This window comes from Jaculus jaculus, chromosome X (genome assembly GCF_020740685.1).
Source record: "Jaculus jaculus isolate mJacJac1 chromosome X, mJacJac1.mat.Y.cur, whole genome shotgun sequence".
NCBI lineage: Eukaryota > Metazoa > Chordata > Mammalia > Rodentia > Dipodidae > Jaculus > Jaculus jaculus.
Genome location: NC_059125.1, coordinates 75251144 through 75395322, shown reverse-complemented (window position 1 = coordinate 75395322; position 144179 = coordinate 75251144). Strand labels below are relative to the sequence as shown.

Sequence of the window (144179 nt, the reverse complement as noted above, 5' to 3'; positions counted from 1 at the left end):
ACTCACCCTAGATGATTCTTAAGTGTGTCCCTTCTCTTCTCTAACTCTACCGCTTTATTTTACATCATTCTTTTCCTACTCCTTAAGGTCTTCATATGCAGCCAGACTTGTCTTAAACTCCTGAGCTCGGGGCACCCTCCTGGCCTCAGTTTCCTGAGTAGTTGGGACTACACTTAGTTGCCACTGTGCCTAGGTATTATTAATTGCATAGATTCACTTTTCCATTAAAAGTTTCTGCGTGAGAAGTAAATACTTGGTAGCAGAGGCCAGTAAGTTAAAAAGGGAAGAGAAAGGAAGGGAGGAGGATACTTAATAGGTTGATATTGTATATGTGTAATACAATGATTGTAATGGGGAGGTAATATGATGGAGAAGGGAATTTCGAAGGGGATAGTGTGGGGGTGGGGAGGGAGGGAATTACCATGGGATTTTTTTTATAATCATGGAAAATGTTAATAAAAATTTAAAAATTAAAAAATAAAAACAAAAAATGTACCCAGCTAAAACACACAAGTTGCCATGGCACTGTTTTTTTTTTTTTTTTTAATTCTCAGTCACCTTTAAGATAAAGCCAGACTCCTCAGCAAGATATACTGAGACTTCCAACATCTAACTCCTGCCTATCTCTTCAGCTTCATCTATTGCTATTCCTCCCCCTCACATTCTAAGCATCTTATTGACTTACAGATTATTTGAATTCTGTTTTTTTTTTTTTTTAAGAAATACCACCAGGCATGGTGGTACACATCTTTTTTATTTTTAATTTTTTATTTATTTATTTGAGAGCAACAGACACAGAGAGAAAGACAGATAGAGGGAGAGAGAGAGAATGGGCGCGCCAGGGCTTCCAGCCTCTGCAAACGAACTCCAGACACGTGCACCCCCTTGTGCATCTGGCTAATGTGGGACCTGGGGAACCGAGCCTCGAACCGGGGTTCTTAGGCTTCACAGGCAAGCGCTTAACCACTAAGCCATCTCTCCAGCCCTGAATTCTGTTTTTTATTATCTCCACACGTTTTCAGAACTTCTACTACCTGTAATATACTCCACTCTACAACATGAACAACTCCTTGTTTTCTAGTTTAAAAAGCTCAGGCTATTATCTCCCTCAGTATTCTTTACTTCACCCATATGGATGACATATTTGTTATGTTTTTTTGCCTGTTCCTTTCACTCCCATTGTATATCTATAATATAGCAACTACATTGACCCATATCTATATATAGACCTTTTTCTGTGCTACAACATTGAAACCATTGGGAATAAAGATTTATCTAATTATCTGTCTCTTCCAATAACAGATATAATACATACATATAACACAATAGGTAATATATGCATAAGTGTGTAAATTATTTATGATATCATTATTGAAATATTAATATAATAAAGTACAAATACATTTGAACTTTTAATTCTGAAAATATTCTGCTTCCTGGTGCAAAATTAATATATTTTCTTCAAGAACTTCTTAAAATATGTATCACTTTCAGGTTTTTTTAGAAATGAAATTATGAATTCTTTTCCATGTAAGATAATTTATATATAACAATTGATTAATTTAATTAATTAATTTAACATTTCTTGTGTCATATACCATACATTATGAATGATGTAACATACTTTTTTAGTAATGTGGAACATATACATAATTTTACTTTTTTTGTTTTTTATTTTTTTGCTTTTGCAATAAGGCAAGTAGCATGCTCCAACATATACATAAAAGGAAACAAAAGTAGGGGGAGGTGATGGAAGAAGCCAAGAGTCAGAGAAGTTAAATAATAACTAATGTTATATAATAAAGAACATAAACATCTTAGACTAGAATTCAAATCTTCTAAGTAAATTGTGCAGCAAATAACAATACATTGCATAGGAAACCAAAGTAATCCAGTTAGTAAGAGAAATGTAGTTTTGTATTTTGTTTTTATTCTCGTTTTTTTTTTACTTTATTTTTATTTATTTATTTATTTGAGAGAGAGAGAGAGAGAGAGAGAAAGAGGCAGAGAGATGGAGTGAGAGAGAGGGAGAATGGGCGCACCAGGGCTTCCAGCCTCTGCAAACGAACTCCAGACACGTGCGCCCCCTTGTGCATCTGGCTAACGTGGGACCTGGGGAACCGATCCTCGAACCAGGGTCCTTAGGCTTCACAGGCAAGCGCTTAACCGCTAAGCCATCTCTCCAGCCCGTATTCTCTTGTTTTTTGAAATAGCTCTATAGAATTGTATGGTGGCAGATTTTGAGGAAGTTGAGTGAATAAATTATTCACCAAGTCAGTTGTCTAATGTTTCAAAATAACTTTGAACTTCGATGCATGAATCATTTTAATTAGGTTGAATGATACGTTTCTCGTAATGTTATATACTAGCTTAACCAAATCAGCAAATTGAATTTGTGATGAAAGAAATAAAGGTCACTATTGGATATTTCAAACTGTGGGAACTCGTTCATAACTTAGCAAGTTATTAAGTTGCTAATCCTGTACCAGGAGCTCTAAGGGCTACAGAAATTCAACAGGATGTGGCTGTTGCGCCTCAAGAATTTGATTCTTTCTTGGGGAGTAATCAAATTATCTCTTTTTCAGATAGATGCAGATCCTAAGGAGAGAGCCACCCCATCATACCTCAAAAGGGCCCCGGCTGAAACTAAGGAAAATTGGCGAAACAAGAAAAGGTGCTGTTTTCCTGATGAACCAGATACCATAACAAGGGGGAAGGAGACCAACACAGAAAAATCAACTCCTACCAAGTCAGAGAGCCAGAGCCTCAGAGGCCCCCAACACCTCATCACTGAAGCAGACCAAAAATGAACCCAACATGGCTCAGGGAAATTTTGCGGAAGAGGGGGCGGAAAGAATGTCAGAGCCACATGTTGGGTCATGATATGCAGAGACATTTATCTTACCCATAAATGTGGGCTAATTCCACAATGCACGACCCATATACCTCAACAAGAAGCGGCCAATGGGGAGGGGGTAGGTCATGGATGAGCCTAATAATGGTACCAAACTGCCTGTATTTGCTGAATAGAAAGCTAATAAAAATAAGAAAATAAAAACAATTATATAAAAACTGTACTCTAACAGATGCTGCTTATAGTACACAGAAAGAAGATTAGTAAGAACATAATAGCTATAGAAAATCTTATATCAAGAGCAGAAGCATGTGGTACTGCTGAAAATCATGGACCCTGAGTCTATGTGACCTCCATGTAAAGACACCACTTATTCTATAACTCTAGGAAGATTACTTTTGCCCCTATTGTGTCTTAAGAGCCGTGCCATTAAAATGAGGCTATCAAGGCCCATCAAGATAGCTCAGTGGGCAAGCAATGAAAAACTAAGAACCTAAGATTGGATCCCCAGTACCAATGTAAAATGCCAAGTATGGTGCCACATGCCTATGATCTAAGTATTGGGAAAGTAGAACTAGGAGGATGACTCAGAATTGCGAGTTCAGTAGTCTAGCGAAAACTGTGAGTTCTGGCTTCAGTGAAAGACCATCTCTCAAAAAAAAAAAAAAGGGTGATGGAGACAGACAATGAAGATACTGAAAATACAACAAAGCAGAAAACCACAAGCTGCTGAAAGCCCTGAACTAAAGTAGTTTTAAAGCACACCTAATCAAGGCTCAGGGTATTTTGCATAAGGGGAGGTGGAAAGAATGTAAGAGCCACAGGGTGGAAGAAAATATCCAGAGGCACTGCCCCCCACCCTTACAATGACTGTTGCTCTCACCACCCATAATCCATAGCTCCATTGTTAATGCAAGCAATCCCACTGAGGAGGGCCCTCAAGTAGGGTAGGTAGAGAGAGGAGGGGAATGATGGTACCGACACATGATGTGTCCACACAAAGTTTCTACTTAATAAAAACAATAAATAAATGCATGCTTAACATATAACATGGGTAATAATTGATATTTATCTCTAGCCAGCGTACGCATACACACACATACCCCATACACATATGAACTTACATATCCATATAAGATAAATAAAATAAAATTAATGAGGATATCAGTATTATCTATATCACAAATTACTATAGGATAAAATGAGTAAAAATGTTTATAATGCTTATTACAACTCCAGGATCCTAAGTGTTTTTATGCGAATGAAAAACAAATAAAATTCTTAATAATCTGGATTCATGGGAAGGGCAGGCTATAGTAGGAAAGAGTGAAGCTAAGGTTACAAATTGGGAAGCTAATGTGATAAATGAAGGCTATGATGATGCAGAATGGAAGGATACAACAGAAAATTCAATGGACAAATGGGCTCCTTTGGGGTGTAACTTCTTGGACTGGAAAATATGAACAGGAGAGAGCTTGATATACATTATGGTCATGGATTCATTGATCTTTATATTAACTTGAGGGTATGTCAATTCTAGAACTTTAAAAAATGTATTTAATATTTTAAAAAAAATTGTTATTGACAACTTTCATATTTATAGTTAATAAACCATTATTACTTCTTCCCCACCCCTACTTTGCCCTTCACAAATCCACCCTCTATCATATCCCATCTCCTCTCAGTTATACTCCCTTTTATTTATTTTTTCTTAACATATCTTAATCTTTTTTATTTTAATTTTTTCAATTTATTTATTAAGTTGAAACCTTATAAAGGTACATTGAGTGTTGGTACTATCATTCCCCTTTTCCCCCTCCCCGCCCACTCCACTGCAGGCTCTCTTCAGTGGGATTGCTGGTATTTACCATGGAGTTTTAGGTTGAGTTGTGAGAGCAGCAGTCAGTCATTGTGGGGAGAGGAAAATGCCTCTGTCTCTTCCTGAGAGTCTTACTTTCCCTCTGACCCTCTTCTGCAAAATTCCTTGAGCCTTGGTGGGTGTACTTTGTATCTACTTTAGTGTTGAGCTCTCAGCAGCTTCTGGATTTCTCACACAAGCACAGAAAGGCAAATGCCACATGGTTGCCCTCATCGGTAGGGCCTAACCTGAACTTTTTTGTTTGTTTGTTTTGAGGTAGGGTCTTACTCTGGTCCAAGCTGACCTGGAATTCACTATGTAGCCTCAGGGTGGCCTTGAACTCACAGTGATCCTCCTACCTCTGCCTCCCAAGTGCTGGGATTAAAGGTGTGTACCACTATGCCCAGCTCTAACCTGGAACTTTTGATATCATTTATGGCTCTCTAGAAGTGAACTGAAATAGGCCTACAGTATTTTTTCCTCCCTTGAAGAGAGCTTAAGCAGGAGTAAAACAGGATTATAATGGGTGAAAAATATTTAATTTTCTGAGCTCTGTCACTGGACAAGCGATTTATTACTCCTGGAGTCTAGTTTATTCCATGAACAGTTAGTCCAAAATTTGTAAACAATTACATGTTCAAATGTAAGAAACTGCTTAGTAATGAATCACAAACTTGGTAAGATATTCAAAAGAACAATTGAAGAATGAAATGAGAAGTCTATATCACACCCTTCAAAGTTCAGGGAAGATCATGAAGGTGGGGACAAAAATGTGAGCAATGGGATGGGGGTAGTAGGGTGGGAGGAGCATTGCTTTGAGAACTATCCTCCTGGGATGAAGTGATCTGTGCATTTGGGATTTCACAACTGATATCAGTAACTCCACAATAGCTTTATAATATTGAGCCCATTAGCATTTTCACCTACATGATGGAGTTGGTCAAGAGAAAGAGGCATCAAAAATAGAAGGAGTACTTGGAAATAGGAGCAAGTTCAGTGAAACGGTGTGGGTGGGGGAAAGAGAGGGTGATGGGTGAGAATAAAACCAAATTTCAGTATGTTCATGTATAAAAATTATCAATGAAAAAGTCAACAACCTCAAAAGAAATATAAATTGACTAAATGTGAAAAGACAGTTTTATTCATTGTTTCTTGACAATGCTGCATTCTAAAAAAGTTTTCTTTTTTATGTAGATATTTTTGTTGACAATTATATATTTACAAACAATAAATCATGATAATCCCCTTTCTCCCTCACTTTCCCTTTCACAACTCCACTCTTGAGCATATTACCTCCCTCTCTCTGTTAGTCTCTCTCTTTTTGATATCATCATCTTTTCCTCCTATTATGAGGGTCTTGTGAAGGTAGTGATAGGTACTGCAAGGTCATGGATATTGAGGTCAACTTTCGTCTGGACAGTTGCATTGTCAGGAGTTGTATACTTCCTTTGGCTCTTACATTTTTCCCACTACCTCTTCCACAATGGACTCTGAGCCTTGGAAGGTGTGATAGAAATGTTTCAGTGCTGGACACCCCTCCATCACTTCTTCTCAGCACTATGTTGCCTTTTGGGTCATCCCAGTGGCTTTGTCTAAACAAAAGTGAGATATATGATATATATATCAAAATATGTATGTATGTATGTGTGTGTGTGTGTATGTATATATATATATATATATATATATATATATATATATATATATATATATATACACACACATATATGATACGAACATTAAGTGTAGTACTGACAAGGCAGTTTGGTGAGCATATAATATGCATTTAGTAAGACAAGAGCAGGCTTTACACCCCTAAGGTTGGTGACCTCCCCTGCCATAGGCTTTTGATTAGGCTTCAGTACCAGGCATGTGTTCCCTCCCATAGAGCGGGTTTCCAGTCCAATTAGAAAAAAGTTGGTTTCCCCCAGAACAGACATGCCACTGTTGCACTCATTTAGACATTTGGCCTATCTGGCCAAACTTGAGGCTTCTAGTACCCACTGTTTACACCACTGATGACTTCTGTCTTCCATAGGGCTGCATGCAGTGCAGCTTTTTCTCAGCTTTCAGTTGGCTGTTCTAAAGGGAGAAGGTTTTCAGCTCAGCATCAGCCTGATTTCTCAGTGACTTTGCTGCCCAGGCATGTGGATTCTTCAGCAATAGGGTCTTACCATCTGTTTCTCATGGTAAACCAAGGGCCTTGGCAATAGTCTGTAATGTTTAGAGACAACAGAGACCTTCCTGGCCAAGTCACTGGAAGATATCCCATCCCTGACACTGAAAATTTTCTAGTAACAATCTATAGCTTCTGGATGTGCCACTATCCAAAAAAGAAGGCTTTCATATGTCTTATTCAGAATATCTTGAATTTTGACTAAACCTTCCTCTACCCTTCTTTTACTCAAATTTTTCTTTGGCCTCATTTAGGCCATTCCACTCCCTGTAATCTGCTCTTCTACTTACATATATACAATACCATTCCCTAAAGTCATTCCCTCTCCTCCCTCCCTTATAGCCTTTATCTAGCTTACTGGCCTCTGCCACTGGTTTTTGGTTCTAGCTCACACACAAGTATAAGTAGCTAGGATCTACATATGAGAGAGAACATGTGATGTTTCCTAACAAAAAGATACAAAAAGTGGCTGAATCTTCACTCAATGTTTGTTTGTTCATATACTGTTCATCTTTAACTTTGTAGTGAACTTCATGACACTGTAGCTATTAAGTGAATTCTATGAGCTCATTTCAAATCGACTTTGAGATATGTTTTCATGTGTTTAGAGTTCAGGAGGGCATCTAATATTTACATATGGCAATGGATAATGTCTCTTTCACTTTACACACACACACACTCACACACACACACACACACACATGCACATGCACACACACATAGTTTTACCATTTATACCTTCAGATGAAAAAAATGATAATTGATTAAAATTAAAGTGGTGTATAGTATCATTTCTGCTTTTATCCTCCTCCATATTCTGCCTGGTAATCTTTAATTCAGTTTAACTGTCACTGCCTTAAGGAATTCCATCCAATATGTGTACATTAAAGCAGAGAAAATCAAATAAGATATTTATCTTATAATTTTTCTTAGTACTCCATGTTTATTCATGTTACTTGTCAAAGCCTTTCACTAGCTAGATATGTATGTGAATTAGTCTACATCCCTCTCTCTAATGATAGCTCTATGATAATAGTTACCCTGATAGCATGAGTTGGATGATTCCCAGATAGTCTTGGCTGACCCAACAATCAACTATTCTCTGATTGGACGTGAGGCCTGCTCAGTGGGAGAGAACTCATACTTGGTACTGGAAACCAAATCAGAATCTCCTGGTCTGGAAACTCAGATTTCAGAAATAATCTAGTCTTCTTCTTGCTCATATTTCTCCAAATAACCATACAATGCACTGGGAACAATATCAGAAGACAGGGAGTAACTGCCTGAAGAAACCTTGCCTTGTTCCTGCCTATTCAAGGATACCTGGAGCTATAGAAAACTTCCCAGTACAGGCTAGGATTAGTTTTCCTATATCCATAAAGTAGCTGTCCTTAAAACTGCTCAGTGAAATTTATTACTCCTGTGATATAAAACCAATGTTAGGCTGCCTTCAAAATAATTCAGCTGTAACACAAGTTGGGTATGTGCAGTCCAGACACCATTCACTATGGGTTGCTCATGGACCTTGGGAGAGTGCCTCAAAGTATATCTTCAGCTTTTGTAGTTGCTTGTTCCCTGTCAATATTAAATCCCTTTCATATAATTTGCTGCACTTGAGTGTGCTCTGCCCCAATTAATTTAGGCAATTGGTCATACCATAGCCCAAACTGTAGTGACAGATTTTTTAATATATTATCTTAATAATTATGACCTTTGTTATCCTGCACATAGTGAGAATCCTCACTTTTGACCATATATTAATGAAACTGTTATATGGTACATAGATGTTTAATATACATTTGTTTAATCAACAAAGTAGTGAAGAAAATGGGCATTGCTTGAACATTGGGACCAATGCTATGTACTTGAAACATAAACTTACATATCATTGTTTATAGGTCTATGAAAGAGGTATCATTAGCACCATTGTATAGATGAGGGGAATAAAATTTAGACATATTAGACAACTTTTCTAACATCACAATACTATTAAATGCAGATGCCTGAATTCAAAGTAAGGAATGTTGGACTTCAAAGCCAGTGTTTTTCACTCCATCTCATTGCTTCACTATCTGCTCAATCTGTCTTTGTTACAATTGAAATTATGTACCCTAGGAACATATGTAAAGGTTACAGAATATCTGTCAATGTCCTGTATCCACAGCTTGTGGTATCTTCAGCAATAGGCTCTTGACATTTAGCTTTAGCAGATAACCAAATGTTTTGGCAATGTTCTGCACTGTTTGAGGACCTCACAGTGTCTCTCTGACCAACAGTTTACTGTGGAGGATAACCTAGTTCTTATATTCAGACTTCAGGGTCCCTGAATTTAGGATTAAGCTTTCTACACCCTCTACAGAGCACTTCTGTCTGGATAATCTTCCCTCCATCTCTTATTAAGGATTATATCTTCCAATTTGATACACAGTAAGATAGTTTCTCTGGTATTGATTCATGTTGTCAATAGTTTTATGTGATCCCCCAAACCCTCCCTTTCCCTTTTTCACCCAGACGCTTCTACCCCCTGTATTCTCATTACTCAACTTGCCTGTCAAGTATCCCTTCCTCTCATCCTGCCCTGTTTACATTTTTTTTCATTTTACTTCCATTCCAATACTGCTGATGCTTACTACCACTTACAATCAACTCAAGTTGTTCCAAGTTAGAAACTACGTAAGAGAGATAACACGCATTGCTTGTTTGAATGAGCCAGTATGACTTTATCCAATGCTATCCATTTTCCTGAAATTTTCATTATTTCATTTTTTTCCTTACCACTGAGTATAATTCCATTGGGTATATATACCACATCTGCTTTATCCATTTATCAGTTGATAGGCATCTGGTCTGATTCCAGCTTCTGGCTATTGTAAATAAGGTATCAACAAACATGGCTGAGCAAGTATTTCTACAGAAAGATAGTGTTTAGTGTATAATGCCCAGGAGTGGTATATCTGGATCAGGTGGTAGAATGGCTGTGAACTTTTTGTGGAGTCTAAATAATAATTATTTTCATGGTGGTTATACAAGTTTTCACTCCCAAAAGCAGTGGGAGAGGGTTTATCTTTCCCAACACCCTTGCCAGCATTTGTTGTCATTGGATTTTTTGATGATTGCCATTGTGACTAGAGTGAAATAGAATCTCAAAGTTGTTTTAATTTCCATTTCCCTGATGACTAAAGATGCTGAACATCTCTTTAGGTGTTTATTGGCCACTTATATTTCTTCCTTTGAGAAGTCTCCACTCAATTCCCTGCCCCATTTCTTTGAGTGGGTTGCTTGAAATTATTTAATTTATTTTTATTAGTTATGGACATACTTAGTATGGAAACAATACATATTGGAACCATCCTTTCCCTCAGCGTGTCCCTTTTCTGGAGGGGCCCTCCTCATTGGGGACATGGGTTATCCCTGTGGAGATTGTGGGTTGTGCATATTTTTTAAAGTTCTTTATAGATTCTAGACATTAAACCTATTGCACATACAGTTGGAGAAGATTTTCTTCCATTCTGTAGGTTGTCTATTGACTCTGTTGATGGTTTGTTTAGCTGTATGACAGCTTTTTAGTTTTATAAGATAACAATGGTTGGGTGTTTGTCTAATTCCCTGGACCACTTGGGTCTTATTCAGAAAGTCTTTCACTATATTTATATCTTAGAGTGTTTTCCCTATTTTTTTTCTTCTAGCTGTTTTAGAGATCACACTTGAACTTGGAAGTCAGATCCCTGCTGGCAAACCCTCATAGTGTTGGAAAGTGCTATATACCTGCTGGTGGATAATGGTCACCAATAGTGTGAATTAGCAGGAGATCCTGCAAGCTATGAAGTCAACTTGCTAGACAAGATGCACACACCTGTGCAGTAGTGGCACATAACCTATTCAGGTATTAAACTGTTCTCTGATTGGATATGGGTCATGCTTAGTGGGAGGTAACTCATACCTGATACTGAGAACCAAGTCAGAATCCTGTGGGTAGGAAAGTCATACACTCTAGAGAGAAGCCCCCACTGTTCTGTGGCTAAGAAGAGTGGTTATACTCATCAAAAAGTCTCTTAAATAACTATGCTTATCCCACTTATTCCATGATATTCTCACTGTTGGTTAGAGAATCTGCTGTTTTTGTTTGTTCTTTCAGATAGTAGCAAATACCAGGGAGAACTGAGATCTATCAATACGACAAGAAAATGTAGCCAACTACCTAGCATGAAATGAGTCATCTCTACCACATCTGCCAGGACCCAGGAGACAATATATAGGAAGTGGTGATTTAAACATGAGTGCTTCTCTCACTGCTGGCCTGAAAACCTGCTTCAAGGAGATGGCAATGGACAGTAAGAACACTTAAAACTCATCATCCCACAAGAATCAGGGAACATTGCAGAAAAGCTTTGGAAAGATTTTAAGTGCCACAGGGTTGTAAGGAGTATCCTGAGGCACTGGCCCATCCACAGACACTGACTGGCACAATCATGACTCCATGGGGAGCACCAATTACCCTGCTGATGTTGGATGTGGGCAAGGGAGAGTGGATAGAGTGGATAACCCAATGTGAATATGACCAATAAGCAATATGTCCATATAATAAAGTACATAATTAATAAAATAAAAGTTAAAAGGTTACAAATGCAAACAAGAAGGTAAATGTTCAAAAATGCATAATTCTATACTAATCCCTAATATCTAAACATCACAAGGATGTTGAATGAAAAACTATTATCAAATACATTTTGCATGTTTGCATATTTATAAGTAATCAAGTAACTATCATAGCCCTTGACAATCAACTTATTTTGAGTGATTTAAAAAATTTCTAATATAATGTATACTCCCAATTTAAAAACATAGAAATGCATAAATACCAAATAACTTATCCTCTGCCCAAACATACTGTTCAATGATAAAACAAAGATAAAAGTTTTCTGTAATATGTACATGTCTGTTTTGAGTTTCTGAAAAAATTCCAGGATCTATTAAAAGACAATTATGAAATCATTGTTGACAGTTATTGTAACAGTTGAATCAGTAGAAAATGCCCAGCACTTAGTCTGTGTGTCTTTACAGCATGTCTATCTGTAATTATGTACATGTAACATCAAAGTGGAATATAGCCATTGTATGGTTCTTCTCAGTTTAAGAATGCCTTCCTTCCCCTTTCTCTTTTCTTTTCATTTTTTTAATTATTAATTTATTATATTTATTTAGGGAAGTACAAAGCCAAAGGAAGGAAAATGAATACACTCATATGGTTTGAGCGCCCATGTGGTGGGCTTGGAAAAACGGTAGAGAAGATAGGAAAGAAAGTACAGAGATCTCTGGCCATGTGGAGGGCATGAATGGCAAGTGTTTTATGGCAAGTGGTGTCAGTGGTGGTTCTCCCCACCATCTTAGTCCAGCTGGAATCAGGGGTAACTCAACAGAACTCTGCAGTTTATGAGTGGTCAGGCAGTCCAGAGAGAGATTGCCCTACCCTGGTAAAATGTATTTATAACTTATGGTGGTGAGTATCATCTTTTGGCTTAGGTGAACCAGAGGGATAGCTGATTGGTCTGGGCTAGAGGCTGGCTCAGGAAGAGATGAGTGATAATGCCCACCAAATTGCCCTCTAAATATTTCTGCTTAGCTGAGCGTGATGGCACAGGCCTTTCATCCCAGCACTCAGGAGGCAGAGGTAGGAGGATTGCTATAAATTGGAGACCCACCTGAGACTACATAGTGAATTCCAAGTCATCCTGAGCCAGAGTGAGATCATACCTTGAAAACCAAAAAACGAGAAAAAAGTATTGCTGGAGAGATTGCTTAGCAGTTAAGGCACTTGCCAGCAAAGTCCAAGGTCCCAGGTTTGAGCCAGGAGTCTAGTTTAGCTCAGCCTGAACTAGAGTGAAACCCTGCCTGGAAAAAGAAAAATAAAAGGACCCAGGTTCAATTTCCCAGTACCCATGTAAAGCTAGATGCACAAGGTGGCACATGTGCCTGGAGTTCAATTACGGTGGCTAGAGGCTCTGGCGCACCCATTCTCTCTCTCTCTCTCTCTCTCTCTTTTTTTATTATTACTAACATTTTCCATGATTATAAAATATATCCCATGGTAATTCCCTCCCTCCCCACCCCACACTTTCCCGTTTGAAATTCCATTCTCCATCATATTACCTCCCCATTACAATCATTGTAATTACATATATACAATATCAACCTATTAAGTATCCTCCTCCCTTCCTTTCTCCACCCTTTATGTCTCCTTTTCAACTTACTGGCCTCTGCTACTAAGTATTTTCATTCTCACGCAGAAGCCCAGTCATCTGTAGCTAGGATCCACATATGAGAGAGAACATGTGGCACTTGGCTTTCTGGGCCTGAGTTACCTGACTTAGTATAATACTTTCCAGGTCCATCCATTTTTCTGCAAATTTCATAACTTCATTTTTCTTTACCGCTGAGTAGAACTCCATTGTATAAATGTACCACATCTTCATTATCCACTCATCTGTTGAGGGACATCTAGGCTGGTTCCATTTCCCAGCTATTATAAATTGAGCAGCAATAAACATGGTTGAGCATGTACTTCTAAGGAAATGAGATGAGTCCTTTGGATATATGCCTAGGAGTGCTATAGCTGGGTCATATGGTAGATCAATCTCTAGCTGTTTTAGGAACCTCCACACTGTTTTCCACAATGGCTGGACCAGATTGCATTCCCACCAGCAGTGCAGAAGGGCTCCTTTTTTTCCACATCCCCGCCAACATTTATGATCATTTGTTTTCATGATGGTAGCCAATCTGACAGGAGTGAGATGGAATCTCAATGTAGTTGTAATCTGCATTTCCCTGATGACTAGTGACGTAGAACATTTTTTTAGATGCTTATATGCCATTCGTATTTCTTCCTTTGAGAACTCTCTATTGAGCTCCATAGACCATTTTTTGATTGGCTTGTTTGATTCCTTATTATTTAACTTTTTGAGTTCTTTGTATATCTTAGATATTAATCCTCTATCAGATATATAGCTGGCGAAGATTTTTTCCCATTCTGTAGGTTGCCTCTTAGCTTTTTTCACTGTGTCCTTTGCGGTGCAAAATCTTTGTAATTTCATTAGGTCCCAGTGGTCAATCTGTGGTTTTATTGCCTGAGTAATTGGGGTTGTATTCAGAAAGTCTTTGCCAAGACCAATATATTGAAGGGTTTCCCCTACTTTTTCCTCTAGCAGTTTCAAAGGTTCCGGTGTGATGTTAAGGTCTTTAATCCATTTGGACTTAATTCTTGTGCATGGCGAGAGAGAAGAATCTATTTTCATCCTTCTGCAGATATTTTTCCAGTTTTCCCAACACCATTTGCTGAAGAGGCTGTCTCTTCTCCAATGAGTATTTTTGGCATTTTTATCGAATATCAGGTGGCTATAGCTACTTGGGCTTACATCTGGGTCCTTTATTCTGTTCCACTGATCTACATGTCTGTTTTTGTGCCAGTACCATGCTGTTTTTGTTACTATGGCTCTGTAGTATAGGTTAAAATCAGGTATGGTGATACCACCAGCCTCTTTTTTGTTGCTCAGTATTATTTTAGATATTCGAGGTTTTTTGTGATTCCAAATGAATTTTTGGATTGTTTTTTCTATTTCCATGAAGAAAGCCTTTGGAATTTTGATAGGGATTGCATTAAATGTGTAGATTGCTTTAGGTAAGATTGCCATTTTCACGATATTGATTCTTCCAATCCAGGAACAAGGGATGTTTCTCCACTTTCTAGTGTCTACAGCAATTTCTCGCTTGAGTGTTTTAAAGTTCTCATTGTATAGATTCTTTACTTCCTTGGTTAGGTTTATTCCAAGGTATTTTATTTTATTTTTTTTTTGATGCAATTGTGAATGGGAGTGATTCTCTGAATTCATCCTCTGTGTGTTTGTTGTTAGCATATATGAAGGCTACTGATTTCTGTGTATTTATTTTGTATCCTGCTACATTGCTGTAGGTTTTGATCAGCTCTAACAGCTTGCTAGTAAAGTCTTTAGGGTCCTTTATGTATAGAATCATGTCATCTGCAAATAATGATAACTTGATTTCTTCCTTTCCAATCTGTATCCCTTTTATGTGTGTCTCTTGCCTTATTGCTATGGCTAAGACTTCCAAAACTATATTAAATAGAAGTGGGGACAGTGGACACCCTTGTCTTGTTCCTGATTTTAGTGGAAAAGCTTCCAGTTTTTCCCCATTTAGTAATATGTTGGCTGTAGGCTTGTCATAAATAGCCTTTATTATATTGAGATATGTTCCTTCTATTCCCAGTCTCTGTAGGACTTTTATCATGAAGGGATGTTGGATTTTGTCAAATGCTTTCTCTGCATCTAATGAGATGATCATGTGATTTTTGTCCTTCAACCCATTTATGTAATGTATTACATTTATAGATTTGCATATGTTGAACCATCCCTGCATCTCTGGGATAAAGCCTACTTGGTCAGGGTGAATGATCTTTTTGATGTACTCTTGTATTCTGTTTGCCAATATTTTGTTGAGAACTTTTGCATTTATGTTCATGAGGGAGATTGGTCTGTAATTTTCTTTTTTTGTTCTATCTTTGCCTGGTTTTGGTATCAGGGTGATGCTGGCCTCATAGAAGGAGTTTGGTAGAATTCCTTCTTTTTCTATTTCCTGGAAAAGCTTAAGAAGCAATGGTGTTAGCTCTTCCTTAAAAGTCTGGTAAAATTCAGCATTGAATCCATCCGGGCCTGGGCTTTTTTTAGTTGGGAGATTATTGATAACTGTTCGGATCTCCATGTTTCTAATAGGTCTATTTAAGTGACTAATATCATTTTGATTTAATTTAGGTAGGTCATATAGATCAAGGAAATCATCCATTTCTTTCAGATTTTCATACTTTGTGGAGTATATGCTTTTATAGTATGTCCCTATGATTTTTTGAATTTCTCTGGAATCTGTTGTGATGTTACCTTGTTCATCTCTGATTTTATTAATTTGTGTCTCTTCTCTCTTTCTTTTGGTCAGATTTGCTAAGGGTTTATCAATCTTGTTTATCCTTTCAAAGAAACAACTCTTTGTTTCATTAATTCTTTGGATTGTTCTTTTTGTTTCTATTTCATTAATTTCTGCCCTAATCTTTATTATTTCTTCCCGTCTACTGATTTTTGGTTTGCCTTGTTCTTCTTTTTCCAAGGCTTTAAGGCGAAGCATTAGGTCATTTATTGCGACCTTTCTAATTTCTTAATATAGGCACTTAAGGCTATAAATTTAGCTCTTAGAACTGCCTTCATTGTGTCCCAGAGATTTTGGTTTGTTGTGTTCTCATTATCATTTGACTCTATAAATTTTTTGATTTCCTTTTTGATTTCTTCATTGACCCACTCATCATTTAGTAGTGTATTGTTTAGTTTCCATGATTTTGTGCATGCTCTATAGCCTTTCTTGCTACTGATTTGTAGTTTAATTCCATTGTGGTCAGATAGAATGCAAGGAATTATTTCAATTTTCCTGAATTTGTTAAGATTTGCTTTGTGTCCTAATATATGGTCTATTTTAGAGAATGTTCCTTGTGCTGCTGAAAAGAATGTATATTCTGCAGCCTTTGGATGAAATGTCCTGTATATATCTGTTAGGTCCATTCCTTCTATGACCTCATTTAGTCCAGATGCCTCTCTGTTTATTCTTTCCCTGGATGACCTGTCAATTGATGAGAGTGGGGTGTTAAAGTCACCCACCACCACTGTGTTTGGTGTTATCTGTGACCTTAGTTCTAATAGTGTTTGTTTGACGAATTTGGGAGCCCCCATGTTAGGTGCATATATGTTTATGATTGTAATGTCCTCCTGTTGGAGTGTGCCCTTAATCAATATAAAGTGACCTTCCTTATCTTTCTTGACTAACGTCGGACTAAAGTCTACCCTGTCTGATATTAGGATAGCAACCCCTGCTTGTTTTCTAGGCCCATTTGCTTGAAACACCGTCTTCCAACCTTTCACCCTAAGATAATGTCTATCCTTTGTAGAAAGGTGAGTTTCTTGGAGACAACAAATTGTAGGATCCTGCTTTTTAACCCAGTCTGAAAATCTATGTCTTTTCGTTGGGGCATTGAGACCGTTGATATTAAGAGATATTATTGAAAGGTGTGTATTTATGTTTGCCATTTTTGAGTGTGTGTGTGTGTTACTGGTTCTACCTGTGCTCTCTTCTGTTAACTGGTATTTGAGTATAGGTTGTTTTTTCTAGGTTCCTTATATGTGTGCTTTTCCTTTTGTTCAGCATGGAGGATTCTATCAAGTATTTTCTGTAGAGCTGGTTTTGTCTTCAAATACTCCTTTAACCTGCTTTTGTCATGGAATGTCTTTATTTCTCCATCTATTAGAATGGATAACTTTGCAGGATAAAGTAACCTTGGTTGACAGTTGTTATCTTTCAGAACTTGGAATATATCACTCCAAGCCCTTCTGGCTTTAAAAGTTTGTGTTGAATAATCTGCTGTAATCCTGATGGGCTTGCTTTTGTAGGTAACTTGATTTTTCTCTCTAACTGCTTTCAATATTTTTTCTTTGGTGTGTGTGTTTGGAAGTTTGATTATAATATGGTGAGGAGAGGTTCTTTCTGGGTTTTGTCTGGCTGGGGTTCTAAAGGCTTCCTGTATCTGTATTGGCATCTCTTTCCCAATTTGGGGGAAATTTTCCTCTATGATTTTGTTGAAGATGCCTACTATGCCTCTGGAGTGGAGTTCTTCTCCTTCTACTATGCCTTGAATTCTTATATTGGATCTTTTCATAGTGTCCCGAATATCTTGAAATTCCCACTCATACTTTTCTATAAGTTTGTCTTTCTCTTTGTTGGACTGCATTAGGTCTGCCACCTGGTCTTCTAGCTTAGATATTCTGTCCTCTCCCTCATCCATCCTACTGGTGAGATTTTCTACAGAGTTTTTTATTTCATTAACTGTGTTCTTCATTGCTAGTAATTCTGACTGGTTTTTCTTTATTATTTCTATTTCCCTATTTATGTCTTGTATTGCCTTCTTTATTTCATTAAATTGGTGTCCTGCCTCTTCTTTGATTCCTTTGATTTCCTCTTTTATTTCCTCTTTGATTTCTTCTTTGATTGTTTTCATGTGTTCTTTGACCTCTTTGAACATATTTATAATTATTCTTTTGAACTCTTTCTCAGGCATTTCCTCTAACTCTTTCTCACTGGAGGACATTTCTGATGCATTAATACCTTTAGGTGGATTTATATCGTCTTGCTTTTTAGTGTTTCTTGTGTTATAATGTATATATTTTTGCATCTTGGATTAAGTTAATGCTTGGATTTTCTAGCTAGCTGTGTATTCTTAGCTGTATCAATTGATTTGATGGAATATATTTTCAGGGTAGGACCTTAAGGTATTAGGTGTGGCTCTTAAGACTCTCAGAGTATCTACAAAGGTGCTCCTAGGGGTTGAGTTTCCCTGCTATGGGAGTATTCAAGCAGGCTGAGTGGAATAAAATACAGGTAGATTCTAAAATCTAACTAAACACTGTACACATTCAATCAAAAACAGCCCCGAGTATGTATGCAAGAGTAGTTATTATAATGACCAGATCGTCTATCAACAAAGAGGTTTAGATTTCTGGTCTGTTGAGGGATCCAGGTCAGCTTGTGACCAAGTGAGACCCTTCCCTGGTGCAATCCCAGTTACCTTGGGTGATTTTGGTCTCAGTCAAGTTGCTGGCTGGGTCGTCGGGCTGCTGTTCTGATTTCTGGAGCTGGGCACTTGCTTTTCCTACGGGTCAAACCGAGCCGCTGCTGCTGCCTCTGCTGCTGTCGTAGCTGCCACCGCTGTGTCCACCGCCGCTGCTCCCCCCGAAGCCGCTGCTGCGGGATCTGCCGCTGCTGCCGCTCCTGGGTCCGCTGCTGCTGTGGCCGCTGGTACCGGTGCTGGAGCCGCTCGTGTTGCTGCCGAACTCTGCTCCTGCTTGGGTCCCGCTGTCAGCCCAAGTTGGCGTGGCTGGGTCTTGGGCCGCTGCTGTGTTCTGTGTTCGCTGGAGCTGGGTTCAGGCGTTGGGGGAGGGGAGGGAGCCGCAGCTGCTCTGGTTGTCTCGCTGCTCCACGTGTTCTTCTACCTCGCGGTCTTCTCCTCCGCTGCTCACTGCCGCTCTCCCCTCACGTTTCCCGAGTTGCGGAGAGCGCTGTGTGAGGGGAAAATCCCACACCTGGCTTTTCCTGCGGCTCGAGCCGAGAGTCTGGCGTCTTTCTCCTGCGCCGCGGCTGTGGCGGTTGGCCGAGCTGCCGGAGCCGCTTTTCCCACCTGTGCAGGCTCTGGATGCTCTATAACTCTTCTACTTCTCCCCTGCTGCCTCAATTTCCTATATACCTCACTTTTTAGTAAAAGTGTGTATTTTGCTGAGTTTTTTTGGTCTTTTCCCCCCCTAGGCTGCTTTGGCGTGGTACCTACGCCGCCATCTTAACCGGAAGTCTCTCTCATTTTTTTTAATATTTTCTCTTCTCTCCTCCCCTTGACTCTCTCCCTTACCATTCCCTCTTCTCCTTCCTTCCTTCCATCTACCTACAAGATTTTGAAATCTATTCTCTAGCTATTTTCAAGTATATAACATATCATTATTAATTGTAGTTACAATGCTGTAGACTACACTGACAGAACTTATTCCTCCTATCTAACAGAAACTTTATATTTAATCAACATCTCCCTTAGTATTAAAAGTATACAGTGAAGCTGCAGGGTCCCTCAGAACTCCTATGGAATTATTAGATTGAGATAGCAAACAATATAATCCCATGGGAATCATTAAGGTTTAAGGGAAGGTGTGGAAAAGGAGATTAGGAAGATGAGCAAGGGCCTTTGAAGTTTTTATGTCATAGCCTTGGTCAATTAATATTGTTGAACACATACCTATATACATAAATCCTTTTTCTAGATATGGTAACAATCTATTTTATTTTTACTTTTATATATTTCCCATGATTCTTCACCACATATCTAGTAGGTGTAGCTACATAATGTTATATTCATTTTACAGATGAGAAAATTCATGCTTATTAGAGGTTAAACTTCTTAAGGCCCCGAACCCATTAATAAGTGCAAAACTGATACCCAAACTAGATTTTTGTTATGTATTTTTTGTTTTGTTTATGCTCAGGTCAATGTTTTTCCACAATCTCTTTTCATATTTGAAAGCATCTTACATTATCTTCCAAGAATGTATGTATACTCCAGTGAAATGAAAGTTCAAAGTACCACAAATAAGTTCATTATGGGGGTAAACAACTGCTCTCTAATTGGATTTGAGGCTTGCCCCATGGGAAAGAATTCATGACTGAAAACCTAGTCAAAGTTCAATGACTGAAAAGGTCACAAACTCTAAGAGGAAAGTTATTACTGTTGTTTGGCTATGTGGATACATTATGCCCAACAAATTATCCTCTAAATATTTATGTTAATGCCTATATATTAGTGCTATTCTCACTTTTGGCTAAAAAGTTTCTTTTTGTCAGACTGCTAGAGAGACTAAAAACTCCTGAAATTTATGTTAGGAAGTGACAGTTCAATTAAAGTCATTAAAAATGCATAATTTTTTTAGTGACTTCTAAAAAACTTAAACGAACTAATGGCTAAATATGTAGCTCATTGGCTGAGCACTTATTTAGCATGATTAGATCCACCACTCAATCCTGAACACTATAAAAAGTTAAAATATTTGGAAAATATGAGGAAAAGATAAAAATAAATAAATCAGCAATGGTTTATACTGACAGGGAAAACTTAAGAAGAACCCACCTAGCTTAACATCTTTCTATGATGGAAAAGTAATTGTGACAGGCACATAGAAGAAAAGAAGCACATCTTGGAGTATATGCTGAAAATTAACTAGCATCTAGTAACTCCTTATTAGCTAAGGACTATATTCATGGTATTGGCCTTTTTCATATCTCAAGACATTGCAAAAATTAGTTTATTGTTGTTTTCCTAGTTCCAAGGTTAAATGAAGTATAATATTCTTATCAAACACTATTGATATAAAATTAGTTGTTTTGAAATTATGCCTCTTTAAACTTTGCTTCTTGCTATGTTCGATGTGTAATAATAATTAGATAACTTATTTTCAGTCACATCAATCATGTTGGTTCTAATTTCCTTCTCTCCTAGAATTATGTTCCGTTGAAGAGATTTTAACTCCCATTATCTTCAAACATTTTACATTTTGATTGGAGGGAAAGGAAGAATGGCTGACATTCTCTGGTTGGAGTTGGTATTTCCTTAAAAACTAGAGATGTTTTAGACATATAATATATAAATGGTGAAAGACTAGTGAAATCAGTGAGTATCAGTAAGAGGAAGAACATCTAAATTCTTGGGCCAAAGCTATCTCCTTGCCTTTCTTCCACCATACTTAAATAATAGATGCATTCCCAGAGCAGGAACACAGCACCAGGGGTACTCAGAAAAACTTGAAAAGCCATGTTAGGTTCATTTTTGGTCTTCTTCAGTGATGAGCTGTTGGGGTCCTCTGGGTCTCTAGATCTCTGATTTGGTAGGAGTTGATTTTTTTTCCTGTGTTGATCTCCTCCACCCTTGTTCTAGTACCCGGTTCACCAAGAAAACAGCACCGTTGCTTGTTTTGCTAAACCACATGTTGGGTCATGATATGCAGACATTTATCCTACCCATAACAGTAGGCTAACTCCAGATTGCATGACCCATATACCTCAACAAGGAGGGGCCAAGGGGAGGGGGTAGGTAATGGATGAGCCTAATAATGGTATAAAATTGACTGTATTTGCTGAGTACAAAACTAATTAATAAAAATATAATTAAAAAAAGAAAAACTTGGGCTGGAGAGATGGCTTAGCGGTTAAGCGCTTGCCTGTGAAGCCTAAGGACCCTGGTTCGAGGCTCGGTTCCCCAGGTCCCACGTTAGCCAGATGCACAAGGGGGCGCACGCGTCTGGAGTTCGTTTGCAGAGGCTGGAAGCCCTGGCGCGCCCATTCTCTCTCTCCCCCTCTATCTGTCTTTCTCTCTGTCTCTGTCACTCTCAAATAAATAAATAAATAAATAATAAAAAAAATTTAAAAAAAACTTGAAAAGAAAGATTATAATAATTTAGGTGAGTAGCCAGCTGACAAGAAAGGCTATATGAGGGCTGGAGAGATGGCGTAGCGGTTAAGCGCTTGCCTGTGAAGCCTAAGGACCCCGGTTCGAGGCTCGGTTCCCCAGGTCCCACGTTAGCCAGATGCACAAGGGGGCGCACGCATCTGGAGTTCGTTTGCAGAGGCTGGAAGCCCTGGCGCGCCCATTCTCTCTCTCTCTCCCTCTATCTGTCTTTCTCTCTGTGTCTGTCGCTCTCAAATAAATAAATAAAATTAAAAAAAAAAAGAAAGGCTATATGAAGGGAAAATACATAGTTCAAATAATATTAATGGTCTTTTAAAGAATAGAATTAGGTTATTATTTAATTACTATTTGTGGATTATTCCTCTTTTGATTTTGTTTATTTATTTAGTAGAGAGGGAGAAAGAGGGAGATAGATAGAGAGAATGGGTATGCCAGGGTCTCTAGCCACTGCAAACAAACTCCAGACACATTCCCCACCTTGTGCATCAGGCTTACATGGGTACTGGGGAATCAAACCTAGGTACTTAGGCTTTTCAGGCAAGCTCCTTAACAGCTAAGCCATCTTTCTAGCCCTGTGTTTGGATTACTCTAGCCTTTTGAGTACTTTATTTGCTTAATTCAATCCTCCCCTACCCCCAATTTTACCAATTATTACAATAAAATGAAAATTAAAATATTAATTGCTTCTAATGGCATATAAAGCCTTATGTAATAATAGCTTTTGTCTCACATTTTTTTCTGAATTTCCTTAGGACATCTGAAGAGTTAGAGGCAGCATTGGACTGATTTTAACATGAAAAGAATGTTCTGTCTTGACATTCCCCAGATATATGCTGAAATTTATATACTGAAGGAAATCATTTACTGAATTATCATATATCAAACTCAAGTTATTTAAGAATCTCAACCATCACTTCAATCTAGATTTCATCATCTACTGTTTTTTTTCTAAATGTCTCTAAATTTTACAGAAATATTTAATGATTCTTATTTTAGTATATTATGTGACTATGTTCACTGGAACATTGATCGCACATAATGGAAATAAGCAAGATACTCATCAAAGTTAGGAATGTAACTTAGATAAGCCACTATGGAGGTTCCTAGCAAATTCAGAATAGAACTTCTGGATGATCCAGCCATATTACACCTAGGTATATACTTGGAGGAATGAAGGCCAATATACAACAGATACCTGCATAACCTTACTTATTAAGGCACTATTTACAATAGGCAAATTATGTTAGCAACCTAGGTGCCAACAACAGATGAGTGAACAAACATACACACACACACACACACACACACACACACACACACTAGCGTTTTACTCAGCCACAACGAAAAATGAAATTGTGTTGTTTGCAGAAAAATGGTAGAACCCAAACAAGACATGTACCATATGTTTTCTCTCATATGTAGAAACTAGGGATAAAAGAAAGACATGAAACTAAAAGGATAAGTTTTATAGAAGTGAAAGGGGAAGGCCAAAACTGGGAACAGGACAATGGAGAGAGAGAAAATGATAGAGGGGAGAAACATGACTTAAGTATGTTATATAAATATGTAGAAATATAAGAACCTCATTCCTTTTTTCCTTTCTTTTTTCTTTTTTCGTTTTTTTTTTTTTTTTTTTTTTTTTTTTTTTTGGTTTTTCGAGGTAGGGTCTCACTGTAGCCCAGGCTGACCTGGAATTCACTATGGAGTCTCAGGGTGGCCTTGAACTCAAGGCAATCCTCCTACCTCTGCCTCCCGAGTGCTGGGATTAAAGGCGTGCACCACCACGCCCAGCTTCCTCATTCCTTTTATAATTCCAAAAGCTAATAAAATTAAGAGAAGCTAATCAAATATTATATTGATTAAATAAATGAAAATGTACACTTAAGCAGAGAAACGATTCCTCATTCTGATTCAGAGCAGAGGGCTCTGGAGTCAAATTGGTCCTGATTTAAATCCTGGCTCAACCCTTTCCTACTTATGTGTTATTGGGCAAGGTGTTACCTTTTTGTAGCTTATTTTTTTAACCTATGACATTGGGGTATTCATATCTACCACTCTGTGAGGATTTAGTATGATATTGAATTAAAAGCATCTTCCACAGGTGTTAGGATAGTGCTTGATAAATATTCAACAGGGACTTGAACAGTTTGATACTTGCTTTGTTTTAAATGATATTTATTCAATGATACTAGATTATTAAAAGAGTTTTGTAATGCTATGGATTTTGGGAAAACTATATGTTTGGGTTTAAAATTTTAAATTAATTTATCTTATATGAAAAACAAAGATGTTTATTCTGTACAACATGTTCTAAAATATTTACACATTGTAGAATAGATAAACTGTTTAGTTAACTCAATTGACAAGTTTTACAACACATATTTATTTTTGTGGTGAGAATGTTTAAATCTACACTCAATGATTTTCAAGAATACAATATATTAAGTGAAAATGTTACTGTGATATCAGCTTAATGTAAACAATTTGTTTATATGTAAGTTAACGAGCAAAAAGCTATCCACTGAACTATAAATAGTAGTTATACACAAACAGTATTCTAAGCAACTTTTCTCTTTTATTTAATGCTTTAGGTAACCTAAATGTACCCCACTCTTCTGCACTCACTTATACGTGTAATGATAAAATGTCTTGTATGTCCACCTAAGGTAATAGTACAGTTTGATCTATTTACTTTGCTCATTCTCACTTTCTTATTAACTGTTTTATGAATTAATAAAAGGTGCAGTTAGTTATACCTGTACTGTATTTATTTTCTTATGCTTCTATCTTCTTTCAGCACCTCTGCCCCACATGAAGCCCACATCCTGTGCTGTCATGCCCACAAACTACCACAATACAAAGTTAGTATGTAGTGAATGATTTTAACTGAAGTATTCATAAACGTATAGGCAAATTTCCAGAATGCCCAAGAAGCCACTTAAAACTCAACATTAACAGCTTCAAGAAAAGTTTCCACTAGCTGTTTTGTGTTCTACTACCTACCCTCAAGGCAAGGATTCTTCTCTTCTTTTTTCTTAGTTCCTGGCATCCTCAGTGTCTTTCTCCATGGTACACTCTGGGACATTCTTGAATTGCACTTTTAGCTAGACAAGGTGATGGCATACAGAGAGACATGGATTTTCATTTAATTGGAAATTTGCTGATGATATCTGAAAAGAAAAAAAATAATTATTTGATATGTTTCTGTTCAAATAGAGATAAGACTTGTCTGCTTTTAATGGATACCTTGTAAATTTTTACATTGAGCATACATTTTTTAACAGAATCTACAATAGCAAATATTACCTTAAAAAGAATTGCTTATTGATTCTTCTCTCCAAAGTGCTTTGAGCTTCTATTTCAGAAAACATCCCGATTTTCAGCTTACTTCCTCCTGTTTTCTTGCATAAAGTTCCCCTTAGCTCCCAAACCCACATTCTTCTCCCTTTCTCCTTTCTAAAAAAAATTTTGTTCATTTTTATTTATTTATTTGAGACATACAGAGAGAGAACGAGGCAGAGAGAGAGAGAGAGAGAGAGAGAGAGAGAGAGAGAGAGAGAGAATGGGCGTGCCAGGGCCTCCAGCCACTGCAAACAAACTCAAGACGCATGGGCCCCCTTGTGCATCTGGCCAACATGGATCCTGAGGAATCAAGCCTTGAACAGGGGTCCTTAGGCTTTACCCGCAAGCGCTTAACCACTAAACCATCTCTCCAGCCCATCCTTTCCTGCTTTTATCTCACACAAGGTGAAAAAAAGCCTGTGAATCTAAGAGGGAAAATTATTTTTAAATTATAGACCTGAATTCTAGGAATATTCCCACAAAACTTAAATTTTGCTAACTATCCATAAAAATCAAATGAACCTTTCTCAACTGTAAGCAGTCAATTATATAAAACCAAGCTACTATCAGAGTTCAGAAGCCTATAGTGGACTTTCCTTAACATTTTCAGAAATGAGGGTTATATGTACTGTAGTCATTACAGTTTAAATGCATAAGTATGTTCACATTTTTTATCTATGTAAGTAGAGTTGAATATAATATGAATTCAAATGATTTTAGTAGAACAGAATATTATATGTATTTTGATGTTTTAGAAAAGAAATTTGACAGGCCTTGGACTACAAAATTTACTGTGTAGACCAGTTATTTGTGAAGTTCGCATATTAAGGCTAAATTTAGACATTTACCATTTAGAGGTTTTCTGATAGACTATGTAAAGGAATAAAAGCTTAACTTTCAATAAAATGAACCCTTCTATGAAATAAAAGCTTACAGTTTCTTTAGACATTTGTTCCTAAAATAGATAATACTGTCACCTTGTGGCAAAGATTGGCTATTGTTGCTTTTGCTTACCCTGAAAACTAGTTTTCCCATGATGTAACACACAGTCATATTCTGTATTTCTATAATGGGACATATGTCGCTGCTACTTTTCATTTTCTTAAGTTCAAACAATATTATTCAAAGAAATAGTCAAAAATTAAAAACAGCAACTAAGTGGTTTTCAACTGATGTAAAGGTTCATTATCTAAAATGCAATACTAACTCATTAACCTGTTGTAGATCACCAAACTATACTTCCTATTTTGTTCATAAAGGTATCAATAAGATATATACCCTCTAAGAAAGAAAAACCTAAATATCATCCAGCCAACAATAAGTTATATAAATTATTTGACTTTGTATAGCAAACAGCAAATTCACATTTTCTTTCCTGAAATTTTAGGAAAGAAAAGCAAAATTATCTGAGTTTTTCTTATTTTCATTGCACATTTAGCTGTAAAACCTATGTGTGTAGAGTTATTTAATCTCTCTGAATCTTAATTATGTTGTCATCAAGATGGAGATAATAATATTACCTAGCTTCTGGATTCTTGTGAAGATTAAGTGAATTATTACGAATTATGTCAATGGTCCTTCAAACTGTATCTGGAGCTATAGGAACCATTATTAAATTTTAGCTTTCATTTCTGTTATATACACTATAGATGAAGTACAGCAATATACTAATATTTAATTTGTATTAGAGTTGACATAAGTCTGTAATGTTTTTGGTTAGTCTACCAGGCTAAAGATAGACTTCATGAGTACTATTCATAGCCAGCATATGGCTAACAATGATTGGACTCTAGTTTTATTTGAACTCTCTGATCTATAGAATGGGCCTTGAGCTTCTGCCCTATTCTAGTATTTACTAAATCTTGGGAAAGTAGTTAATATTTCCAAGTTCTAGTTTATTGATAATATGGGGAACAAGATTTGAAGATTAAGATAATGTGAATGAAATACCTGCATTACAGTGTTAAATTTAAAATATCTAAAAATCTCTGGTATATACAAAATAACTGCCAGCTAAAACATTATTAACATTTGTTACATTATACATACTGTTTAGGAAATAAGATAATATATTAAATGGCAGAATAAGGCATACCAGGAAGATTTACAGGTAAAGTGACATATCTAGCCTCACAGATATGAGTGTGAAGAATGAATCATGGATAAGAGGCAAGGAGCTATAATTTAAAAAAATAATGGAAAAGGAGTGAATATACCTTGGGATGAATTTAGCCTATCAACTGTCACAAGCTTGGTCAGGCTACCAAATCTCTTGACTCACAATAAATGATAACATGATTGCTATAAGATCAAATGAGACATGGTAAAGTGGTTAACACTGAGCTTTAGTCATAAGAGAATTCAATGTTAACTGGAGCTATTAATATTTGTAAAGAAAGATTTGTTTTCTGCATTTGGGATTTGATTATATCTCTGGGACTGACCTTTTAATGTAAAAAATAAATAAATAAACAGAAATAGCAAGTGAATTATTTGTGTAAGGTTAGTCAGCTGGGGCAAATATCTTTGAACTGATTAGCTGAAACAGCAGGTACTCATAGGGGGGAGTGCTGAGACTCCTTCCAGCCTCTTGTTTCACAGTGTTAAACTCAGAGGAGGATATTAAGTCATAGTCAAGTGCCTCCACCCCAGCTTGCCCCTCCCTTGCCACATGGGGAGCAGTACCTAGGCACTGACATTGTGATTTCATCATTATGATGTAGCACTATGGGAACTGATGAGTAGGTAACACTCCCTCAGGTTCATTTTGTTCTTCCTCTTCCAGCCTGTTGGCAAGGCAAGGGCAGATGACAAGCTGAAACTCAACCAAGCTTGTAGCCGTGGTCGCTGGTGAATTCAACTCCTGTAAGTCAGAGTCATAAATAATCTTCCTCAAGTAGGCTTCTGTTTCTTCAATCTACCTTGATAGAGGGGTATCAAAGTCTAAATTAAATTGAAAAAAAAAACTGGGAACAGCCAACACTCATATCATCCCAGTGTTGTAGAAATTCTCTGTAAAGATCACTCCAATGCCAGTATGACTGAACTTAGAGGAGTTTATTTCCTGGGGGCCAAATAGATTGAGGTAGCCCTCCAAAGAAGCTCTGGGCCCCAGCTGAGATTTTATTTTCATTTTATAGTTTTCATAGCCATGGGGAGGAGTAAGTGAACAAATGATGTGATAATTTGAATATGAATAATTTATGTCAGTCAAGTCACCCTAACAATGAACTTTACTTTGTTTCAGCCTAAACTGTCTTTCCTTCTTATCATCCCTTTGGACCCTTTCTGGATGGTTCCTTCTTTGGGACTTTTTCATCTGCTGACATAGATAAGTTTTAGCTCCTCAGCAATTAACTCTTACAGTAACTCAGTGAATCATTTCAACTTTTAGTTTATTTTCTATAATATTCCCTCCTCTTTATCATCATAACACCTTAAGATTTTATATATAATGGCTGATATACCTGGTATATTTTAATTATTTCCATTCTAGAGTGGATGAACCTGGACATGCATTTAGAACATAGGATTTTAACAAGTCCCAGCATAATTACTATGTGAGGCCTCATTTAAGGGGCTAGCCAGTATCCCTATGAAGTCCACTTATGGGCTGGAACAAGGTCTGGGGTACATCAGCAGTAAGACCTCTAGAGTCTTGGGTAAGCATAATCTTGTGGGCCAAGTTTGTGTCAGTAGTCACTGGGAACACTGACACTGTTAACATTAAATTTTGTATGTAATTTTCAGCAGCAGGAACTGGTTCATGATTATTGTCATTGAAAATGTGTATGGCAACACAAAGGATATTATAATAAAATAAAGTCTAAGAAAGAGAGCAAGAAGGGCTTTCTCTGTACAAGATTAGTCAGAAGAAGTGACTGTGACTAATCCTATTGTGAGGAAGAGAGCACATTCCTGCAGTGAGAGGGAGGGGCATCTTGTCACATTCCTCAAACCAAAACAGATATTCCTGTAGATTCCTGTAGAAGGAAAAGGATGTAATATGAGGTAACAGTAAAGAACTGTATCTGTTCAGGGGTTAACTGTAATCAAACTCCATATGCTTGTGCCACCTAGTGAGTATTTATGACCTTGTGCTTGCCTCACCTTTGTGCATCTGGCTAACGTGGGATCTAGAGAGTAGAACATGGGTCCTTAGGCTTCACAGGCAAGCACCTTAACCACTAAGCCATCTCTCCAGCCCACCAGCAAAACTTTTATTGCCCTTATTGTAAGTTCTTCTAATATAGCCATTTAAGTGACTTTTTTTCTATTGTCCTCAAAAGACTCTTTGAAATAGTCCTTTACAAAGGTGTAGAACAGACTTGACTTACATTATTTACTCAGAATATACATATAGATTTTATCATTTGTTGATTTTTTTAATTAGTTATGCATATATAGTATGTCTGCAACCATGATGGAACCATCGTTAGCCTTCTCCCTGTGGTCCCCACCTGCAGATTGTGGGTGTTGCATTGTGGGTTGGCCTTCAGTTATGGGGGAGAGGCAATGTCTCTGTGTATAAAGACCCAACTTATGGTTCTAACAATATTTCAGCCCCCTCTGCTATGAATTTCCCTGAGCCATGCTGGGTTCATTTTAGGTCTATTTCAGTGATGGGAAGTCTTGGGAGTCTCTGTGTCTCTAGATATATGATTTGGTAGGAGTTGAGTGTTCTCTGTGTCTGTCACCATCACCCTTGTGTCTCTGGCTTATTATTCCACTAACTCTATGGCTTTAGCTGGTGCCCAGGTGGGCTGAATCTTTCCTCAGGTTCTGTGTCCATCTGAAAAAGAAGCAAATTCTCTGACAGAGAGTGAGGTCAGTGAAAGATACATGAATACCCATTGTTATTTTAGAGAGAATTTAATAATTTAATAGGTATAGGTCCTCTTATAGCCCACTATTAGTAGGAGCTTGATATTGGAGAGCAGGCTCATTTTTGGATATGGTTCTGACTTGTTTCCCCATTCCACGTATGGGTTCTATTCCACTAAGCAGATCTGTTAACCAAATCAAGAGCAGTTGGTAACCCACCATGGCTGTGTGCCACTATTGCACTTGTGTGAGCATTGTATCAACTTGATTGCTATTGAGTAGCTTGGACCACAAGTTTCTTACACAGATGAGGGTCATTTTCCCCCAGTCACTCATGTAAGACCATCTGGCACTAGACAAGCTAACTGTCTGGGGATTGACTCTTTGGTGGGTCATGAAGTACTCGGACAGAATTCTGTCTTCTTTTGGGAAACCTTGTAGGGCTCTCTGATTAACAGCTCTTTGTGGATGTTACCCACATGCTGGTATTGGGTTTTACAGGTCAGTGCAAAGAGAGAAGAAGGAAGAAACACATAGGTAATATAAAAGAGAATGAGAGAAAAGAGAGAGAGATAAGCAGGAGAAGACTGAGGATAGTTTTTATCATACACTCTCCAGGCCCCTGTGAGTCAGGTATTCTCTCTTGGCACCCGATGAAGGTTCCACTCTTTAGTATGTCTTTAAGAATGTAGGATTCAATGGTACAATTTTTGTTTGGGTAGTTTTTTGCCCCCCCCACCCACCATTACCCTCCCCTCCTGCCCCACCAACCCTATTGTCCAGTCCTCTAGATGTTTATTAGGTATGTCAGCATCATGGGAAGATTTAACTTAGAAGCCACAGATGAGTGAAACCATGTAACGATTATCTTTCTGTGATTGGGTGAGTTCACTGAGAATGATCTGTTCCAAGTTTGACCATTTTTTTCTTCAAATTTCATTGTGTCAGTTTTCTTTAATGCTGTACAGAATTCCATTGTTTAAAGATACCACATCATAGTTATCCATCCATCTAATGATGGACATCTGGTTTGATTCCAGCTTTTAGCTATTATGGATTGAGCAGCTATAAACATGGTTGAGCAAATATCTCTGAGCAGAGGTATGGAGCTTTTAGGATAAATGAACAATAAGGGAATAATTGGGTCTCTTGGTAACTCTATAGTCAACCTTTTTAGGAGTCTCCATATTTCTTTCCATAGTGGTTGTACCAGCTTGCATTCCCACCCACAATGAATGAGGGTTCCTATTTCTCCACAACCTTGCCAGGATTTGTTGTCATTAGATTTTTTTTTAATGTTTGCTATCCTTACTGGGGTAAGGTGGAATCTTATATTTATTTTAATTTGCATTTCCCTGATGATTAGGGATATAGAACATTTTCTTAAGTGTGTGCTTACCTTTTGTATTTCTTCCTCTGAGAACTCTCTGTGCAATTCTCTGCCCCATTTTGTGAGTGGGTTGTTTGACTTTTTATTGTTTTGGTTTTTGAGTTCTTTGTAGATTCTAGAAATTAGGCCTCTGTCCAATGTGTATCTGGCAAAGATTTTCTCCCATTCTGTGGGAAATCTATTGGCTCTGCTTAATGTTTGTCTGTAAAAAAACTTTTCCGCTTCCTGAGATCCCAATGGTTGAGTGATTCTTTTATTTCCTGAGCTACTGGGGTTTTGTTCAGGAAGTCTTTTCCCACTCCTGTATCATGGAAAGTTTCTCCTATTTTTTCTTCCAGTAGTAGCAAAGTTTCTGGTCTTCTATTGAGGTCTTTGATCCATTTGTACTTGACTTTTGTGCATGGTGAGATGTGTGAATCAAGTTTCATGTTTTTGTATATGGTTATCCAGTTTGTCCAGCACCATTTGTTGAAGATCTTGTCTTTTTTCCAATCTACATTGTTAGGGTCTTTGTCAAATATCAAGTAGATGTAGTTACTTGACCCAAACTCCAGGTCCTCAATTATGTTCTATTGGTATATGTTCCTGTTTTTTCTTTTTTAAAATAGTTTTAGTTATTTGACAGAGAAAGAGGGAGAGAGAGTGAGAGAATGGGTGCACCAGGGCCTCCAGCTACTGTAAATGTACTCTAGAGGTGTACACCCCATTGCGTATCTTGCTAACGTGGGTCCTGGGGAACTGAACCTGGGTCCTTTGGCTTTGCAGGCAAAAGATGCCTTAACCACTAATCCATCCCTCCAGCCCATATGCTCACATTTTTATGCCACTATCATGCTGTTTTTATTACTATGGCTTTGTAGTATAACTTAAGATCAGGTATGGTTATGCCCCCAGAGGTGTTTCTTTTGATGAGGATATGCTTGGATATCCAAGGCCTTCTGCCATTACATATGAATTTTGAGATCATTTTTTTCCATCTCTGTGAAGAAAGATGTTGGGATTATTATTGGTGTTGCATTAAATCTATATATTGCTTTTGGTAAGATTGCCATTTTTACAATGTTAATTCTGCCTATCCAGGAGCATGAGTGATCTTTCCATTTTCCAAGTCCTCCTCAATTTCTTTCTTGAGTGTTTTTATGTTTTCTTTGTAAAGGTCTTTCACCTCCTTGTTTATTATTCTGAGGTTTTTTTTTTGATGCTATGAAAACTGGGACAATGACACTTCTTTCTTTCTCTGTATCTTTGTTTTTTTGCACATAGAATGGCTACTGATTTTTGTACATTTATTTTGTATTCAGCTAATTTATTGAAGGAGTTAATCATTTTTAAGAGTTTTGAGATGGAGGTTTTCAGGCTACTTATGTATAGAATCATGTTGTCTGCTAATACAGATAACTTAATTTCTTCCTTTCCAATTTGTATCCATTTTGTTTCTTTCTTCTGTCTCATTGCTTGAGCTAGGACTTCCAGTACTATGTTGAAGAACAGAGGTGAGAGTGGAAATTCCTGTCTTGTTCCTGATCTCAATGGGAAATCCTTCAGTCTCTCCCCATTAAGTATTATTTGGGCTTTAGTATCATTATATATAGCCTTTATTATGCTGAGATATAGACCATCCATGCCTATTCTTTCCAATGTTTTGATCATGAAGTGATGTTGCATTTTGTCAAAGGCCTTTTCTGCATCCATCAAGATGATCATGTGGGTTTTGTGAATAATCATACTTATGTGGTGAATTACATTGACCAACTTCCATATGTTGAACCATCCATTTGTTCCTGGGATGAAGCCTACTTGATCCAGGTGGATAATGCATTTGATGTGCTGGTGAATTAAGTTTGCGAGGATTTTGCCCAGGATCTTTGTGTCTAAGATCCTCAGGAGGCCTGTAGTTTTATTTTCTTGTGGCATCTCTGCCTGGTTTTCATTTTAGGGTGATACAAACTTCATAGAAGGAGTTGGGGAGCTTTTCCTGTTCTCTGATTGTGTGGCACAGTTTGAGAAATACTGGTTTCAGTTCTTCCATGAAGGTTTGATAGAATTCAGCGGAGAAGTCATCTGGTCCTGGACTCTTCTTTTTAGGGTGGTTTTTGATTACTCTTTCAATCTGGTGTTTATGATAGTTTTGTTTAGAAGATTAATCTTATCTGATTTTAGCTTTGGTAGGTGGTATACATCTAGGATTTCATCCATTTTATCCAATTTTGTGGAGTAGAGGTTTTTGAAGTAAGTCCTGATGATTCTCCCAATTTTACTTATGTCTTTTCTGATATCTCCTTTTTCATTTCTAATTTTGTTAATTTGAAGTGTTTCTTTATTTTGTTTGATCAAATTGACCAGAGGTTTATCAATCTTGTTTATTTTATTAAAGAACCAGTTATTTTTTTCATTACTTTTCTTGTTTTCTTAGTTTCAAATTCATTTATTTCTGCTCTGATCTTAATTATTTCTTTCTGTCTGGATCTTTTGGGCTGGATACTCCTTGTTTTTCCAATGCCTCTAGGGGGATGGTTAAGTAATTGATTTGGGATCTTTCTGTCTGAACTCCAGATTCATGCACCACATTGTGCACCTGGTTTTATGTGAGTCCTGGAGAATTGAACTGGGATCCTGTAGCTTTTCAGGCAAATGCTTTAACCACTAATCTATCTCGCCAGCCCCTCATTTCTATAATTTTTTGCAATTTCATCCACTACCCACTTATTGTTTAAGAGTGTGTTGTTCAATTTGCAGGAGTTGGTTGGGTTCTTGGCACATCTATTGTTTTTGATTTCTAACAATACATCATTGTGATCTGTTATCAAGCAGGAAATTATGTTGATCATCCAAAATATATGGAGGTGGGCTTTGTGACCCAGTATATGACCTATTTTAGAAAAGGTTCCATGGGCTGCTGAGAAGAATGTATAATCTCTATCTCTGGATTTGGGGTAGAATGTTCTGTAGATGTCTGTTAGGTCTAATTGATCTATGGTGTTGTTGAGCTCTCTTACTCCTCTGTTAATTTTCTCTTTGGATGATCTATCTGTTGCTTATATTGGAGTATTGAACGTTCCAACTATGATGGTGTTGGCAGTTATTTCTGTTTTGTTGTTGAGTAGGTTTTGTTTTATTAATTGTGGTACACCTGTATTTAGCACATAAAATTAATGATTGCGATATCTTCCTGTTGGATCATTCCCTTGAACAATTAAGAAGTGCTCTTCTTTGACTCTTTTGAACACAGTTTTTTAATTTTTTTGTTTTTTTTATCTTTATTTATTTATTTGAGAGTGACAGATAGAGAGAAAGAGGGAGAAGGAGAGAGAGAGAGAGAGAGAGAGAGAGGGAGAGGGAGAAGGAGGGAGGGAAAGAATGGGCATGCCAGGGCCTCCAGCCACTGCAAATGAACTCCAGATGCATGTGCCCCGGGGAATCGAGCCTTGAACCTAGGTCCTTAGGCTTCACAGGCAAGCGCTTAACCACTAAGCCATCTCTCCAGCCCTTTTGAACACTTTTAGTTTGAAGTCTGTTTTATCTCATTCTAGCTCAGGCTGACCTAGAATTCACTATGTAGTCTCAGAATGGCCTTGAACTCACAGTGACCTTCCTACCTCAGCCTCCAAAGCACTGGAATTAAAGGCATGTGCCATCATGCCTGGCACCATTTTATAACTTTACAAGTAGAAGTATTTTGCATTTTTCCCTGTCTATAATCTTAGTTATTTTCAGTGTTTCCTCTGGGAAGGGGGCATTCAACATTAAAAGCTGGCCTTCCTAATTTACAGAGGCCTTTAATTTTCTTGGTGTCAACTTAGTATTATAATCTCCCGAATCTTCCCTTTTGAAGTATGGTTTGTTTTTGACCATAGACTCTAGGATAGTGGGCTTAGTGGAGAACTTAACACACAGTAAATTTTGTACTTTGTTAGTGATGAAGAACAGACACAAAGACAAAGCCTTCGTGCTCAGGAAAGAAATCATTCTGCAGCCTTGAGGATGTAAGCCACATACATACTAATACACACATTCATATCAAGTGTACTTTTCAAACAGACTAAAGATGGCCATCTTGCCTTCATATATTTATTCATACATTTATTCAGAGTTTAAACAATTTTCCTTATCTAATCCCATTCATAATCCTAATCAAGCTAGTTACAGTGACCAGAGCAACATCAGTCCTTTTCTAGCTAGTTACTGAGACTGGAATACCATCGGTCCTCACTGGAACATCATCATTCCTCCTGTTGAAAAGAGGGTCATCACCTTGGAACAGCATCAAGGCTTGGGGAGACCTGACTAGTCACAATCCCAATTTCTCCAGGGAATTCTTACCTGGTCTGCACATCTGACTCAGCCTAGTCTTCTACTTAGGAATTCTGGTCGAAGATTTCACCGTCTCCTTGGGCCATCTGGAAGGGGACCTCATAATCATGTCAGGGGCATGAGATTCCAAGTCCCAGGGACTTCTGGCAGGCTGGCAGGTCCAGGAGCAGCAGTCCTTCCTGATCAAATGGGATCATGGTGAAGGAAAATCTCACTGGGGCTTTCAGAGGTGTTACAGAAATTCTGTGGAAAGATCACTCCAAAGCCAGTATGAGGGAAAGTAGAGAAGTTTATTTCCTGGGGGCCAAAAAGTTTGAGGTAGCCCTCCCAAGAAGCTCTGGGCCCAAGATTTTATTTCCATCTTATAGTTTTCATACCCAAGGGGAGGGGTAAATAAACAAACAAGTTATGGCAATTTGCATATCAATCAATTCTATAGTCAAGCTACTCTAACTATGAACTCCATTTTACTTTGTCTTAGCCTAAACTGTCTTTCCTTCTTATCGACCCTTTGTGCCCTTTCTGGATGGTTCCTTCTTTGGGATTTTTCTATCTGTTGACAAAGATAAGTTAGCTCCTCAGAATTAACTTGAATTAACTTTTACAGTAACTCAGTGAAACAGTTCAACTTTAGCTTCTTTTCTACCACAACAGCACCAGACTCAAGAGACCAAGGGACCCTATAATATTAAGACTGTTATAAGCCAACCATTTGTCTGCCAAATCATCATCTGCCAACTAGTATAATACCAATCAGCCCTTGACCATCCAATCCTCAGCCAAACAAGCACAGATCAAGTGGGAATAGGCCATTCAGGAATGAATTAATCAAGTTCATCAAGAACTAAAGAGGAACAAGCCAGCAAGACATAAGTATACTTTGTAGTAACCAACTAGACATGGATCAACCAAGCACACAAGATGATATGAACAAATTTGACACAAAACAACCAGACATGAACCAATCAGAACAAAGCCAACCAGACCCAAGCCAACCAGGTATGAAGCAACCAGGACAAAGCCAAGCAAACATGGACCAACCAGGCATGAACCAAACAGGTTTAACGCAATCAGGTGTAAGCCAACAAGGTATTAGCCAGCCAGGCACAGAACAAATAGGTCCAAGCCAACCCATCATTATCCAAATGGTTATGAACCAACCAGACATCAACCAGTCAGGCATGAACCAACCAAACATGAGTGAACCAGACCCAAGCCAACAAAATATGAAGCAAGCAAATCTGAACCAGACTGATGTAAAGCAAACAGGCCCAAACCAGCCTTATATGAATCAACAAGGACCAAAACAACCAGATATGGACCAACCAGGACCAAGACAACCAGATATGAACCAACCAGGACCAAGACAACAAGATATGAACCAACCAGGCATGAGCCAAACAGGCATAATACAACCAGGCCCAAAAAATCCAGTAATTAACCAAACAGGTAGGATACAATCAGGCCAATTTTCTCTCAGCACAAGACAAGCAGACCCATGGCAGTGGGGTCCAGGTTATGCCAATGAAAGGCAACCAGATAAATGGAAACCATACCCAAATTACCCAGGCATATACCAAACAGATGGAAGGCAACGGGGGCCAAGTCATCCAGGTATGACACAATCTGATATGTGGGAACAGGTCCCAAGTGACCCAGGCATGAGACAATCAGATCCATGGCAATGGGGTCCAAGTCACCCAGGTATGAGACAATCAGACCCATCGCAATGGGGTCCCAGCTACCCAGGCATGAGACAATCAGGTCCATGGCAATGGGGCCCAAATTATTCAAGCACGAGACAGATGGACTCATGGCAATCAGGCCCTAGCCAACCAGGCATGAAACAGATGGACACATGGCAATCAGGTGCCAGCTATCCAGGGATAATAGAGATGGATGTATCAGGCCATACCCAACCAGGGATGAAACAAATAGATACATGGCAAACAAGGCCCAGCCAACCAGGGATGATACAGTCTGACACTGGGCCCAGGGAAATAGGCATGAAAGAGCCTGAGAAAAGGCGACCAGGATCCAGTGAACAAGGTGAGAAACAGTCAGAAACAGGAAAACCAAGGTCCAATGACCCAGGTACAAAACAGTCTGACAAAAGGCAATCAGCATCCAGTGAACAAGGTGTGAAACCATCAGACAAAGAAAAACCAGCACCCCATGACCCAGGTACAAAACAGTCTGACAAAAGGCAATCAGAGTCTAGTGAACAAGGTGTGAAACCATCAGACAAAGAGAAACCAGCACCCAGTGACCCGGGTACAAAACAGTCTGACAAAAGGCAATCAGTGTCCAGTGAACAAGGCAGGAAACCATCAGTCAAAGAGAAACAAGCACTCAATGATCCAGGTACAAAACAGTCTGACAAAAGGCAATCAGCATCTGGTGAACAAGGCATTAAACCATCAGACGAAGAGAAACCAGCACCTAGTGACCCAGGTACAAAACAGTCTGACAAAAGGCAATCAGCATCCAGTGAACAAAGTGAGAAACCATCAGACAAAGAGAAACAAGCACCCAGTGACCCAGGTACAAAACAGTCTGACAAAAGGCAATCAATACCTGATGAACAAAAGCTGAAACAGTTAGATACAAGGCAACCAGACACAAGGCAACCAAGCATGAAACAGACAGACATGCCCCAGTCAGGCCCCAGCTACCCAGGCATAAGGCACTCAGACATGCGGCATTCCTATTCCAGTCACCCAAGTATGAGACCACCAGATATGAGGCATCCTGCCCCCCGCCACTCAGAAATGAGACCACCAGAGATGTGGCTTTCAGGCCCCAGCTACCCAGGTATGAGACCTCCGGATATGTGGCATTCTGGCCTCAGTCACTCAGGCATGAGACCTCCAGATGCAAGGTATTCTGGCCTCAGCCACTCAGGCATGTATCCTCCAAATATGTTATATTCTGATTTCGGCCAGTCCAACAGGAGTCCTCCACATATGTGGTATTCTGGCTCCAACCACTCAGACATGAGTCCTCCACATATGTGGCATTCCCATTCCACCTACCCAGGCATGAGACCAGACGATATGTGGCAACCCCTCCATAGCCAACAAGGCTTAAGAAATCCAGACTCTTGGGAAATTATTTTAAGCAAACCAGGGATGGGTATGATCCAACTGGATGTCAACCAATCAGATACAAGCCAACTTAATATCAACCAGTTAAATACAAGCCAATCAAGACCCACCCAATCAGACAAAAGCCAACAAGGCACAATTCAGCCAGATATATTGGAATCAGGCTTGAGACAACAGGTAAACAACAAACAGCTGGACATTAGCCAATGGAACCTGAGACAACCAGACATAGACCAATCAGGTGCAAATCAAGTACACTCAAGAGAATCAAGCATGAGCGATCTAGGCATGAGTCTACTAGGGATATTTCAATCACCAGATGAAGCAAGAAAGGCTCTCTTCCACGTAAGACCTGCAAAGCCTCCAGACTGCCCAGCTATTCTCCGCATGATTAAAGTAAGCCTGTTACTTTAGTGTAGAATTGTAGAGCTAAATGAATTCGAAAGGGATGCATTGGTTGATTTAGTTTTAGGAACTCACTAAATGGCTAATCTTCATTTTCCCCCATCTAACTCAGTACTGAAGTAAATTCTATATCAAAAATGTAATATTTCTTTCATATGTAGAATCTAAATTTAAAATATGAAATATGAAATAAAGTCACGAAAAAGTAGGGTATTTGGGAAGAGGAGTAGCAAGAATGAAATATGGGAGATAAGAGAGGTTAGTGAGTTGGTGTATATGAGCAAATATATAATATATATTTACAGAATGTCATAATGAAACCCATTTTTTTATAATATTTATAGTCTGTAATACTTTTTAAAGGTGAAATACAAGAAAAAAATCCACTAATTAGAAATAATAAGGGTTGAAGCTATGAATTCATTGGTAGAGTTCTTGCCTGAGTTCCATCTCCCACAATGCATCAAACTGGGCACGGTACACATACCTGTAATATCAGTACTTGGGAGGTAGAAAGAGGCAGGAGGATCAGAAGTTCAGCACCATCCTTGACTAGATACTTGGATAGCAAACTTGAAACCAATCTGACATACATGAGAAAAAATATATATATACTTTATAGATGTTTACTGAAACACTATTAAAAACGTAAAATAAGAAAAATAATAAAGTAAAATAAAAATAAAACAACTGGAATCAGTGAACAAATTTTAGTATTCTTATAGAATATTATGTTACTATTAAGATCATCGCCAAGGCAAAAAAGACAGCTGTGATGATTCAATAACTTGAATGCATATTAAATTGCTTGTCATATAATAGGGGTTTCAAAGAATCATGATAGAACCCACTCATATAAGATTTAGAGATTGAGTATGGTATCAATCTTCCTAAAAATTTAGTGGTTAAAGATGATCTTAGAGAAAAGGAAAGCTTATACAAAGGACTTTAAGCTACTGTTTACAAAATCTCAGATATTAAAAAGTAACATTTGAGAATATGTAGCCTTGTGTCTTCTAAAGCCACATCTATATGTAGAATGTGATGATTGGTTTCCTAGAAAAAAAATGTTCCATGCCACTTTATATAACCCTTTGATTCCAGAAGATTCCACAGACAGCCTGTGAGTCAAAGAGCAGAGTAAACATTATTAAAAATGTCACTTTAATGGATTCCCTAAAATCATTATAAAGCAGTAATAGTGATAATCTAATAGCTATGAGCACTGTCCTAAACTTTCAAAGGCCATAATTTATGTTAGGCACAATGTAAACAATTCCAAATAAAAGAACCATAGGAAAGCAGTACTTTAGATTTTTTTAAAATTTTATTTATTTATTTGAGAGAGAGAGAAAGAGAATGGGCATGCCAGGGCCGCCAGCCACTGCAAATGAACTCCAGATGTGTGTGCCCCCTTGTGCATCTGGCTTATGTGGGTCCTGGAAAGTCAAACCGGGACCCTTTGGCTTTGTAGTCAGACACCTTAACTGATAAGCCATCTCTCCAGCCCCACTTTAGATTCTTTATGGAGTAGATATGTAGTTGAAACAAGGTCCAGGAATTTCACAGGAGTAAATTAATGCATATTCACTGTATAAAACAATAGAAAACCTAAATTATTTTTTTTCGGAATCACAAATATGTATGTAGTAATCATTAGTTCTGTTCTTTAGGATACGTTCATTTTATTCTAACTGCTTTTCATTACTAAGTTTGCCAGTCACTCTCTTACTAAAGAGTATTTTTTTAAATTTTTTGTGTTCATTTTTTATTTATTTATTTGAGAGTGACAGAGAGAGAGAGAAAGAGACAGACAGAGAGAGAGAGAGAGAGAGAGAGAGATTGAGAACGGGCATGCCAAGGCCTCCAGCCATTGCAAACGAACTCCAGATGTGTGCGCCCTCTTGTGCATCTGATTAACGTGGGTCCTGGGGAACCAAGCCTCGAACCGGGGTCCTTAGGCTTCACAGGCAAGCGTTTACCCGCTAAGCCATCTCTCCAGCCCCTAAAGAGTATTTTTAGAGCTTACCATTATAATCCTTTATCAGAATATATATTGCAATATATTTTGTTTGCATGTTGCTAGTTTATCTTAATTACATCACAGAATTTTTTGGAGATCTGATAATTTTAGTTATGAGACCATAAGTTTTTGATTAACAAATGTTCCATCTAAAGCTTTTCTGTTTACTGTCATGGTCCTCCAGGTGTGCTTTTAAGTAACTGGTGATGGATGAGTGTTTGGTCAATACTATTTTATTTTTGATCACTGTATAAATAACTGCTTCTTTGATCAGGTACTATGTCCTTTAAAGGATGTAGGATTTATTGAATTACCCTCTACACCCTCAGGGAGTTTATAGTGTCTTAGGGAAGTTGTAGACATAAAAATGATTGTCCTTTCTACCCTATCTTTCCCTACACAGCAATAAAATGCTGACAACTCCATTGGATTCTGATTGAACTGAGACTAAAATCAAAATCCTTACTAATGTTCAACATAATGTAGCACTATTTCTAGAGCTTTTCTTCTGCCATAAATTTCATGGAGTTATGGTTAAAATCCCCAAATTTACAAAAGAAAGATGTAAATTTAGTAAATAAGACAAATGAGATCAGATGATCCCTGTAAGGTCTGTGAGTAAAATATTGCATTGATTGCTGTAGAGGTGTATCAATGTTATTAATGGAGAGGCCAGAAATTTTCCAAAGTATATATCAGAATGTAACATGTGAAAAAGGGACATTTAAAGTCACTGAATAAAAGATGGCTATTCAATAGTGACATAAAGAAAACTAGGGGAAAAGATGCAGGTCAAGTGTATCTTAATATTTATACACAAAGAATATCCAAACATTTGAGTAATGTAAAAGGATAAAACCACAGACTTTCTATTAATATACTCTAATAAATATAATCAACAGCAATAAAGGATCAAGAGGAAAACAGAAATGGATATTTTTATGTTTCTAAGCATGAGATATAAATCATAACCAATCTGAATGTGTAAAACACAATGTAGTAACAAGCCAGAATTCAAAGGGTTATAGTTAAACTGGCCAAAATAACTTATAGGCAAACTCGTGACAGAGACTTTTCTGTGAAGTCTGTAATATTTATAATATACAACCTCTGTGACATCAAACTTGAATCCTCAGAAACAAATTTTGCTTTATTTCCCAGTTCTCATTTAATGCAAGTGGCTCGGACAATTAACCTTCATAGGAATAAGATATCAAATCTGTCCATCTCTATCTTTTGTTGAATTAATGTTTTAGGTTTTAAAAGAATCTTTAAAAACATTATTTATTTATTTTTCAAGCTGAGAGATACAGATAGAGAGACAGAGTACGGGCATTCTGGGGCTTCTATCCATTGCAAACAAACACCACAAGCATGCACTACTTTGGACATCTGGCTTATGTGGATACTAGGAAACTGAATCTAGGTTGTTAGGCTAGCAAGCAATCACATTAACCACTGAGGCATTTCTCCAGGCCTGAGTTTTAGATTTTAAATTTCTAGATGATTTGGATCAAGTGTTACTCATTTTTAACACATACCAGGACATATGTATATAAATGTTCATTAAAAACTTCTTATTGAATATAATCTTAAGAATACATTACCAAATCATAAACTGAAAATATGATCTATTTTGACAGGAAATGGCTGCCCATGAAAAGATGGAAGATTCAGTGAAAATAACAGAAATGGGTAAGTCACTTTGTAGTATTTTCACAGAAAAAAAAGCAACATGAATTTGTGCAAACAGGACTAGTACTTAGCTGTGTGGAAACTTCTGGCATTGTTACATTAAAGTGGAATGATTAGTAGTATATACATGTACAGGACAAAGATTTATAACCTTTTCTGTGTTTTACTATTTGATATTTTTCCTATTTTTGTATGAGATTTATATTTAACAATCTTATAACTTTACAATATGGATTTCAACTGGTTTTCAAAATAGAAAAAATATTATTGGTCAAAAAGTGCTAATATGCAGTATGTTGGTAAAGACTTCTTAGGGTTAAAGGAACAAAAACATACTGGGTATGATGGCACACATCTTTAATCTCAGCACTCTGGTGACAGAGGTAGACAGTTCCCTGTGAGTTCGAGGCCAACTTGAGACTACATAGTGAATTACAAGTAAGCCTGGGCTAGAGAAAGACCACACCTCAAAAATAAAAAAAAAATTAAAAAAAGGATTTCATAAATTTACAAAAAAATATATTTGTTACATTTGACAATTAGTCATACCAATGGATGGCCTAGTGTTGTAGTCAGGTTCCCAGTGCTGGTAGAAAGAGAAGCTTGTGGAAAAAAGAGGTTTATTTTGGTTTACAGGCTTGAGGAAAAGCTCCATGATGGCAGGAGGAAACAATGGCCTGAACACAGGGTGGACATCACCTCCTGGGCAAAACCAGTTGGACAATAGCAACAGGAGAGTGTGCCAAACACTGGCAAGGGGAAACTGGCTATAATACCCATAAATCTGCCCCCAACAATGCACTGCCTCCAGAAAGTGTTAATTCCCAAATCTCCATCAGCTGGGGACCTAGCATTCAGAACACCTAAGCTGATGGGGGATGACTGAATCAAATCACCACATCGAGTAATTAAGAATTAGAATGATTTACACAGTAATAAGACTTAAGTGGATTAATGAGTATATCATGTCAGATGGCAAAAAGGATTATTTACTAAGCATCACATACATGGTATCAGTTAAGAACTTTCCATGAAATGTTTTCACTATAATATTGGGTGGAAGACTTGGAAGGATGTTGGTATGACTTGTGCGGTCTTTTGTCTATGTTTTTTCTGTTTGTTTTGTTTTGGTGTTTTGAGGTAGGGTCTCACTCTGGTCCAGGGTGACCTGGGATTCACTATGTAGACTCAGGATGGCCTTTAATTTACAGAGATCCTCCTACCACTGCTTCCCAAGTGCTGGGATTGCTTTTTAAGAATGATGTAGAACTTCTGATTCTAGCCTCTGTTGTCTAAGTACTGGGATTATTGGCATGAACCACCATTACAAGTCTATGTGGTGATGGGGAATGAACCCAAGTCTCATGCATGCTAAGCAAGCATTCTACTCACTAAGCTACATTTTTAGTCCAGACTTTAGTATCCTTTACTTTAAATAATTTCATACTAAATTCTGTTGTTTTTAGCCTTAAATGTCTTTGTGCACTTATATACTGATGGTTTAAATAGTTAATATTTGCTCCACATTTACATATTACTATAAAATTTAAAATCTGTGGTGTAGCATACATCCTTTTCACCATTCATACGAAATTCACATGAGTGCCATGAAGTATATTCAGTGTTGTACAACCATTACTACTTCTCATCTCTGGAATTTTGTCATCATCCCCAATTAAAACTCTGTGACCATATCCCCAGTCCCTCTTTAAACACTATTCTCTATTAATTCATGTAACTGTCTGTGTCTGTGTCTATCTTTGTCTCTTCTAGGTACTACCTATTACTGAAGATACACAATATTTGATTGACTTGTGTTACTAGGAATAATGTTTTCATATTGTAACTTGAATCATAATTTCATTCTTTTAAATAATTATTTTAATTATTATTAACTTCATAGTATGATATTCCAGTTGGGTTATACTTTTATATTCTCTCTTTTCTACCACCATTTCACTGAGGGCCCCCCTTGAGTAACATACCTTTGTATGTCAATATATTTTGTTTATATATTAATAAATGTTGGGATTGCATACACATTTTGATTACTGTACATAATTTGCATCCAACATGGGTGTACAAAAGTTAGTTTTTGCTTTCATACTCCTTGAAAATATATTTAGGAGTAGATTTTCTAGATCATATGCTACTACTTTTTATTAGGGAAACTCCATAATCTTTTCTGTAGCAGCTGCATTGTTTTACATCACTACTACCAATGCACAGGTTTCAAGTTCCTCTACATTACTGACAAAATTTACTTGATCCTTGTAGTTTTCACTTTCAGTTATTGAGAATTTCCATGCTGATCAGTGTGTATTTGCTCATTGTAGTTTTGATTGTCAAGTATTTTTTCCATTCTATGTTTTTTTATTCCTTTGACATGTATCTTATTAGAAGATTTTTTAACCTGTTTTCTATTTTTTTCTTTTACTGTACTTTTGTCAGATATACCTTAAAATGTTATACAATGATGATTTCAATCTATTTCAAGTCAGATTTTGAATATTACATGAAGTATTGGTCCAACATTGTTATTTTGTATAGACATTCAATTTTCACAGAAAAATTTATTGAAAAGACAATCTTTTTCTCAATGAATGGACTTGGCACCCTTTTCAAAAGTAAAATGACCAAATAAATTTCTGAATGTTTATTTGGAGAATCTGTGTTCTCTTCTGTTGGTCACTATATCAGGTCTCGTTCCAGTGCCATACCTTTTAAATTAATGTAACTTTGTATTAAATTTCCAAATCAGAAAATCCAGGCCTTTTAACTCTATTCTTTTTTTTTTCTTAGGGCAATTTTGGCTATTTACTATCCACTTAGAATTCTGCATAAATTTGATGATAAACATTACACTTTCTATGAAAAAGTATGTTGGTATTTTGGTATCACTGAATATCAATTTTTTGCTAGCATCAACATCCTAACAATTAAATCTTCCTATCTATAAACATGAGCTGCCTTTAAATTTATTAAGGTCTAATAAATTTTGATTTTAGCAATATTGTGTAGTTTGCCATACATAATTTTGTCTATTTCCATATTCTCAAAGAATATGTTTCAAGAACATTAGTGGATAGCGTATGCTGTAGATAATATCAAACCCTAAATGTATTTACCTGTCAATGCCTATGACTGAGTTTAATTTAAAAATTAGGCACAGTATGGGCTGGAGAGATGGCTTAGCGGTTAAGCACTTGCCTGTGAAGCCTAAGGACCCTGGTTTGAGGCTCGATTCCCCAGGACCCACATTAGCCAGATGCACAAGAGGTGCATGCATCTGGAGTTCGTTTGCAGTGGCTGGAGGCCCTGGCGCGTCCATTCTCTCTCTCTTTCTCTCTGCCTCTTTCTCTCTGTCGCTCTCAAATAAATAAGAATAAACAAAAAAAATTTTTAAAAATAGGCACAGTAAACCATTATCAATTGTAACTGATAGAATAATCATAACTGTATCAGTTGCTTTCTTATTTTTGGAACAAAATACCCATACAAAAGAAACTTAGTGAAATAAAGTATATTTTGACTTACAGTTCTCCTGCAGGTCGAGTCTATCATTGTGAAGAAAGCACTGTAGGAGCAAGAAGTCAGTATCATATTGTCACACAAGCAGGACGGGGGGGGGGGGGGAGGAGAGAGAGGTAGAGAATAGCAAACAGGAGTGAACTATAACACCTCAGGGCTTTCCATTAGTGACACACTTCCTGCAAGAAGGCTTTATCTCTTAAAGGTTTCACAACCTTCCTGAACAGTGCTACCAACTAGGGATCAAATGTTCACATACATGAGCCAATGGGGGGACATTGTAATCTAACCACAACATTGCACACTTGGCTCCCGTATAATTTTGGCAAGCTCATGATGTAAAATTTATTTAGTCCAACTTCAAAAGTACCCATAGTTTTTACCAGTCGCAACACTGTTAAAAATGTCAAGCCTAGCCGAGTGTGGTGGTGCACACCTTTAATCCCAGCACTTGGGTGGCAGAGGTAGGATGATCACCGTGAGTTCGAGGCCACCCTGAGAATGCAGAGTGAATTCCAGGTCAGCCAGAGCTAGAGTGATACCCTATCTTGAAAAACAAAACAAAACAAAACAAAAAGCCAAGCCTAAACTCATCTGAGACTGAAGGCACCCTCTTCACTTTTTAAAAGCCCAGTAAAATCAAAACACAAGTACATAATACAATGGTACAGAATAAACATCCCCATTCCAAAAAGGAGGAATGAGGGAATAATAAGGAAATATTGGACCAAAGTGAGACCATCAGTGCAAACATGAAATACTAGAACTTTTGATTAAATAATCTGGGCCCCAAAAGGCTTGGATAACGCTGCCCCTCCAAATGCCTCATTTATGGGCTGGCTTTATTATCCTGAGCCCATAGCTTTCCCTGATGGATCCCATGTTCCTGGCATCTCCAACATTCTGAGATCTCCACAGAAACTTATAGTTCACTTTAACATTTCCACAGAGTGGTTTTCATGATCTCCGTGCAGGGAATCTGATCCTGCTTGACCTTATTTCACCTCAGCAGTTCTTTAGAACCATCATGAAATATTCCATGGCCCTTTAATCCTCCATTTTTCATTCTACAAAAATTAGTACCATATGGATAATGCTGTTAAATTCTGTCAGATTGGGAGGAAGCCTAGTATCCATGGAATGTAGCTGTAGCAGCCTCTGTATGCTTACCTTGGGGGAAAGGGACTCCCTTCAGGCCTTTTCCTTTCAAAGGAATCTACATTCTTCCTACCTGGAACATCCAGTGTGTTTGGACTTACACTCAGAGAACCTTTCCTATAGACCCACTGCAGAGCAGTCTAGTTCCCTTTAATGGTGGTAATATTTAGTTACACCCGAAGAGGCTATAGTCTCTGAACCTTGGATGTTAAATTTGTTTACATTTATTTTTTTGTAAAATTTTATATTTTTCATCTTCTCTGTATTTTGATAACTTTTATTGTAGATCTGTGTAAGTGCATGTGAAAGAAGCAATTCCAGATTCATGTTGCTCTGCCTTGAAATTTTCTCCACCAAACACATTAGTCCTTTAATTTTAAATTCAGCTCTGCTTAAGTCCTCAGGACACAGGAAGAATGCAGCCCATTTCTTTGCCAGGATAGCATATGAACTACCTCTAGCCCAGTTCCATATATAGCCCTTTCTCCACGCTGGATTCTCATGTGATGAGCCTCAACAGTCTACATATCTCTTGGCCTTCTGATCTTCATATCTCCAAACTATTCTGCTTATAGCATTGTAAGGTTTCTCTAGTCCAAAGTTCCAAAGACTTCCATAGTCCTATTACAAACCTGTTCCAAAAGCCTAAGAACCATAAAGTCAGATTTACTGCAGCATTGGCTTGCCTTCTCAGTATCAATTTGTTGTATCAGTTACCTTTGTGTTGCTTGGAAAAAATAGACAACCAGAAGAAGAAGGAAAACAAATGTTTTAATTCAACTTACAGTTCCAGAGACTAGAGTTCATCACACTGGGGAAGATGTGGCAGACTAGAATGAGGATCTTTTGTCACATTGTAACATTAGCAGGGAGGAAGTACAGAAATAACAGCATATGAGGCCTCGGTGCAACAGTTCAAGGCCCACCCTTAGTGACAACTTTTCTCTAGCAATAGGCCATCCTGTAAAGGTTCTACAACGTTATAATATCAACTACCTCAGGTGATTAAATGCTCATACACACAACCCTATGGAGGACATTTTGCATTCAAACCACCAAAAAAAAACTAAGTAATTGGATAATGGCATATACATCATTCAGATATCACACAGTAATGTAGTGATAGACCCATTTGATTTCTGAATATAACATTTTCATCTTCTTATTCTTTTTCAGTCTACCTATTGACTTTATTGAGTTTTTCAAATAATCAACTTTTGGTTTCACTGACTTTTCTATATTTTTTTCTATTTCATTCATCTCTGCAAATTTTTATTACCTTTTGTAACTTCTGGGCTTATTATTTTTTCTAATTTCTTAAGGCATAAATTATTAAGATCCTTTTTACAATATAAGCTTTTACAGCTATTAATTTCTGTGTAAACACTGTGTTTGCTACATTCAATGGGGTTTAGTTTATTGCGTATTTCTTTTCAGTCATTTTTAGTTTCGATTGTTGTTTTTTTTAAATTTTTTTTATTAATTAGTTTTGTACTCAGTGAATACAGTCAAGTTGGTACCATTGTTAGGCTCATCCATGTCCTACCCCTACCCCTTGGCCCCTCCTTGTTGAGGTATATGGGTCATGCATTGTGGATTGTTGTAGGGTGTTTTTGTGTCAATGATCAGAGTGAGTTGAAAGTTCATTTGGTTGTCAGATTTTTGAGTCTGTTTCTTTGTAGCATCATTAAAATTTTGGGAGCAACATCAACTGATAAAGGTTGGAATTTACCAGTCAACCTCTAAGCCTTACCTCAGTGATGATTAGAGTGACAGTCTAATTAGAACATGAAATTCTAATATTTTACTTTTATTTATTTGAGAAAGAGAGAGAGAGAGAATGGGTGTGCCAGGGCCTCTAGCCACTACAAAATCCAGATGCATGTACTGCTTTGTGCATCTAGCTTATGTAGATTCTGGTGAATTGAACCTAGGTTCTTTGGCTTTGCAGGCAAGCACCAGCCCAGAAATACCAATATTTCAATGGTAAGATCATTAATGCCTATCTAGTTTCAGTAAACTCTTCCAGAAATCAAGCTTTCATTCCACAGCTGTCTGCCAGAAGACTGGAAGGGAACAAGCAGGTAACTGGCACCACACCTATGGCTGTAGTTACGAGCTAGACTCCCCTGGTCATTGCAAGAGTTCAAATAAACTCTATAGCTCAAAAATATTCACTTCAGACAGTTTCTGTCAGTATAGTTGTTGTCCAGGAAGAGGGGTGAATCCTTAACACTTTCTACTTTGCCACCTTTCCTCTGCTGTAATCACTCTAATATATATTTATTTACTTATTTATTTGAGAGAGAGAAAGAGAGAGAGAGAGAGAGAGAGAGAATGGGCACGCCAGTGCTTCCAGCCACTGCAAATGAATTCCAAACGCCTGCGCCCCCTTGTGCATCTGGCTAATGTGGGTCCTGCGGAATCGAACCTGGGTCCTTTGGCTTTGCAGGCAAATGCCTTAACCACTAAGCCATCCCTCCATTCCCATTCTAATATATTTTATATTAATTTATATTACAGACTTACTCAGGGATGGCTTTGGGGATAGGCCCCTTTTTTATTGTCTGATTGCTGAAACGACAAATGAAGAAAAAGATAAAGAACCAGGTAAATTTTCCTTGTTCTCATTATCTAGAGTATATTTGCTATATCCTGAAAACAAATCCAGTTATATTACAATACTATTAATGATGTATAAACCAAGTGAAATTTTAAAGAAAATATTGGTATATTCTCCTGATTAAGAATTCAAAACTAGAAAACATATGTCAAAGTAAATGAAGAGTACCCACCTTTTAAAAGTTGCACATGATTGTAATAAATGAAGTAACTCTTTTGCATATATATTTACAAATAGACATTTTGTCCAATTAGCACTTATTATATTACAAGGTAAAACAACTGAATCCACTTTTACATTTTATTTGAGAAGATATAAACTTCTATTTGTGGAAAAAGAAATATTTATGATTTAAAGCATTAACCTCTGTCCCCTCTCTTCTGTCTTCCTAGAAAAAATAAGTGTTGGATTTGCCATGTTCTTTTTCGCATTTGATCCAAGGATTGGCAAGTTGCTTTACCTTGAAGAATTATATGTTATCGGTGGATATCAAGGTAAAAAACTTCAATTATAATAATGCTTAAAAATAAAAAAAATACTTAAAGAGGACTTTTGTATGCATATAGTTTTTTAAAAATTATTTATGAAATACATTCATATTCCATGCTTCTGATCACTAAGCTAGTATAAGGAAAACTAAACCACAGAAGATTATTTCATTAACATTCATTAGCATTGAAGTAAGTGATCTTATTTCAACTCCTAGTTTTATCTTTAAAATCATTTTACACTTTAGGCTCTTTGAGCAGACATAGACAAGAAATGCACTGTGTTATAAGAAAATACTGACACTCACTTCTTCACTGACATTTCCAATAAACCCAAACTCTTTTCTACTATCATTGATACAATGTTTTATTTAGAATACTATATAGGAAACATATTAATTAGATAGATTTCAATGTATGGTATTTAGAATATATGATTTCCAGAGGCAGGATATTATATGCTATTTAAAACTAAAGCAGATGAATAAAAAGTAGAATCTTTCAACTTAATAGTCTTCATTTTGCAGGTCTAGGTATTGGATCTGAAATTCTGAAGAAGCTAAGTCAGGTAGGCTTTACAATTAGTACTGCTATTGTTACAAATTTATTTTCTTTATTCAGTGTTATTGTTTTACCTGTGTATATGTGTATGGTGTGTGTATGTGCCTGTGTGTATGTATGCATGCCTATGCATATGGGCATGGAGGCCTGAGGTTGACACTGAGTATCTTCCTTCATTTCTTTCTACTTTACTTACTGAGACAGTCATTCTCACCTGACCCCAGAGCTCACCAAATTGGCTAAGATACTTAGCCAGCTTACCCTGAGGATCTTTCCCTCCTGACCACTAGCATTACAGGTGGGCCACCAAACCTACCTGGCATATGTGGGTGTAGGAGATTCAAACTCTGGTCCTCAACCTTGTGCAGCAAGCACTTATCTACTGAGCCAGCTCTCCAGCATCCTCAATATTATCAAACAGGACTTAAATTAGGTAATTAATCTTACTAATCACCAATATATACTTCTAATTTTTATCTAAATTAAATTGAACTTTCAAATTGAGTGCTCATAAATTCTATGAGTTTTAATTAATTGAAATGTATTTCTACATAGTCTACAACTACCTCTTTTGCTATCAAAAGGAAGTAGAAATGAGGTAGAGTAAAAAATAATTTTAATCAAAAATAGGCCCACAGTGTGAATCACAATAATATAAAACGTATTTTTTATTTTGGAAATGCACATGAGAATATATGCTAGTTTTAAGGTAAATGTTTTCTGTAGATGTTCAACAGAGTTTTGGCCTTTTCAAGGGAGGGGCATAAAGCCTAAAACAGTGACACTTTTTTTTCACATCTATAGAGAGATTCAAATGATAAGTCTATATATAATCTGGAATTATCATTAATGTATAGTATCATATAGATACCTTCAATGAAATGTTACTGAAGATTATGCCCTCCAATGAAATTAATATCTGCCTCTTTTAAAACAGATAGCTCTCATCACTCGATGTAACTGCATGCAGTTTTTTGTCATCATTTGGAACCAGGATTCTGTTGAATACTACTCTCGCCTCGGGGCTATAGACCGTTCTTGTGAAGAAGGCTGGCATATGTTCAGGTTTAACATAGATGAACTGTTGGAAATTGCAATGGAAGAGTGAAAAGTGCCTAATAGCAACTCATCCTAACATAGGCACCAACATTTGACTGTAATCTGTGTCTACCAGCAGTAGTAAACTTTGAATGTTGTAAAAACAGCAAGTGATCACATTCTTGTAGATACTTTACTTTGAGATTTTCAGATCCAATCACTTCTTCACCATCCAAACTAATATATTAGTGGCTAGTAACAGTTCTGCCAATCCAAGAGTAGACTATGCAAATATCACTTACACTGGGCTTTGGATATTTTTTGTTGTTGTTGTCTTGAGGTAGGGTTTCACTCTAGCCCAGGCTGACCTGGAATTCTCTATGCAATCTCAGGCTGGCCTTGAACTCATGGTGATCCTCCTACTTCTGCCTCCCAAGTGTTGCAATTAAAGGCGTCCACCATGCCCAGTGGCTTTGGGTATTTTACTGACTATATTTCATTAAATTTAGGGTACTAGCTGTATGTGGTGGTGCACACCTTTAATCCCAGCACCTGAGAGGCAGAGGTAGGAAGATTGTTGTGAGTTTGAGGCCACCTTGAGATTACATAGTGAATTTCAGATCAGCCGGGTCTAGAGAAAGACCTACCTTGCAAAACAGAACAACAACAACAACAACAGAAATTAGGGTACTGACGTTTTCACATTTTAACCTATCTCCTTAACTAGCAGTGTCTCAAGAGTTTTCTATATAATGAAATATGTGTATGTTTAAACTGAAATATATAAGAGGTTAAAAAATTCTATTATGGAGATAAATTCCAAAGTTCTAACTTGTTAAAAAAAAAAACCTAGAAAGGAATCTGGCTCCTATCTTAAGTAGATTTAGTAACACTGCCTCTTTGTTATGGTCCCACAATTACATTCCATTTGTGAACATCTATAGAATCTATCATTCCAGTGCTGTATACCAATCCACATTTATATATTTTTTAATATTTTTGTTTATTTATTTGCAATCAAGCAGAGATAAAAGAAAGACAGACAGAATGGGCCCACCAGGTCCTCCAGCTACTGCATACAAGCTCCAGATGCATGCACCACTTTGTGCATCTGGCTTTACATGGGTACTGGGGAATCAAACTTGGGTTTTTAGGTTTTGTAGGCAAGCTCCTTAACTGTTGAGCCATCTCTCCAGCCCCAAATTTATATTTCTAATTTGCATTTATATATACCTAATATATCAGAGATATTCCAATGTCAGAATGCCTAAATGCCTAAGAGAATTCTTTCTACCTCTCTGCTGTTTAATTCTCAAATATATTTTACCTTTGTCCTGTCAATGTCAGTTAAGTATTGTATTTACCAATTTTAGACATGTTTAAATGTGAAAAAGCCAGTATCATAAATTTGATGAAATATATTCAGTAAAACTGAATAAATCCATTAACATATACTACTATGATATTTGAATATATTTCTCTCCTTCCTGGTGTTGTACAAATTCCTAATGGAATTACATTTGAGAATTTTGGAACCAGCTTAGAAAAACATGTGAGTTCTTGCTATGCACCATACAAAGGAAAATGGCAGACATATCTACACACCAAGGAGCATTGCATGTGAGAAAATACTCATTAAAATAAGTTGTGCATTTTACAATCTATAAATATTAAGAACAACATTATATACAAAACACCTAAATTCTACTTTGAAGTTGACAGAAATTAACATTGGAGTTGGACTTGAAAGCTAGGTAGGCAGTTCGAGTGTAGAGCCAAATAACACAGAACAATATTCCAAGAGGAAACAGCACAGCCAGTGAACAGAAGTAAAAAGAGAAAAGCATGTTCATTAAGTGAATGCAGTGTCATAAATACACTGTGGGGAGGGAATATAAGAAAGAAAATGAGACTGGATGTCAGATTTGGTCAGATATTAAGGAATTTTGAATTATAAGGCAATGGTGTGCTACTAAAGATTTTGCTAAGAAAACTATTTTTTAATACTTATCACAAAGAAAAATGTCACAGCATGACAGGCAAGCTAGAAAAATTGGACAGCACATACTACATTTTAGATCAAACTCAACAGCCATTCCTAATGTTTGACCCTTTACCTTCTTCACAATAAGGAAAAAAAAATGAAAGTAAGAGTGTGACTTTATAACAAGTTCTAGTTTAGATATATTCAGAAGCTTGAGGAGATTCTAAGAATGCATTGACTTTTCTGATGAAGAGGATGAAACACCTTCTGCAGAATATACATTTTCCTGCCTTTTCCTAACCTGAATGTGTATATAACTTCCTATGATACAGCAGTCATCTTCTGACCATGCAGTGTGCTGTACAGTTCAGTGCAGAAATGGGAAGTCTAAGCCCTTGATGGCACTAATGAACTATTTTACTAACTCTGTACCACTTACTTCTAGGAAATGGAATCTATGGAAATTTATATTTATCTGCTTAATCTATGAATAAGTGGCTAAATTCTAAGCAAACTACATTTGGAAGTGAATGAGATTGCTGGCACAGGAAGTTTCTCTGATCCTAGGAATGTAATGGTGGGGACAAGAGCAATGAAAGGATAAGAGAAAATAAATTCAATTTGGGAACTAAGAAATGAGAGGGAGGTAGACACAGTTTAGTGCCATACACATTGACACTGGGGTACCTATGATATATTACATAGATATAAATACTAATTAGAAATATAAATTGCTGTCTAGCAATGGAGAAATATAGATATTATAATATAAAAATGATTATATGCAAATAGTGGCAGGGGCTAATAAAGCTGTCTGAATAAGAATGAGTGAATATACAAAATGAGAAAAATCACCAAGGACAGAATTCAAAGAGCCTTAGTACATAAGGAATTCAGGGCAAGAGAGAATGAAGAGTAATATAAGGAAAATGAATATGAAGCAGGACTGAGTTTCAAGGAGGTAGTGGTGAAGAATCAATAATTAGCTGGGCGTGGTGGCGCACGCCTTTAATCCCAGCACTTGGGAGGCAGAGGTAGGAGGATCACTGTGAGTTCGAGGCCACCTTGAGACTACATAGTGAATTCCAGGTCAGCCTGGGCTAGAGTAAGACCCTACCTCAAAAAACCAAAAAAAAAAAAAAAAAAAAGAATCAATAATTACTTAAGATCTCAAGTAGGCATAAAGGCCGGGATGTTGCAATTTAGAGAAAAACTGAAATGTAGGAAGAATGGGACAATAATTACTTTTTTAAAATATTTATGGAAATTGTAGGAAGAAGCTCAGGTGAAAGAAAAGAGTAAGGGAATGGGTAAGGTTAAATTTTGTCTCACATTGTGCTTTTGGATAGAAAACCTGACTCAATTTAACAGTTGTAGAAAATAACTGAATGAAAACAGAAATCAAAGTCTAGATATTAAACATGATTGGATATGTTCTTATAAACAATGGGGAGCAATGAGATTGATAAACCGAATAGAAACATTAGTCTTAGGAAAAGGGGATGCACAGTTACAGAAATTACTCTAGAAAATAGTTAAGTAGCTAGGAATAGTCACACCTAGTAAGCGTACTTCTGCTCCATAAAAGAAACACAGTCAAATTGATGGGCATCAGAACTAAACTTGAGAATAAGATTTGTAATAACTACTGAAAAAAAAGAAGAAAAAGACAGAACAAAACACCCAGGAACCAGAAGAGAAAAAAAAAAATGTTTATCAGCATTAGTAGGACCATGGAGTATATGGCCTTCTTACACAAATATGTTTTCAGACATTTAAGAATAGTAAAAATTTAAAGAAACAAACCCAAGCTCATGTGCCACAAAATATCAAGTTTTATTCCAGCATTGCAAATGCAAACTGAAAAAAAGTAGAGAGAACATATCCTTCCATCCACCATTCTAGTTAACTGACATTAATTTTGAAATTGGAGCAGTTACAAATGTGCATATGTACAAATATGCATATGGATGTACACACATATATGTATACATATTTTCATATTGTACTCATGTTGATGTTCATATCTTCATTCTGCTTTCTAATAATTCTCTTATAAGTCATCAAATGCATCCTAGTACTTCTACCCATGTTTCCTCATTGGTCACTTTTTCAACTGTTTTCATTATTTGTACTTTAAACACCTATGTAATTGGTCAAATTATACATTTGGAGATGACATGCTATATGTGTAAGTAACCCAAATACATGATTTTTCACCACCAGATGCATTTTCATTCATCTTGAGTTCTCTATGAAGTCTCTGTCTATAGTCTATTTTAGCTCCTAGTGCTGTACAGATCTACATCTTCTGGATGAGACTGCCCATGGTCCATGAGCTTGGGGTCAGGCATGAACTGTGTAGAACCTGAAAAAGTATTAAAGTGGAAAAGGACATTTTATAAATTCGCTTTTGATACTGTAATATATCAGTGAAGAACATATCAAATCTTTGCTAACATGAATTTAACACAGAAGAGACAGACAATAAATGTAAGTAAAATATATAGTACATCAAATGGTGATAAGTACTATGCAGAAAAAAAGGCATGAGGAGACCCTGTGAAATATTTGGGTCATTTACAATTTTAAATAGGGTGGATATGAAAGGTCTTCTAGAAAGGTGATATTTAAGCAAAGAAGAAGATGATGAGGGTATGAGCCATGTTGATACCTGTGGAAATTAGCTTCTAGCATGAACTAACAAGTATAAGGCACCCAAGGAACCAGTATGGTTGAAGTACAGAAGAAAAATATAAGGAGCAAGGATAGATGTGATTAGGCTAGATCAAATAGAATCATGTGAAAGATTTGGGCTTTTATGTAAGAAGAGAAGCTACTGGGTAGTTTTGACTAGAAAAGTAACCTGTTACGTATTTAGTAAGATCATTCTTGGCTATGGAGAGAAGAAACAATAGGGAAACAAGCAGGGATTCTAGATAGGAAGTAATTGTATTACCCCAGCAAAATGGCTGAGGCTTCAATTTGGGTGATAGCAGTAGAGGTGGTGAAGAAGAATTAGACTCTGACTAATTCTGAAGGTATGATGAAGACATCCTAAATGGTTTAAGTGTGTTGTATGCAAGAGACTATTTAATGTGATCAACTGGCAGAATGGGGCTGACCTTTATTAACAGAAAAATGTGGAAGAAGCAGGTTGTGGAAAAGCAAATGAAATGTTAAATTTTGGATAAAGTAAATTTGAATTCCTCTCTCAAAATTTGAATAGAAATGTTGGGTGGCCAGCTAAGTGTGAGTCTATTCAGTTCACAGGAGGACTTAACTATTTGATAGATTTTGTATTTTTAGATGCCCTGGCATGCTTTCTCTCTCTCTCTCTCTCTCTCTCCTTCCCTCTTTATCCTACTTGCAAATAAATAATAAATAAAATATAAAAAATAAAGTTTCAACCCACACACATATGCCATGATATTATATGACATTATCTACAGAGAAGTAACAAGCAAGCCTCTTTTGATGCTGCAATCTTTTGACATTATGTGTAATTAAGAGAATATAACAACAGAAGGCTGAGAAGAATCATAAGAAACTGATAGCCTATACAGAAACTAAAGAGATTATTTCAAGAAGGAGGTTGTTTATGTGTATCAATGGTTACTTATGGGTTTCATGGCTATGAGACTGAGAAGTGATTCTTACAGATTTTGCAATGTGGCTTAGTGTTAATCTTGGCAAGCTTACTGTGTTACAAGTCAAAATGCCAAGGTGTTTTTCTCCATAACCTCATAATATCATGAAGAAAACACTTGTTACACAGTCACATACGCATAATGACACTGTTTAATGACAAACTTCATGTGCAGTATTAGGCCCACAAGATTATATAACAAAGGTGAAAAGTTTCTAGTGATATTGTAGTGTGATACTTTTCACATTTGAGGTGATGCTAATATAAACAAAATGACACTAGAAGTCAAAAGTATAGGCATATAAAATTATGTAAAGAATATTTTGTATAATGGAAACTATTCCTAACATACATATTTAATACATTATTTTATCATTATTTTAAAATGCACTCCTTCAATTTGTAAAAAAGGTATGCCATGTTATATCAATGACATACCTTATAGTAATTACCTGTCTTTACTATGTCTCATGATTACATCAGGAAGCAATATTGAGTACTGACTTTACCATCCAGGGTTACATAATATTGCTCTAATATTTGTACAATGATGAAATCTTCTCATGTCATATTCAGAATGTATCTCTGTCAGTAAGAATGCCTAGCTTTATTATTGTTGTATTCTTTGTACTTAACAGATAAGGAAATTTTAATTTAGAGTGGTTAACTTGACCAATGACACTCATACTAAATGGATGAGTCAGAACTGAGTTCAGGTATGTCTGGATCCAACAGGACAATTCTGGCTCTTCCAAAATTGGGGGTGAATACAGTAAAAATACCATATAATTATTTTTAGCATTGAACATGATAATGGGTGCAAAGAGATGCACACTTTGTACATGGTAGATGGGCCAGAGATTTCTTTTTTTTTTGGAGGCAGGGTCTCACTCTAGCCCAGGCTGGTCTCAAAATCACAGCAATCCTCTTACCTCTGCTTTCCAAGTACTGATATTAAAGGCATGAGCAACCGTGCCCAACTAAGAGAAAACTTTACACACACACACACACGAGAGAGAGAGAGAGAGAGAGAGAGAGAGAGAGAGAGAGAGAGAGAGAGAACAGGCAAGACAGGGACTCTAGCCACTGCATAAATCTTCAGATACATGTGCCACCTTGTGTATCTGGCTTACATGGTACTGGGGAATAAAACCTGAGCTCTTATGCTTTACAAGCAAGCATCTTAACTGCTAAGCCATCTTTCTAGCCTGAGGCAACTTTTTACAAAGCAAGAGAAATTTATTGAGGAAAACCTTAAGAATTCTCAGTGTTAGGGAAAACATACCTGGATTTTAACCAGTATCCACAGAAGAAAAAATAAAGGAAAAAAAAAGAAAAAGAAAAGGAAAAGTTATGCTTTTTTGACTTAGAACTCAGAAAATTGGCAAGGCTCAGTATTGAGGAACTGACAGTAAATTCCAAGATAACTTTTTGAAAAAATGCTTTATAACACAATATTTAAAAAATTCTGAAAATTGTTTTGAGTTTTAATATTATTTAAAAATATAGGCTGGAAAGGAAGCTTGGCAGTTAAGTACTTGCCTGTGAAGCTTAAGGACCCCAGTTTGAGCCTCGATTCCCCAAGACCCACTTTAGCCAGATGCACAAGGGGCACATGTGTCTGGAGTTCGTTTACAGTGTCTGGAAGCCCTGGAGTGCCCACTCTCTCTCTCCCCATCCTGTCTTTCTCTGTGGTTCTCAAATAAGTAAATAAAAATAAAAAAAAATTAAAAATCTAACTTGTTTGTAAAAATTATTCTATAAAGCTAAAAGTTAAGCTGCTTCACTGAGTTAGTGTAAGAGTTAGTTGCTGAGGAACTAAAAGTTATCATAGTCCCAAAAAAGATGGCCCCCAAAAACCAAAACAAAGTTCATTGTTAGAGTAGCCTGAATACAAAAATGACTGATATACAAATTGTTATATCTTGTTTGTTCACTGACTCAACCCTTGGCTATAAAAACTATAAAATGGAGATAAAATCTCAGCTTGGGCCCAGGCATTATTTGGAGGGCTACCTCAAGCTCTTTGGCCCCCAGGTGATAAACTCCTCTACTTTCACTCATTCTGGCATTGGAGTGATTTTTCCAGAAAATTTCTATAACAGTATCCAAAAAAGAAAAATGAAGTACAAAAAAAAAAGGGAAAAAGGAAAAGATAGGCTTTTTTTGAGTTAGAACTCAGTGAATGGGAAGTCTAGTGAGTACCTTAGAGGAATTGCCAAGACAACTTTTTTAAAAGTTTTATAATAAAATGTTTAAATTTTTTTTCTGAAAATTGTTTTGAGTTTTAAATGTTATTTTAAAAAAGTCTAATTTGTTTGTAAAATATTTCCTCATAAAAAAAACTTAATGTTGAATTCCGGTTAAGATGGCAGCATACAAACTATGCCAAAGCAGCCTAGGGGAGAAAAAGCCAAAAAAAAAAAAGAAAAAAACTAGCAAAATACTCTCCTTCTACTAAAAAGGTAGGTGTATAAGAAATTACTAACAAAAGCAGAGAAGTAGAAGAGATCCAGAACATCTAGAGCACACATAGGCAGGCAGAAGTGGCTCCAGCATAGGCTGCAGCAGGTCCACGGGGCCACAGCTGCAAGGCTCAGCTTGAGTAGCTCCACTCAAACTAAAGAAACATGAAGAGAGAACCACAGCAGACAAGAGAGAGCAGTTCATGAGGTAGAGTATCACATGGACCAGTGGAAGAACTAGAGCCACCATCCACAGCCTCCCCTCCCCCTCCTCCAGCCCAAGCGCCAGCAAGCACCAGACACCAGGGGAAGGGACATCACAGCACCCAGCACCAGAGACCAGACCAGTGGTCCAGTAACCCAGCTAGCCTACTTGAACCTATAGCGCACCAAAGAGAGACCCAAGCAGGAGCACAGCATAACTGAGACCAAAATCATCCAAAACGGTAACTGGAATTACACCAGGTCAGTACCCCACCAAATAAGCCTGGTATATTGGCTTGAATCAGAAGTGCTAATTGCACCTTCCATACCAGGAAAAATTATATGTTAAATCTGAAGGACAGTCGGACTTGCCATAATTAAATAAGCTATATTTTGGGCTTGTTATTTGTTGCTTCCTGATTTATAGTGGTGTTTCCTCTTCTGTTGTTCATTAGGGAAGGGTTTCACTTGGTCACAAGCTGACTTGGAACACTCAACAGACTATAAATCTTAATTAAAGGTGTCGGGCAACATATACCCTAAGGAACTGTGACTTTGATAAAGGATCTGGTTGTAATACCAATTCTTGCATAAATACTCTGAACTGTTTTTCATTAAATGTGTACATTGTTTAGTTAACTTTTAGAATATGCCTGAATATTGTTCCACTCAGCCTACTTGAATACTCTCATAGCAGCAAACCAAACATCAGGGGTCACTTTTGTAGATACTCTGAGAGTTTTAAAAACCATACCTAGCACCTTAAGCTTCTACCCTGAAGAAATATAACATCAGATTTATTTATACCTCTAATAGTACTGCAGCTAACTAGAAAATCCAAACACTAAACTAATACAAGATACAAAATATGTATATTATAACACAAGAAACACCAAAAATCAAGACAATATAAATCCACCAAAAAGTATTAATGCATTAGAAATGATCTCCAGTGAGAATGAGTTAGAGGAAATGCCTGAGAAAGATTTCAAAAGAATGATTATATATAAGCTCAGAGAAGTCAAGGAGGAAATCAAAGGAATCAAAGAGGAAATCAAAGGAATCAAAGAAGACACAGGAAACCAATTTAGTGAAATAAAGAGGTCAATACAAGACATAAATAAGGAAATAGAAATAATAAAGAAACAACAGTCTGAATTACAAGCAGTGAAGAACGCAGTCAATGAAATAAAAACCTCTATAGAAAATCTCACCAGTAGAATGAAGGAGAGGACATAATATCTAAACTAGAAGACCAGGTGGCAGATTTAATACAATCCAACAAAGAGAAAGACAAACTAATAGGAAAGCATGGATGGGAATTTCAAGATATTTGGCACACTATGAAAAGATCAAACAGAAGAATTCAGGGTAGAGGGGCTGGAGAGATGGTTTAGTGGTTAAGCGCTTGCCTGTGAAGCCTAAGGACCCCGCTTTGAGGCTCAATTCCCCAGGACCCACGTTAGCAAGATGCACAAGGGGGCACATGCATCTGGAGTTCATTTGCAGTGGCTGGAGACCCTGGCGTGCCCATTTTCTCTCCCTCTATCTGCCTCTTTCTCTCTGTGTCTGTCACTCTCAAATAAATAAATAAAAATAACAAAAAAATTTAGAGAAGAATTCAGGGTACAGTAGAAGGAGAAGAATTTCATTACAAAAGCATAGTAGGCATTTTCAACAAAATCATAGAAGAAAATTCCCCCACATTGGGAAAGAGATGCCAATGCAGACACTGGAATCCTTTAGAACACCAACCAGACAAAACCTGGAAAGAACCTTTCCGTGCCATAGTATAAACTACCAAACATACAAACCAAAGAAAATATATTGAAAGTAGTTAGAGAGAAAAATCAAGTTACATACAAAAGCAAGCCCATCACGATCACAGCAGATTACTCAACACGAACTTTAAAAGCCAGAAAGCCTTGTAGTGATGTACTCCAAGTTCTGAAAGATAACAACTGTCAAACAAGGTTACTTTATCCTGCAAAGTTATCCATTCAAAGAGACAGAGAAATAAGGACATTCCATGACAAAAGCAGGCTAAAGGAGTATTTAAAGACAAAACAAGCTGTACAGAAAATATTTGAAAGAATCCTCCATGCTGAAGAGAAAGAAAAGCACACATATAGGGAACCTGGAAAAAAACAAACCATACTCAAATACTAGTCAATACAACATAGCAGAGGTAAAACTGGAAGAACTACAAAAAAATACCAAAAATAAATAAACATCTTTCAATAATATCTCTTAATATCAATGGCCTCCAGGCCCCAACCAAAAGACATAGGTGTGCAGACAGGGTTAAACAGCAAGATCTGTCAATTTTTTGCCTCCAAGAAACTCACCTTTCTACAAAGGATGGATACTATCTTAGGATGAAAGGGCGGAAAACAGTGTTTCTAGCAAATGTGCCTAGAAAATAAGCAGGGGTTGCTATCCTAATATCTGACAAGGTAGTCTTCAGTTCAACATTAGTTAGGAAAGATAAGGAAGGTCATTTTATATTGATTAAAGGCACACTCCAACGGGGGTGGGGGGCATTATAATACTAAACATATATGCACCTAGCATGAGGGCTCCCAACTTCATCAAACAAATGCTATTAGAACTAAGGTCACAGATAACACCATGGTAGGTGACTTCAACACTCCACACTCGTCAATTGACAGGTCATCAGCACAAAAAATAAAGAGAGGCATCTGGATTAAACCCAACTGAAACTAAGAACAACTGGCGAAATAAGCAAGGGTGATGTTTTCCTTTGAACCGGATACCAGCACAAAGGGGAAGGAGATCAACGCAGAGAAAAATCAACTCCTACCAAATCAGACAGCCAAAGCCTCAGAGGCCCCCAACACCTCAGCACTGAAGCAGACCAAAAATGAACCCAACATGGCTCAGGGAAATCTTGCGGAAGAGGGGGCGGAAAGAATGTCAGAGTTACATGTTGGGTCATGATTTGCAGAGACATTTATCATACTAATAACTGGGGGCTATCTCCACAATGCACGACCCATTTTCATTAACAAGGAGGGTCTAATGGGAGGGGGTAGATCACAGATGAGCCTAAATAATGGTACCAAACTGCCTGTATTCACTGAAATGAAAACTAATAAAATAAATTAAATAAAAAAGGAGGCCATAGAACAAATGGACAAACAGATATATACAGAACATTTCATCCAAATGCTGCAGAATACACATTTTTCTCAGCAGCACATGGAATATTCTCTAAAATAGACCATATGTTGGAACACAAAGAAAATCTTAACAAATACAGGAAAATTGAAATAATTCCTTGCATTCTACCTGAACACAATAGGATCAAACTACAAATCAATACCAAGAAAAGCTATAGAGAACACACAAAATCATGGAAAGTGAATAATACACTACTAAATGATGAATGGGTCAATGAAGAAATCAAGAAATGAAATCAAACAATTTGTAGAATCAAAAGATAATAAGAACAAAGTATACCAAAATCTCTGGGACACAATGAAGGCAGTCCTAAGAAGGAAATTTATAGCTTAAAGTGTCTAAATTAAGAAATTAGAAAGGTCTCAAGTAAATGACCTAATGCTTCACCTTAAGGCCTTGGGGGGAAAAAAAAGGCAAACTTAAAATCAGTTGATGGGAAGAAATAATGATTAGGGCAGAAATAAATGAAATAAAAACCAAAAAAGCAATCTAAAGAATCAATGAAACAAAGACCTGGTTCTTCGAAAGGATAAGCAAGATTGATATAACCTTAGCAAATCTGACCAAAAGAAAGAAGAGACACAAATTAATAAAAATAAGATGAAAAAGGCAGCATCACAACATATACCAGAGAAATTCAAAAAATCACAGGGACATACTATAAAAACACATACTCCACTAAGTATGAAAATCTGAAACAATTAGATTTTCTTCATTTATATGACCTACCTAAATTAAATCAAGATGAGATTATTCACTTAAATAGAACTATAACAAGGATAGAGATCCAAGCAGTTATCAAAAATCTCCCAACTAGGGCTGGAGAGATGGCTTAGCGGTTAAGCGCTTGCCTGTGAAGCCTAAGGACCCCGGTTCGAGGCTTGGTTCCCCAGGTCCCACGTTAGCCAGATGCACAAGGGGGTGCACGTGTCTGGAGTTTGTTTGCAGAGGCTGGAAGCCCTGGCGCGCCCATTCTCTCTCTCTCCCTCTATCTGTCTTTCTCTCTGTGTCTGTCTCAAATACATAAAAAAATAAATAAATAAATAAATCTCCCAACTAAAAATTGTCCAGGCCCAGATAGATTCACTGGTGAATTTTACCAGACCTTCAGAGAAGAACTAACACTATTGCTTCTTAAGCTTTTCCATAAAATAGGAAAAAAAAAAAAGGAATCCTACCAACGTCCTTCTACAAAGCCAGCATCACCCTGGTACCAAAACCAGGCAAAGATATAACAAAAAAAGAAAATTACAGATCACTCTCCCTCATGAATATAGTTGCAAAAAATCTCAACAAAATATTGGCAAACAGAATACAAGAATATATCAGAAATATCATTCACCCTGACCAAGTAGGCTTTATCCCAGAGATTCAGAGATGGTTCAACATACACAAATCAATAAATGTAATACGTTATATAAATGGATTGAAGGACAAAAATCACATGATCACCTTATTAGATGCAGAAAAAGCATTTGACAAGATCCAACATCTCTTCATGATAAAAGTCCTACAGAGATTGGGAATAAAAGGAACATATCTCAACATAATAAAGGCTATTGATGACAAACCTACAGCCAATAGCCAATATATTACTAAATCGGAATAAACTGTAAGCTTTTCCACTAGAATCAGGAACAAGAGATACTGATACTGAAAATGTAAAACAGGGGTAGTCATGAGTCCTCGGGGTATAACAACTGCTGCTATCTGCTTAAAAGTATATATGATCATCAAACTGCACAGTAAGCACTCCTTTTAATGCTCATACCTATATATTAATGGTACTCTCACTTTTGGCAGAGAACCTTCCCTTTTCAGATGATAGTGACCTTGGGATGACTCAGAACGCACCGTGGTGCTGAGAAGAAATGACAGAGGAGTGCTCAGCACTGCAATATCTCTATCACACCTTCCAAGGCTCAGGGTCCATTGTGGAAGACGTGGCGGAAAGAATGTAAGAGCCAAAGGAAGGGTAGAACTCCTTACAACATGCCCCCCCAGACACAAAATGACCTGAATATCCATATTCCATATACACAAGACCATAATAATAGGAGGAAAACAATCATGACATCAAAATGAAAGACAGACTGATTTAGAAGGGGAGGGGATATGATGGATAATGAAGTTTCAAAGGGGAAAGTGGGGACAGGAAGGGCATTACCATGGAATATTGCTTATAATCACAGAAGTAGTTAATAAAAAACAAATAAAAACAAAAAAAATAATGTTAGTTTTATAATGAAAACAAAGAAGAGAAAATAAATTTTAAAAACTGATTTTCTTACACCTATTTTTACAGAAACATTTTCTACTTTATAAAGTGTGACATAGTTATATATAACATTTTCATCAAATATATATAAAAATCCTAACCAGGTCATAAGTACCACAGATTATAGTGATATAGTTTTTTTAAGAACACAGGACTCTTAACCCAAGATACTGTTGGAGGTCTATGACAGGGTGCATGTGATTATGTTACATGGGATGAGGAAAATCTGTCTTTGCTTCACTAAAATATAGACATGTTATTCAATAATTAGTGCAGGCAACAAATCATAATAATATTAGGAGAACCTTATTTTTTTGTTTATTTTTGTTTGTTGAGATAAGGTCTCACTCTGGCTCAGGCTGACCTGGAATTAACTATGTAGTCTCAGGGTGGCCTCAAACTCACAGTGATCCTCCTACCTCTGCCTCCAGAGCACTGGGATTAAAGGCGTGTACCATCACGCCCAGCTTCTTACATTTTTATAACCAACAGATTTTTGAGTAACTTACAGTGACAGGTTATCTTAAAATATTTATATTTGTCACTATTTAGAAATTACATCTTAAAATATATTGTTAGATAATTTAATTTAACACATTTAATAAGATCATGTATTACTACATATTTTATTTTTTAGTTTGACAACATTGCCAAATTTTCATAAATCTTTACTCCCACCTAGTGGCAGTTATTGCTCAGTACAAGTGAAGTGCTTAGAAACAGTTTTCTTTACCAAGCATACATATTAGTGGGCATGTGATAACTTTTTAAGTCCCTAAGTGCCAAGTTTGCTTAACAGTATACATAAATTTACTAAGTCCTATTGAACATCTATTGACTTTTTAAATTTATATTCTTATCCAGAGTCTCCCTCAAATGATGTGGACTGCAAAGGCCATTTAGATATGCATGCCTTACAAATTCATAAATGACTTCAAGAATTCTTTTCACCCATGGTTTAGGTGAGAGCTTATTAACTACAGAAATATACTATAATATTCCCTGTGGAATTTTTCTGTAATCTATTTGGCTATAATTCTCATCTCTAGAGATTCAGATTTATAATTCCCGGGGCTATAAATTTGGGAGGAAAACTCAAGTAATTATCATATGAACATATAGATTCTTCTGGTTTAGAAAGAATCAACCTAGGTAATGTGACTTTTTATTCTTTTAGAATTTTCATAACATGTTCACCTGAGGAATTAAGGATATCTTTCCTCTTGAAAATTTCTTTACCTCTTGAGCATCACAATACAAGGCCACCTCCTACAAAAGGATTAAGCTGTCATGCCACTCTCCTTGAATCTCAATGCTGCAATCATTATAATGCTATCATTTCTACTTTATCACATTTTTTTGTTCTCCAGGCTATAATACAGTCCTGCTACTAACAACCACATGATTTAGAGCAAGCTTTTTAAGATGGGATGGACAGGTGGTTAAAGGCACTTGCTTAAAAAGCCTGGGTTTGATTCTCCAATATCCATGTGCCAGGTGCAAAAATTGCTTAAGTTTCCTGAGCTTTTTATCATGAAATGGAAATACCCAGACATACATCAAATTATTTTTGCTGTTTTGTGTTTTACTGTGTATTAAATAACAATATACTCCTAAACTTGGCATCATAGAATATGCTTGATAAAGGGTAGATAACAATACAATTCCCATTCTAACCTTTTTTTGTTGCTTAGCTTTCCTTTGCAATAAGGTAGCTTATTGGGTTGAATCATTCACATTGTACAGAAAGACAAATCTATGCTATATTATACTATATATTATATCTATACTGCTAGAGTTATGTGAGCAAGCTTCCAAGATGGTATGGAAAATTTTGCTACATTCTTTTTTATCAAAGTTAAATCATGTTGTGATTTGCCTACAAATTATCAGTGTTGCTATTTGGTCACATTAAACATTAATTAATATTGAATACTAGTAAAGTCACAAATATTACAGTTGATGTTACATCAGCTGTTTGATGCTGAAGTTCTTGGCACCTAAATTTAATAAAACTACAGATGGTGGAAACTAAGATTGATGGCAGACTGACAGGTAAACATTATTAGAAATAGGGGCTGTTATTTTTTTATGTAGAGAAGACTCATGCCTATATGTTGATAGTATCTAGAAAGGTACTTTCCTATTCCTGATAAATAGCTGACATATATAAAGTAATATTAAATGTTTCGCTCAATCAAACTAGCAGTATTATATACCCCTCACAAAGATTTGTACTATTAAATACATGGTGATTTTAAAAAAGTATCCCAGGTACCTAAGCCCTGCATAACCTGAAAAGGAATTCAAAGTACATATATAAGAAAGAGAAAAAAAAAACTTATGAAAAAATGTAAGTTCATAGCATCAATTAAAATGTCCTGAAAAGTCTAATAAAAGAAAGTAAACAAAATTGAATCATTGCAAACAAACCTGAGGTGGATTCTGATTTGGTCTTTGTTTCAGAGGTGAGTTTTGGTGGTGAAAGCACTGAATATTTCAGAACATGAGTTGCTTTTCCAGGTATTTCTACTTCATTAGTGCTTCCTACCTGTTTGCCAAAATAGATTTTTGAGATGGCTTAGTCGTTAAGGTGCTTGCCTGCAAAACCTAAGTACCCATGTTCAATTCTCCAGATCCCACATAAGCCATATGCACAAAAGTGAGGCAAGCCAAAGGTCACACATGCCCACCAGGTGGCATGAGTCTGGAGTTCGATTTCAGTAGTTGAGGCCCTGGCATGCCAATTCTCTCCCACTCTCTCTCTGCTACTCTCTCACACAATCTAAAACAAAATTAATTAAAAAATTGTACAATACTGGGCTAGAGCGATGGCTTAGTGGCTAAGGCACTTGCCTGCAAAGCCAAAGGACCCAAGTTCAATTCTCCAGTACACCTGTATAGATAGATGCATAAGGTGGCACATGCATCTGAAGCTCACTTGCAGTAATTAGAGGCCCTGGCATGTCCATTCTCTCTACCTCTTTCTCCCTCTCTCTCAAGTAAGTAAAATATTTTTAAAAGATTCAGTAACATTTAAAGAAGCAGAATGCAATACCATAAAATTATAATATGTGAGGGTATTATGATTCTTTCATTATTCTCATTTTATCTATTGCTTCTAACCAGTATTCCCACTACAACTCGATTGCTATCCCCTAAATAGAAGTCTCAATGTACACCATTCTCATTCATTTAAACTATACCTTAGATTTTTCTTTAGGTTCAAGGAGTGATTCTTTTTTTTGACTTTTGGTCCATGATGATTTAAGTGCTTCAAAAATTTGATGGCTTATAGCAAATGCCTTTTTGCCAGTTACCTAATTCAAATAAAAAGTGAGTCAAGTAACATGTAATTTTTAAACTGTTAAGAAACACTTTAAAATTTTTAATGGGTATGTTATATTAAAAACCAAGTCATAATCAAAGGTAACAATATCAGCATCTAGTTCACATAACACAGAACAGCATTCCCCAATACATAAATGAACAACTGCTTGCCTCATGTAAAAGGCTAATGAATATGACATTTTACTCATACTGTACCATGTCAATTTAAAATTATTTCTATTTATTTAAAATTCATCTTTGTGATGCTGGGTATAGAACCCAAGATCATGTATATGCGGAAAAGCACTAGATTACCAGACCAAACCCTAGCCCTTTTTATATAATTTTAAAATATTTTCTAGTTTTATTGCTACATAACGGATAAATAAAAATTATATTTATTTAAAGTGTACAACAAAGCTGGGCATGGTGGCACACACCTTTAGTCCTAGTCTGGCAGAAAACAGCAATAAAGGAGGGTTTGGGAAAATGGTTTAGCAGTTAAGGCATTTGCCTGTGAAGCCTAAGAACCACTGTTCAATGCCCCAGGACCAACGTAAGCCAGATGCACAAAGAGGCACATGTGTCTGGAGTTCATTTGCAGTGGCTGAAGGCCCTGTTGTGCCCATTTAAAAAAAGAAAGAAAATAGCAATAATGGAAAATTTGTGCTGGATTACCCCCAACAGTCCTGAAGTTACCTTCAAAGACCAGAGAACAGATAGATAAGCTTTCTTCCACAAGCCTTCACAGGGGAGACCAAAGAACATAGAGATAAGTTCTCTGCCCACGCTGCCCTAGTTACTGTTAGTTTTGGGCTAAGAACAGAAGTTACAAGAAATTTAAAATATGTAGCTGCATGGTCATGCCATTTATGCTTCTGTAACCTTGCTTCCTTGTAGGAAGATAGATATAAAAAGCCCCTCTTGCCTAATCTCAGGGCTGATGCCATTACAGTGATCAAGGTGTCAGCCTGCCAGTGTGTATAAGACTTCCTCTCCTCTGTCTGCATGGCTCTAGAGTTTCACTCAGGAAATTCCTGCAATATCTTTTGGAAGCCTCTGTGAGATCAGACTTCTGGGTAGAAGAGGCCACTGCTCCTGGGCTTTGCAGACCACTATAGCCACTGGGACTAAGAAGTGCACAACCCAGATGTGATTCCAGGGTCTCCTACCAGGAGGCTGGGAGGAGGACTGCTGAGCCCTGGATCAAGGCACCCCAGAAGAGGAGTGGAACGACAATCCAGGAGCAGCTGACAGGACCAGGTAGGAAACCTGGGAAAGGTAGTACAGGAAGGAGTCAGTGCAGACTGATCCCCATAAGAGGAATCCCTGAGCCTCAATGGGGTTCCGAGGTGACTGCCCTCTTTCCGCCAGGCAGACTGATGTTGCTGCGGTCTTATTATCGAGCTAGATCAGGATTAATGAGTCTAAACAGGAACTCTGAATGGCTTAGCATGGTTGCAAGAGTGAATGTGAATGGCTCCACAACCCTGAAGCAATGGAGTGTGAGTGGGCCCTAACCTGTGGTAGGGGTTGTCTCACCTAAACGGACATTCATCTCCCCACAGTAGGGAGCTCTGATTAGGCATGGGGTTTATACTCATGGCACTCATTGGTAAGACCCCTTAAGTCACTGAAAGGTGGCTGGCCAGGTGGGCATCTGAATGAGGGAGAGTCTCCATACCTTCTATCCTTCCCTGTGCACAAACCAAATACAACTTAGGCATATTAAAGTGGTTGCTTTCTAGTTGAAGCATAGGGCAGTGCTCCAGACTATGGTAGAAAAATTTAAGGGACTATATTCTGGAAATAATGGTTGCTAAAATCATCACTGTTAAAGATCTACTGTGAAGTTGACTGGTCATCCTTTGGTGTGGAGTGACCACTAGAGGGCATCCTAGACCTGGCTGCCATCTAGCCAGTGAAAGAAGTTTACACTGGCGATCAGGCTATCTGGATCAATTTCCCTATATTGACTACTGGCATGTTCTGGTTTTGTGCCCACCTGACTGGCTGCGCTTCCATGTACAAAGAAATTCAGCTGCAGTGCTGGCCGCAAGAACCACCAAACCAGAAGAGAAACCCCTGATCCATCAGGCCCCTGAACAGGACACAACCTCCCTGGAATCTCCCATCTGTGAATCCCTTGCCCACTGCAACCAGTCTGGGACTTGTATTTATCCAGCCCTGCTGCAGAAAGAGAGCCAGGGTTTTCCTTCCTGCCAACAGTAGCCCATCCAGCTTAGGGTCTTTCTCCAGCAGCCTCTCCAGTTGAGGCCCTCGCCAGCAACACTCCTTCCAGCTGAGAAGTGGGGAAGATCCCCAAACTCAGGCTGCCTGACAACCTGAGGGGGAACCAGTGCCCCTCTATCCGCTGTGACAAGTCCCAGCCCAGCCCCTCCCCAGATCAGATGGAATTTATGGGACTGGCCCAATACATTATGCTCATCAGCCCTTCACCACCACTGGCCTCCTGAACTGGCATTACCATGCCATGACAGATCTTTTGGCCACTATCATGCATAATCACCAGCCAACCTAGGATGACTGTCCCCAGCTTTTATGCTCCTTCTTTACATCAGATAAGAGAAGATGCATTTATCAAGACACCTGACCCTGGTTGATTAATAAGGCTCCCCACGATGCTGCAAACCCAGAATGATTTGCAGACACTGTCCTCCCAAATGAACACCCAAAATGGGACACCAACACCAAAGAGGGGATGGAATCCCTCATACCAATGGGGCAGCCTATTACATTCAGAATCCCCCACCACATCACTTCCCTACTCAATGGATCAGCAAGCCGCTGGATGACAGAGAACAGGTGGCCCAATACCAGGTTATGCTCGGAGAAAATCCCCAAGTACAGATTGAGGCAGTGTGAATCTTCAATCCAGCAATTTACCTACCAGAAGTAGAAGGGGAGCCTCTTCATTCTCGTGAAGAGATATTGGAAGAAATATTTTCTTCCAGGCCTGATTTGAAAGATGAACCACTCCCTAACACACATTTAGAACTCTTCACTGATGGGAGCCAAAGTTTACAAGGGTGGGGGATACTGCACAGGTTATGTAGTAGTTACTGCTAATGAGATCTTGGAGGAGGGAGACTCCCTAATGATTGTCAGCTCAAAAGACTGAGTTGCACGCACTCACCAGAGCCCTCCTGCTTGCAGAACAGAAGTGAGCTAACAGCTATACTGACTTCAGGTGTGACAGTTTGATTCGTGTGTTCCCCATTAACTAAGGTATTCCGAATGCTAGGTTCCCAAGCTGATGGCAATTGGGAATTAAAGCCTCCTGGAGGCAGTGTGTCTTTTGGGGGAAGGCTTATCGGTATTATAGTCAGCTTCCTCTTGCCAGTGTGTGCTACACTCTCCTGTTCCTGTTGTCCACCTGATGTTGGCCAGGGGGTGATGTCCACCATCTGCTCATGCCACCGTTTTCCCTACCATCATGGAGCTTCCCCCTCAAGCCTTTAAAACTAAATAAGCCTCTCTTTTTTCCCCCCACAAGCTTCTCTTGGTTGGGTGATTTCTGGTAGCAATGTGAATCTGACTGCAACATCAGGTATGCCTTTGCCACACTCCATATCCAACGAAGCTATCTAAAAGGGGAGGGGACTATTAACCTCATGGGGAAAAGAAATTTAAAAAAAAAAATGACCAAATCCTCCAACTTCTGGAGGCAGTCTGGGATCCCAAGGTGATAGCAGTAGTTCACTGCCAAGCTCACATTTGAAACCAGTGACCCAAGGAAACCAGCTTTCAGACCAGACAACCAAGCAAGCAGTGCTTCTGGACACAGTGAGTCATGATCCCACTCCTCTGGGACTGAAAAGGGTGTGCTTTGCCCTCCCAGTCCTCCCGGGGCAGCCCAAATACCATCCCAAGAAGGAGGAGGGAGTAATTGAGAATTCAGAGGGGTGGCTGACCACCCAAGATAACATGATCATAGTCTCTGAACGTGCAATACCTGGCTTGGTTAAGCAGGCACATGAAGTGACCCTCCTGGGAAAAACAGCCCTACAGGCCCTGTTGCAGAGGTACATGGTGGTCCCAAAACTGTCAACACTAGCTAAATAAGCTTGCCAAGCATGTCTGCAATGTGAACAGCACAATCCTAAGGAAGGGCCTCGAGCCCCACAGGTGCCTCATAAGCAGGCATCCTCTTCATTTGACCATTTGGAAATGGATTTCATGTACATTTAGCCTAGTAAGGGCTACAGATAATTGGTGGTCATAGTCTGCACTTTCTCAGGCTGGATGGAAGCCTTCCCAACTCGTACAAAGAAAGCCAGGAGGTTTCCTGTACTCTATCCAGAGAAATCATTCCACACTTCAGGGTCCCAATGAGTGTGTAGGATCAGATAATGGTCCTGATTTTGTCAGCAAGGCTGTCCAGCAAATCTCTAAGGCACTAGCTTGGGATCTGCACACACAGTATCATCGCCAGTCCTCAGGTAGAGTGGAAAAAATGAACAGAACTCTGAAAACTGCCTTGGCTAAACATTGCCAGGAAACACACTTAACTTGGCCAGAAATATCGCCACTTTTGCTATTCAGTGTGTGCTACACTCCCCATAAATGTGGGTTTTCCCCTTTTGAAATCCTGTTTGGATGTCCTCCTCTGCTGATCTCTGGAAGAATGGACCAGCCCACTTCTAGCAGTTTCTAAAAGACCTGGTCAACACTGCAAAGGAGATAGCTGCATGCTTAAATCTTCCCCCTTCCCTCTATAGCTCAAGGTCCCCTTCACCCCTGGAACCCAGGAGATTGGGTCTGGATCAAGGTCCCTGTGAGGGGAGGCCTGAACCCAAAGTGAGAGGGGCCATACCAAGTTATACTGAGCACTCCCTCAGCCCTTAAGAGTTGCAGGTGTCAGGCTGTGGATTCACCACACCCACTCCAAGGCTGCCACAGACCTGGGGCCAGGAGTGGAGACCAGAACTACATCCAGAACAGTCACTGAAGCTCACCTTGTCCAGACAACCAGGAGATGGCTCTCAGGAATTGAATCTGGTAGCAGAGGACCCTGCTGTTCCTGAACCTGAACTGGCTGAACAACTTCTACTCAGCCCTAATACTGGTGCTGAAGACTCCCAAGCCAGTCTGGGAAGTGATCCTGTGCCATGGAGTGACTCTGAGCAATATGACCAACAGCCCTCTTCGGGACCCTATGTCATCTCTTTCAGATGGTGTTTCTCAGCAGGATCTGCCAACGTGATCACCCTCTCTACCACAGTTCAAATGTGCTACAGTGTGGATCCTTGCCCAAATTACTACTATGGACTCACAGGAGATGACTGGGGATATGTGGCATATAGGCACATATCAAGGAATGCTGAGGACTGTGGGCGGGGGGGCATACTGGTCATATCTTAGATACTGGAACAGTGTGAACTTTGCCACTCCAGAGGCTTGGAAGGGAGCCCCTATAGAAGGACAAGGAGTCTCAGTGTCTGGTAAAAATGCTTGTCCTGAGCTAAGGAAAGGGCATGAAGTAAATTGGGAACTGAGTATAAAGAGACCCCAACAATGGGGCTCTTGCAACGTTGGGATGGGTTGGTGTCTCAAAAGCCACTGGCAGGGAGCTAACCCACTGGTCACACTCAGGCTAATCATCAAGCCTGCCAATGTGTCACTACCTGTGAGCAGAATTAACACACTGGATCCCTGGGCCCCTCAACCAAACCTGACCCAGGAACCCATGAGGGGAATGTTAACCCTCCTGGGTTTACAGATGCCCCTGAAAAAATGCTTCAACTGGCAAACACCATCCATGAGTTGATAAGGCAAGCACACCCAGAACTCAGGAAAGATTGCTGGATCTACTTAAGATCTAGCCAGATGACCTACACTGAGGTAGGAATTACCAACTTATTTCTGTGCAACATGACCCGAGACAATCCAGCCACCAAAGAGGAACCTGTGTCACAGGGCCCTCAGTACAGACTCTGGGAGGAGCAAACTGTATGGGAGCAAAGAACACCTGTACCAGGCTGGGTACCAAGACTAGAGCCCCAGATGGTACCTATTTTGCCTGTCAAGATGGTACTTATACTTGCTACCCAGGGGATGATTGCACCCTAGTCATCTTGACCCCTGACTTAGAAATATTCCCAAGAAAATGAAGTCTCTCAATACCTGTCTAGCCACTCTAGACAGAAGAGGAAGCCAGTCCTGCTCCCCATCCTCCTGGGCATGGCCTTAACAGGGACAGTGGCCACTGGAGTAACTGCCATAGGGCTCCAACAGGTGCAACACAGTCAACTAATCAGATTAAAGAGGATCTCAACCTAGTCCAGCAAAGTATAGTTCCCCTGGAAAACCAGATATATTCCCTGGCTTCAGTTGTGTTACAGAACCTCAGGGGGCAAGATCTGAGAGAAAGTGGGTATTTGTGTTTTCCTGGGGGAAGAATGTTGTTTTATGCAAATCAGTCAGGAGTAGCAAGGAAGAATGCCAGGCAACTCCTGGAAAGAATTAAGATGTGGGAGAGAGCTGAATGTCTTACTGGCGGAGTACCTGGAGTTTGTAAGGCCCTGGGTTATGGTCCTCTCGGCTTTACTGTTTGGCCCCTGCATGATTAACACTGTGACTTGGTTCATCAGGAATCAGATCGAGGCAGTAATCAGAGGATCCCATTAGAAGAGTCATAAGGGCTTATGAAGGTGAAGAGGGTGGGATCTAGCAGAAAATATCAATAAAAAGAAAAACTTGTGCTGGGTTTATAGAGCTGCCCAACAGTCCTGAAGATATCCACAAAGACCAGAAAACAGACAGATAAGTTTCCTTCCACAAGCCTTCACAGGAGGAAATCAAAGAACTTAGAGATGAATTCCTTACCTGTGCTGCAAGTTACTGATAGTTTTGGATTAAGAACAGAAATTACAAGAAATTTACCCTATGTAGCTGCACAGTCATGCCATGTATGCTTCTGTAATCTTGCTTGCTTGTAGAGAAAAAGATAGAAAAAACCCTTCTTGTCTAAGGTCATGGCTGATGCCATTACAGAGTGATCTGGGTGTCAGCCTGCTAGCGTGAATAAATCTTCCTCTCCTCTGACTGTATGGCTCTGAGTCTCATTCAGGAAATTCCCTCAACACTAACACTGGGGGCGGGAGGCAGAGGTAGGAAGATTGCTGTGAGTTCACGGCCAACCTGAGACTACATAGTGAATTCCAGGTCAGCTTGGACTAGAGTGAGACCCTACCTCAAAAAAACAAACCAAAACAAAACAAAAACAATTTGAAAAAATTAAGTGTACAATGTAATGTTTGTGATATATGTGTAGTGATTTGTAATGATGACTATACTCAGACTAATCAGTACATTGATTTCTTCACATTGTTCCCTTTTATGTGTGTGTGGTAAAAACACAAGCTCAATTCTCTCTGCAGATTTCCAGTATTCAACATATATTTATTATAACTGCCCTTCCATAGAGATCTTCTGAAAATTTTCATCTTGTAACTAAAATTTATACTGTATGATAAACATCTCCTCATCGACTTCAGTCCCCAGTCTTTGACCACTATTCAATAATTTGCTTTTCCAAAGTTCAACTTCTCTAGCTTCCACAAATAAATAATCTCAATACTTGTCATTTTGTGTCCTGTCATTTCCAACAATATGAATTATATTGGACTTCATACTAGGTGAAAAATTATCTGTTTACAAAAGTATGGGGAGAATTATTTTAGATAACAAACAACTGACTGAGAAAATAAAATTGTAAAGATGTTTTAAAATGAGTGTTTTTGCTTAAATTTGTCTTTCTCCTTTTAATGAGAAAGAAAAGGCATCAACTAAGTTCTCCAGAGAATAATATTCATTTCTGGAAGAAAGATAAATTTGGGAGATGGCTCATACCAGTAATGTCCCAAATGGTAGATCCTGAGTTCTAGGTGATACCTATCAAATAGGGGAGGTAGAGTAAGAGGGGAGATGACTTAGCTGTCAAAGGCGTTTGCCCATAAATCCCATAGGTCCAGATTTGATGGCCTAGTACCCACGTAAAGCTAGACATATAAAATTGCTCATGTGTCTAGAGTTTGTTTGAAGCAACAAGACCCTGGTATGAGTGTCATGCACACAAAAAAATAAATAACTTAAAACTGGGAGGGAGTGAACCTGACCTACAAACACACTACATCTGACTCCAGAATGAATTCCTAAAATTTTCATTACTTCCATTAATAGCATTTTCCCTTCGACAAGATTATGTTTCCTTCTCACTCTCTTCCCATCTTTTCTCAGGCTTAAATTTAATAGGTATTGATGTTTATTTTTGTGGCAAACCAGTGAGTTTATTGGAACTACTGACAGGAACAAGAATAATTCAAAGGCAATTGTATCACCAAAATGCCCACCCCAATAGCAGCCACCAGTCATGGAAGCTGCATCTCAGCTCAGCTGGTCATTCTCGCTAGTTCTTGTTCTTTATATAACCTCACGAAGGTGTGGGGGGGGGGGGGGACTTGTGAATCTTGTCTGTTTCAGGAACTTCCTCAGCCTTGTTTACTTCCTGAGCCTGATGGGCTTTGAAGCTTTCTGAGTCTTAATCAACTTGCTTCCAGGATAAACTGTTTCAAATCAGAACAAATTGCTGTATAACAGTCTTCCTAATGCCCAATACTCATTTTGTTTTGATCAATAAGGAAATGTATTTATGGAGTTCAACTGGGGTAGAGATCATGCTGGACTTGAATGTCTATTGCTCCAGAGCCTGTACTCCACCTTTGTCATCCTCTGTCCTCAGGATGTTTTGCAGTGGTTACAGATGCCCAATCCTGATGTTTTCTGGGGAACTTTTTGAGATTATACTTTCTACAAACATGAGTTTTTAAAAGCAAAATTTAAGTTCTTCAAACAGAAAAGTTTTTGTTGCTTTTACTAAGTATTTATCTACACTTAAAAAAAAATCTGGGGCTGGAGAGATGGCTTAGCGGTTAAGTGCTTGCCTGTGAAGCCTAAGGACCCCGGTTCGAGGCTCGGTTCCCCAGGTCCCACGTTAGCCAGATGCACAAGGGGGCGCACGCGTCTGGAGTTCGTTTGCAGTGGGTGGAAGCCCTGGCGCGCCCATTCTCTCTCTCTCCCTCTATCTGTCTTTCTCTCTGTGTCTGTCGCTCTCAAATAAATAAATAAAAAATGAACAAAAAAAAAATCTGCAGAAGCCTGTGGATATAGCTCAGTGAAAAACTGCTTGCCTAAGCATACATGAAGCCCTAGGTTCAATCCTTATTACTGGAATAAAACCAATACAATAGTTTAAACAAACCCCATATTGATGTACCTATGGATTGTTTGCCTTTTTATGAGAGAGAGGGGAGGGAAAGAGAATTGGCACTCTAGGGCCTCTAGACATTGCAACTGAACTCCAGACATGCACCCCCTTGTGCACATGTGTGACCTATGTGCTTGCATCACTGTGTCTGGCTTATGTGGGAACTGGAGAGTAGAACATGAATCTTTAGGCTTTGTAGGCAAGCACCTTAATTGCTAAGCCATCTCCCCAGCCCTGTTTGCCTTTTTTGACTAGGGAACTAGCATGAGTAATGTTGATATTAACATCAGTATACATTCCTTAAACATACAACTGGGACCATTCAAAATTATATTTTCTCAGGATAAATTCCTATAAATGAAATTTCAGTTTTTGTATTACAACATTTCCCTTCAGAAAGTTAGCAATATACTACAACAATTTATACTTTTAATAAGATCATATATCTACTTTCCTAACATATTTACCAGCAGTAGATTTATAAATCTTTTAAGACTTTCTGAAGTTGAAAAGCTAGAAAAGAGTGTATATGGCAGGGGCTGAAGTTCAATCAAACAGCACTTGCAAAGCATAATAAAGCCAAGGGATTCATCCACGACTCTGTAAAACAAAATCCCCCAATACTAAAATGTAAATGATCAAGCAATTTCACATTTATGTATTTGCTGTCAAAACTGTTGTATCTTTCATGTGCTAGGACATTTATGTATCTTATTTTGTAGGTTGTCAATTTATATTCTTTTTCTACTTTTCTAGAGGACATCCATCTATTATTGATTTGAAGGAGCTCTTAATCCCTTGAGGATGCTAGTCCTTGGTTGTATAAAAGTACTTTCCCCATTTTTTCATTTATCCATTAACTTTGTATATTATTTGTTGTGATATACAAATTATCATGATGTATCCCAATATGTCAATTTTTCTTTGATGGTTTCAAGATTGTGGTATACTTAAGACCTATCTTATTTCAAAATCATCCTCATGTCCCTCTTGTTTCTTCTCATGTTTTAAATAGCATTTGATTTTAAGATTAGATCTATATTCCATCTGGAAATTCTGCTTGATAGTTGGTGAGGACTGTAAGTATTTTTCTAAACAAACAATTATCCCAACATTTTTCTTTTTATTTTTTTTAATTTATTTATTAGAGACAGAGAGAGGGAGGGAGGGAGAGAGAGAAAGAATGAAAATTGACACACCAGAGCTTCTGGCCATTGCATACCAACTCCAGATGTATGTACAACCTTGTGCATCTAACTTATGTGAGACCTGGATAATCAAACCTGGATCCTTAGGCTTTGCAGGTAATTGCCTTAACTACTAAGCCCTTTCTCCAGCCCCTAGCACATTTCTTGAATAATATATCCTTTCTTTAAGAGCATATTATTCTGACACATTGTCATTATTGTATACCTATCCCTATGACTTGTATACAGATACATATTTAATGTAACTTTGGGACATTTTCTTCTGTTGATGTTGTCTATCTGATATTGGCCAGGAGGTGATGTCCACTTTCTGCTCATGCTATTGTTTACCCTTGTCATCATAGAGCTTTCCTTCAAGTATGTAAGCCAAGATAACTGCTTTTCTTCCCACAAGCTGGTCTTGGTCAGGTGCTTTCAGCCAGCAATGTGAACCTCACTGCAACAGTGTTGATACATGTATTAGATAGACTGTGATAAGCACAAAATAATTAAATATATTTATATATTTATCTATTCACAACTTAAGATCAACAAATCAGAGAAAACATAGATGTTCCATTTGTCTGAGTTTGGCTTATTTTGCTTAATCTGATAGAATTTTACAAGTTGACTTGTCTCATTACCATCAATAAGTGGTCTTTTTCTAAAGTTGCTACATTAATTTTATCTGTAACTAAACAATTTAAATGTAATGTAGTATGGAAAAAATGTGAGAGTGAAAATAATTATTGTTTCTAGGAAAATTACTTAAAATATTTGTAAAGATTCAAAACTGAATGGGTAAAATATAATTGCTGCAATGTTAGAAGTTAGTAAAAACAATATGAGGGTGAAAGACATAAAGAAAATATGCAGGGATCTACAATCACATTATTTTCAAAAGAAAAAGTTTTACAGTATTCTGTTTTTAAAAGAAAGCTAGCCATGCATGGTGTTGCACACCTTGAATGTCAGCACTCAGGAGGCAGAGATAGGAGGATTGCTGAGTTTGAGGCCACCCTGAGATACATAGTGAATTCCAAGTCAGCCTGGCCTAGAGAGAGACCCTACCACATAAAAACAAAAAATAAAAAATCTAAATAGGAAAATGTCAAAGATGCTACACACAGAGAGACACACACACACACCTTACTATAGGAAAAACGCTAAAGATCTTCAACAAAGAAACCAATACTCCATGTAAAGCGTCTGGCCTCCACATACATGTACACACATGTGCACACATACATACAAAATAAAAGCTTCCCTTTCAAAGAGAAAGTTGAATATTTATGCTTTAATTTAAACTATATATATATATATATCCTGCTTTAAATTTTCAATTAGTTGTTAAGGTACTGTCCATATAATGTCATATAAGCATATAAGCAGACTTTCACTATATACACACAATTTTTACATAGTTTTAGATGAAATGGGGATATTTGACTCTCTGAAGTCCATTATGGATCTTACATTAAACCATGGTTTCCCTTTATATATTTTAATCTGGCAAACATTGCCTATAATAATACTATTAGTCAAAGCAAGGGTTTCATCTGTGGGAATTTAAGCAATAACCATTATTTTCCTTAAAGTAAGTTTTTTATAAATTAATATTAAAGTTCAACAAATGTTAGTTATTCCTTTAAAGTAAAATTAAATTTGATAACATATTTTCTTAATTTAAAAAGCATATATTATGATCTAGTTCTTTATTTGTTTTGTTTTTACAAAGTAGATTCTTACTCTAGCCCAGGCTGACCTGGAATTCACTATGTACTCTTAGGCTGGCCTCAAACACAAGGTGATCCTACTAACTCTGCCTCCCTAGTGCTGGGATTAAAGGACAGTGCCACTATTCCAGGCTGATGATCTAGTTCTTATCTTCATATTCACCTACCACAGTTTTTCTATATATCTGTAAGCATGAAAATATGGCTAGAAGAATATTCTATCAAATTGCTTGTGTGTGTGTGTGTGTGTGTGTGTGTGTGTGTGTGTGTGTACCAAGGCTTCTTCCCAATGTAAACAGAACACCAGACACTTGTACCACTTTTGGGGTCCTGCTTTACATAGATAGCGGGGGAACTGAACTGGGGCTGGCAGGCTTTATAGGCAAAAACCTTTAACTAAAGTGCCATTGTCTCCCCAGCCTCTCTATCAAATATTGACAGTGGTGTTTTTATAGATGGAAGCATACTGAGTGATAATGTTTCTTCTAAACTTTCCTCTAATGCTAGTATTCAAGGAAAAGTTAGCCTCACTTTTACCAAAATAAATAAATAACACATTCAAATATTGTAAAGAAAAGAAGTACAATCAGTGGCAGCACCATCCAATGGAACAGAAATGGACACAGAAGCAGGACACTTGAAGCTGAGTGAGTGTTGGACATGTCAGTCACTGTGACATTTGACTAGACCATGGTTTGCTTATCAGCAAACTCAAAATACAAATGTTTAATTGAGTGTCAAGTTTTCTTTCAGCATATTAATTTAAGTGGGTATTTCCCATGTAAATTCTCAGACAGGTGTCTTTCAAAATAAATTCATCATTTTATCAAGCAATTATCTCAAGTATATCTAATGAATAGTGTCCTCTTCCTTTGTTATAAGCTTTCATAGTTTGTCCACATTACAAACTACATAGCGTGCAATATCCTTGACACTCACAAAATATTAAATGGGAAATTCTATCTACATTTGAAAAGCACATAGCAATGGCAACACCAAGTATAGAACATCCTTTGGTATTACTACACACTATTTAAAGTGTGAATGGAAATGTTAAATGTTGATAATTCAGGGTAGAAGAAAAGGAAGAAAACCTTTTATCACACAGGCTTGATTCTCAATCTAAATGCATGCTAAACATATGACTATGGATACAGCTTAGTGCTTGATTGGCATCATGTATGAGGTTCTGGGATCACTCCCTATTACTAAACCAAGAAAAAAAAATCAACAAAAACTGTTCAAAATAGTAGGAAAATTGGTATCTTGAGATTTGTAGATAAGCTTACATGAAAATCTCAAAACAACTCCAGTGAGAAGTTTTGAGGGGTGTTTCTTGATTTCATAGGTTTTCAAAATTCAGTTTGCATATGTGTATCTGTATAGTATATTTATTTAACACCAGAAGTCTTTTTAATCTATTGATTGTTTCTTTCTTCTATTATGCTAAACTTTCAAATGGAAAAATAACCAGCACATGTACTTTTCTATTATTTAAAAAATGAATTAGAAGCTGGGTGTGGTGGCACACACCTTTAATCCCAGCACTCAGGAGGCAGAGGTAGGAAGATTGTCATGAGTTCAAGGCCACCCTGAGACTCCATAGTGAATTCCAGGTCAGCTTGGGCTAAAGTGAGACCCTACATCGAAAAACCAAAAAAAAAAAAAAAAAAAAAAAAACAAAAAGAAAAAAGAATTAGGGCTGGTTTAGTGGTTATGGATCTTGTCTGCAAAGCCTAAGGATCCAGATATGATTCCCCAGAATCCACATTAATCAGATGCACATGGTGGCACATGCATATAGAGTTCCTTTGCAGTGGCTTGAGACCCTGGCATGTTCATTCATTCTATCTCTCTCTCAAATAAATAAATAAATAAATAAAATGAATTGTACATAGGCCAACAATGGAACTGTGCTTGCTTTGGTAGCACATATACTAAAATTGGAACCAGTGCCGGAAAGATGGTTTATCAGTTAAGGCACTTGCCTGCAAAGCACGAGGCTCCAGGTTCCATTCCCCAGGACCCACGTAAGCCAGATGCACAAGGTGGTGCATGTGTCTGGAGTTTATTTGCAGTGTCTAGAGGCCATAGGACACTGATTCTTTCCCTTCTCTCTCTCTCAAGTAAGTAAAAATAAATAATAAAAATAAAATAAAATAAAGTTGGAACAATGCAGAGAAGATTAACACGGACCCTGTGCAAGGATGACATGCAAATTCATGAAATAATATAGCAGTATTTCTCCCATAAATTCTTCGAGTTCATTGTCTCTGAACTTGATCCTGAACCTGTATTTATGTTGTTGAATCACGAATCCTATTTATGATCACATAGTTGAGAATGACATTATCCAAGCTGAGATACTAACGTGATTTTGGAAGCTTAATAATTGACACCAACTATATGTTTCTGAAAATTAAATTATATAGGTTATTGTAACATTTAAATATTGTCACAGTTAGGGTTTGAACAAATATTGAAATGATGTTCGTACAAAGAACTTACCTTTGCAATTATCACTGACTGAGCTGGGTAGCAGACAGTTGCTCCTAGTGTTGCCAGTCCTAGTGGATAAGTTATCTTCTTAAACCTAGAACCTATGAAAATCAAACAAATTATTTACTCTAAATAGATGATACCAGAGCTTTGATACTTTTATACTGTAATGTTTTCTTCTCTTCCCTTTAAACAATAACTTTCTGTTAAATTACTCTTCAGGTAATAATACCAATCAAGATGGTACCTAAAATTCCCTCCAGGATCTCAATTCAGTTAATGTGCCTTCGCTGTCATGTACAATTTAAGAAAAATGTCTTCTGGGCTGGAGAGATGGCCTAGCGGTTAAGCGCTTGCCTATGAAGCCTAAGGACCCCGATTCGAGGCTCGGTTCCCCAGGTCCCACGTTAGCCAGATGCACAAGGGGGCGCATGCATCTGGAGTTCGTTTGCAGTGGCTGGAGGCCCTGGCGCGCCCATTCTCTCTCCCTCTATCTGTCTTTCTCCCTGTGTCTGTCACTCTCAAATAAATAAATAAAAAATGAACAAAAAATATTTAAAAAAAAAAGAAAAATGTCTTCAATCCAATACTGATAATTACCTACACAAAAGAAATTGGTGATCATCATCATTTAAAGGCAGGTACTTTTTCCATGTCCTAAGAAACTTAAAATTCTAATTAATTAAAAAAAATCTAATGAAGGATTATCACAGAATTAATCAACTACTATGTTTGCAACACCATATTAAAGTAAATGAACTCTATTTTATATGCTCATTTTGATTAAGTACTTACAAAGGTGAAGGGCCCAACTAGCCATCAGCTAGGAACTTCGAAAGGTAGATAGCTCCTTCATGTCACTGATTTAGAATACTGAAGTAATACTAATTGTAATCAGCTCGACATGATTAATTCATTTTCAAAAGTGTCTTAACCAAGGATCTAAGAGTCATTTTCATATCTTTTTGACAGCAAAATCTTTTCAAACACTTCCTATGAAAATCTCACTAGGAATTAAGTAGGTTCCTCACTATAAACCTGTCTACTTTAATTTGCTCTCATTAACTCGAGTTTAGAAAATTCAGTAGCAAGTGTTATCTGCAATGGCTTTCCTTTTATCCTTACACCACCTCTTAAAAACACTTCCATGGGACCTTAGGGACACTGGCTGGACAACAGATGGAAATCAACCATTCTTAGCTAAAGCTTAGTTCCACTACACTACTGGGTCAAAATGAGATGTAGCATCAGTGCCTGTTTAATTATCTTGGACTCTGAATATGACTGAGCAACTGGCCAATTTGTTTTAACCGGATGAAGTACTTGTATTCTTTATTAATGTTTAATATGATTTAATTTATTTGAGAAAGACAGATTATGAGCTTCTAAGTAATGTGGACAAAGGAGGAGACAGAAGAAGATGAGATAAAGAACACCAAGAAAAAATACAGGAACATTTAAGTCCTAGTGCTCTGTATAGGACAGTTGGGTGACTAGTACCCAGTAACCCAATATATTTTTTGAATATAAGAGAGAAGCTGAAAGTCTCTCAGCATAAATAAATGACATGGAAATAGAAGAAAGTTAAAAAATCACCATATGCTTATAATAATAGGGTTGTTTAATGGCATAAAAGAGACAGAGTTCACAAATCATGTTCAAGACTGATGTCATTTGAAAGGCTTACTAGTAAGAATAGTAGCATCTGAAAATTTAACCACACGCCTATATGTATAAAACATGCACTAAACAATGAGTTTATGAGTTAACAATGAGTTAATGCCGAATCTTATCATTCAAATAAATTACAAATAATGTAGACTATCTATGGTGCACTGCCTAATCTCCTGAAAACCTGGAGTTTTGGTACATGCTAGACATATAGTGTTTATATGAATGGCCCCCAATTAAACCCGGGCCACTCTTCTGACTCCAGGTGTCAATCACCTCTTGTTGAAAACATCTTATATTGACTCAACATGTTACTAGAGAAATTAAGCACATTCTATGTAAATCACTGGGGAAAGACTAAAAGTTTATACCCAATTTCCTATAAACTTTTCTCTAAGTGTTTTTCCCTTTGTTGCCTTTACCTTATATCCTTTCACTGCATTGCTGTGACTACAAACTGATTTGGAGCTTGTCAACAAACCTGGTAGTTGTTTTATGGATTTGACCCTCCAAATGAGTAAAATAGTGGGAAGAATGGGCAAAGTAAGTAGATACCCATGGTGCAAAAATGGCTAGTGAAGAAAATATATCAGATTTCACATTGAATGTAGCAAAGTGAGTTATCTACTTTCACAAACTCAAGCTTCAGCCGGATAATGCCAATTTTAACTACCTTGGTCAGGATAAAACTAAAAGTACCCCATATTTTAATGAGACAGTGGCATGTCTGCTTCAAATCCTTAACCTAGCTTGTTGTAGATAAGTGGTATAATTATTAAAACTAGCTTTCAAATGGTTAGTATACACATTAACATTCGCATAAAACTCTCAATTACATTTGTGGTAGTGTGAGATTATTAAAATTGTCTAGAAGATAAAAAGGCCAATCATAATTTTAATAGGAACATATTTTTAATACTTTATTTTAAAATATTCACATAATAGATACATACATTTCTATCAATATTAACAAATATAAAACACACATATATACATGTGTGTGTATATATATTAGTGTCACATTACTACTACAGTCAGTATACAGTACAGCTAAATTTTTTCTAAAATTCCCCACATTATATTATCCTTTTGTAGTTATTGCTTTTCCTCCCTCCTGACCCCTGGGAATCTGCTCTCTGCCACTATAGTTCTGTCATTTTAAGAGCCATGTACAGAATGGCTTTTTTCAGCTAAATACATTACCATTGTTACATGTGTTGATAGCTCAACCCTTTACACTGCTAAATAGTAGTCCTTTGTAAGAATGCACTACAATTTTGTTTATGCATTTACCTATTTGAAGAATATCTGACTGGCTTCCAGCCTTTTGTGATTATTAACAGACTTGCTATATGCTTTTATGCATAGAGCATTTCTCCAGGGCAGGTAAACACCCAGGAATGAGATTCTTAGGTTACTTGATAAATGTGTTTAACTTTATGAGAAACCCAAGCTATTTTTCAGACTTATTTTTGCATTTTCAGCAGAAGTATACTAGAGTTTTAGTTGCTTGTTATTCTTTTTTTGTTGTTGTTCATTTTTTATTTATTTATTTGAGAGCAACAGACACAGAGAGAAAGACAGATAGAGGGAGAGAGAGAGAATGGGCACGCCAGGGCTTCCAGCCACTGCAAACAAACTCCAGATGCGTGCGCCCCCTTGTGCATATGGCTAACGTGGGACCTGGGGAACCGAGCCTTGAACCGGGGTCCATAGGCTTCATAGGCGAGTGCTTAACCGCTAAGCCATTTCTCCAGCCCAGTTGCTTGTTATTCTTGATTACAGCTGGTATGGTCAGCCCTAGTCTTTATAAACATAAATATGGTATATTAAAGAATCTAAAGTCATTTTATGGTAACATATTCTGATGTTTTTGATAAAAGTCTATGAAAGTACAATTCAGAAATTAATATAACATCATTAAAAGAAGGAATATTTTTCACAAACTTACCTTTCCTTGCAGAAATCAAACCTGCCAATCCTGAAGCTGTAATCACTCCCATTTTGGGAAGAAAATCTTGAGGAGGATTCTTCAGATAGACATATGCATCTCAAAATAGTTAAAATTAATATAAATGAATGACTATAATTGGACCTTCTGTAGAAAGTCTGGAAATTAGCTTGTTTATAGTACAAAATGACAGGAGATGATTTTAACATTTTTCAATAAAGCTATACAAAATGAAGTTGTGAACAGCAACCTAAAACGTTTATTACAATAGTTACTCATTACTAAATAAAATCTTCCATAGTTGATTTAATATATTTCTTCAAAAAATATTTATTTATTTGCAAGCAGAGAGAGGTAGCAGTTTGCGACAGAAATAATGGGCATCCTAGGGCCTCCAGCTACTGCAAATGTACTCCAGATGCATGCACCACTTTATGCATCTGGCTTTATGTGGGTACTGGCAAATCAACTCTGGGTCATTAAGCTTTGCAGGCAAGTGCTATAACTGCTGAGCCATCTCTTAGCCCCAACTTAATACTCTTCTTAATGATATAAAATATTATTTCTCATTAATTAAATATGATGCTAGAAAGTATATATTATTATGAATTACTAAAAGGTAAATTCTTTTTGTATGGACATGTGTGATATGTGTGTATGAGTTTGCATGTTCAATATATGTGTGGGTTCATGTGCAGGCACATGTGTGTGTTTGTGTGTTTGTCTGTGTGGAGGCCATAGGTTGATATTCAAGTCTTCCTCTATCATTCTCTACCTTATTCATTGAGACAGGGTCTCTTGTTGAACCTAGAACTCATTAATGCAACTAGTCTGGCTTATTAGTAAGCCCCTGTGATTTCGTGTTTCTTTCTTTTCAGCTTTGAGATTCTAGGCATGCAGCTCTATGCGCAGCATTTTATGTGGGCTCTGGGTATTCAAAACAGGTTGCTCATGTTTGCACTACAAGCACTTTAATCCACTGAGTAACTTCTTCCATCCCATAAATTAAATTCTTCTCCCATCCCATAAATTAAATTCTTGATCCTGTATGTTTCATATCTCTATATGAAACATGATACTGCCACTATCTATTCAAATATTGGTAAAATATAGGAACAAATAAAGATATTAAGGAATTTTGCAACTAATCATTTGTCAGTGTTCCCCAATGTCATTGTTTCTCAAAGCAGCTATTATTCTTGGTAAAAAACCAACAATAAGGATGAGAAATGGGACTAGAAAACAAGAAAAATGTGTAATTAAAAGTACAGCTGTCGGGCTGGAGAGATGGCTTAGCGGTTAAGCACTTGCCTGTGAAGCCTAAGAACCCCGGTTCAAGGCTCGGTTCCCCAGGTCCCACGTTAGCCAGATGCACAAGAGGGCGCACGCGTCTGGAGTTCATTTGCAGAGGCTGGAAGCCCTGGTGCGCCCATTCTTTCTCTCTCCCTCTATCTGTCTTTCTCTCTGTGTCTGTTGCTCTCAAATAAATAAATAAATAAAAATTATTTAAAAAAGTACAGCTGTCTTAGCTTTTATCAATTTAAATTGTTTCTAGTTTTGAATTGTTGCTCATATCACTTATTAATAGTAATTACATATGTGATTATCATTTTCAGGATTGATGAAGGATATCTAGGTATGCTGGGTACATGCCTATAATCCTAGCACTTGATAGGTTAAGACAAGAATATCATGAGTTGCAGGCTAGTCTGGGCTTCATAGTGAGATATAGTCCCAAAACCATGACAAATATGATATTAATTCTTAAGGCATACAATGTAATGATATTTCAAATACAGGTCATCAACTTCATGAAGACAGCTAAAGATTTAGCTGATAATTCTTTCTGTCTCACATCCATGATTAATTATTATTGTATTTTGTTTGCTTTTTGAGGTAGGGTCTCACTCTAGCCCAAGATGACATGGAATTCACTATATAATCTCAGAGTGGCCTTAAATTCATGGCGATCCTCCTACCTCTGCATCCCAAGTGTTAGGATTAAAGGTGTGTACTACCACAACTGACTTCCATGATTATTTGAACAACTGGCATAAACAAAAATATTGGGAAACTATATTTGGTGCCATTAAAAAGCTAAAGCTAAAGAGTCAGGCTGGAGATATGATCCAGTGGTTGAGGCCTTTGCATGCAAAGCCTAACGACCCAGAATTGTTCCTCAGTACCCTCGTAAAGCCAGATATAAAAAGTGACACATGTTTCTGGAGTTAACTTGCAATGGCAAGAGGCCCTCGCATGCCTATTCTCTCTCTGTGTCCATCTCTCTTCTATCTTTCTCTGCTTACAAATAAATAAAAGCTAAAGAGTCAAATATAGTTACTTCCCAACATTAAACGATCCAAGGTGACTAACTGCTATATCATCACAGCAATTGATAACAAAGTACAGTATGTTTTCATAGAAAATAACACTTAAAGTAATGAACAAAAGGGAGAAGCATCTTCATCATAAACATATCTTTATAAATATATAATAAAGAATTTATAATTAAAATTGGCATCAGTTTAAATATTGGCACAACCATTAATACTCATGTGACCTTGGGAACGTATTTAAATTTTCCAAGTCTAATTTTCCTCATCTCTAAGATGGAAATATCTAATTAAGATGGCAAAATTCAGCACTATGACAAATTAAATTGGATAAATTACATAAAATGCTTTCTATAATGCCTTTGCATATAATAATTCCAAAATAAACAGTAGATATTTTTTCTATTACTGTTACCAATAAACTGCAGAGTATCAGTATAATCACAATAAGGGATACTGTCCTATGTTCATTTTCCTTACATTTAAACATTGCAGCAAAAAAAATAAAGCATTTCTAATTTTAGGAGGTTCACTCAGGTACCTTTTCCAAATTGTACTGTTTCCATTATCCCATTCTTCACCAACACATAAACACTCTAAGAAAAACAGGGAACAAAGAGAATATCAGTGTTTTTGAAAAAGTTTATAAACACATTAGCCTACAAAGTTTAAACTTATTTAGTTCTTGATCTAGTATTACACTCAAATCTAAACCTGGCTTTTCTGTTTATTAACTATAAGGATACTTGCTTAACCTATCATTTCTCTTCATTTCTTTCTTTTTTCTCTATTTAACATAATTTTTGCTTAGTATATTTCTCATACAAATGGATAAAGTTATTTCTGCAAAATAATCAGAGGGACTCAGAGAAGATATTGAAAAAATATTATAAAGATTTATCATCTTATATGATAATGACCTAGAAAAATGAATGAAATTCAAATTAAACATGAATGGTAGCATATTTCAGGACAAAAGGAACATTTGACTAATAACAATGAAGTACCAACAATATAATGATTTGTGGAGAAAAATCAAAAACAAGAAAAAGCGAAAATAAAAGAGCTTTATCAGCTTTATCATTTTCCTTTGTCTTCTTATGCAATTAGCATGAGAAATACAATTCAATTATGACTTTTATCTTAGTGTAGAAATCATGTTTCACAGACTAATATCCATCTTGTTTTTAAATAGGGACATAAATTCTCCATAAACCAAGATTATATTAACCCACTGGAGGGATTAATGCTTTAAAATAAGTTGTTTCATTTACCTGTTCTAACTAATTTACTCAAATGCAAGAAAGACTGCCACATCCATTAAGTGGTGGATATTATCTCATATCAGAAGAAAAATGATGTTGCAACAAGATTTACTCATAATCATACTGTATTGTATTGCACAAACAAGAAAACACAATCCAAACATATGGCCTCCTTCACAGAACTAGCTGCTATGAAAGCGTGACATGAAAACAAGTACAGTTATTTTTCAAAGCAGAAAATAGTAGCTATTATATTACAATGGCATGGAAATATTATTTGTCTAGTAATTTTGTCTCAGGTAGTTTAATCATGAGCAGAAACGCTCATCTTATCTAAAGAAATGCAAACCAGTATACAGCCTAAGTGCCTCTGAGCTGTTTGTTTTGAAGGACTATATGCAGAAAATTTCTCTTGCAACATCAAAATATCTATTGATGAGTTGATTATGAATTATTTAACCATTAAGTAAGAAAAACTAGACATTGTGAAAAATACATTAGTTGTTTTTAGGAATTCATTTTTACCACTGGGGGGCACTGCTACCCAAATTTCAAAACATTAAATAGATTTAGCATGAATTGTTTTTGTCCTATATGATGACATTTTAGGATTCACATAAAATAATTTAAATCAGACATAATTTTTAAGAATTACATTGTAAAAGAAAATTAGAGAAAAAGGATGTTTACATTGAAGATGAAATGCAGTTGGAAGTGCCCTTCTCTAACCTATTTGTTTCAGATATTAACAGAATAAAATGTTCTTTCAGTCTTAAATTGGGTGATAGTTACAATAGCAATTTGAGGATCTCTGAGGCACAATTACCTCACCAAAGACACATCTGAGCACATTATAGAAAATTAGGTCTCAAGAGACTTAAGACTGAATCATCTAGCTATTGGCATATAGCCTGCAGGGCATGATTCAGACCATAATTAGTTAAGATATTTCACTCAGAGATCAAACTATTAAGGAGTACAGCTAGTACCACTAGAAATATATGAAAAGCACAAAGTAAAAATAACATGTACTCATCAGATGCTGAAATTTCATACAGAATGATAAGAGTTCATCAATTAGGTATTCCACCTAAGGAAGCTATTTTTCATGAGCTAATTAGAATTTGGTTATGATTATAACTAAACAGCACAAGGTTTCACAGTCAGGTCACATATGGTGGAAAACTGTAGTTATTTGGTCAGAATTCAGAAAATATTTGTACTAAATTAATTAAGATATAATGGAGATGTTGGTGCTAACAGAAAGATGTTTTTGTGATAATGAAACATTGGTGTCATATCTATTCATTCATCTATCTTACTTCTGACTGAAGGCTAAACATGAAAATTTAATGACATGTACTTTATATAATAACTGCTTCTATTTAGAATGGTATTATGAACTAGCCCCAAGTGGTCAGTATTTTTCTTAGCTAAATAACCAATGATTAAGAAGGAATCTCAGAACTTTAAGAAGGTAAATAATGCTTTGTATATCATAGGTGACATAGATTCTTGTTAAACTGTTTTAATCTGTACAGTAATGATAGTACTTTTATAGTAGGTTAAATATGCACACACATTCATTGCTGATAATCCTACTGGGAAATTACATCTTGATTTTAAATAAGAATGTGGTCGAACTGACTTCTTAGACATTTATGGATAGGTGAGATGTTTGGCAAATTCTGTCCAAGGCTTTTGGTAACACTACTTTTAGAAGCCCATGTGAGTGATTTATCAATAGACCCTATGCTTGTGAGAACATAACTTGATGCTGCAGTCAACAATGCTCACTGAGTACAGTCTTCCAGTCATCCTTGGGAAGGTGCAAAAGAAGCAAGTGAAGTTACCCTGGCCTCTCCAGATCACCTCATTTCCCAGATGAGTACTACTGAGAACCTCTGGCAAGGACTAAATTCTTAATCCACAAAATAATGGGCCATAATAAATTTCTATTTTAAACCATTGAGTTTTGAGGTAGCTTTTTAAATACATCAATATAGAACTTGAACTATTAATCAGAAACTGCTGATATTTTATCACTATTATAATAGACTTACCTTACACCAGCTAATATAGTGAACAGTTGTCATCCGGATAGATGCAAAGCCCATTTCTAAATAACCAGGCTGTTCTTCAATATATTTAGATTGGAGAGGTGGTGCAGTATATATGGGGAGCTATACGTAGAAGGAAAGTTCATATCAAAAACAAACTAGCTCTGTTACCAGCAGTGTTACAGAACAGGAAGCCTTATCATCTCTCCCTTAAAATAACTAATAATTATTTCATACAATCTTAAATACAGATACAATGTACAGTGGAGTATTATAACATATAATTATAAATTAGGGAGAACATAAAAATCACAGTAACACAGAAAAATTAAGGTAATTTTCAGTAATATAATATTAAGCCAAATGTTGAGATGGAGAAATTTGTATGCAGATGTTTCCAACACCATAATTCAAACACAAGTGTAAAACTCAAAACATCAAAATTGTTTAGAAAAAACAAATATATTATGTAAAAAAAAGTGATGGTAAGGGCTTGGAGTGGAATAGTGGCTTATTTTGACTACAATGAGATGGGAATGCAGGAAATTATTTTTTCCTTTAAATTGAGTGATAGGTCTATGGCACATCATCAGTTCATATTATTTTTATTTATACCTTCCATATGTTCAATGAATAGAATTTGACTATAATCAATATTTAGTAAAACAAATATAAACAAAAAAAGAGCTATGAAAAACTAATCAGGAAATGATTTATTTACATAAAGGAAGCAAACATAATCTCATGTTCAGAATGTAGCATCTTTCCATGAAGGCTGGTGAAGGTATAATTGAGGAGAACAAGTTTCAAGTCAACAGCAATGGAAAGTTGATCAATGGCTTGCATTCTGATCCTCTACCAATAACAAATACAACACATTGAATGCTTGAAAAGATTCTAAGAGAGTGTATAAAAAGTATCTTCACCTCAAGGGTGTCAGAATGGTTATGAAGCAATGTGTTATAATATTTTACTTCTCAGGCATGGGGACTCAAGGATAACTGAAAGGTTTATGATAAAAGAAATACAGTTCTACTGTGAGAATTTTAAGAACCAGCAAATAAGATGTTTCTGTGCTCTCTACAGAGAGAACATTCACTATGGATTGGAGGCCTCAGGCTTAAATACCACTTACTATATAAATTCAATCTGTTTGTACTTAGAAGTGGTGATTAGATTAAGCAATAAAACTATACTTAAAATCAAATTTGTACCTAAGTAACTAGAACTCTCAAATCCTATTTTTTCCTTGTTATTTCTTGGTATGAGAACAAAAAATTTGTAACGAAATAAGTTAAATTCACACCACTGTGGAATTTAAGAAAGAAATGTCTGAGGGGCCTTTATAGCTGGCTATATGTATGCAGCTAATGGACAGGTCATTATATTGATCTGAATACTACAGATTTCATGGTTAAGAGATGGTTAGCTCACGTCCCTACAAAGTTTTCCATTTAAAGAAGATTTAATTATGTTCACTAAGTGGCACTTTAGAAAGGCAGGAGCATATTGATACTTTTTTCTTTCAAAAGACATTTAATAAGAAAAGTTGAGGGCTGGAGAGATGGCTTAGCGGTTAAGCGCTTGCCTGTGAAGCCTAAGGATCCCGGTTCGAGGCTCGGTTCCCCAGGTCCCACGTTAGCCAGATGCACAAGGGGGCGCACGCATCTGGAGTTCGTTTGCAGAGGCTGGAAGCCCTGGCGCGCCCATTCTCTCTCTCTCTCCCTCTATCTGTCTTTCTCTCTGTGTCTGTCGCTCTCAAATAAATAAATAAAAAAAAATTAAAGAAAAGTTGAGCATAAATGGAGTTTTCTGTATAACAAGAGACTTAACAAAAGATTCAAATAACCAGAACACATCATTCATAAAGTATTCTGGTCTAGTTTAATTTTTACTACAAATAGGTTTAAACTATAAAGTATATCTCATACCACATAGTAAAAGAACCTTTTACATGCAGTATTTTATATTTTCATTTCTTTACAAAATTTAATTTCTCAAGATTAGAGCCTGACTTGTGAATAGCTGCTAGCAAATAGCTGGCAACTAGTTCTGCTTACTAAGTAATTCAATTAATTAATTAGGGAATGAATAAAAACCAAATAATTACAAATATTCCAGAGCACAGTAAATCACAGTAATTTATTTTGATGGTCAGAATTAAGGGAATCTCAATGTAAGTTACCTGTCTAGAAGCTGCCTCCATATGAGCTAGTAAAAAAGTCAGAATAAGAAATAAACAACAACAACAACAAAAAACAAACCCACAACTAATTCCAGAGAAAGACAGTGAGAAAGAAATTCACAAAGGTAGTGCTAGGATACTTAAAAAGTGTGATAAAAAGATGGATTACTCTTAGAAAAGAAGCAAGTCAAATACAGCTTTACATATATGGTAGTGGGGGAGAGGAACAAAAGACTCATCCCAAAGGTAAGCCAGATAGCCATGGTGAAAATCCCACTTTCAAGATAAACCCAAAGATTAAGTTCAAAAGTCTGAAAATCAGATGCAGGTTTGGGCGATAGAGTGGTGTGGTTCCTCCAGTAGACAGGCCAGCAGTGGAGAAAATTCCTATTCTGTCCCTTTGTATTGATTCAGAGGGAGGAGAGGGGTCATCTTAAGAGGGAACTAATGGTTTCCATGTGAGACCAGAGAACCACCCTAAGAGAAGGAGCCTAAATTTAACCTGTCACAGCTCTAAAGTGAGAAGCAGTCCTGGGAGGAATTTGTGGATAGTGGGAAGGGCCATCACTGATAAACCATGAAGTTTGTAGGAGGCTTGACTCTGTCAGTGAGGTGCACAAAATGAGGTAGACCAAAGGGGGAGAGCAGATTTCATCAACTTGAAAACTAACATGGAGTTTGATAGCCCTGAGCCTGAGCTCAGGAGGTGGACCAACCTCTGTAGCTACCTAACTGCCATTCAACTGTCATATAGTCTGAAAATTCTAAGGTTCTAGTGATCTACTTGACACCCACAGCTTCATCCCTCACGCAGGATGATTAATACTCAAGTCTCGGGCTGAAGAGATGGCTTAGTGGTTAAGTGCTTGCCTGTGAAGCCTGAGGACCCCGGTTTGAGGCTCAACTCCCCAGGATCCACGTTAGCCAGATGCACAAGGGGGCGCACACATCTGGAATTCGTTTGCAGTGGCTTGAGGCCCTGGTGCGCACATTCTCTCTCCTTCTCTCTATCAGCCTCTTTCTCTGTCTGTCGCTCTCAAATAAATAAATAAAAATATTTTTAAAAAAATACTCAAGTCTCAGAAGCACAAAACAGGTCCTTTCTCTGTATAAATTTCATAAAAAGTAATTGGGTGACAACCCCATGCTAAGACTTTAGTCACCACTGGGTACAAGCTGAGCAGTCTTGTGCAACTGAAGGTATCTGCTCACTCACAGACTGCAAAGCTCACTGTGGTCAGCAGAGGCCTCTAGTATTCAAAGAAGGGAAACTACTAAAGTAAGACAGATTGGGCAGACATTGGACATTGTCCAATAAAGGTGCAACATCAGCAAAAAAGCACAGGAAAGACATGAGTCCACATGTTCATTTCAACTCTCAAGGGGAATATGGTAGTAGTCTCCACTTTTTGAGACTTTCATACATCCATCTAATGGTACCTACATATATCTTTTATTATTAGGCTTTTTTTTTCTTTTTTTTAATTGTTTTTTTTTTAAATGTATTTTATTTATTTATTTGAGAGGGACAGAGAATCAGAGAGAGAGAGAGAGAGAGAGAGAGAGAAATAATGGGTGTACCAGGGCCTCTGGCTGCAACAAATGAACTCCAGATGCATACACTACCTTGTGTATCTGGCTTACATGGGTCCTGGGGAATCCAAACTGAATCTACTGGCTTTGAAGACAAAAGCCTTAATGAATAAGCAATCTCTCCAGCCCTCTATTTGTTCTTTTTTGCCCCATGTTTTTCTTCTTTCTCCTATGTTTGAGTGGTATGTTTGGTATTATTGTTTTCTCCAAAACAAGCCCATATTTTTACTCTTTATTCCACTTCTTACATATCTCTTATTTTGTTTATATTAGACCTTTATTATTACAGGGAAATCTTTTTCATTGTTTTTTGTTTGTTTTTACTGATGTGTGTGTTTGTGTGGTCGCCTGTGTGCTTGTGTGGAGGCCAAAGGACAATACCAGGTGCCTTTCCTCAGGAATGTCATCCATCAACCTTCTTTTGAATGCAGGGTATGTCTCAATGGCCTGCAGCCCAACAATTAGTCTAGAGTGGTTGGCCAGCAAGCCCTAGGGAACCATCTGTCTGTGTCCCCTCAGCACTGGGTGTAAGAGTGAGCAACCATGCCAGGCTTTCTTTTCTTTTTTCTTTTTTTTTTTTTTTTTTTACATATATAGGAGTATATGTTGTTTATGTTCATATGAATATGTGTATTTGTATGTGTGGGGGTACATGGGTTTGAATGCATGTGCACATGTGTACACATTTATAAAGGCAAGCGTGTCAATGTCAGATATCTCCCAAAATCACTCTCCACCTTATTTTTTGAGACAGGGACTCTCAGTGAACCTGAGCTCACTGGTTTGGTTAGACTAGCTAGGCAGCAAGCCATTGGGATCCAGGTGAGGCCTCCCCGGCACTGGGATTACAAATGCTTTCCACATCTGCTTTTATGTCATTATTGGGGATACAAACTCATATCCCAATGCTTGCAAGCTGAGCACTTGCTGTGCTATCTTCTCCAGCCTTTTTCATTCATTTTGTAAAAAAAAAAAATATTTATGAGAGAGAGAGGAAAGGGAGAGAGAAAGAGATAACGAGAGAAAGAGAGAGAGAAAGAGAGAGAGAGAGAGAGAGAGAGAGAGAGAGAGAGAGAGAGAGAGAGACTGGGTGCGTCAGGGCCTTCAGCTGCTACAATCATTTTCCAGATGCAAGTACCACCTTTTGCATCTAGCTTATGTGGGTCCTAGGAAATTGAACCTGGGTCCTTTGGCTTTGCCAGCAAATGCCAGAACCTGTACACCATTTCTTCAGCCTGCTTTTCATTCTTTTAATAAAATTTGTTTCTGTTTCCTTTTTACTTTCCTTTACCTCTACAACATTCCTTTACATTCTAAAATTTCTTTTTCTTGTTTAACTTTGCTTATTTTCCCTTTCTTTTCCTCCTTCATTGCATTTATTTACCATTTCCACATTTATCCTAAATAATGTTTAACTTGATAGAACATTATACATTAATTTTTCTATGTTCTTGTTTATGCTCATTGGTTATCTATTAGTGGGTTCTAATTGATTTCAAACATATTTCCATATCCTGTACAGTTTTATGTTTCTGTTGTTCTAACACCTTTGTTTTCCCCTCACTGAGAAATACTGGGCTGGGAAAAGTAGGCATCTCAATCAGAAAATACCAAAATATTTACATGACTGTATTATACATACTGTTTATTTTCAAATACCTTATAGACATTTCTTTTCAACTATAAAATATACCTACCAGAGATATCTAAGGTATCTATCATACAGTAGTAAAATACACATAACTTTGCTATCATCGATATGTCACACAAAGTTAACAAACTTCTGTAGGCAAATATACCTGGTCTGGTCTCATTAGCTGTTTTTTGGATTTCTCTTCTTTGGCCACATGTAAGCGTACAGATGCATATATCAGACCTGAAGGCATGGTGGTCAGCTTTCCCATCTGAGGAAGATAGATCAAAAATACAAAGTGAGTGTGGGGGTGGGGAGGGAGGGAATTACCATGGGATATATTTTATAATCATGGAAAATGTTAATAAAAATTAAAAAAAAATACAAAGTGAAAAAATTACCAGTTTTCATTTCCTGATAAATGTTTGGGGTATCTCAGGAAATATATTACATATTCAAGCACTCCAAATAACTCCAAATAACACCATTTATAAAATTATTTTATGCTGGATGGTAGAGTACTATTTTAATTTTCTATTTTTAATGGTTATTATTATTATTAACAACATATTCCATAGGGATACATCATGTATTGGTAGCCTCTTTTTCCTCATCCCTATCCCTATTCTGTTGGGGATGCTCCTCAGTGGGGTATTCCCTATGGGGTTGTAGCTTACGCATTGTGGGAGTAGCCATCAGTTATTTTTTTTTTTGAGGGGGGAGGGAATACTTCTGGGCATGATCCCTCAATTTGTGGCTCTTACAATCTTTTCACTCTCTCTTCTGCAAAATTCCCTGGCCATGGTGGGTGAGTTTTAAGTCTACTTCAGTGATGAGCTCTTAGTAGTCTCTGATTTTCCACTTTGGTAGGTGTTGAGTTAGAGTACTATTTTAATCTGTGTGAAGATATATTTCATGTGGAATATACCATAAAATATATTAAGACTAGAAGCTCATCTTCCAACAAAAGAACATGATGAGGCAATGATGGCATCCGTGGTCTTACTAGGAAGGAGTAACTGCACTGATGTAGGTGGTGAAAACATACAGGTCTACTTTCATGGACTGCTTGGCTGCAAAAATTGGTGATATGCCAGAGTAAGCTCAGAACACATATTGCTACCACTGCTCACATTTGGGAACCTGGCAGTTACGCCTTTTTTTTGAGGCAGCCAGTTCATATCTTACCACACCAGCCATGCATGCCACATGCTGGTTACACACAGTAACAATGTGTCTAGGGCTTAAGGTTCCATTCTGGACACTGAACCATACTCCCAACCCAAGAAAATGAGTCAGTCACAGAAGATGGAGGCCTGTAAGCAAGAATGAAGAGTTCAAGTACCTTCAGGACTTTATCATGATGTTCTCACTGCCTGTTGCCAATCAGAAAGTTTGTGGTTCAAGTCTTGAGGACTAGCCAGGCTCAGGCTTTGAGGGCACCAGTAGTAAGAACAACTGATCATTTGGTGCCAGGCAGGCCTATAGTGAAGATGCCCAGTTCAGGGAGTTGGGCATTCAATTCAAAGGCATGAGCTGAGAAGGAGGACATATATTCATTCCACCTTCCAAAAAGGTGCAGTTTGCTAGTGACTTGAAACAGGCTGGCTACTTGCCAGGTAAACTTGCACTCAACAGCCATGACTAATGGTTCCTTCAAACTTCAAGGGCATCTATACCCTAGTATTCATGCTCCTACCATGGCACCTTAGGCAGAAAGCACCATATAGTAGCCCACTCACATAGTCCAAATGGTTTTAGAAAGCTCCATCAGGTTTTCCTTCTTTGATGTATTTTGCTGAAAATCATCAACCTTCTACCCAACCATGCATTTGCTCCTCCTCACCAGTCAACACTGGACCCTCCTAAGGCAGGGCATGGTAGTTAAAAGGAGAATAAAAATGAGAAAAGAGAAGTGGAAGAGGACTTTTCATGGGGGAAGGACAAAACTCAGGGAAGAATGAAGAACTTAAGTTCTGCTATGTGGATTAACTTAGAAAAAATAACCATCTTTCCCTAGAGCAGAAGGCCAAGTAACAGAATAAAGTTTTAATGATGTATAACACTTTAAAGAATCTGTGAGTTTGGAATACCATGAGACTTTCAAGAATCAAAGAGCATGTTCTACCTGTATTTCAACAAGAAGCTCCAAACCCATTCTTTACCCTATTGTAGGTCAAGTCAATCATCCTGAACTCGGATCATCAACAAATGCAAGAGTAGTACCTCACCTCAAAGTGCTCTGCTTGAAATAGTGAGAACACATGTCATACATGGAAACAGAACCTCTGTTGGTACTTTTTGCCATCTTCCCAGACCAAAGTAATGCAAACAACCCCAGGTACATATGAAAGGTAAACTATATGGAACAAGTGATCTAACCTTGGTTCTGTATTCTTGGTTAAGGATTAACTCAATGGTTCTTTTAGGGTGTTTCAGATTTTTGTCATTGAGTAAAAGAGCCGATGGTTTATAAATACCAATCATCAGAATTAGGCTAATACCAACTTACAAATCTGTAAGTAATAGAGGCCATGAAGGTGACACGGGTTCTGGAGCTTTATGGATTCTGTCCATGCTCAAATGTCAGCTAATTCATGCTGTATGACTGAAACCATACTGCTATAGCCTACTTGTACACACTGAAAGTTTTTGTTCTTTTGGTAATGAAAACTAAAAAGTAAGCAACAAAATAACTACTTTGTCATAAAATGGAAAAAAAATCCCTAATATAAAGCATGGAAGAATCAAAATGTATTGCACATATTAGGGAAACTGAAAAACTAGCTTGCACTTCAAAAGACAGTGAGTAATATGTATTTTGCTTAATGTATAAGTATAATATAAAGTAAATAAAAATATTAGTCATGAATATTAGAATTTATTATTTTAATGATAAAGAAAATTAGCAAGGGCTAATAATTTTATCTATCTCTTTTTTGGGGGGTAGTGTCTCACTCTAGCTCAGGCTGAACTAGAATTCACTATGTAGTCTCAGAGTGGCTTGGAACTCATGGTGATCCTCCTTCCTCTGCCTCCAAGTGCTGGGATTAAAGGCATGCACCACCACACCCACCTTTATCTCTCTTTTTTTTCAACATAAGAGGTATAAACAGAAACATTTGAAATAAATTTTAATATCACTAGGACTTGTAGGTGGGACCCACTTATAATCAGAGCATTAGAGAAGCTGATGCCAGAGGACCCCAGAGTTCAGGTTGGGCTATATAACAAGACCCTGACAAAAAAAAAAATTAAAAGCCTCATGTCTCTTGCCATTTCTGTTGCTGTTTCTACAAACACATAATGCATTTTATGATCAACCAGATTATTAAAATAAGAGTTGCAGTACAAAGATCCAATAATATTAAAAGTGATGTCAGCAAGCATACTTACCTATGAACCTGAGGAACTTTGTTAATAAAACTCCAAAATCATTATTGGAAAGATATCAAGTCATAATATTTAAAAACTAGTCTAAAAATACCTAACTAGGTCACAATTCTTTTAAGACAATAATCTCTAAATATAAAGAAAAATACCTTTGAAATATTATATCTGAACATTTGTGACAGCCTAATATTCTGAGTAACCACATTAATTCATGTAATACAACAACAGTATCTAGACTTTAAATGTATACACATTAGATGATAATATGATCTAATGCTACAGTACTGATTTATTGATGTGGCAGCCTAAAAAATGTCTGGAAAAGTACTAATTGGGCAGGATGATGAGTATGTCTCTTTATTATTGTATCCAGGAAACTAAGGAAGGAGGATTGGGAAACAGAACTCATTCTTAGCTACATAGCAAGCTAGAGGCCAGCTTTGGGTGTTGAGACAGAGAATGAGAATTTCTTCTGTATTTTCTACTCAGTAGAGAATAAAGAAAACTCATTCATTCTTACTGTCTTCAGAGATGCCTTGATTTTGACTATTACTGATGATGAAATTGTGTGGCAAAATGGTACCAAAAAATATCAGCTTAGCAGTTGCACCAACCTGATTTTGAATTGTAGCTATAGAACATAATATCTAAAATTGAGCAGGCTGCTTAAGCTCTTAATAGTTGTATCACATTGCTGATGACAGCCATACTGATAATGACAATGTGGTACATAATGAAGTTTTACGCAGCTGTAAAGTAAAATCAAGTTATAAAATTGGAAGAAAAACTGAATGAAAGAGGAAAAACTACTAAGTGAGCTAACCCAAGCCCAGAAACACAAAAATTGGATGTTCTCTGTCATATGTGGATCCTAACTTTAAAATTTGTATGCATACAAATAAGGAGAAGTAAGACTGAGGTTATGATCTAAGATAGGAAACCAAAAGAAAGGAACAAGAGTTGGCAATAAGGGGGAAAGGAAAAGTGCAGTAGGAAAGCAGAAAGGAGACTAAGTTGGAAGGTGAGGAAGAATGCAAATAAAAAATACTTGAAAACACTATAATGAAACCTAATTCATTTTATGCTAATAAAATAATTAAATTATATTAAAAGAGTTATATTTCTTTTATTTTTAATTAATTAATTAATTAATTAATTGATAGAAAGAGGGAACAAGAGAGGAAGAGAGAGAAGGGGTATGCCAGGGCCTCCAGCTACTGCAAATGAACTCTAGATATGTGTGTCCCCTAGTGCATCTGGCTAATGTGGGTCCTGGAGAATCAAACCCGGGTCCTTTGTCTTTGCAGGCAAATGCCTTAACTCCTAAGACATCCCTCCAGCCCAAGTTACATTTCTTTTAAATTAGCAGGCTCAGAATATTAGACAATTTATTTATTGGATCATTTCTTTTTGTGTTTAATTTTTGTATTTTTTTCTATAATCTAGATGTTAATCCCTTGATATTTGATTGGCAGGAAAGTTTATATGATTAGAAAACTTCCAGTTTTCAAAACCTAAAACATTTATTTTATGGCCCTTTAAAATGGTAAATATATATATATATATATATATATATAAATATATATATATAATAAAAAATTAAAGCCTTGCCAATTCCTGATTTAGCTTATTTAGAAAAACAGATAAGGTTTTTTGTTTTTTGTTTTGAAGTGTTGGAGTTTGGTGGCACTATGATGCTCAGACAAGTGCAATAGTGGTGCACAGCCATGGTGGGAAACCAACTGCTCTTGATTTGGCTAACTGATCTGCTCAGTGGAAAAGAACCCATACCTGGAGCTGGAAATCAAGTCAGAACCATATCCAAAACTGAGCCCACTCTCCATTTTCAAGCTCCTACCATTTGTGGGCTATAAGAAGACCTACAACTATTTAATTCTCTCTAAAAAAACAAAGGTTATGCCATTTATCGGGTGCTAACTTCACTCTCCGTTGAAGAATTTGCTTCTCTTTTTCAGATGGGCATAGATTCTAAGGAGACAATCAGCCCCATCTGAAACTAAGAGCAATTGGGGAAAAGAGCAGGAGTGCTGCTTTCTTGGTGAACCTGGTACCAGGACAAGGGTGAAAGAGACACAGAGAATACTTAACTGCTACCAAACCAGATATCCAGGACACAGAGTCTCCCAAAACCTAATCACTGAAGCAGACTTAAAATGAACCCAATATGGCTAAGAGAAATTTGTAGAAGAAGGGGTGGAAAGATTGTTAGAGCCACCTGGTAGGTCATTATGCACAGAAATATTGCCTCTTACCCATAAATGATGGCTAACCACAATGCACAACCCATATTCCCCAACAAGGAGGGTCCCTGCAGATGGGGGTAGACAGGGAGGAGGCTAATGATGGTACCAAGAAGACTATGTACATTGTGTACATAACTAAAAAACAAACAAAAAAAAAAACTTATGGGCCAAGGTTGTCATTAATCAAATAGCATGAAACTTGAGAAGAGGTGATTCAGAATTCACAAGAAGGAAAGAACTAAAACTATCTGTGAATGCACAATAATGATTGGTCAAGTTAAAATTACAGAAGAGAGTTAAAAAATAACTCCTCTCAAAAGATAATCAGTCTTAGGAAGGTAATTCAATTATACAGATTAATAAGTAGCAAAGAAGACAACATGTAACTCTCCCACTCATGTAATTCTATAATCAATATATAATTGATTCTTGTTATTTGCAATAGCTATGTTCTATAAAGTAGATGGAAATTACTCCTGGCAAAAATCCAGGGTTAGCTCCTTACGATTCGTTGGTTTCATTTTCATCAACATATGACCCTATTTCATATTCATTTCTAATTCAAGACACCTTATTTGATAATGTATACCTTATTTTATTAATTTGTTAAATTTGAAATCATGGCCAATATCACTGTAAGTCATGCTTATATGAAGCTTATCAACACAAGAAGCAAGGGGAGGACAGAGGAAGCAAACATTGACAAATACCCACTGTACAATGAAGTTGTACTATGGTTACAAAGGTGATCAAGATGTGACTAATATTTTCATAGCCAAAGTCTAGTTGGAGATGGTATATAATGGAACAGCACAGGTTGATAAATTTTATTGGTAAGCACAAATTGCTTCATGTGCCACCATTCTAAACCAAACCCCTACAATCAGTTTGAGAAAGCAGTATAAACAGGATACATTTTAGAATCAGACTTGGATTCAAAAGATAGCTTTACTACTTATTTGGGATGTGTCCCTGTGCAAGTGATCATATGTGTCAATGTATATATGTGCAATAAGTATCACCTAAAACATAGAGACTAACACACAGAAAAGGCTCCATATATATATGATTGATTTGGCTAACTGATCTGACATATATATATATATATATATATATATATATATATATATATATATATATATATCAGTTACAACTATCATCACCATCACTGTCATGCTTAATCTCATAGCCCATGAGACCACTCAAGACTCATCTAACGCCAACCAAGTGTAATTGCCACTGTCAAGTCAAGACAACTGCATTGTCAATCATACAACTATACTGACTCAAGAAAATAAATTGGCCACTTCTTTCCTAACATACTGCTTAAATCCAATTTTCAGGTTCTGTGTAATCTACCTCTGACCTATATAGTAATATTTTTCCTTAAGTCTCACCCTGAGCTTCATATTGTACATGTCACTAATAACAATTACTCCACAAATAGACTATTATTAACTCTTTGGGAACAAAGGGTGGAATATATTTATTTTCCTAGGATTGGTGACAGTCTCTGCTTGATATGGAAATTCAAATAGAAAATATGTGAGTCCAGGAAACTAATAAGTAAATTTATTATTTTTCCAGTTTTGAATAACTTTGCTTATCAAATCCATCACTCATTTAAAAATATTTTTCTAATAGCAGTAAAAAATGCTGTACACAGGTTAGAGTTATTTCATTATTTTCAACACTGAAGCTGACTTTAACTATAATCTGTGCTCACAAAATTAAAAAATATAGTATTTATACTTTTGATTAATATAGGCCACTACAGTGATTTTGCATTCTCTTTTTTCAAAGAAACAGAAATCATATTTTAAACACTTGTGGTAACATGCCTAAGTAGCTGCACCATGTACCTCATGCAAATGTCCATATGGAGTTTCAAATTGAGATTTGTAAAATTCAATTGTGCTTGTAATATTTCAGGTATAAAGTACTTTTAAATATTTGGGTCAAAAACTTGGTGAGTCTATTTCCAGTACCTAATGAGCTGTGACAAGTTGAGATTAGTCATCAAAATATAGGACAGCCATTAGTAGCTTAATAGAATATTGTACTTTATAGTACCCTGGGGTGAGCTCACTTATAAGGATCTGAGAGGTAAAGGTAAAAATGGCACCGTTGAATGAACACAAGACCATGAAATGGAAAAAGTCAGTTCTAGCCTCAGCTCTGCTAACTCACTGTGCAACCTTTTATAATAAATGCCTTTCTGCCTCAGATTCTCTACTTCTGAAAGGAAGTTTCACTAAAAAATATCCAGTTTATCTCAATTATGATAAAAGTTCATGATTCTGAACTTCAGTGATATTGTTCAAGTGTATAATTTTATAGCAGTGAAAATATTGCCACTTTTTCCTTTATAAAAACAGAAGGGTAAGCCGTGTAGGGTGGCACACACCTTTAATCCCAGCACTTGGGAGATAGAGGTAGGAAGATTGCTGAGCGTTCAAGGCCACCCTGAGAATACAGAGTTAATTCCAGGTCAGCCTGGGCCACAGTGAGACCCTACCTTGAAAAAAATACCCAGAAGGGTAGTCAACAGGAAATAACTGCCTGCCTCCCGAGTGCTGGGATTAAAGGCATATACCACCATGCCCGGGTCAAATAACTGCCTTTTTAATTAGGTATTACTCCATATAATATAAGCATTATATTAATTTGCTTTGAATACAGTGAATATGGAGGCAAGGGAATTTTAAGAATTTAGAAATAAAGGATATTATTAAAAATGATTCTCTTATATTAATTTGAACATTTCATCATGAAGACCTATTTTTTTATTTTCTAAAAATAATATTTTTCTTTATTTGAGAGAGAAAGAGGCAGAAAGAGAGAGAATAGGTGCATGAGCCACTTTGTGCACCTAGTTTATGTTGCTCCTGGGAAGTTTAACCTGGGTACTTAAGCTTCACCAGCACCTCTCCAGCCCTCCTTTCTTATTTTTTGATGAGGACAGTATAGATTTGTATGGTAAGAGAGGAAGAAATACAAAAGATGAGATTGATTGGTTACTGTTAAACATGATAAATGAAGTATAACTGTTCACACTTTGATCAGCAAGTTAAATTTTTGAAGTATTCAGATCCAATAGTAATACTAATCACTTGTATTAGTGACTTTCTCATTATTAGAAGAAAATACATGACCAGAAGCCACTTGGAAAGGAGAGTCTCTTTTAGCTGATAGTTTCAGAGGGTACACTCAAGCATGACAGGGACTGCATAGCAGGAACTGAATGCTTGCTCACATCATTACAACATCAGGGAGGGAAGAGCAGAGTAATGAATGCTGAATATTCAGCTAGCCTTTTCCTTTTTTGACAGTTCTAGGAATTCAGATGATGAGATGGTACTACCCATAGTTAGGATGTGTCCTCCACCTCAATTAATCCAATCTAAAAAGTCCCTTAAAGTTATGACCAGAGATTTTTTTTTCCCATTGAGATTCTAAAGTCTGTCAAGTTGATATCATTATTCATTACAAGGCCACCCTTTATCAACTTGAAAGTCAAACATAGCACTTTTAAGCCATATCCTAATTAATATGGCTTATTGGCACTTCATATTGCAAAATGCATTGATGCTATCATTAAAAATCTTTATACTCTTTAATAGTTTCAACATTGTGTAAAAGAAGTTCAGAGTCTCTTCTGAGACACAGGTAAACTATTATTAACTGTAAGCTCCTACAACATTAAAAAAAAAAAAAAAAACAGTTACATACTTCCAACACGCACTGTCAGAATGTAAAAATTCCCAGTACACAAGGTAAGAACTGGGACGTAGAACAGAATGACCAAACCAAAGAAAGACCAAAATCCAGCAATGTCAATTCCAAATCTTATAGCTCCATGTCTGTCATCTAGGACTCATGATGGGATCATCTGAACTGCAAAGGACTTGAGTAGCTCTACTCCTCTAGCTGTGTGCCTGTAACCTATCTGTGCATTGGACATAACATGAGTTCATAGCTTTTCTTGGAAGATACCTCACGGCACTTGCATCTCTAACATCTTGAGGCCTCCTTTGTACCTTCACAGCTTCATACACTGGAGTCCTAGGGTCTTCTTGCAGGGACTCCAACCCTGCCTTACCTTGTTTAGCCTCAGTGGCCTTCTGGAACTGTGGTGAGATATTCCATGCCTCCTGTTTTCAATCTTTCAGAACCAATACCATGTGGGCAATACTACCAAGTTCTACTATCAGATTGAGATGAGGCCAGGCACCCATGGAACACAGCTAGAGCAGTTTCTGCACACTGACCTAGTGAGCAGAGAACTAATCAGCATATTTCTTCAGGCCTTTTCTTTTCAAAAGAATTTGCATTCTTACTATCTTGAGACTTCAATGAGTTGGGCTTGCCCTTAGGGAATCTCTTCTATTATCTCAGTGCAGAACAATAGATTTCCATTATAATAATGGTAATCTCTTAACAATTACAAAGAGGCTGCAATCTATGGGCTGGGAACTCTCAATTTGCTTAACATTTCAAGCTTTGCAAGCAGGTGCCTTTCACCACATATCCATTTTCCCAGCCCTTCTTTTCATATCAAATTTTATAGTTTTCAGATGGTTATGCTCCATATTTTCTTCTCTTTACTTGTAGATCTGAATTAAGGCAACACAGAAAAATCATGCCAGAGACTCCATGCTTTTCTGCCTTGAAATTTCTTCCACCAAATACATTAGTCCATTACTTTTAAATTCAACGTTGTTAAAGTTTTCAGGACATAAAAAGAATGCAGTTTCTTTGCCAGAATATGACATGATCTAACAAGTTGCTAACAAAATCTCTTTGCCCCTCTGGAATCTGTTGAGTCAATATTTGATAGTTTATATTTCTTTCAACCTTCTTCTCTTTCAAACTTCTACCAGAATGGATCATTAAATTTTGTTTACAGCATAATAAAGATTCTTTAATTCAAAGTTCTAAATGTTTCCAACACTGAAATTGCAAACTACTTCCAAAAGACCATATGGCCAGGTTTATCGTAGGAACAGCCCTACTTTTCAGTACAAATTTTTAGTATCAGTTACTTTCTCAATGCTTTGACAAATACTCAGAAGCAGATTAAGGAAAGAAAGGGCTTATTTTATCAGCTTACAGTTTAAAGGGAAAGTCCATTATGGTAGAAAAAGCATAGCATAAACAGGAAGACAGTGTCAAATCATCAGTAGGGAGGAACTAGAGAAGTGATGAATGCTGAATGCTTAGTTAGCCTTTTCTTTTTCATACAGGACAGGAACCCATACCATGGGATAGTACCACCTACCATTAGGGTGAATCCTCCTACTTCAACTATTCTATCAAGAAAATTCCTCACAGAAAGGATCAGAGATTTGTTCCCATGGTGAATCAAAATCATGTAAGGTTGACAATCAGAGATGATCCATCATACTACTATACTTATCACATGTCACCTACCAGGGCAATATCCTAAGTAATAAAAAGGAAGGCCTTGAAAAGATAATCATTTGCCAGGCGTGGTGGCACACACCTTTAATCCCAGCAGTCGGGAGGCAGTGGTAGGAGGATCACCGTGAGTTCCAGGCCACCCTGAGACTCCATAGTGAATTCCAGGTCAGCCTGGGCTAGAGGGAAATGCTACCTTGAAAAACCAAAAAAATCAACAACAAAAAAAGAAAAGACAATCATTTAAAATGCTAAACCTAAGTACTATACTGTTCAATATGGTATCTACTAGCAAAATATGATATTTACATTGAAATTGAGTAAGACTAAATGAAATTTAAGCTTTAGTTTCTCTGTCACACTAAACCACATTTGAAGGCCACCATAGATAAATGCATCTCTGCTACAACTATACTAAACAGATTGCATATAGATAATTTCCACTATTACAGTCTTATTGAATAGTGTTCCCTTGGAGTTCCAACAATTCTTCTAATGATTCTATCAAAATGGAAAATTAAATTATTTACACATTTTTTATATTGGAATATGCAAATTCTAAACTCTAAAGCCATCCATTCAGAGGATATATTCTTCTCTGAAGACAGCAAGAGAACTAGATACTGTTTATGTTACTGTTGTGGAATAAAATGTATTTCTGTTTCTAAGAAAATTAAAAGAAAATATTAAAAGTGAGAATTATTTTTCCTTATTCTGGAAAGATTTTCCTAAATTTTCAGTGAGTGGCCTGCTTGCATCACCTTCTGTGTCTGGATTACATGGGATTGGAGAAGTTGAACATTGGTCCTTGGGCTTCGCAGGCAAGCACCTTAAATGCTAATCCATCTCTCCAGCATACAACTAGATGTAAATAATATAGTATTGTGTAATGCAATGCCTCTATCAACATAAAGGATCTTGGAAGACATGGTTGGCATTTAAGAAGCTCCTACTATGTGACTGGAGCTTTGTATACTCTGAGTCTTTAAAATGTTCATATTAACATAAGAAAGATATCATTTTTCAGTGCTGTTAGTAAAAGTTTTTGATAGATAACCTGACTTCAAAAATAATAAAAAAATACTCTCCTATGGCTTCAAGTATAAAATTGAGTAGAATTTTAAGATTGGTTAGGTGACTGGCTTTATTAAGAAGATCCTTTCATTTCTTTGCTGTTGCCCATATTCAAATGCCACCTTAAATGCATCATATGATTTGATGTTTTCTTGAAATGCAAATATTAAGGAACACTAACAGTAACATGTAGTGTACCTTCAAAAGTAAAATAAGCAAAAAGTGAATATGCTAATAAAATGCAAAGTTTAGTGTAATAATTTGAAATAGAAAAGTAGTCTTGGGAAAGTGATATAAAGTTAACATTTGCCACTTGCCTACCATGCAATAGGAACAATATTAATGGTACAGAAAGTATGAGTGTTATTTTATTGGGCCAAACAAGTAAATGGATATAAGTACTACCAGAGACTTCTGAAGGACTGAGAAACACTTGGAAGAGTGATGTTGTTTATTCACTAGGCGTATTACACTGTCTTCAAACCAACAAGCTATATATATGCATGTGATTGTTTTAATGTAAATGGCTCCCTAGCCTCAGGTATGTCTGGTTAAGCTTCCTATTTAGTCTCCAGCAGGTAGAGCACTACTAGAGAGGTGTGTCATTAGGAGCAGATCATGAATCCAGCCCTAAGATGAGTTCAAAGGCAGCTTGATCTCTGGCTGTTAGCTCTCTCTGTTGTCGATGCATGATGAAGTGAACCAGTTTCTCTATCATGATGAAGCTTCCCCTGGAATCCATAAGCCTGAAGTAAGCCCTTTCTTATCATAACTGCTTGTGGTGAGGTAAATGCCCCAGCAACAAGGAGGAAACTGCAACAGAAAACAGGTACTAGGAAGTAGTGATGAATCTGACCGTGTGGTTTTTGGTCTTTTGGAATATGTTTGTGGGAACAATATGGAACGATTTGGTACTTTGGAATAGAGAAGCACTGAAGTGTTGCACACAGAGCTTGATGGTGTACTCTGGTGAGAGTTAGGAAATGCAAGTGTAGGGAGAGTTACATTAGTTACATTAGGCTTGCATTATGAAGTTTCAAAGGGTAATGAAAGAGCTTTGTTGGAACTGGGCTATTAGTGGAAAGGCTGGCTGCATTCCACCCATGACCTGAGAAACTGAGCAAAATTGACTTTAAAAGTAAGGGCTGGTATACTTGGAAAAAAATTGGGATAGAAAGATATGAAAGATGTACATTTTATCACTGGAAAAATTCAAGCAAGTTTGAAGTCATGGGCACAGAAACTGGCTTTAAAATTAAGCTGCAATTGTTAGGAGATTACCAATATTTCAGGTGGGCCAACTGTTTTTCATGGGACAATGGTGGTGCCTTGAGGGGGAATACCATCCCATGGGAGACTCAAGCTAGTCAAAATGCAAATACTTGGAAAAGAAAAGTGCCTTAATCAAGAAAGTTAAGTACCCTGTTCTTCAATGTCAAGCTTTATTACCCTAAGGATTTAAAAATTTGGTTATCCTGCCTACCTGGTTCTGGTTTTACATGTATGAGAAGGGTTAAAAAATGTGTTATGGAGTGAACACATACCAGAAGATGCTGAGATGTAACAATGTGAAGCAGGGTTGAAATATCTATGTGTAGGCCCACAATTGCCATTGTATGGAGCTATGAAGATAACTATGGATTGCAATGGAGACCCAAGGAGGGTAGAGATGCTAGAACTGTAGAATAGACTGCCAAGCAAAGCTGTTGGCTTGGTATAGCTTTTTCCTGGGGTATGAGCAGTCCAGCTAGAAGGGAAAAACTATAAACTCAGAGATTTCATCACTGGTTATAGATATGGGAGTGGGAACTACAGATGTTTGATTTTTGCCTGCTTCTTAATGATCTTGCATTGGTCATGGTATGACTTTGTTTTACAATAGGAATGTTTCCTCTGTGCCATGATGTTTAGAACTACATAAGCTATGTTTTAATTTTACAGGGCTCACAGGTAAGACAGTCTTGAATTTCAGAAGGGATTTTGGATTTTCAAACTGTGTTACAATTGGTAAAGATTATGAGGACTTTGAGCACATTTTGCATTGTGAGATGATCATGAGGGCCAGGGGTAGAATGAGATGGACTGAATATAAATGACCCCATAGCCTCAGGTATGTTTGATTATAATTCCCCCTTAGTCTTCAGCAGGTAGAACACTGCTTGAGGAGATGTGTCACTAGATGCAGATCTTGAATCCATCCTTATGTTGTGTTTAGAACCAGCTTGATGTTTGCTCTCTGGCTGTTAGTGTTCTCTCTCTCTCTCCCCCCCCTTCTCTGTCTCTCTGATGAAGTGAGACAGCATCTGCTTTCATGATGAAACCTGTTGGAATCTGTAAGCTTCTGGTCCTGTGTTTTTAGTCTGTAAGCTTCTGGTCCTGTGTTTGTAGAACCAACAAGAGAGTAATTGTAACAATGCATTTCATATTTGCAGACAAAACAAAACAAATGGCATCACAAACCTTTTAAAAACAGCATTTTCTGAGGCTACTACTAGGCTCAACTATCCATTCAGGTCCATGATTTATATTTACCTTTCATTTAAATAACAGCCACATCTTCAACTGGGCATGTTGATGCATGCCTTTAATCCCAGCACTTGAGAGGCAGAGGTAGGGGGATTGCCATGAGTTCAAGGCCACCCTGAGACTACATAGTGAATTCCAGGTCAGCCTGGGCTAGAGTGAGACTCTATCTCAAAAAACCAAAATAAATAAATAAATTACAGGCACATGATATTGCAATTGACACAATTAAAAGAAAAACTTAAGAAAGTGATAATGAAGATTGGGTTTACCTCCCCCATGAAAGATTGATGGTAATCACATGGTATACTTGTAATGTAATTTTCACAAGATATAAAGCTCTAGCACTTAAAAGACCAATCTTAAGTTGACAAGAGTAAATAACTGCTCAGCATAACATCGATGCTTTAGTCAATAACATGAATGACATATAGCAAATATTGAGGATTTTTTTGTTAGTCAGTTTATTATAGTGCCTTAAGTGTTCTTCTAAGCTGTTTTTTATTACTTCATATTTTTGTACAGGAAATGCTAGTTTATTTACCTTCAGTCTTTACAGTTTTCTGTTTATTTATATTTCAATTGTCTTTCAAGTTGTATGGTTGCAAACAATCTTTTTAGAAATTGGTGTCATCCATTGCATAAACATATTAAATTTATTTACACTTATGCTTTCTTGGTGAACCTGGTATCAGCACAAGGGTGAAGGAGATAGACACAAAGAATACTCAACTCCTAACAAACCAGAGATTCAGAGACACAGAGGCTCCCAAGACCTCATCACTGAATGGAGACCTAAAACAAACCCAACATGGCTTAGGGGAATTCACAGAACAGAGGGTAGAAAGATTGTTAGAGGCACAAGTTGGGACATTATGTATAGAGACATTGCCTCTTACCCATAACTGATGGCTACCTCCACAATGTACAACCCACAATCCCCAACAAGGAGAGCAGATCAGGGAAGAGGCTAATAATGGTACCAACATGTGCTGTTTACACAGAGTATGTACATAACTAATAAAGAAAAAAATCCAGGCATGGTGGTGTAAACCTTTAATCCCAGCACTCAGGAGGCAGAGGTAGGAGGATCACCAAGAGTTTGAGGCCACCCTGAGACTACATACTGAATTCCAGGTCAGTCTGGACTAGAATGAGACAGTACCTCGAAAAACCAAAGGGAAAAAAAGAAATTGCATTGGATAGAAAGAATAATATGGGGAATATTGTAGTCTTACCAATATTAAATCTCATAACATATGAAAAAAATCAATTCAGAAAGGTAACAGGATAAAAATGTTACTATGTAATTTTCCCACTCCTGAGTATTTTAATGATAACACTGTATGAAGGAAGTAAACTACTGAATTTTTGAGCATTATTATCATTTAAAAATATAGTATAATTTATGCTTAGTAACACTTGAAAGTTTATCCTAGATAAATGAAAACTCAAGAAATACAACAATAAAAAACATATGGCAAGTATAATTAGACAAATAAGTGTGATAAATTATTCAAGAAATGGACGGAGATGGCCATAATTTACTTTTTGTCAGTTTATGATCATTATACTCAGACAAATACTAAGAAGCTTGATTTTAATACAAATCAGTGATCTAATTTTCAAAAAGCACCTGACATATGTGTATTATGTAGGGCAAATTGGTTCTATCTGCCTTGTAAACATGTGGGACAGGAATATTGAATGCATTCTATTTGTTTGACTAGACAATAATCCTCCAAAAGAACAATTAAATGAACTATAGAGGAATGGTAAATTAATTTTTCTAAAGTACTTTGCTTTGTTTTCCCAGCTTAACAACCATCTTTGCATCTGTTTATACATTCTGACTCTAGTCCAATGATTCTTCCTAGGTCCCAACAATATCAAGAACATCCCTCCCTCAGTGTACTCACTTCACCTTCCCTAATAAACACCTTCTAAATCCTGTAGCAAATATATCTGTCCAATGTCAGACACTCAAATAGGTCATATTTGTTTGAAGCACTAATCTGGTGCTTATAAATCACAATAACATTATTTTTAAATGTGACAGAAAATTAAGTAATTATACTCTGAAAGAATTTCTCCTAGGAATATTAACAATATTTATTATGCTTAATTTTTTTTCAAAGATCTTATTTTTTTGGAGGCTAAAAGATTAATGGGGGGGGCTGGCTGGAAAGGCAAAAATAGATGTTCCTCTTTCCGTGTGGAACTGTTATCAAAAAGCCATTATAAAAGAAAATATCATCACCACAGGGCTTTTAGTAAACTCTGGATCACTAGGTTTGAATTGCGAGCAAAAGGGAGGTATAGTTCAACAAATTTGCTTAAGGATAAAGCAGTGTACGTACATTCTATTGTTCCAATTTTCATTCTTCTCAATTCCTTCCCTCACTCCTTATTTTTCTACATCCATTTGTTCTAACTTTTCCTTTTTTTAAAAGATTTTTTCTTTCTTATTTTATCTCTATTTACTAATTTTTCTCTCTCTAGCTGTTTTTTTAGTAGACACGTATGGTCTGTGAATAACAACATCAGTGCTTACCTATCTGAGAAATTTTCTTTGTCTTTTTAACTATTGTGCCCATACTCCAGAGGAAAACAAACAGAGAATATAGATGTACAACTGATAAAACATCAAATAGGAAAAATAGTAAAGGAGAGATTGGTTTTAACACTAAGGGATATATATCAGGCCTATCAACTCCTTATTATAAGAATCTAGCCGGGCGGGTGTGGTGGCGCACACCTTTAATCCCAGCACAGGGGAGGCAGAGGAAGGAGGATCACTGTGAGTTCAAGGACACTCTGAGACCACAGAGTTAATTCCAGGTCAGCCTGGACCAGAGGGTGACCCTACTTCAAAAAACCAAAAAAAAATAAAAAAATAAAAAGAATTTACTTAATCAGAATCCATAGACCTTAAAGGTATAGCTTCTGGTCCAGTGGCCCCTATAATGACAAAATCATTTCTAGGGCCCAGAGATATGGCTGCTTGATTAAAGTGACTTGCTTGCAAAGTCTGCCAGTCAGGGGTTCAATTCTTACCTACCCACATAAAGACAGATGAACATTTATTTGCATCAACAAAAGACCCTTATTTGCCTACATCACACATACTCAAATAAATAAAAAATCTAAAAATTTTCTCTAAAACATGTTAACAAAGGGTTGCCACATATCTGTGTACAGCAGTATCAGGGAACTCAATCAATAGATCATGCTTTTTTTTAACAGCTCTAATAGAATTGTAAAACAGTAGACTGATTTGAAACATGTCCATATAATTTTCACTGATACTAATTATATTCCTATGAATCATATAAAAGAAGGTTAGCCTCTCTTTTCATGCAAATACATCATGTTTTGCTTTTCCAAAGTCTGGACTACTTCCTGTTGTTGCCAGATTATTTTCCAAGGATGATAAAGTCTGTGATAATAACAAATATCACTAAATTCATCTGCTTGAGCAGACATACTTCTGAAAAGAGAAAGGGTGCTAATATTTCATCTTGGAGATAGCCCCTATGAGCTATTTCTTTGTAGCAGCATAAAAATCTTACAGAATGCCCTGTTTTATCATAATCACCAGTGATTCACTAACAGAAGACCTGTATATACCAGATTACTTACTTTCTTCTGAAAATAGTGAGTAAGTGAATCATTTTTACCATTTATTTAAAAATAAAATATCATTAAATCTACAGGGAACAGCAAGTCTTTCAGCCATGGTATTATTTATTATACTGGGACATGAAAAGCAGATAGTTTACTGAAAGTAGAAAAAAAAATACACCTATGTTATCTTACAAAAGTCTTGGAAAAAAATAATGGTATTGAAGAAGAAAAAAACAATCTACAAAAATGTACTTGTACAATTTGGTCCTTGCACATTAGTATTGCAAATACTAATACTTAAAAATACTTAAAAATAGTCTACTTAAAAGTAATGAAATCATAGATTTTTAAAAAACTGCAGAAAAGTTAATAAAAGTAAAATAGCTTCTAAACTATAGCCTTTAGCATCTCATTGCTCTGACATTTTAGATTGTTCCACATCTTCATTTAAACTCTTATCACTTGAAGTTTGCCAATAAAAATGGTACTGTCATTCTCATTCTACAAGACTCCTGCTCCCTTCAATTTTCTGAAAGGTACTTTACTTAATCCTTGAAAACCATTTTATGCTTCACAGGACAGTTTTTGAGTAAACATTCTCTGCAGTAACCTCTGTGTTTAAATCTCTAGCTTAGTATTTGGTGAAGTGAGAAAGGATGACATTTTACACATACAGACTGTGGAAACCAAATAAATGCAAAATATATTATAATTTTAAAGATAAGTTTTGTCATGAAAAATGTCATAAATAACCAGTGTTTGAAAGAAATAAGAATTCTCATATGAAGCAAGTCTGTAAATATTCAGTTAAACAAAAAATGATAATACACAAAACATTTCTGTTCTATTAGCTTAGTATTTGATGAAGTGAGAAAGGATAACATTTTACACATATGTGCTGTGGAAACCAAATAAATGCAGAACATATTATAATTTTAAAGATAAATTTTGCATAAAAATGTCATAAATAACCAAGGTTTGAAAGAAATAAGAATTCTCACATTAAGCAAGTCTGTAAATACTCAGTTAAACAAAAAATGATAATACACAACACATTTCTATTCTACTTGCTGAACAGTCTTAATTTTCACTGTTCAACCCATGCACTGCTGATAAATGTTGTAGCATGACTGTAAAATGCACCCTCCATGAGCTCACGTATTAGAATACTTGCTCTCCAGTTAGCAATGGATAATGTTTGGGAAGGTTGTGAAAACTTTAGGAGGTAGAGGTAATGTAACGTGTGTGTGTGTGTGTGTGTGTGTGTGTGTGTGTGTGTGTGTGTGTTGTAATAACAGTGAAATCCTCTGTATTTGTATGAAATAATAATACATAAATGCTTTACCATTATTTAGTATCAGAAACCATACAAATCAGCAGTGACAGGAGACAATAATTGGCTAGGCAGTCAGGGTAACAGAATCCCAAAGTGAATGTTTTTCTTTTCCTGGACTAAAAGCAGAAAATGTCACTAAATCTACAAAGGAAACCTGGCGTTTTTCCTTATCTCTTTCTTTCCTAAGAAAGTTATGCCCTCCAGGAAAGATTTATAGATTAATCTTGCACCCTTCCTAGATGACAGAAACTCTAATCCCTACCTAAGACTTCTGGAAATATTGCCCCATATTACAGAAACCCCATTTTTCTGTCCTAGAAACTGAAATCAGGTCTTTGTCTCATAGTAACCTATAAATCTTGTCCTTGGCATGTAACATTCTATGCTATGCTCCATAAAAATCAACAACTTCAGCCTCGAGGTGTGCTGCTCAAAACACCTCTTCCCTCCCAGAACAGGAGCTCCCCTTGGCTTTCCTTCTCTTATATTCTAGGCCAAAGTCCCTCTTCTCTTCCCCCTTTTTATTACAGTTTTAAGGCTATAATAAAATCAAAACCTAGTTCTATGATCTATAGATATTCTTCAAATTCCTAAGACAAGAATATAGGAATACCCCAAATTATTAGTGTACTCAAGTATAAGAAACCCCCAAATTCTTGCATCACTTTTTGGTTCAATTGGCATGGGGATGTCAGAGGGTAAAATGTCCTGCTTCCTGCCTTCCTAATGACAGGAGGCATTGAAGGAGAAACAGGACTGCTAGGGACAAGTGCCCAAAGAGGAAACCATATTATGTCACCCTGCCTTAACAAGAATAGAACTCTTGTTTCATCTACAATGGCTGGTGCCCCCCTCCACCCCAATGCCTACACAGTCTAGCATAGTACCTAGTTGGGCTACCCTTTGAGTCAGCCACTTTAATATGCACACCAATAACTTACATTCCTTTAAAAAATAATTAACTATGACTATAAAGGCTTGTCTATGCTGATCTTTGTACTCTCTCTACCCTGTGGTCTCTGTCTAGATACATGTAAGTCTATTAGGGGAGAGCAGAGCACTGCTTCTTGGCTTGGATAGTTTTGTTTGCCTTCTATCTGTTATGTTTTGGGGTACCTTCTGACTTCAATAACTTGTATGATTTTTCTCCAATCTCTGAGCCTACCATGTGCATATTTCCTCTAAACTCTGGGCCTGCTACATGTGTAATTTCTCTAAATTTGGGATGACCATAGATGTAATCCTTTTACTACCAATTTCTCATCTGAATTTCCTGGCCTTTGCTTTGGCACTTTTCCTCTGCTATTCTTTAAGTCGTCATCACCTAATTTCTTAACTGTAGGCTCACATACTATACTTTGCCTACCACATGAATGTTTCTTCTAAATCTCTCTACATGAGCTCTAGACCTTGTCTTCCATGTGCTTGTGATTCTGATCCAGTCTTTTCGTACATCCCAAATGAACCACACAAAGTATGCTATGGCTCCCACTCGAGTGCAGTTTTCTTTTAAATGTCCCTACATGAGCTCTATATACTGTCTTCCACATGTTTGTGACTGTTCTAGCCTTTTCCTAGATCACAATTTCCTTTAAATGAGCCTCAAAATCTATGATTTCTACCTAAATAAACTCATTATTATTTTTTTTTTTTTTTAGTTTTTCGAGGTAGGGGTTCACTCTGGCCCAGGCTGACCTGGAATTAACTATCTCAGGGTGGCCTCAAACTCATGGTGATCCTCCTACCTCTGCCTCCTGAGTGCTGGGATTAAAGGTGTGTGACACCACGCCGGCCAAACTCAGTATTTCATAAGTTATCCCTCTTGAGCTTGTTTTTTATTTTGTTTTTGTTTTTTTGTTTTTTTTTACTTAATTTTTTTTTTTTGCAAGGTAGGGTTTCACTCTAGCTCAGGTTGACCTGGAATTCACTATGTAGTCTCAGGGTGGTCTCGAACTTATGGAAATCCTCCTACCTCTGCCTCCCGAGTGCTGGGATTAAAGGCATGTGCCATCATGCCCAGCTTTGAACTTGTTTTTATAAATTCTTTGTTAAAGATAAGAAACCAAAATAGGGGTTCATAGGTTTGGGATACTTTCTGAACCCCCAAATCCTATATCAGCATGACATGTTGTAGACCCCAATTCTCCATTTTCTTCTATACAATGCTTCTCAGTTTGTGAACTGGGCATATTTGAAAATGTTGTAAGGGGTAGATTTGGAAAATTTCTGTAGAATTGCAAGTATTTGAACTTTTGCTTTTGTTTTCCATTTGCTTTTAAAGGTAATAGCAAAACATAAATGGTCTGTGTGTAGAGCATTGACTGAGTTTGGTAAGAATATATTTTGTATTTGCTTTAATAAAACAGTGACCCAAGTTTTATAAGTTAATGAACTAGTCTGCTGGAAACACAGATCCTGACTAGGATTGCAGAGCTGGTTTTTGTCTGCAGCTGTGTTGCAGAGCCCATACTGCCAGGAATCCATGTGGGACTCTGCACAGTGGGATATACTGTAGGGTGTACAGACCCAGCACAGCTGCAACTCACACTATGTGGCAAGCAGCAACAGGATGGTATTAGGGGTACCGTGTGCCATGTCCAGACCCAAGTCCCAAACAGGCTGGGCCCCTGAAAGTGTGACTTGCTAGAGGAAAAACAGGATCAAGTTGGGTAGAAGGCTCAGTGGACGTGCATTATTTGCTGCGTCACAAGGCCAGCCACCTAGGGACTGGGAGGATGTATCTATCACTGGTTAGAGATACTTGCTGGTAATGGAGTCTGTCTGATGTTTTGATTTTTCTTTTGTTTTGATAAAATGTTTTACCTATAGAAAGTTTGACAGATTTCTATAAGCAATTCACCCAAGTGTTGTCATGCTTACATACTATCAAAAGATTAAAGAAGTAAGAAATAGAGCTGGGGAGGTGGCTCTGTGGTAAAGGCACTTATCTGCAAAGCCTAACAATCCAGGTTCAATTCCCCACTACCCACAGGAAACCAGATGCATAGTTGCACATGTATGTAGGGTTCGTCCACAGTGCCTAGAAGCCCTGGTTTGCCCATTCTCCCTCTCTCTCCCCTCTCTCTTTGCTTGCAAATAAATAAATAAACAAATAAAATAAATATTTTTTAAAAGTCAAAATTTTTTTTCAAATGAGGCTAGAGGCCCAGTTCAAAAGGACATTAAGATCTGCCCTTCCTCAAGTAGTTATTAGAAGCTATTTGGCTTATCTGACTGTGTGTGTATGTGTCAGTCACTCAGTCAGTCAATATTTATCCCACAGGTTCATTCCAATACTGCTTTAGTGGATGAGAGATCCACAGAGTCAAATGTCACGGGAGAGGCTAAATCCAGACTCTCCTCTCTTTCATGGTTGCTAATGAGAGGGAACAAGATACAGGTTTACACTAGGCTACATTGTTAAGAAGCAACTAACACATATAAATCTAGCACTCTCCTTGTAGCCAATCAAAAAGAGAGAAAACATCTCTCTAGGTAATGTTCTAGAGAAACAAACAAAAGAGATCTGGGAGATGCTCCAGTATATCATCTTTTGTTTTATCGGTGGGTAGACATGAATCTTCAGCATAGACTACCCTACATTGTATCAAAGTACCATCTACAAAGTATCTTTTGTACAGGCTTTCTTGCTCCAAAACACAAAAGTGATATGCCATCTCAGTATTCTTGGCTGCCATGGGACAATGTGTGCTGACCGCTGAGTGGGAGATAATCCTGAGGCTCCCAGGGTCTTGTTTTTCTAAGTAAATAAAAGAGCCACAAAAAGCTTTTGAAATTTTAAATCAAGATTTTTGCTCTACTTTTTTTTCACTTCTTCTAGCTCACTTTAATATAAATTATACTAACTGGAATATGCTGTTTAAATTTATGGTAAGCATAAGAAAATAGTTTCAGCCCCAACTCAGACCCCAAACAGGATCAAACCATGTGTCATCCACACCTTGCCTCAGGCAAATTGGCCACCTTCCTCAAGGACAAGCAAGTAAAGGGAGAATGATAAACAGCAAGCATATAGTTTTCTTTCTCTAGTTTCTCTTTTATCTAAGATCACTAAAGCTTTGTTGCTTTTGTGAGACAGAAAATAAACATAAATGCAAATAATAACCAGATTTAACTAGGGTTCACAGTAAGCTAGAATTTTATAATTTAACAACAAGTAAACAGATAATCTTAATTTGTTATATGATATCATGAATATAATTCAGATTTGTCATTGCTAATGAAACGATTTCCAGGTGTGTTAAATTTATTGGTAAAGATCATGTCTGTGACAGTTATCATGTTTAATCTGTATCTAGACATTTATACTTTAAAAATGTATTTTATAGGATTTATTAAAAAGGAATGTCTCAGATCAACAAGTAATAAAGTCTACATATTCATTGCTGGATAAATATTATAAAACATTTCTGGTAGTCATGTTTCCTAGGTCATATAAATTTTAAAGAACTTTTCGTGACATAAATAATAAAAGAAATATAAACAAATATACTAGAGAATTTTTTTTCAAATAGTTCTAGGCTTACAATCATAGAATGGTGAATAAGGGAAAGTTTTGTTGGCAGTACCAAAATGATTATGAAAAAAATCGTGTAAGGACCAAACAACCTATGTAAATCATTATCTTCTCTCTTGTTTTCTGTCATGTATAGACAACTCTCTTACATAAGATTTTTGCTTAACAAAGAGAGAGAATTTGGAAACTGAGTTGCAAAGTGTTCAGTCAGGTTAAAACTCCATAAAGTATATCATCTAACCATTAGGCTTACCTAAAGCTTGTACCATACTATAAAAGGTAATCCTAACTGGTTATAAGATGGTAAATTTATGCCATTATGGCAGAAGATGTCAAAGTTAGAAATTCACTTCGCTGATATTGGTTTACTAATAAGGACAGTTATAAAACTTGTGTTCAAAATATTTAATTAAGTTGGTCATGTTTCTATATTAAGCTTTTTAACTACTATAAAAACAGTCTTAATATGACTGAATTTATTGCCAGGAATGGTGGTGCAAGCCTTTAATCCCAACACTTGGGAGACAAAGGTAGGAGGATTGCTATGAGTTCAAGGCACCCCTGAGATGACAGAGTTAATTCCATGTCAGCCTGTGCTAGAGTGAAAACCCTACCTGAGAAAAAAAAAGATTAAAATTTTTATTAGTTACTGATTTTTCTTATATAAAACTAAGTATAGGGGCTAGACAAGGCTCAGCAGTTCAAGGCACTTGCTTATAAACCTGATGGCCTAGGTTTGATTCCCCAGTAACCAAGTACAGCCAGATGCACAAAGTGGCACAGGTATCTAGAGTTTATTTTCAGTGACAAGAGGCCCTGGTTCTCTCTCGCTCTCTCATAAATAAATAAAAATATTTTTAAAAACAACATAGGGGGCTGGAGAGATGGCTTAGCAGTTAAGTGCTTGCCTGTGAAGCCTAAGAACCCCAGTTCAAGGCTCTATTCCCCCCAGGACCCACGTTAGCCAGATGCACTAGGGGGTGCATGCGTCTGGAGTTCATTTGCAGTGGCTGGAGGCCCTGGCACGTCCATTCTCTCTCTCTCTGCCTCTTTCTCTGTCCATCGCTCTTAAATAAATAAATAAATAAAAATAAACAAAAAATGTGATTAAAAAAACAACAGAGGCTCTAATTGCTCCACATTGAGCACCAATAGACCTACTGAAGAGGGCCCTCAGGAAAGTGTGAGCCAGGGGACAGGGAATATGAGATTATAACCTATGTAAAAATAATTAAAAATTATATATACTGAATGATCATTACTTTGTTTATAATTTAGGATTATAAAAGAAATAATCTAACTTTACCTATGGAATGATTCCACCCAGAATGTTTATTTTTTTTTTCCTTGTGGATTGTTCTCTGCCCCCTCATGGAATGTTTTTTTTTTGTTGTTGTAATTTTTGCTCTTTGGGAGATAAAAAAAAAAGTCTCCCCCTCTTCTTATTACCTGTGTACTTTCTCAATTTTTGAGAAGCTCCATTCACAATTCTTGAGTCAAAGTGAGTTAACCTCAAGTTGTAATGCTAAAATCTGCTAATTACACAAAATGTAATTTAAACATAACCTGTTAGATATCTGATCTAAGCTTCATCTATTTCATTAGTCTTGGATAATAAAAATAATGACACTTGAAACTGTTGCATGGTAGTCAAATAACCACAAATGATGCATATCACATTCATTGCTATAGATTTCTGTATCAGTATTAAATTTGTGGCTAGTCCACATTAGACAAAAAGTTTAAAGCCTGTAAGAATGTACACAGGTACATAGATGTATTTAAAGGTGGTAGTAAGTTACTAAAAACAGGTTTCTAGGTTTTCAGCTTTAAAAAAAAAAAAGAAGAGTCTGTTTATACCTGCTACAACAGTAGTTAGATGTTCTTAAGTACAAAAGACATTCCAAAACTTAACTGATTTTTTTATTTATTTTATTTATTTTTTAAAGAGAAAGAGACACAGAGAGAAAGACAGAATAGGTGCACCAGGGTAGCCAGCCACTGCAAATGAACTCCTGGCACATACACCACCTTGTGCAGCTGGCTTATGTGGGTAAGCCTAAGGAAATGAGAAGCCTAAGGACCCAGGTTAGATTCCCTGGCAGTGCGTTAATCACTAAGCCATCTCTCCAGCCCTTTAACTCTAATTTTAGATTGTCTTACGGACTCAAATGGTCAAAAATTTATATGGATTTAAGAGCTTATTATAATGAGTTAAATATTTGACAGGTTATTTGATTTGGGTTTGTTGCTAGCACACAAAGTTGTTCAAGTGTTTTTTACCTATGGTTACAACTACCGGATGTCTTAGATACAACAGAAATGATTTATCTACTCCAAAAGAATATAGTTCAAATAAGAGGTTAAAAATTAAAGTTAATGTAAAAAGGTTAAGGAAATTAAAACTAATGAAAATTTACTCTTAATGACAAAAGCCATTGTTATTTTCCGATACTCAAGTGCAAGCATTCCGATATATAAATGGCATCTGTCTCTGTGCCCATACAGAGGAGGTTTCATAAAGTTGCTATGACTATCATGAGTCAATTGCCTATATAATAGGGCTCCAATGGAGTCCCATTCTCTCTTACTTGAGACTGAGCTATCACCCTGGTTTTCCTTATTCTGGGGAAACGGACCCACCCTAAGAGATAAGGAAACCTGCCCCTGCCCTACCCAGGATGATATAATTCTTCTGATAGACCTGCTTTACAAGGAAAAAAATCACAGATTGAGTTCCTGAGTACTTTTATGTCCAACTCTTTTTCTATCACTGAGATGATCCAAAACTGACCCAAGGTCATTGGTTTGACCTTCAGTCTTCTTAATTTCCTGGCATACAGAGCAATAAGACTTTAAATCCCAGTGCTCAACTGCGCCAATACACTATAAAGTATTTGAGATCAAACAATCTGAGACATTAAGTGGAGAAATGAGACTTATGATCTTTTGCTCATTTATTGGTACCCTCAAGCAACGTAAGACATTATTCAGAATCTTAAGGTTCTGATTATGATAAAACATGCTAACAAATAATTGCTCAAGAAGAGAGAAACCCCACTGGAGTACTCCAATTGCCACATCTGACAACCCCACTCAGCTTGAAGACCAGGCTGGTCTGTGCCCCAGTTCCCTAATGGCAATTAGGGCTATCTCTTCAGAAGGGGGAAATGATAAGAGACAAAGTGGCTAGCAGTCAGGGTAATAGAACTCCAAAGTGATTTTTTTTTTTCTTTCCTTGAGTAAAAGAGAGAAAACCCTTCAAAAAGAACCTCTCTCTTTTTTCCCTGAAAATTTATACTCTCCAGGAAAGATTTCTAGATTAAGCTTGCACTCTTCCTAGATGAGAGAAACACTGATCCCCTACCTAATATTTATGAAAATATTGCCCCATATTACAAAAACTCCATCTTTCACCCCTAAAAACTGTGAACTCAGGTATTTGTCACATAATAACCTATAAATCTGGTACTTGGCATGTAGAATTCTATGCTATGCCCCATAAAAATCAACAACCTCTGCCTTGAAGGTGTTCTGATCACACCCCCTTCTGCTTGTCTGTCAAGAGCTCTGTATTCTTCTCTCTCATGGAGCTTCACAATCTCCCTCTTGCTTCCATGGGCAACAGCTCCACCTGGGTTCCCTCTCTTATATTCTAGGTTTAAGCCCCTTTTCTCTCCTCCCTTTTGTATTACAGACTTAAGCTATAATAGATTCTAAACCTTGTTCTATGTACTATGGATATTATTCTTTGAATCCATAAGATAAGGATCAGGGAACACCTAAAATTATTGGTGCACTGGAGTACAAGGAACCCCCAAATCTCTGTATCATCAGGATTCAGTATAATTTAAAGTGATTAAATAGGGCTGGGCTGGAGAAATTGCTTAGTGGTTAAGGCACTTCACTGCAAAGCCAAATGAACCAGGACTCACTTAAGCCAGTTGCACAAGGTGATGCATGTATCTGGAATTTGTTTGCAGTGGCTGGAGGCCCTGACATGCCCATTCTCTCTCTCTCTCTCTCTCTCTCTCTCTCTCTCTCACACACACACACACACACACAAATTATAAAAAATTTAAAAATATACTATAAATAAATGAACAGTGAAATGAAAGCTTGGTATAATTTCCATTACTAATGTAGCAACAATTCTGGGTTTACACAAAGTGAAAAATATAACCAGCAAAGGCTCATATCTATGGAGGTTCACCTAAACCAGATAACTCTGCCTTTGTGGCCACTGACATATTATGATGTCATCGATGACACAGAAATCACTAGCTGCTCCCTTAGCATCAATCTCATGTTTACTTCTAGAGAAAAAAAAAAAAGGCTTTGGTGTGCATCGAAAAATTTGGTGTGCATCAAAACAACTCCACTGGGAAAGTGGTAACAGAAGAACGAGAAGCAGCATTTCAGCATCTAGGGTGACAGCCTTGTATCCGTGTATAAACATAATACTAAATTGTGACTGGATGCCATGATTGGAATTAGTTCTGCTCTTCTATTGCTCTAGAATTTTCACAATTACCATGCATTTTATGGCAAAGCATCTTTCAAAGTCCTACAATAACTTTTTGTTCACTTTATTTTTCACTTCTTTAGGTGTGTGGTGCTGTGATAAAAGATACTTAATATGCTTGCAAAACGAGGGACTGAGTTTGATTCCCCAGTACCTACATAAATCCAGATGCACAAAGTGTTGCATGCCTCTGGAGTTCGTTTACAGTGGGAAGAGACCCTGGCGTGCTTATTCTCTCTCTCCTTGCAAATAAATAGAAAAATATTTTAAAACATGCAGATGTATGCCTCAGGCTCTGTGAGACTATAAAGCAGAGTGATTTAAACTGGACTAGACATTTTGTGCTTAGCAACTAGTGAAAGGTAAACACAGTAGAAATTAGATGAGGATGTTGCAGGAGAACTCTAGGAACAGCAGAAAGAGCAGGTAAGCAAGTAATTCAACATTAAAACAAAGGAGGTGGATTCAATGGAAAGTAGAGTCCCATTAGGAGAGTCATAATTCAGATAAGCTATGAGTTCCAAAACTGTGGAAATTTAGTAAGAATGGTGAATCAAAACCAACGCTAAACCAGTTAAAATCAATTTTTCATGGCTGAATTATTCATATTTGTATATTTTTCAGACCATTATACACATCATAAGTGAGTCAAATGTTACTGAAACGAAAAGAGGCAGCTGGTTCACGTTCTCTACCCAGATATATAAGTAAAAGCACTTTTTTTCTCATAAAACAGGTTTGCTATTCCACTGAGAGTAATACCAGTATAAATCACAGACGCCAGGACGTCTACATCCTCGTCTGTTTTGCCCAAAATAATCTTTGAAGAAGTCCTCCAAAGTCCTTGTGTACTGTCGATAAATGCTCAGGCCTCTTTTTTTTTTCTTCCACTTATGAAGTAGCTACATAGTTGCCTAGCCAGCCATTTTCACCCCGGGATTCCCAGTAGGTAGTAACCTCTGTATAAACAGCCTCCTGACAGGAGCTAGAGAGGAGGCAAGGTAGGTGTATTAAAGTGGCAAATGTTAACAATAATTCTCACAATCACACCTCCACACCGTCACTTGCTGACAGGCTCCCTTCAGAAGTTAGTTGTACACCTTTCATCGTTATGGAAATATCGGCACCGTAGCAGGTTAAAAAAAAAAAAAGTTTGTTTTTACTTACCCTAAAAGCCGCCATACCTATGACCCTCTGGGCTCAAGTTTTCAGACGGAGAGCGCAGAGGGACAAAGCACCTCAATTAGACTTCCCCGCACGCTAGCCCCGCCCCATTACGTTCAGTGCTGCAAAAGCCCGCCCTTTCCCCGCCCTCCCCCAGCTGCTTTTACAACAGCTGAAGCCGGTTGCTGCTCAGCTGTCTTCCACAGAAAAGCATTTATCCTTGCGATTGACCCCGCTTTCCCCATATAGCCTTGTAGAATAGGGTCCAGTTGAAAGTTTCCTTTTATAAAGGACTTTTTTGTTGTTTCTCCCAGGTATGTGATTTTTTTTTGTGTGATAAGTGTTTAAATTCGAAATTCGCCTGCCTTAATAAATAGATACATAGTCACAAGAACACATTATTACCTCTACCTTAGTTGGGCAGGTTCATTCATTCTGAAACTATGTCACTAAAAACTAAATATTGCCAGGCAGTTATCCAAGTACACTGCAAAATGTGTTAGCTTCTCATAAAGAGCAAGGAGAAAAAGAGAAACAAATAAAGATTATAAAGGTTCAACTGCTAATCAAGAAAATCAGAGTATGGAGACTGAATGGGGGTTTAATGGTTCAAGTATATTATCGATGCTGATAAAGTCATTAGAACTTCAGGGAAGTGTTGGATACAGAAGGAATAACTACATAAAAGAAAAGGCAGTGTAGCTGAATTGGTGAGTTCAGAAATAATGAAACAACACTGTATAGGAGCTTCTTGTTTCAGGATAAGGAATTTGGATTTTATTCAAGATAATTTAGGAGGTCATTGGAGGGCTTTCTGCAAAGTTGTGACTTGATCTAAGTTATGTTATAAAAGGATAAGAGTGCTCACAAGAGAATATAATGTTAGTACATAAAATAGTCTCTACTGGGGCATGGACTCCCTGAGGTCAATAATTCAAAGAAAATATGTTCACAATGAGTTTATTACCTTTGTTTTTATTATATTCACTTTTTGATTACAAAGTAACAGGTCTCGTCATGGCATTTTCAAGCATCAATTTTTTTTTTTTGGTTGGTTCTTCCCCCCTTCCCTTTTAACATTTCTCTTTTCTACCCTTTCCCTCCCAAAATTCCCCATTTCACTTTAATATCTCATATGTTCTACTGTCTTTTTTTAAAATTTTTTATTTATTTATTTGAGAGAGACAGACACAGAGAGAAAGACAGATAGAGAGAGAGAGAGAGAATGGGCGCGCCAGGGCTTCCAGCCTCTGCAAACGAACTCCAGACGCGTGCGCCCCCTTGTGCATCTGGCTAACGTGGGACCTGGGGAACCGAGCCTTGAACGGGATCCTGAGGCTTCACAGGCAAGCGCTTAACCGCTAAGCCATCTCTCCAGCTCTGTTCTACTGTCTTATCCACCTCTCTCCATTAAAACTTCTTTTCTCCTGTCTCATACGGCCTTAGCTTATATTTATACCCAACTAGGTACACATATTTAAAGTTTAGGAGGTATGAACTGCATATTAGGGAGAACATATGGGATTTGTCTTTTTTGGACCTGGGTTATCTCACTTAATGTAAATTTTTCAGCTCCACCCATTTTCCTGAAACTTTCATATTCTCATTCTTCTTTATGGCAGAAAAAATTCCATTGTGTATATTTGTCATTTTTCATTATCTACTCATCTATTGATAGGCACTTAGACTGGTTCCATTTCCTAGCTGTTGTGAATAGAGAAGCAATAGACATGGGTGTGCATGTATCTCTGTAGTGGGATAAAGAGTCCTTTGGAGATATATGCCCAGGCGTGTAATAGCTGAATCATCTGGTAGTTCTATTTGCAGCCTTTTGAGAAAACTTTTTCTGATTTCCATAGTAGCTGCACCAGTTTACATTCCCGCCAACAGAAGATAAGAAGACCTTCTTCCCCATATGTTCACCAGCATTTGTTGTTATTTGATTGCTTGATGATAATTACTGTGATGCATTTAGATGAAACCTCAAAGTAGTTTTAGCTTGCATATCTCTGATGGCATTTTAAAAATGTTTTTTGGGGGGCTATTATGTATAAGAGCTGTTTGTTCATTCAATAAACCCTTTATTGATTAGTGGTTTTGGGTTTTTTTGTGTTTAATGCTTTCAGATCTTTATATATTATAAATTTCAATTCATTGGCTGAAGTATCACTGACAAAGATTTATTAAATGCAAAATGTAAACAAAACACTAGTAGCATACCAAGAACCTTTGGTACTTGAACCAGATTATTTTTTAATGGGCTCTTTTGTAGACATAAAAATTGTTTTGAGAAATGATGATGAATTGAAATTAATAACAATGACCACAAAGGAACTGCTGAATTTCTTTTATTTACTATTTATTGAACTCCATATCTCTACTAGGATAAAATTTTAGTATGATCCTAATGTGAAAAATACAGATAACAGTTTAACAAAAACTATAAAAGAAAACATAACTCATAATATTTTAAGCTTTATTGATACATTTTCTAAGGAGAATAAAAACCACAATAAGGAAGAAAGATATCACAGTTTCTGATTTCGTGCCTTAACTGAATATTTGTTCATGACTTTATCAGAATGTTATACTTCTAAATATTCTGTTGATGGTTTGGGTAGAACTTTCAGATTATCTTTGTTCTAGTTAATAGAAGACCATTTTATTAGTTTTAATAATAAAATTTCCTGTAAAGCATCAACCATGTAACTAGGAAAAGTCTTAAGATTGTGAAAGAGTTTATTATAAATTCAAGAAAATCCAGCCAGATGTAGTGGTGCATGCCTTTAACTACAGCGCTTGACAGAGATAGGAGGATCATTGTGAGTTTGAGGCTATCCTGAGACTACATAGTGAATTCTTCTGGGTCAGCCTATGCTAGAGTGAGACCATATCTAAAAAAAAAAAAAAAAAAGAATCATTATCTGGATGTGATTCTGCCTTGCTTCACAGTTCCAGATATGGTTTCCTTTCCACTGAGCAGATCTGTTAGCCAATCTAAGAGCAGTTGATTAGCCACTGTTGCACTTGTGTGAGCATCATGTCAGGTTGTTTGCTTCTGAATCACTTAGACTTTGAGTTGCTTTAAAAGAAGAAAGAGGAGGAGGAGGAGAAGAAGATTCCATTTTCACTCCAGTCATGGGAATGGGGTGATTGCTTAGTGGTTAAGGCACTTGCCTGGGAAGCTTAAGGACCCAGGTTCAATTCCCCTGTACCTACCTAAGCCAGATGCACAAGGTGATCCATATATCTGGAGTATGTTTGCAGTGGCTAGAGGCCCTGATGTGTCCATTCTCTTTCTTTCTCTATCTGCCTCTTTTACACTCTCTCATATAAAAATACTTTTAAAAACTTTAGTTATTATAAAACAATTCATGCCATTGTTTCTTCTGAATTCAATATGAAGGTATTAAAATTCTCAATATTTGAAAATATCAACCAAAATAATTTTTTCAGAAAGGAATCACACACTTCCATCATAGTTGGCAACAATTTCAGAAATGCCTTTCCTTTGACAATTAGTAAATGAAACACTAACATTATTTGATTCATTAATTAGATTAAATGTACTGTTGGCTGAAACTGATCTAGACACTCAAATACTGCTTTCTGATTTCTGGAAATTTCATGCCAGCATCTTTCCTCATTTGCTGTATTATTTCTAGTTCAGTTTTACTTTTTAAAGTCTAAATTTTAATCTCTTTACATTGTGATTGACTAATAACTGAATTTCCCACAATTTCTGTAACCCAATCTTCAGTGTCTACTTTTCAAAGGTGATTTTGGCTTCCTCTGCACATTTTGTTTGTACTAAACCTCCTTGAAAATTTCAAACTCAGCAATCAGAATTTTCTCATAGAAAGTGGAGAAAAATAAGGAAATGGTTCTACTGGTTGTTACCTTTTTAGATAGAACAAGAATATTTCACACTTTGCATCATTTTCTATTTTGCCACTATTTAACTCCTATCCTTCCTAAAAGAATAGTTTATGAGTTCAGCAGACTGCTTATCCTGGTTTTGAGGATGTGGGGTTTGTGAAAACAGTTGCTTCCTACATTATATCTAGCATGCTATAAGATCATATTAAAGCATACTGCACTTGGTAAGTCTTAACAATGTACTTTGCAAGCCTCCAACTTTTCATTCACAGAGATTTGCTTTGTAGAAATCTCAAGTACTATAATGACAGATAAAACTACCTCAGGGTATGTTCATTATGATGGATGGCCAACATCAATGGGAAGTTAAAAGACACTATAAATTAAAATTAGGAGAAACATTTACCTCTCCAATTCCAAATTCAAACATTCTTTTCTCTGAAATCAATTATTATCCTTTGAAATCTTGGCCTTCTCATATTCTGTAGGCCTTAATAGATCTACTAGCTATCTATGGTCACACAACAATTAATCCTAAATTTTGCAATTAAACATAAACATTTACTATCTCATAGTTTCTGTTGATGAGGAATTCAGAAGTGACTTAGCTGAATTATTTTGCCTCATGGTATCTCATGAAGTTACATTCAAGATATTTGTTAGAGTTGTAGTCATCAGTGGGCTTGAGGCTATAACATCTACTAAATCCTAATGTGATTGAAAGGAGACTGTATCTGCCATCTAATTATCTCTATAAGGTCATTTGAGTAACCTCATGGCATGAAAACTATCTTCCTTTAGAAGTGATACAAGAAAAAAAGCAAGCAGAATCAACAGTGCCTATTAAGTCCCAGTGTTTGATGATACTGGCCACATTATTCTCCTCATGAGAGGTGAATCACCAAGTAAAGCATGTACACCAGGGCAGGGGAAGCATGCACTGGCTATAAAGAAAATAGCATAAATTTTATATAAGTATTTTAATGACTCTATAGCATCTTTTCTTTCACAGCATCTATTAGTACCTCTGGTCCCCTTTAAACTAGCATAGACTTCATGTAACCTCATTTTAACAATTTGCTTTCCAATAAAGTCAAGTACTCAAACTTACTGATACAGTAAATCCTCCAGATTGGTAATAGCATGCTCTGCATTGCCTTTTCATATAGGAATAAACAGTGTAGAGTTAAAATAACACTCAGTTGTTTTTTTGTTTTTTTGTTTTTTTTTGCAGGAGCCTAGACCACCTTATTTCATGTTGTTTTAGCATGCTTAAAATATATAATTTGTTATCTTTAACATACATTAAAGATATCAAAGGATAATAATTGATGTTTATTTCTGGGTCAAAATAGGTTCTCTGCTTCCAATCATTACTTTTGCATTCCTATCAAAAAGAAGGAGGAAAATATGTATATATATGCACCATATATATATGGCATCCTCACATTCATAACATACCTCAAACCAGGTCATATGTTTCTAACTAAATTTTATTGGTCATAATCCAGTTAAATGACAACATTTAACAGCAGCAAAGGCTAAGAAATGAATTCTGCATTCTGAACAGCAATATATCAGAGAAAATTGTGCCATTATTACAGAGGGAAGAATGAATATTGGATTCTCCCCAGCACCTTTGGTTTTTGTCCATTATACACCCTGGACAATATCACACTCACCATGAATTAACTGCTAACTTTATAGAATAGCCCTCTAAATGTACCCTCCCTTCTAAACAGCTTCAGACAGGCAGGAAGTGATAGGAAGTCACATGTCCTATGCTAATATTTAAAAAACAATTGTTCATTTTTATTTATTTATTTGAGAGTGACAGAGAGAGAGGAAGAGGAAGATACAGATAGAGAATGGGCGCGCCAGGGCTTCCAGCCACTGCAAACGAACTCCAGACACGTGTGCCCCCTTGTGCATCTGGCTAATGTGGGCCCTGGGGAATCGAGCCTGAACCAGGGTCCTTGGGCTTCACAGGCAAGTGCTTAACCGCTAAGCCATCTCTCCAGCCCTATGCTAATTTTTGATTGCAACACATTGAAGCACAATAGAACAAAGTCCTATTTGCATATTAGCCTCCTGGAAGTTGTGGTGTTGTTCTGAGCTCTCCTCTTAATTAATGATCATAGACATTGGTACAGTGCTCTCCCTGACAACACACTAACGATAGCAGCTCTAAAACTAGAAAGCTTTTTAAAAATATTTTTATTTATTTGAGAGAGAGAGAGAGAGAGAATGGGTACAGAAAGGCCTCCAGCCACTACAAACAACTCCAGATGCGTGCACCACCTTCTGCATCTGGCTTATGTCGGTCCTTTGGCTTTGCAGGCAAGCACCTTAACCACTAAGCCATCTCTCCATCTCTAAGATTAGGAGGTTTTCAAGATTGATCTCAAAAACATGGCTAGACATCTCAGCTTCAAATTACAGTTACTTTAATGTGTCTTCCCCACCCCATGACCCCACCTGCTTCTTTAGGATTTCAGTCATATGAGTGATGTCATTCTAAATTGTATCTCTCTCATAATGGGCTCTGACAATAACCACAACCTATTAGCTCTAGTCTTTCTTGACACATTAATATTTTTATTTATTATTTATTCATTTATTTACTGTGTTCTACTGATTAGACTTTGGTCATCATACATGCTAGGCAGACACCCTACCCCTAATCTACATACCCAGCCTAATATAATAAATTAGAAAAAAAAAACTTGCCTCAAGTTCTTGGAAAGTACAGATAATTTTGCTTCATTGTAAGGGAAGCTGATTTGTAAATTAGTGCCCCTCAATCTAGAATTACAGAAGGGATAAGTGTTAGAGACAAAATAAATAAAGTACCAGGACTACCATACATCAAAACATTTTTTTCTCAAAAACTTGGACAGACTTGAGTAATTAAAATTCATACATGAAAATATTCCTTGAGACACTTAAAAACGTTTTTATTATTTTTTTCCTTCTTCCTTTTCTCATTTGTTTTTGTGGCTTTGGGGATTGAAACAAGGGCTTCTTCCATGCTAGGCAATCATTCCCTTTGAACTATATGCATAGCCCAATTTTAGTTTTTAATGTTATTTACAGTACATTTTTAGCAGATACATAAAATTACACATGTTAATGGATACCAAGTGTTTTTTCAAAACATAATAAAAATACCTACCTGAAAATTACTCATTTCTTTATAATAAAACATTCATATTTTTCTACCTTTTTCAAGTATATAGCACATTTCTGATATTTTTGATTCATCTTCCTTTGCCATATCACACCAGAACTTCATACTACTATCTCACTGTAACTTAGTATACATACATAAACCTTTCCCCATCCTTTATTCTCTTCTACTCTCCCTAACCTCTGATGGCCATCATTCTAATTCTACATAATTATAAACACCATTAAACTTCTATGAGATCCATATTTTCATATTCCCTATATGAATGAAAGCATGCTTATCTTTCTTTCCCTGGCTTACTTCACTATATATAATGATTTCCATGTTGATGCAAATGAGAAAACTTTATTCACTGATGAAATAGTATTCCACTGTAGTGTGTGTGTGTGTATACATATATAATGGATCACAGTTTCACTCATTCACTAATAGACAGTTAGATGGTTTACATTTATTGGCTGTTATAAATAGTGCTGCAATAAACACAAAAAGACAGATGTATATTAAACAAACATAATTTCATTCAAGTGTATTCTAGTTCTAAGATTGTCAGATAATATTATTATTTTATTTTTAATTATTTGAGGAATCTATATTCTGCTTTCTATAATACCTGTAGCAAGTTTTTGTTTTAAACTTAAAAATAATGAATGTTGCTATTTATAGGGTCAGGGTGATAATTTTAACTTATGATTGTATTGTGGAATGATTAGGTTAAACTAATTCATGTACATATTTCCTTTTGTGTGGAAATAGCATTCAGCATTTACTTTTAGGGCTGTGGAGAGATGATGCAAACATGAGACTTAAGTATGTAAAATGCCAGGCATGATTATCATGCCTGGCATTTTACACATTCAGTCTCATGCTGTAATTAGAGGTTGATATAGAACAATCTGGTGAGAGTTTGAAAGACCTAAATACAGAGAGAACTGGGAACTGTGAAGGTTTGATTCAGGGGGGTTCAGAGAAGAAAGAAGATTTTCTCAGAATTAGGCTAGAGGCAGATCATGTGGAATTCTGACTGCATTTTGCCTTTGTTCTGAGAGATTGAGCAAAGGGGAATTTGAAAGTAATGGATATAATTTTGGGGCATGGAAAGGAACAGAAGAAGGAAAATGACATAAAGTTGGAACAGAAAGAAATGAGGGTTCCTGACCTGAGACTGCAGCCCAGTTCAGCAGTAATTGGTTAAGAGATTAATACCATTAATTGGGCCAGCTGTTCTACATTGAGTCAATGGGAGGGGTGCTGATAATTTTTGGATATAACTGGGCCTAAGGGAAGACTGCTGAGAGAGTTTCCTGCTTTTCAAAGTTCTACTTACTAACCCTCCCCAACTGGAGTAATAACAGGAAAATGAGGTTCAGTGGATTTGCAAGTTATGTTTTTTGAAGATGGCTCCTAGGAAATGTGGAGGAGTGTTGTATTTACTTCATAGAGGCCATGAGGGACAACTGCAGGGAGCCATGAAGATGAACTTTGTGTTGTGGAGAACACAGGATTTTGGTGATTCCAGAACTATGAGGAGACTGCCTAGGAAACACTGTTCCTTCTGACTCAAGTGAATCAGCTTGAAAAATAGGCAATGAATGATAGAGTGGCAGAATTTGAAACCCAGAGATTTTGTCCCATGTTGCACATGCCAGGCATAGGAGTTGATATTTTCCCTGCTTGTTTTCAATCTTGCATTATTCCAGTCTTTCCTTGCCGTGCCCAATTATTCCTTTTTGGAATGGTAATGGTTACTCTGTGCTATTACGTGTTGGGAGGATTTAACTTATGTTTTGACTATAGTTTCACAGTTAAGAGATTTTCTTGAGTTTCTGATGAAACTTTGGACTTTGGAGTTTTGAACAGTGTTGGTATTGATATAGACTATGATGAGTTTTAATGTTAGACATACTATATTTTGCATCATGAGATTGTCAAGAGTCTATGGAGTCAGAGGTGGAATATGGTAGTTTGAATGTAAAGGTTTCATCATAGCTTTTTATCTTTGTTATTAACATTCATACTAAAGCTAGGCATGATGGTGCATGCCTTTAATCCCAGCACTTGGGAGGCAGAGGTATCACTGAGAGTTCAAGGCCGCCCTGAGACTACACAGTTAATTCCAGGTCAGCCTGGACCAGAGTGAGACCCTACCTCGATAAACAAAACAAAACAAAACAAAACAAAAAAAGATTCATACTGTATCCACACTTGATGGCAATTTTGGAGGTGGACCCCTGCTGGAGAAGGTGTGTCACTGGGGCAAGAACTTGAAATCTATTAGCCCGGCTCCAAGCCCTGGATTTAGACTACTTTTTTTGGGGTGGGGGGGTTCGAGGTAGGGTCTCACTCTGGCTCAGGCTGACCTGGAATTCACTATGTAGTCTCAGAGTGGCCTCAAACTCTAGGCGATCATCCTACCTCTGCCTCCCGAGTGCTGGGATTAAAGGCATGCGCCACCACGCCCAGTTTATACTACTTTTAATGAGATAGGAGACAGCTTCCTGCTCATGTCTTGGTTTTCTTACATAATGAAACATCCCCTTGAGATTGTAGGCTGATATAAACTATTTCCTCCCACAAGCTGCTTTAGGGCAGGTCTTTTGTCCTATCAATGAAAAGTTAACTGCAACACTCATATTATAGGATGCTTTGGAAATTAAGATTGTTTTAACATGTAGTAGAGAAAGATGATGAGCGATGACTTCAGGATGGTATGTGAAGGGTTTGAGGAAGTTATTGAACATTTAGTTACATACTGCATCTCAGATGGGAGATGTGAACAGTGCATGAAATTTTCAAACTTTTTATACATACGACCATAAAAATCTTAGCAATATGTGGTTGTTCAGGGAAAAAATAGAGTGGCCTTCCTGCTATTTGTCTTTTATTTTTTTTTTCTTTTACCAAAATGTGTATATTTGTTTTAAGCAACATATTTTTATTAGATAGGTACATATTTTGTATGTAAATATCACATGTTGGTACCTTCCTTTCCCTCCTCCCTGCCCCTTTTCTGAAGAGGCCTTCCTCCTTGGGGATGCAGGTCAACCCCATGGGGATTGTGAGAAATGCATTATGGGTGGGGGGAGAGGCAATGTCTCTGTGCAAAATGTCCCAACTTGTGGATCTAACAATCTTTCTGTCCTGTCTTCTTCAAAATTCCCTGAGCATGCTGGGAGCATTTTAAGCCTGCTTCAGTGATGGGCACTTAGGAGCCTCTGGATCTCTCATTTAGTAGGTGTTGAGTATCCTCAGTATCTATCTCCATCACCCTGTGCAGATATCAAAATCACTAAGAAAGCAGCACTCTTGCACATTTCCCCAATTACTCTGTGGTTTCAGCTGGGGCCGGGGTGGAGTGCACTGGGTCATTTATTTTCTCATGTCCCGCTCCAGCCTGAGAAAGAGTAGCAGATGCTCCAACAGAGAATGAAATCAACACCAGTTAAATGGAATAACCAATGTTAATTTAGAGAGAGTTAAAAGTATGTAGACCCTGTTATAGTCTACGTTTAGTGGGAGCTTGACAATGGAAAGCAGCATCATTATCTGGATACGATTCTGACTTGTTTCCCAGTTCCAGATATGGTTTTCTTTCAACTGAGTGGATCTGTTAGCCAATCCAAGAGCAGCTGGTAACCTGCCATGGCTATGTGCCACTATTGTACTTATGTAAGCATGTCAGTTTGTTTGCTTCTGAGTTGCTTAGACTTTGAGTTGTTTGGACAGATGTTGGCCACTTTACCCCCAGTAGCTCATGTAACATCTTCCAGCACTAGATGGGCTAATTATCTGGCATCTGGCTCTCCTCTGGATCCCGATCATGTCTCTCCATGGTCTGTGCTGACAGTGCATGGTGTCTTCAGCAGTAGAGTCATACCATTAACCTCTGGTGGGTTAATCAGTGCTCTGTCGGAAGACTGCCATGTTTGTTTTGGGAGATCTAGTAGGTCTCTCTGATCAACAGCTCTTTGTGGATGTAGACCACATCCTGGTACAGGGAATTGCATGTCAGTTCTAAGGGAAAAGAAAAATGCAAAAAAGAGAAACAGGAGAAATTTGAGGTTAGGTTTCCTCTCAAATTCTCCAGGGCCCTTAGATTCAGGTGCCCCTGCCCAAGGTCCGCTTGAGGATTCCACCTTTTATCCTGACTTCCAGGAAATAGGATTCTATGGTACCAGTTCAATTTGGGTTCAATTTTTTTTTTGTTTTTTTTTTTTTTTTGTTTTTTGTTTTTCGAGGTAGGGTCTCACTCTGGCTCAGGCTGACCTGGAATTCACTATGTAATCTCAGGTGGCCTCGAACTCTCGGAGATCCTCCTACCTCTGCCTCCTGAGTGCTGGGATTAAAGGCGTGCGCCACCACGCCCGGCTTTTGTGTTCAATTTTGTGTCACCTCACCCTTTCCCTTCCCCCAAGCCTTACCCTCCCTATTGTCTAATCCTCAAGATGCTATTTAGTTATGTTAGCAACTTGGGCTGATCAAGGTTAGGAACTTCAGATGAGTGAGATCATGCCAAAATTGTCTTTCTGTGATTTTATGACCAGGGAGGTTGGAAGAGCCTGGAAACATGGGTCTGGCCTACTCACTCCAGACTGCCATGCCGCCCACACACTGTCCCAGCAAGGAACTCAGACTGAGGAAGTTGGGGGAGCCCAGAAACAGTAGCCTGGCCTACCCACATACTGTCTGAGCAAGGAACTCAGACTGGGGAGGTAGGATGAGTCTGGGAAATGGGTCTGGCCTACTCACTCCAGACCTCTACACCAGCATACACACTGTTCCAGCAAGTAACTCAGACTAGGGAGGTGGTTGGAACCAAGAAACAGGGGCATGGCCTACTCACTCCAGACCACTATGCCTGCCCACACATTATCTCAGCAAGGAACTCATCAAGTATTTTTTGTTTTTGTGTTTCAGAGGGAAAATATGATGCCATATTTGATTAAATTATGGTATTTACATAAAATTTATATTATTACTAATAATATTAATTTATATAAATGGGTGATGATTCAATGAGTAATAATAATAAATATTTATAAGCAACTATTATTAATTGGAAATGAGATAGAGTAGTAGCTAGAATGGAAAACCATAGTGGTTTGTATCCATTACAAATACATAGATTATTGATTATAATGTACTTGGACAAATGAGTTTAGGTGTGTGGTGTTTTTGCGCTAGTAGTCAATGAATGAAAGGGAAAAGAATAAAAGGAATTTTTATCTACAATGAATAAATACCTAATAAATTTTATTGGCCTGATGACCTATTCATTTCTTGTCTTTCTAATGTTGTTCATTTTGAAAATTATTATTATTTTTGATCCAATATATTGAACAATTTCTGCAATAGTCAGAGTAAAGTCATCTCCCTGGTACATCCAGGGAATCTTTGTAAAACAAGTAAAAACTAGTGTTTTATGGTTTAAGCTATGTCTTTTAAATGCTGAGAGAAGTTTTTAAAAGGCTACTACTCAAGGTTATATTTAATGTAGCAAATTATAGGTTATTTATTAAAAGTATTTAAATGTAACTCCTAAGCATGTGTACACAAATATATCAATGGTAAAAGATTGAGGCTTGTGAGATGGCTCTGCATTTAAAGGCACTTGCTTGCAAAACCTGCCAGCCTGTTTGTTTGCATTTCCCAGCTATGCACATGAGGCCAGATGGGTGTTTTTTTTTTTTTTTTGTAGCATTTGGTACACACACACACACACACACACACACACACTCACATGCACTTACACACAAATAAAAACAAAACAATAGTAACTGGTAAAAAATATTAAATTTTTCTGTGAAACAGTACTGTTAGACATTGCAGAATGGTAGCCAGTATTGCACATCATATATCTAAAAGCAGTTTTGTATTTAGAACACGTAAATAACTCTTAAAACTGATATTAAAAGGCAACAAAATTGATAATATACAAAAGGTCTATATAGCTGAAGGAAAAATATAAATACCCATTATTAACACAAGAAACATAGTTAGACAACTTTAACCTTAAATAAAATGCAAATCCTGGACACAAGAGACAGCTCTTCTCATGCACTTTTTGATAAGGTATAAAGAAAACAATGGATTCAAATATTAGTTGAGTGCATTTTACATCTACTTAAGTGATGGGCTGTTAGGAACCTCTGAATCTCTGTTTTCGTAGGTGTTGAGTGTCCTCAGTTGTTGGGCCTTGAGAGGCCCAGATGTGAGGCCTAGTGGAACTTCCTGAGCCTAGCTAAAGTTTGGTGAACTGCCTCTGGCCAGCTATGACTCAGCAAGGGGCCAAATGGCCTCTGGCCTGCTACTTCTGCACAGGAAGTTAGAGTTAGAACCAATCATCTCAGAGGTCGCGGTAAGTTATTGGATCTTACATCTCACCCCATCCTAAAATCCTTGCCTTCGTTCTCAACATTATATAAACACCTGCTGGTAACAATAAAGTGAGTTCCTGCTTTGAAGAGACTCCTGGCTCGGTGGTTTTGTTCCTGGCGGTTGACACCCACCCTCCTCCTCAACCCCTTGGGAGGAACCAGCAGGCCTGGACCTCCCCCAGCACTACCTGCCAGGGGAGCCCGGCACTCAGTGTCTATCTCTTTCATCCTTGTGCTTATAATAGGTTTACTGAGAAAACAGGACTCTTGTTCATTTCCCCAATTACTCTGTGGTTTCAGCTGGGGCTGGGGAGAAGTGCACTGACTGGGTCTTTTATCTCCTCCAGTGCTACTCTGGTCTTTAAAAATGAAGCAGAATCTCCAGTGGAGAGTGAAGTCAGCACTGGTTATATGGGATAACCATTGTTAACTTAGAGAGTATTTAACGGGTATAGACACACTTATAGTCCAACATTAGTGGGAGCTTGACATTGGAAAGAAAAATCATTATCTGGATATGATTCTGACTTGTTTCCCACTTCTAAGTATGGTTTCCTTTCCACTTAGCAAATCCAAGACCAGTAGGTTAGAGCCTCAAGTTGTATTGTTTACATACTAAGTGTGTACATATCTAATAAAAATAAATTAAAAACCCAAAAAATATTAGTTGCTATAGAGACAATGAAATTGTAACCTCCATAGCACTGCTGATTATAATATAAAACAGCAAGCCTTTGCAAAGGGAATTTGACAGTACTTCACACTGCTAAATGTAGAAATGCCATGTGATCTAACAATTTTTAGGTATCTATGCAAGGGGAATAAAAAAAAGGTGGGCAAAAAGACAATGCTCACAGGGGCCATGCTTATAATAACTTAAGTGTGAAATAAACTCAAATTTCCATCAAAATTTGAGTGGATGAACTAAACATGTGTACATTTAATAAAATATTATTTGTCTATAAAAGAGAAAAAAGGTATTGACTCATTGTATAATATATACAAAAAGTTATACCAATATACTTACAGCCAGGCACAAGATTCCACATAGTATTTGATTTCACTTATATGGAGGGCCCCCGTATTGGTAATTCTTTCTATAGAGAATAATTAGTGGTTACGTTTGGATAAGACATTGAGGGGAAATGGAAAGTTAGTGCAAATAGCTATAGGATTCCTTTTTGAGTATTATGAAAGTGGTTTATTATAGTTTGTGGACTGGGGGTGAGGCTCAATTGTAGAATGTATGCTTAGCATACACAAACTCTTGGCTTTAATTCCCAAGATCAAAACAAAGCAGAGTGATTTCACAGCTCTGTAAATAAACTAAAGCATTCTGAAAATTATAAATATTGAGCATTTATTGCTCTCTGTTTCCTCACTGTGCTAATGACCAGTTACCTCAAGCTCTTGCCACCATGCCTTCCCTAACATGATGGACAGAAACCTATAACTATCTAGAGTGGACAAGAGAAAAATACAGAGCAGTAAGATCAGAAAATCTAAGGCTTGACACAGAAAAAATTGTAGCCAGCTTTCCCTCCTCTGTAGTCCCATTGAGGCTGGATAGAAAGACAGAGGAAAATTATGGGGACATGAGAAGGAAAAGCCACAGTTCACCCTGAATCTATTTGAAGCCTTTTGTCAGGTAAGAAGAAAGAATTTCAGCACAATTAACATTTGGTATTAAGGTTGTAAACATAGAGATATTCCTCTCATATATAGTTATTTTATGTTAAAATAGCAATGAGCCATGCTTGAAGCATGACTGTGTATGGGAATGAGCTATAAGAACAAACTGTAGGAATGAACTATGAGAATGAAATATCAGAATGACTTAAGAGAAAGAACTGGGGATATATTTTTATGGACCTT

The 144179-nt window shown here is 37.1% G+C and overlaps 2 protein-coding genes and 1 pseudogene across 2 annotated transcripts; 2 read left to right on the top strand and 1 right to left on the bottom strand.

The window, feature by feature from the left end:
- Positions 1-36880: 36880 nt before the first annotated feature.
- Satl1 (spermidine/spermine N1-acetyl transferase like 1) lies at positions 36881-52548 on the top strand. Its single transcript, XM_012951460.2, has 7 exons — positions 36881-37298; positions 37344-39352; positions 43028-43079; positions 50292-50378; positions 50784-50885; positions 51407-51447; positions 52378-52548. Exons 1-7 carry the CDS (start codon positions 36881-36883, stop codon positions 52546-52548), a joined length of 2880 nt encoding a protein of 959 aa, XP_012806914.2.
- A 3731-nt stretch (positions 52549-56279) lies between these two features.
- Positions 56280-128968, bottom strand: Apool (apolipoprotein O like). Its single transcript, XM_004669601.3, has 9 exons — positions 128862-128968; positions 99161-99265; positions 93587-93706; positions 90800-90854; positions 87926-88024; positions 84313-84404; positions 69469-69582; positions 68696-68813; positions 56280-56830 (listed from the first exon to the last, which is right to left on the bottom strand). The coding sequence occupies exons 1-9, from the start codon at positions 128874-128876 to the stop codon at positions 56742-56744; spliced, it is 807 nt and encodes a 268-aa protein (XP_004669658.1). The 5' UTR covers positions 128877-128968; the 3' UTR covers positions 56280-56741.
- On the top strand, positions 83955-84048 carry LOC123456902 (annotated as a pseudogene).
- Positions 128969-144179: the final 15211 nt, after the last annotated feature.

What these genes read in the sequence shown, in the direction of transcription:
- Satl1 (XM_012951460.2), top strand. Translation starts at nt 36,881, where the DNA reads ATGGACCAACCAGGCATGAACCAAACAGGTTTAACGCAATCAGGTGTA. An exon ending in AGTGAAAATAACAGAAATGG is followed by an intron (nt 43,080 to 50,291) that starts GTAAGTCACTTT and finishes TTTATATTACAG; the next exon opens with ACTTACTCAGGGATGGCTTT. An exon ending in TTCTGAAGAAGCTAAGTCAG is followed by an intron (nt 51,448 to 52,377) that starts GTAGGCTTTACA and finishes CTTTTAAAACAG; the next exon opens with ATAGCTCTCATCACTCGATG.
- Apool (XM_004669601.3), bottom strand. An exon ending in AACCTAAAGAAAAATCTAAG is followed by an intron (nt 68,814 to 69,468) that starts GTATAGTTTAAA and finishes TTTGGCAAACAG; the next exon opens with GTAGGAAGCACTAATGAAGT. An exon ending in CAAATCAGAATCCACCTCAG is followed by an intron (nt 56,831 to 68,695) that starts GTTTGTTTGCAA and finishes ATACTTTTTCAG; the next exon opens with GTTCTACACAGTTCATGCCT.